Source organism: Pagrus major, chromosome 21 (genome assembly GCF_040436345.1).
Source record: "Pagrus major chromosome 21, Pma_NU_1.0".
In the NCBI taxonomy this organism is placed as follows: domain Eukaryota; kingdom Metazoa; phylum Chordata; class Actinopteri; order Spariformes; family Sparidae; genus Pagrus; species Pagrus major.
The window spans coordinates 16,410,345-16,554,523 of NC_133235.1; the positions used below are offsets into that span (position 1 = coordinate 16,410,345).

Sequence of the window (144,179 nt, forward strand, 5' to 3'; positions counted from 1 at the left end):
GATGTACAGGCGATGAAGCAGGGTTTGTTTTAGGGCGACGACCTTGTGATCAACAAGTTGCTACCACGCCGTGTCTTCGAGGTCTGGTCAGATCCAGTCAGTACACTCCTCAGCTTCTGGCTCCAAAAAACTAGATGATGATGACTGAAACCAGCAGACCTAGTTTTTTGAAGATGTATGATAAGCCTTAAGATATGACAAGCCCAATCTAAACTTTATTTATTGATGCTGACAACAGCCTTTCTTTGATTCCAAATCCCTTTCTTTGAAAAAGAAGGCATTCTCCTGTGAGGATCTCTGTCCGGGCAACTTGACTTTAGCCAAGCCAACATAAATATTTAATGGCTGCCAACAGTATGTTGTTACATTTGATGCTGTACTAACACTTTATTGCCATATATAAAGCCTGCTATGATACGTTTATTGAGTTGTCGTGACCAGATTTTTACAGTGGAGCGTTAATTGAACAATTGATCATAAACTTTTAGAAATTGTTGGAACATGGAAACAAGTCATTTCTAGCCTGAGGTATTCCTGTTGTTGTAGTTGCATCATTGTTGTCATAGATGAGTCAGACGTGAATGTTGAAGGCTAAAATCCTCCGCAGCTGGAGAAATGATTGGTAAGAATGAAAATGAAAGCTTGCTCTGGCACAAAAACTTAATTGAGACCGATTTTAGGATTGCCTTTTCTTGCTAACACCATAAATTGAATATATATTGCATTCATCGTCACTACAGGAAGACATGCATAAGAAATAATCCAGCTTTCTTGTTGTTCCCATTTTTGGATGTGATCTAAAGTCACATTCACTGCTGCCAAACATCTATTTTGTAAAGTCTGTCCCATGGTTTACATCCTTCATTATCATAAATGTAATCCAATTTCCACACTCCCCACTGCTAAAATAACAAACCCCCTGGGAAGAAAAGATAATTACTGTCAATTTGCATTTGCTGTGGATTCTTCAGCAGCGCAAATGCTCTGTGAGCTATTATTATGTATGATTATGTAGCAGATTACACTTGTGATACCTGAAAGGAATTCATTAAGCTGTAAAGGATAAGAATGGACAAACATCTCAGCTGTATATGGATATGTGGAACTGAAGTGATAAATGCAGCATGTTGTTTCAGAAAAGTGAAAGTTTTGGTGGTTGTCAGGGTGAACAGCACAGTTTTCTCTCATGACAGAACATCAACAATGTGATAATTGGGCAGAAAAAGCTGCCCAGGGGTGACACACTCCTTATTTTTCACTGCACTGGGAACAATTTAATGCCGACATGTGGTCCGACTATTTTTCGACCAAAGCCAGTGGTGCAGTTAGGAAGCCTGATCAGCCCGGGGAGTGTGTAGTCATTCAGCGATGGCAAGTCAGATGTCAGCATGCATTGTGTAATCACGCATTTTGGCTCAACACACTGGTTCTATGGACTCAATTTGCTATAATTACATATACTTATAATCTGTAAGTGAATGCAAACGATTGCAGTGTGCATTTGGCAAAGCACCAAACATTTATTTCAGTTGTACATAGGTTGTAAACATACTGTAATTACACAGGTTTGAAAGCGACTCTGAAGTCGATGCTATCATAGCTTTAAGCTAAAGAAACGGAGATGCAAACAGATCTTGATCATAGTCAAATCTGAGTCAGAGAAATAAAAGTGGAAGAGATCACAGTGCCTGGGCTCGGCAGAATCAATCACATGAGCCCAAACACTTGGAACCACTAATCCTCCTAATCTTAAATTATCATGGCGAAGGAAGGTAAAACGTATAAGGCAGCGCAGAATCACAATGAGCAGTAATCATTTCAATAGCCAACAATACAGACGTTCAACCCGACATTTTTCAGAATCCAGTTTTAATATTTTTGAATGAACAATTCAAGGCACATGAAAACATTTTGTCCATTGTTACAAAGAAGAAAATCGACAGGGCTTTTTCGGACGAACACAAAAAATGTTTTTTTTCTATCACAAATGATGTTCAAACTCGATTGTGTCTTAAAGATTTAAACATGGTTGAAGAGCCAAATATGTCGACATTTTAAGGAACTGAGGTACAGTACAACATCTGGGTGAATAAAGTTTGGAAGAATAAGCCCTTTCTTACAGTATTTATATTACTATCTATATTTATTATGGCTTAATATCCTGATGGGCATACCAAATGGCATGTCATGATAAAAGACAAAATGCTTTTAGAGTTAGGTGTTATGTTCCAGTTTGGCTTGCTCTCATAAAAATCAAATATTGAAAGTTATATTATTTACAAAAGGATTATTTTATACTTACAAATTGGAATGTTTTCAAAGGACATTACATTTCTTAACAAATTTGTTTTTTAACACAAGTCAAATATATTCATTGGATTTAATTCTATATCGTTTATCAAATATTTATTTAAACTTTAAGAGCTGGGGCACATGCAAGTTTTTAAGAGTGGATTCGGAAAGGAACAATATTGTACAAAATAATAATAATAATTACAGTTTTATCAAAAAGCACTTTTTGTAGCACCTTTGAGTGTTTTGTGATTCTGCACAAAAGCACCTCTGTGGTTGTATTCAGAGCAGCACCTGGAGCACCCAGAGAGGGAGGCGTGGTGGGAGGGGAAGGACAAGGGAGGATGGGGCTTGGGGTGAGTGGATCCTCTCTCTGTTGCTGAAAGTGCGCCACTGTCCGCCACGGCATCAAATGTCCTTTTCCTGATGTCACTCCCATCACTACATGTAAGTTAAAGTCATGTGATTCTGGCCCTACAAGGGCGAGGAGTAGTTTCCCCTGGTCAGCGCTTTCATGACAGGGCCTGGGGGCACTCTTCTTCTCCGGGCTTGAGTGGATCTTCTCGGCAACATAAGAAAACACAGGTTTTTTTTTTTGCTTCGCGGGGAGAGAAGGTAAAGGTTGTCGGATCTCAGCGTGTGGGTGTTAATGTGTACCCTCTGACCCTGTCCTTCAGCGGGGAGTCGGGGCGCGTTTAGCCGAGGAAACAGACGGGGCCGACCTCGAAGCCAAACCTCTGGTTGGATTCCCCAAAGTCATTCAGCATGACGTCGATGATGGGCAACTGGTCGATGCGGGGAGTGTTGATCTCCATCACTGTCTTTGAATAGCCCTGCTTCAGCTGCGAACACAAAGGGCACACAAGAAGACACCCTTAGTAAGGTGATGGATGTATGATTTTTTTTTTTTTTTTTGAACAGACTGCTTTGTAGATACGCATGAATAGAGAGTAGATGAATTGATGGACAGACAGTAGAACAGTAAATGCTCCCTCAGTTCTCCTCCTCTGTATCTGTATAAACATGTCTGACATTTCTCTACGACAGTCAACATATTTGCGAGGATTAATGGGATTTAGAAAAAAAAGTTGAATTGCAAAGTGGAAGTTAGAAAATGAGTGTTTACCGAGCAGCCGTCCATCAGCGGCTTGATGAAGGGATTATTGTCGTAAGACATCTCCTCATCGTTGGAACCCAGGAAGCGCAGCGCCTTGTCGTAGTTGTCGGCCTTGGCGTCGTACCAGGCCACAGACTGGTGGCAAATGTAGGTAAAGTTCTGCCGTGCCGAGGAGCTCAGCAGCTTCAGGAAGGTCATCTGCACTGTGTTGATGGTGCTTTCTCCCATGTCGACGTAGTTCAACTGGGGACAGACAGATGGAGAGAATGATGCAGGGAATGAGACAAGGACAAACGGTTAAAGAAGGGGAACAGGGTAGGTAAATTTAAAAAGTTGGAGTAAAAAAAAATGGAGGGAAGGAAAGATGAGGGGGTAAAAAGGAAATTAAGAAAAAGGGGTGAGAAAGGTAAGGGAGAGGGAAGGAGACCGAATGAATACTACTGCCAAATTGGAAAAACTTATCTTAAAAGGATGGGAACGTCTGCTGGGAGGTAATGGGAAAGAAAATAAGTAAATAAAAAGTCATGCGAGTTGACTCACAATTTTGCCACGTTTAAATTCACTGAACCATGAACCTGGAGCCTCCTTGGGCCAGTTGGATATTCTAACCTATGACGAAAAACAAGCAAAAAGTTACAAGGTTAATCAGAGAATATGTCACAGTTGCAGTAGCTGTACACAGATCTTAGTTAAACAGCAGCAAACGGCTCCATCTGTTTTTAACCTTGCTGAATTCAGTGAAAATGGATCAATATTGTGGATTCAACGGTCTTTAAATTGCCATTACCATAAAACACTGTTTGATTCAGTTGTTAACATTTGCTCATTACTTACTCCCGTGGATTTCTTATCAGGGAAGATGCATGTTTCTCCGCCTGCTGTGAAGTTGCAGAACACTTTGATTGCGTCTCCTATGCAGCCCTGGTTTGGATCAATCCAGTATTCACCTGAGAGACAAACACAGTCATGACACAGGAGCAAAGCAGTGGTGGTGTGAAGCACAGCTTTGGCCTTCTGAAGAGTGAATACTACTGCTGTTATTTAACGTTCACAATAAACAAAGCTGCCGCACTCGTCTACAGGGAGGTTAAAAACTGTTGTTTGTTTTCTCCTGGAGCGTTGCTTTAGAGCTGCAGCGTTTAGTCAATTTGTTGTTTCTATAATGCTGTTTTAATGATTCTGAGCACTGTTGCTGTTTTATTCTTTGGTTTTTAACTCGCAATGAGAATTGCCTTTCTTTGTTATTGTCCTTTTATTTTTTAAACCGGTCTTTGATTTTTGATTGTACTGCAACTGTTTTTGTTTTTAAATGTGTTTTAGAATTAGATTTGGATTGGAGTATTTGATTATTCCGAAAATCTAGGAATTGTAACAGAATTTTAAGCAAAAAAGCCAAAAAATTGATTGTTTTAGGTTTTAAAAAGGTGGGAATCATCTTCTTTTCATCGTCTAACTAATTGCCATCTTTTTATTTGATTTGTTTTTACATGTTTCTGTTGGTTTTATGAATCTAGAAAATAATCTGTAGATTAACGATAACGAAAATGTGTCCTTTACTGCCTTGTCTTAGATTGATGCTCATGTCTTTCAAAAGGATAGTAAATGTAAATAAACTAAAAAAAAAAAATTCATCAAATGCCTGCACATGAGGTGTTTTAATCCTGAGTAGCGCCTGCAGTCGTTCTTTCATGCAGCCCCAGCAACCTCCAGAATTATGAGAGGGCAGCTTGTAAGTACGGTAGCTTGAGAAGTAAACATCACTTGCTGCTGCTTGTAAAGCTCGCTGTGAGCTCACGGTCACACTTGAAGGTGACTCAGATGAGTTTGTCAACATTTGTGTCAACTCCTCTCTCTCTTTCTGCAGGATTTTGGCAGCTTAACAGTAGATGGACTCCGCTTAAAGAGATTTTAGTGAGTAAATCAAACTAACCTTTAAAGTTAGTGCAGAAATTATACCCTTGGAAATGCCACTTTCGGTTCCGACTGAAGCAAAGTATAAAATAATGTGCTGAAATGACACTTGACATATACCGTGTGTTTCTGCAGACCAGATTCTACTGCTGATCAATTTTGTCTCATTGTTATCACTACGATAAACACTGTCTCCATCCTACCATCGGGGTAGTCAGGCTGGCTGAGGTGCAGGTCGTTGCAGGTCCTGGCAGGGTTGTCTTGGGTGCCCATGGGGAACTTCATGCGCTCGATGTCCTGTTTGAGGTTGTTGAGGGATCCAAAGACGTCTTCCATTCCCTCCATACCCACGCCATCAACGCCGTAGTCCGCCATCGCCTCGTCGCCCTGCATCTCAGCCTGCCGCCTGGTCTTTCTGGCAGATTGCTGCATGGGAAGTGGCTGGATGATGTCACCGGGTGGTCCCTGAAACACGGAGGTCAAGGTAAAGCACATTATATTGTTTTAAAATAAATTTCTTACAGATTCAAAGAATAACGTGTATAACAAAATGCTTGAGTAGATCTATCTAAATGAATGAAAATAAACAGGTAACTTACAGGTGGTCCAGGTGGTCCAATAATTCCGTTGTCTCCCTTCTGACCTTGTGTACCCTGATGGAAAACAAGGCATCGTTAACTTAATTAACAAGGAACTAAGAATAAAACACTGAAAAGGATGAAAACACAACTTACAGTCGATCCCTTGGAACCCTTCTGTCCTTGAGGGCCCTGTTGAAAAAGAAATATTAAGAGATGAGCAACAGTCGTGATGTAACAAAGTGTAAAAGTGCTTGTTTTATCAAGAAGAAACTGAACTTACAGAAATACCCGGTGGACCAGGAGGGCCGAGAGGACCTTGGGGACCAACAGTACCCTTATAACAGACAATAGATGACATCAGTCAGAATGCATTTAAATAGATGTCTCATTTAAGATATGACACTTGATGGATGTATTTGTCTAAAATGTCTTGCAGTTAGAGTTGGGAGATAAGGTAGAAATATTGGCTGATATGCAAGTCATTTTTCAATAGTGATGTCAAAGTCAAAGTCAGCTTTATTGTCAAAACCATATGTACAGTACACAGGAATTGAAATTGCAGTGCTCTCTAAATGTAATCTCTAATGTAGCACTATATAGAAAATATATAGAAAATATACGCAAAACTAGACATAAAGTAAGAAAACTGACATGTAAAAAGAACTTAATTTGTCTTAGTTTATGTTTAAATGATGCGAGAATCATTAAATTAGACACCAGAAATCGATATAATTTCAATAAACAGCAACACCCAGAAGCCCTTCTTACCATAATATGAGGATAAGTGAGATAAAATAATTTAAAAAAAGGTTCCCTTTCTCTTCCCTGTTTCTATATGGAAGTCTTTTGGGAATTTAAGCTGTAGGTCTGGAAAAGTTGCACTTTACACATACATTTATGCAGCACTATGATATATAAGATTCACATTCCTATGGAGACAATGGAGAGCATATCTGCCTGACACAGAGACTGACTTACAGAATCACCCTTGCCACCTCCAGTGCCCTGAGGTCCAGGCAAACCTCTGTCTCCCTTCTCTCCGGGCTCACCAGGAGGCCCGATCAGACCAATCAGACCTGGATGACCCTGGAACAGGAAGAGAAGAAGATAAAGAACAAGTGAGACAAAAGCATATAAATAAACCCCGAGAGCAAAACAACATTTGTACTAATTATCCATCTGACAAAAAGTAATTTTTGTATCTGCTAAAATTTTAATTTCTGTTCATTCATCATCTGCAGAAAATCAAGGCAGTTTTTCAAAGTGAAGTAAAAATGCAAATTCACCAGCAGGTTTATGCACCATGTCTGGCCAGCAGACCTCAGTACTGTCTTATTTCTGCCTATAAATAATTAGTGTGTTTATAGTGGTCGTCATATTTAACAATGGTGCTGTGTCTCAGCACCTGCTGCTGGGCAGAGTTATGACCATCTGCTTCTGACTGCTGCATGCTGGCATTAAACCAATGACCATTAGAAAGATGATATTATTGAACTTATACATATTCATCTGGTGCTTTAAATCACTGTGAAAGCTCCTCGCAAAGCAGGACCTTTCTTCACTCACTGGGGGAGTGTGAACAAAGAGATAGGAGGCAATAGGCCTAGATGTTTGCTCACTGTGGAAGCTTCAGATAAGGCGCGTACGCAGATATGAGAAATACACAATAAAGCCGTTTGAGATTAGCATCATAATAATGTCTTGCCTTCTCTCCCTTGGATCCAGAGTCACCCTTCATACCAGGAAGTCCAGGGGGTCCCTGTGGTGGGAAAGAATCAGATTGTCAAGCATATTGTGAGAAGAATTCACAGTATATTACAGTGACAGCCATCGCAGATCTCTGCATTCATGGCGACTACTCTGTGTTTATCCTGTGGATATGTCCATGACTACTTTAAGCAATGTTTTAAGGGTGCAACCAATGGTAATTCTCACCATCATTTAATCGTTTTTTCCATAAAATATCCCTAAAAAGTGAAAAATGTTGTATATAAAGCCCAAGGTGACGCCTTCAAATGTCATGTTTTATCTAACAAATAGTCCAAAAATCCAAAGCTATTCAGTTGACTATCATGTATGATAAAGAAAAGCATCAGATTGTCACATTTACAGAGCTGGAACCAGCAAAAGTTGGGCATTTTTTGCTTAAATAAAGTAAATATTTCATAAATTATCAAAATATTTGCAGATTATTTTCTACTATTACTTATCACAATAAAACTGGTGTGTTGTACCACATACAACATTCTTAATTTCTATGTCATTAAATCTCTAAAAAGAAAACTTGTGTGGGTGTGTGCTGGCAGAGCTGCAGTATCAGCAGTCAGCACTTTGTCTTTTTTTTCACTGAGGAGGTGAGAAGACATGTCTTACAAGAGGTCCAGGAGGGCCGTCTTGGCCAGAAGCACCAGGAAGTCCTTGCTCACCCTGGGGAAAAGAAAAAAAAAAAAATAATAATAGTAACAAGGTTTGGTTAATAACATTCGAATAATAATATTGCATTTTAGGCATAGGCATTAGTCAGGTTATAATGTGGCATATAAAGGGATATTTATGAACAAAATGTACTCACAACAGGGCCGGGGATTCCACGCAGTCCCTCAGGACCAGCCTTTCCAGCAAGCCCCTGAGGTCCAACAGGTCCAGTTTTGCCAACAGGCCCCTCTGCTCCAGCTTCTCCCTGTAAAACATTAGCACAGTAAGTATTTCTTCATCATGATCTATAGGGCTCTGTTTCTTACCAAAACACATTGTATGTTTCCTTTAGTATTAACAAAAAAATTAATTCATTAATTTCCTCAAAATAACACTGAAAACTGATTTTTTTGGAGATTGTTTGCACTTTTGTATGGCCTTGAGCAGTTGATAGAAAACACTTGAGACTCATCTCATCTCATCTCTCTTGAGACTCGTTCTTCAAAACATTGCTCCACAGTGCTATTCTTGGTCTGAAGTTCAACATGGTATCTTAAAAACTGTCACTAAAAACTGACAACCAGACCTTTATCTAACTTCATAATTAAAGCAATCTTGTGTCTCGAAGTCACATTGTTTGATGATTTGCAATGTTATTCTTTCCACCAAACTTCAGATTGGGGATTCAAGGATTTGGAACATCCAAACAGATCAAATGTTACTAGATCTTATCTATTGTCTCTGAGCATGAACAGCAAGTTTCTATGTATTGAAGTTGCAGAGATGTCATATCGACTAGGCTCATCGGAGGAGGGGATTAAATTGTTCTGACAACCAATTAGGCCTGGATTTGACACTCTAGGATCAACATGCAGGCTTTGTCTTGTCTCCATCAAATCAACTCTAATCCTTTACCTCAATGTGAGTGGAATGTGCACTTTGTATATGTGTGTGTGTGTTTGAGAGATAGAGAACGACAAAGAACAAAGGGAAGAGCTATGTCTGAGATTTGTCAGGTTTTTGTGCCTGTGCATTTCTTTGAACCAAATGATTTGGAGACAAAAAATTTCTTCAAGGCTTACAAAGACTCGTCAACTGTGCAAACACTCGCATGTTGTTGATTTTAACAAAGCAATTAAACCTCAAGAAGATAGATAGTCTCAAGAAACCTCACTGCTTCTTTTGGATTTGAATCAGTGTTAACCCTGCCCTTTAGAACTGCTGGACAATTATCATCATAGACTTTTGATTCAATTTTGTTGTCCAACGGCCATTTATAGAAACATCTTAAAGGTTCGCTTTTTGTAGCTGTCTTTGTAAAGGTTCAGTGTTGTTTATCTTGCACAGGTGCATGAGGATGCACATGTGTGCAGACGGCGTCACACTATTTCAACAATCTACAGGTGGTGGTAACACGCCAAAACATGCTGCAAAGTGCCAACAATGCAGAGCAGAAGACTGCAAGCTGCTAAACATGGATGTAAACAATACTGGATTTCAATCACTTAAAAAAGCAGCTTAGCAAATTTTTAAGAGGTGTTAAATGAACTTAATACATTTGTTTAAACTCAAAGATACACAGTGCATTATGGTAAAAAGAAAACTCAAATGGGCCCCTTTAATCGCTAACTGAAATTTCACTGCTGGTGAATTTACAAATTAATTCATAGCATTGAAATATCTGACTTGTTTACACCTTATAATTATGGTTAGAGTAACCCTTTCGCAGGGACTATTAGCTGGAGTATCAAACTCCATTTATTTTTTAGGTCTAAAATATGGTTTTGGCTTAAAAGGCCTCTGAAACTCGAAAATACTTTTGGTATTAATTCATTAAGAAAGATAAAATTGGCTTGTACACTGTACATCTCTTTAATATATTGTGTGTGACATCTATGAAGCAGGTGAAAGACATGGACAGAGCTAAAATTATGAATGATGGAACACTTTTTGGGCATGGAAAAAATACTTATAGATATAATCTGTAATAAAGTATTAAAATATATATATATTAGTTTTTATTCTAAGGCTCTGTAACTGCAAGTTTTTTGAAAATGCACTTCAATATTAATTATTGAGAAAATATCAACATCCTTGAAAGCTCCATTTAAATTCATTTTTTATTGGAAAGTTTATTCTCCAGACTGTGCATGTGTTATTGCATGCTGCCTTTGGACAAATATCACATTTTGGCAAGTTCAGTCAACCTGCTGAGCGCTGACTCTCAAGGGTAAGCTAGCAAGTAGAGTTAATTTAATAAGTGGACATGTGCCAATTGAAGACTCCCTGTAATAAGTACTAAATTACATCTTTCTTATTAGGAAACTTCATAAAAATTATACTGACCTGTAAAAATAAGCATTACATTTAACTGTGAAAATCAGCTATTTGAATTAATGTGGTTTGAATTCTCTTTTCAAAAGGTAATTTCAAAAATGTAATAAATCAATTAAGGAAATTCATGTGTCTTCTCTCTCTTGGTAGCCCAAATATGTGAATTTGACATCTTAGTGTCTTAATTTCAACAATCCAACTTGAGTTACTGAATATTTTGACTTAGATCTAAAAATGACCAACTGAATTACCTTTGTGAACCAAAATAAATAAAACAGCATGAACTCAGACATGGTTTTCCAAGTAAATTCTGTTCTGTTTATATTTTATATTAAGTATTCAGTTGCTTATAAAGTTTTAACTATGACATGTCTTTGCTTATTATGCTTATTATTTTGCAACCCTGATCCCAATAAAAATATAATAGCTGATGCTAATGTTTGAAGTCAGACGGATGACAACTCACCTTGGATCCCTTTTCTCCTTGTCTGCCCTCCTGACCTGCTCGGCCGACAGGTCCCTGAGAACAACAACAACACATTTGCAATCATAGTTTAGTACATGAATACTTCAATTATACAAATAAATCATTGTAGTTAACAAACTAACTTAACAACTATAATCCCTCATGTCAAAACCTTTCACGTAAACCTTTTCAAAAGGACGCAGAACAGGTAATTATTCTCTAAAAGGGGAATTATCCAACATTTGCTGACAAGCTGCAGTTTCATGTACATACTTATTGTTCAGCTGATGCACGCTCTGACCTTGAATCTTTTTGAATAGAGAGGGTTATGCACGGCCAGACAACATCAGCGCGAGTAAATTGCCCTACATTCCAAACATACTGAGCTAAAAGCACATCAGCATTTTCACCAAACAGCCTCTGGTCAGAAGCTTGTAAGTGGGCTGTCATTTGCCATTAGAAACCATAATCAAATAGACCAAACAAAAGCCACCGGTCTTCAATGTAGGTTATGAGTCCTGGCAACTGTGTACGTGCATTAGTGAATGTGTGTTGTGTGTGTATGCGGGCATGTGTGTGTGTGCACCCGTGCGTGCATGTGTGCTAATGTAGTCAAGCAGCCACATGCATCAATGAGCACCAAACCTGAGTCAATTTCGAAGAGATATTGGGAGAGAGACTAACCCAGAATTACCTTGGTGGGGGATGAAAAATCATATCGCAAAGTCCATTAATATGGACATGGAACTGGGGTCTAATTTGTTCTGTAGCCTCTGTCACCTGGATGCTATCCCGAGGAATACAAATTGTGTGTAGAAAAAGTGCTTACCATACCAATGTTTTTAAAATATGATCAGCTGCATTTTAATTCAAGCCACAGCATCGCAGAAAAAAACATGCAAACCGGTGTGCCGGATGCTTAACAAGGAAGATTTCTGGCAGTGAGTCATCAACACAGGTAGATATATATATATATTTTTTTATTTGTTAGACATTTCTGATAATGCTACTGTGTCTACCCCAATAGTCACCTTCTGTCATGCAACGTGCCAGACTGTATGGTCCTTACTCACTCATGACCCCTGTGACCAATGTATTGTTAAACTGTATTATTAGATTGTTAAAGGGTAACCAATTTTATACATTAAAGCATGTTTACAGGTCTTGGGGAGTATTAATGCACTTGTGAAAAAAGTAGTATAAAGCCTTTTGTGGCTCTCAAGGAAGCTGCATGTAATCTGAAACACTGCCTCTAGTGATGTCACTCAGTGGTTAAGTTGCATTGTGGGTAATGTAGGTGACAGTTTTTGAACAGGAAGAAGAATGCGTGGAATTAAAAAGGTGATATCTCTCATCTGCTGTATTGATTTTGTTCATTTGTTTTTAAATTGTCCAAGTTGACTTGACTTTTTAAAACCTGGCACCTACATTACCCACAATGCCACTTAACCACTGAGTGACATCACTGGAGGAATTTCTGAGACAAAATGCCTTACACTACTTTATTTCACATGTGCAGGAGTACTCCCCAAGACCTGTAAACACTTTGTGTTAAATTCATGGCGTTACCCTTTAAAATTGATGCATCATTGCATGAGTAGCATTTTACTGTTATAGTTGGTCAAGGCAAAGCAAGTTTATCGGTCTTATTTACAGTTATTAGGTATTTTGCATAGTGGTTGCTAACTGAGGGCGTGCACACCCTCCAGTGGGTCACATTAAAAATCGGAGGGGTTTTGAGATGATTAACGAGGAAGGACAGAAGAAAAAAAAAAGTTCTGTTACACAAATTTGTTTTGAACATTTGGACTTCTCTATACACTTCCCTTTTCTTTGGTGAAATATTGTATAAGTTTACCTCTTTTGACCTCATTCGGGGGTTGAGAACCAGAAGGATAAAGTGAAGTTTTGGGTGGATATCAGTAAACACTGTTTTTTGTAGGTCTTGAACCAAGAAGGTTAAGAACCAAAGGTTTAACATTCATTAATAAATGTATTTTTTTTATATATGCCTGTGCTGTTTTTTTTCCATGTAAAACCTTACAAGTGACTGCTAACTATAGCTGTCAAATAAATGTATGGAGCAAAAAGTAAAATATTTCCTTCTGTATTGTTGTAAAGTAGAAGTAGACAGTAAACATAAAAGGATCTCTGTTTGCCTTAATATACAGAGATGTCTGCAGAGCTTGTTGATACTGATACTCTGGAGGGAAAGTTAGAGTTAATTGAGCATCAACTCTGCTGAAGTAAACAGAACAAAATTAATTCACTCCAAATATCGAAGTTTCTTTTCTCTCTTGCCATATTGCGCCAGCCTTTCATACCCAACATTAATGGCATGCTTTATTGCTAACCGTAAAACATTATTACAGTAAATGGAAGGCATCATAAAAAATGCTACGCTAGTGAAATGAAATAATATCAGCTCAAGTCTGGTGTGACAGAAAGGGCATGGAGTGCCAGAAATTAAAGTGACAAGTTAATTCCCTGACATTAGCAGCAGCAGCAGTCCCACTGCTTTCACATTACTGCAAGTCAAACTCACAATATGTCAATATTCTCTTACAGGATGATCTTTATCTGCAATTACTGCCTGCTGTAGAAACTCAGTTAACTAATGGGCACCACTTCCTGTCAAATATGTATAAATTAATTTAAAATCCAAATATATAATGCCATCATAAATGTGCTTCAATCCACAGTGGGAGCCTGTAAGAGCACTGTGGATCTATAAATAGAGAGCATCTCGAGAGCTTAGCAGAAGTATCATCTCATGCATCAATTTGGAAATAAACTCACCCTTTTGCCAGGAGGTCCTGGTACTCCAGCTTCACCAGATGGACCTGAAGGGCCCTAAATCAGAGTAGAAAGTACACTTAACCCCACTGCACAAAAACTGAAGAGTTTTGTTACATAATGAGATAACTCTACTTTTATAAAAAAATATATCCATGTTCACAGATATTCCATGTAGACAGAAGAGTTGGCATACACATTACAGAATCAATGTTGCTGTATCCTTGCACATCATTGTAGACATAGGGAATTATTTTTAGCTGCTGAATGTGACTGGTTGATATTTCTGATTTGTTTACTACGGATCATATAAGACTTACAGGCTGTCCAGCTTCTCCATCGTCTCCTTTGTCACCTGGTAAACCATCAATGCCCTAAACAAAATACAAAAATGACAACATTAGTTGGGACTATTTTATATGAAATAAAAAAATATATGTACAAACAATGACAAAATCCTTCCAAACAAAATGGGAAAATCAAGAATTACACATTAGAAAAATGCATAATTTTTATTGTTTTTGTTTTAATTCCCACCGTTACTCGGATTTATTAAAATCTATCTGCTTGACTCAAGGATAAATGTTCAAGATCGAGGTATTGTGTGAAAGTTTTATTTATGTTAAAACATTTTTGAAAAGTTTGAACATTGTCAGAAACATTTGGGATAATGTATGTAGATAACTCAACAAAACAAATAACACAGGTCTAACTGTTCTAGGTATTTCATTATTTCTTAAATGCTAAACTGTGGGATAATTAACACAACACAGTCACTGAATGGTATTATTTCCTAATAGTAAACATAAGATCGATTGAGGGATAAATGTAGCACTTACACCAGCACCAGGCTCACCAGGGGGACCAGGGTCTCCTGGGAAGCCGACAGGACCCTGCAGGGAGACCGAGACAATAAGAGTGAGCCCGACTCAAATATTTGATATCGTGTCCACAACAACTCTGGCAGGCAGACAGCTCTACCACGAAATATGACACGGTGATTCTGTTGCTGACAGCTCTAATAATGCATCAGTCATGACTGTGTGCGTGGCAGTGGAGCTGACATACAGGGTTACCCTTGGGACCATCATCTCCAGGGGGTCCGCGGGCACCGGCGGGTCCAGCAGCGCCGGGTGGGCCAGTTTCTCCCTTCTCACCAGTCTCTCCTCTGGGGCCCTAAGGAGAAATACATCAGACTTGTCATTGTGACGACCACATGAGTGCCATCCACGCCACTTTGATGACAGAATGCTAAATGAGCCACAAGACATATGTGGCATCAAAACTGTCACTACAACTGGCTTCAAAACATGCACCGAACTGTCTCAAAGTATGGCTCGTACAGCCTCATAAAAACACCAGGATGAAACCCTTAAGTGTACTTTTTTCATCATTTGCTCCAGAGTTTCTTTTTAAAATCATACTAAATGATCACACTAATTAGTTTTATCATTACAATACCATTTTTTACTCTTGTAATAGCTGCATCAGTGTCTTAGAGTGTTGGCTATGAGTCAGAGCAGCAGTTGGAGCATAATTACAAGCCCAGAATCGTTATTTGGCCCATTAGAGCAGAGCGCTTCTCTAGTCGATGCCAGTGTGGCACCTTTAAAATTGACCTCGATGTGACGTGCAACACTGCCTCTATCTGTCACTGTAAACAGATATGTGGCAGCAGATGGATACGTCAATACGACCTGATGGACTCAAGGAGGGTGACTGGCCCATACCCATTACTCAGGTGAGGCCGCCCTGGTCCACACAACCAATGTCTACCGCTTACCATGGACTCAATGGCACTGCTCTGATGCCTACTGGGGACACTTAATCATCATTATACCACTGGAAAGTAAAAATGAGGTCTTTTTGCGGGCAAACACAGTTTGTTGCGTCATGAAACGTTATATGGAAAGATGCCCAGGTTAAGTCAATGTTAAATAAGTTATGAGAAAGTAAACTTCTAGTCATTTAACACTTTTTTTTTTTTTTACATTAAACAACAACATCTTTTTGTGCAGAACTCCCAGCTATTGTGATGCTCCTTTCACACTGAATAAATCCTGAGATATTTTGACTTTTGCCTCTAATAGCAGACTCGTAGAGGAGGTTAGATTAATGACACCACCAACAGAGGAGGTGTTGAAATGTTGCTGAGCTAATTATCTGCTGAAAAGCCCTCAGGTTGCTGGCATTGCCGCACATCAGCCTACAGTAATATGGAGGTGAAATGCTAAGAGTGTAACAGCCCCCACTGCTGAAGTGTCAAATAGTAAACATAAGTTAATTAGCTTCACTCTCACATATTCACAGGCAGACACTTTACATATGGGATGAATTATATGACTGGATTGTGTATTGCCATGGATTTTGAGTGCTCTTAACAGTGAAAAAAATGCTTTCTGAAATAAGATGAGGGGTACTTCAGCATGATACTGTACTTACCCCGATACCAGGCTCTCCAGGTGATCCTGGGTTGCCAGCTTCACCATTTTCTCCCTGTTGGAACACAGTGAAAGTGAGCATCAATGTGTGAAAACAATCCAGATAGTGTTATCAGCCGACTAAGGTTGCCAGCTCAGCGCTATTGTTTTTGTATCTTCTACATTGATGTCAAACACACAAAAAATGTTATGCTTTACATGTTAGTATAATCAAAATCGCAGTTTCCTGCAGGAGCAGAAAGAGAAACTACTTTACTTATTTTGAGGCAAGACGTGCTCGTTCTTACCTTCTCACCAACGCCTCCCATTGAACCAATACTACCAGGAGGACCTTGTGCACCCTGTAGATGAATCCGAATAAGGACAGATAGGGATTATCCAAAGAATGCAGGAATTATATAAGAAAAGTGTGCAATTTAAAAAAAAAAAAAAAAAATCGTTGAAAAGTTAATAAAAACAAATCACATAGAAGCAATCAAACTTACATTGGCTCCACTGGAACCCTGAGGACCTCTAGGGCCTGGAGGACCAGGTGGACCCTGTCAGCAAAGATGGAGGTAATCTTCAGTATACAGTAGTAAAACGTGGCTTTCTTCTAATGCTGCAGACAGCAAACTTAATGCATGCTCTACCAAAATATATCCAAAAGAATCACATGTTGCTATAATGTTTGTTTTTAGTGGTTATCAGAGCCTGAATTAATATAAGAGATATTCACCAAACGTGTGCAGGGCTGCAACTAATGATTATTTTCATTATTGATTAATCTGCTGATGTCATGGTCATGTCATCTGGGTTTTTGCGGTGTTCCCTCCTGTTTTCTTGTGCTCCTCACCAGCTTGACTTTCCCTCCACACTTGTCTTTCTTCTGTCTCATTAGCCCAGCCCTGTTGCTAGTGTTTTTCCACTCATAACCCTCACCTGTGTTTCTCTGCCTCACTTCACCTGCACCTCATCCCGTCGTTAGTTTAGTTATGTGTATTTAGTGTATTTAAGTCCAGTCTGATCAGATGATTGAAGATTAAACATTATAAGATGATATACAAATACACAAAAACAATATTTACAACTAAATTAACACGGGAAGTTAGTTTGTCTAATAAACGGCATGATAATAAAATAAGACACGGGATAAAATTGTAAAAATCAGAAAAGTGCAGAATACACATGGGTATCTTCAGTACAGTGCACTGCAGTCAGGACGGACCGCTGCAGTCATTTGTCATATACTGCCTGCTATTATTTTTTCCTTTTGTAATAGTGTTTTGTCAAAAAAACAGCAGCTGTGCAAGGAAAAGCAGCATTAGTAATCTTATTAAAGAAATGCAGATTTGATTATCTTCAGAAACGTTGCTCTGACTTTCCACTTTTGTTCTGTTTGATGGCAACTTCTGTATTATGGAAATGGGGTTGGGACTGACCACTGAGCCTGTGTATTACTCTTTGATACTTGAGCTAAGTTTGTATAATACTCAGATATCTGCTCCGTGTACCAAAGCCATGATCCCAAAAGTTCACAATGTGATCAGTTGTTCACAGACAAGCTCAGGTCTTTCTCAGTTGCTTCTCAGTTGCACTCGTGTGCTAGTGAGACTGTATGCCAGAAAATCACTCCCCCATACAGTATTTGCACATGATACTACTGAGCTTTCCCTTTAGAGCTCTACTGAGAGTACTGTTAGTCTAACTATATTGAAAAATTAATAAATGTTAGTAGATAAAAACTGCATGGGAACAGAGCATACAACGTTCTCACCAGCAGTGGAGTGTTTGTGTCAATACATCTTTCACAGACTTCAAAAGCATCTGTCAAGTGGCTTGTGGGGTTGCCAAACTCAGCCACCAGCCAAAACTTCAGAGCAATCAGCACAATTTCCCACCTCACTGGGTTGTACGTGAAAACAATGTGAATCGCAGTAACGGGGAAAGAGTCGCAGAAAAGAGCAAAACTCACCATCGCGCCGACGTCTCCGTTCTCTCCCTTCTCACCAGGAGGGCCGGGCAGACCCTGCAAAGAAGACAAACATCCTTCAGAACAAAGCAAAAAGGTCATGTGAGGCAGCACCTGAGACAGCACTGCATATTTAAAAAGAATCCACAGACAGGTGCATAAATACATTTTTGCTGCTCATTAACAGGCAATTTCAGATGATGTGTATTGAATAGTGAGCTTGAGGAGGCAATGTGATGGAGCATGCATTAATACAAGCAGAACCCCTGAGTGTAAACACACAATTAGTCAAAAAGGACACCTATTGTAATTAAAGGGTATGGGAGGCTTGGGTATAATCAGGCTGTGTAAATTACAGGGTGGGAGCTCCATCCATCTACGTCCAAGGGAAGGTGGAAACAAAGGGGGCAGTGCAGGCGGTGTGTATTATCCAGTTTTGGGATTCAATCATGTTTGACTAAAACAGTTTAAACACAACTCAGGATGGTGTACTGTATCTGCAACTAAAATGAAGGAGCTCTCACTTTCTATTGTAGCTTATTGTCCATCTGCATAATTGCAGTTATCATTTGTTGTGCTAGTTAGGCTCCGATGATGGAGCATGCATAATCAATAGGTGGGTGGAAAGCAGCGGTAATGATAAGTTGCTGTAAAATCAGAGTGACATGGATATCAATCACTGTGATCACATATGTGTAGTTTCAGCCCATTTTGTTGATTTACTGTACCTTTGCGATGGCAGAGAGGACTAATTTATAACAGATTCTGACTGGGACTTTAGTCACAGTAATAAAGCATGAGGGTAGTGAGAATGGAAAAATAAATAAAGCATCAACTTATTTCATGTATAATGTTTGGAAGTGACGGGCTTGTGATTAATGCTGGACTTGCTCGGCTTCTTTGTAAAATATATGTTGGAATGGATTAGAAGGCAGGAGAGAGGAGTTGTATTTTAAGTAAAATTACCCTGAATACGCACGTGCATGCACACACACGCACGCATGCACACACACACATATACACACACACACAAATCATCACACAACACAAATCAGAGCAAATCAATAATGTTTACTTATGATTTTCCACTCTAGCTTCAAACCATTAGGACGTTATCAAATCTGATATTTACAGTCCTCTGGGTTCACATCTTGACCTCTTAATCTGAAGAAATCAGTGAGGACTCCAATAACTCCGCGGCAAACACAGCCCCGAACGATGGAAGCCTTTCAAACCGAAAGCCATTCATTCCCCACAGTCAAAAATCATTAATGCTACAGATAATTGCATTGAAGAGCTGAGCTCGCAGTGGCGGCTGCCATCTATTGAAGGGCAGCTTAGCCAAACATAATTAAAAGAGTGGAGATGGAGTGCATTATGCCCAATTAAAAGCCAATTGCACTTAATAACAACGTTATCTGGCCCTATTGACCAGCAGGGCTTCGCTCTAATTTCATCCTCAGTAAGTCCTTGGATAATTGACTTTGAGATTTTCTAAAATGTCCGATTTCTTTATTCATTGCAGCCAAAGCAAGTTTCTTCAACTTCAGCTCACTGGCTTAAATGAGCCAGTCCTTTGCCCTTCTGCTCTTTTAGTTCTGATAGAAAGAGAGCTGAATACTGCAGAGTAGGTTGGGGTCTTAATCTGAGTATTACTTCGGGAGAACTTTGTTTACTCCAAAGATCTGGCAAAAGCAAAGACATAATATACTGTATTGCGAGACTACGTAACTTTTGCTAAACCGTGACCACAGGTGGCAGTTACAAGATAATATCAAATGCTAAAACATTACATTTCTTTATCATTCACACATTTATTTTTGTATTTCATTCCATGTCACCATGTGAATGCAAATGTATGCACATTTATACAGTGTATATTACTACCCTCATGAATAGATATACAGTGTGTGTTATGCACTGTCAACACAATAATTCAATTCTGTTGATTTTTACATGTATTATAATGTCTCCTTCACTATTAATAAATGTTAAATTTATAGGTAATTACACTTTAGTTAATAGTTATTTCACTGTTAGCAAACAATTATATCCTTTTTTAACCATTTATAATCAACTATAAATTTAACATTTATTAATGATTTATTAATATAAAGTTAACATCTGGTCTAAAAAAAAAAAGCTAAAAAATAGTGTAACATTTGCACAAGAAGAAGTCAGTGATAACAGTGATGACTCAGCAATATCTACCAAAAGGTTGCCAACATTAGCTACTGCATTAAAGAAGGGTGCAATTTATTTATTATTGTTTTATCTTTTCTTTTGGAAAAGGAAGAATGCGTTATTTCTTCTCTAAGTTAGCATCAGTTTAATACAGAAACTGGTTGCTACACTCCGTGCATGATTCCAAGAAAAACACTCTATGAATCATTGATCTACTACATTAAAAATAAGATAAATAGCCATGGATCAATGTGTGTTGAACTGGAAAATAAAACCGCAGGTCATTTATTGGTAAAAGCCTTCAAACACAGCTCTTCCCTGTAGACTTTAATATGCATAGTCCATGTTTGTGTAGGCAGGATGTACTGGTGGTTAGACTATTTTTAAGGTCACAGGTTTGTTACCAGACAAAGAAAATGTTTCCATCCTTGAACTAAACCCCTGACTGCACATGTTTTAGACATGAAGCCCATTTTCTCTAAATCCTCTGGGAAATGAATACTGTTTGTGTATTATGTCTATAATAAGGCATATTTGCAATAGATAAATGATTTTATACTGCGAATTGATACAAATATCCGATCAAATACAGGCTGCCAGCTCTCTTATTTGGGCCTGGGAGCACTGCAGGGAGGCGGTTTACTGCATGATAATGATGGAGTCTGAGTGGAAAACCAACGGCGGTCCCCCCTTCACCATTAACGCGGCGGCAAAATGCCAAATGCAAAATGTTAGCGATGGTGATGGATTTTTTGCACTGTCTATTCTAAGAAAAGTCCTTGAGGTGGAAAAAAGCATTATTTGCCTCGGAGCAATACAAAGTGTTATTAGGAGTCGAGGCTGCATTAATAAATTATGTTCTGTTTTGATGTAATGTAAATGATGTAAGGAGAGATGAAATGTTGTCGGTTTTAGGGGTGTGGAGGAACTCATTCTGCTCGGGTTGGCTCTGACAGAAGGGAGAGCGATGTGCATACCTACTAGGCTGCGTTCAACGTGATCTGGTTGTCATGTGTTGGAGAATGAGCGAGAGGATCAACGTGTGTGTGTGTATGTATAAAAGATGCACATTTGATGTGTCCTTACCTGCAGTCCGATAGGTCCTGGTAAACCGGGGAATCCTCTGGGTCCTTCGTCTCCTTTCTGGCCAAACATACCCTGCTGTCCTCTCGGCCCAGACTCACCATCGCTGCCCTGCAGGAGGTCAAAGTTCATGAAATCCAAACATCTTTATTCTGATCCCAATTAGCCGGAGCTTCAAGTCCACAAACACGAGTATCTATGAGGAATTTCTCTTAAGGGATTTCTCTGCCCTCTTAATCCCTTTCAAGGTCATAGAGTGAATCCAAGCTCACATGGTAGAGGGTGGGTCGATGCCAATATTCAACCACAGATTAGGATAGACAGTTACAGCGATGCCTTTTCTGAAGGTCATTTTATGGTGATTTCATCCATCCATTAATTCTCTACAGCCACATATTCTCACTCATGGTCACTGGGGGGCTGGAGCTTTTCCCAGCATGCACCATGGACGGGTCAACAGTCTCTCAGGGCTAACGCATAACCAGACATTTGCACTCGGATGCCATTTAGAGTTTAGAGACGACCTGAAAATCTTGTGACCCGGTGAAGCCTATTTGACCATTTTGAGGTAAATGCAAACACAAAACTAAAAAGTACAAAGGTAAGGAAACCGGTCTAGCCACTGTGCAGCTGGGCTACCTTGGGAAACAGCAGCCACATTACCAAAGCTCCTCACCAGGGAGGATACAGTACAGTTTAGCCACAGGGATATGGTACAGAGAATATGTGAAAGATGCTGACTTCATCTGTGAAGTCAGAGGTGCATAGGGCTACAGAGGATGGAAAGGGGAGACTACAGGGGAAGGAGTGAAGTGCTGACAAACTGGGAGTTTTCAGTTCAAACGCATGTCAGCACTTGAAAGTGCTTGTGGAGCTCTCGCTGAGCCCTGGGACATGTAGGCAGCCTCAGGCATTGCTACTGAATGCAGAGCAGTTTAGGAGGAAATGTTAGGTGATTACAGGTAGCCTGAGTACAGCTTTGAACTGAAGAGTCAGAGACAAGGTGGACTAAAGTTAACTTTCACCAAAACAAGTCAGAAATCTGACTGAACCCAGCAGCTCCTCAGGGATAGCAGACTCAGAAATGTGTGTGGCTGTGGAGTGTTTGAACGTAAGTGCTGCGTAATTTGTCATTCATTGTAACACAATCTCAATCAGCGCCCCTGGAATGGCACAGTGGAGTTTTTTGCTCGATGGTATTGGATGAAACCACCAAAACAACATGGAGGAAAGTCTGGAACAGTATCGATATCGATAAAACATAAGAAAAGAGTTATGACTTGATAAGTACTTCCTTTTGAACATGAATTATTTATGATGTTTTTTTGTGAGTTTGCTGTTTGTTTACTGACAATCTTATTGGTTATTCTTCTTACATTATTTGTTTAACATGTTCAAAACAAAAATCTAATCTAAACATAACCTAATAGTGCCCTGCTTTCATTCAAAGTGCATGACCTTGGTTGCATCTTGAAGACAATACTGGTGACTGAGCTGTTGTGAACCTTATTACACCGTAGCTAAAAAAAAAAAAAATTGGATTGTTCACTTTCCCTACAAACACCTACATTTTCCCTGTATTGAGAGGTGTGGTAGATAATATAGTCAAAATAACAGCATTAGGACTTGCAAAAATAAAAAGGGCAGATAATGTTGAAACTACACAGCACGAGTCAGGTCTCAGTTATGAAGATATGAATACACATGAGCAGACTGGCTCACCAGGATAAACAACTGTTAAATAATTTGTTATTCAGCTTGGGTGCACTACCTGCTCGCGGCAATCCGTCTCTACAGGTCTATCGTAGCCCCCACAGAGCCCTGCAGATGCTGAATTTTTGCTAGAATGGTTGTTAAGGCCTGATAATTTACAGCAATGAGCTGTTAGTTGCCCTCGGGCCATCAGCTATTGTGGAAACGCGACTGTTCCTGTTGTGTTAATGAGATGGATGAGTGGAGATGTTTTGCAGCATACAAGGCAGTATTTTCAGCTCAACCTACTGCCACATGAGGTTTTACATGTAAATGATTGACGGGCTGGTGTATCATTATGGTTTGTGCAACTCTTTTCAGACTGGAAGGTCACTAGTTTAATTCAACGGAAGAACTGCAAAACAATACAAATTCCAAATTGGTATCTGCAGTGTAATTGATGAGTAGCTGCATAAAAGCTTTTTTTTACCAAAGCCCAAGCTGTTAACAAATGTGATGAATAAACCTTTTGTGGGGTACCCTTGTGTAACATTAGAAGATAAACAGACAGGGATTCTTAGATGAATGAGGATTACTGACAAAGTTTTTTGGACAGCAGAGGCCAAGGTAAAAAAAGTAATATGGCTTGCATAATGTATTTTCTTTTGTGTAATCTACATGTATCAGAAATTGTGTCATTGTAATCTATATATTTGGAGATTTAGTTGGTCTGTTCTGTACATGCAACATCTATTGCATATCTGTCCATCCTGGAAGAGGGATCCATCTTTTGCTGTTCTTGAGTTGTTCTCCGTTTTTTTTATTTTCTCTGCTAAAAAGGCTTTTTTGAGAGTGTTGTACAGATTGTAAATCCCCCAGAGGCAATAGCATTTGTGAATTCTGGCCATATAAATAAAACTGATGTGACTTCCAATCAGGCTATCTTGTTGTAACACTGATCTCCAACTATGCAATTATGAACAGTCCATCCATGCTGATGGAAAGTCAGGTGAAGTTTTGCAGTCCACAAAACATCTAATGAGCTTCACAGGAAGCATTGCAGCATTCTCCTAAACAACTGAAGTCACTGGGCGCTTTAAAACATAAAAAAAACACTAAACACTGTCACAACTCATTTAACTGATTGGCATGCCATCAGCCAGAGATAGTGAAAGTAAAAAATAAAACGTTGTATAGTTTACATATTGCATTAAAACACTAACTACTAACTTCAAAAGACATGATTCTGTCATGGGATAGTTTCAGAAGAACAACACTTAATCTTTTAAGGCATCTGAAATGTTGGAAGCAAATGATTTAAAAAAAAAATAATTCAATACAAAATTAGTATCTGCCAAATAACGGCTGGAAACCTTTGTAATACATCACGGGGGAAAAGTTGACATTAGATGAACAGAGAAAGCGATACTCACAGCTGGACCAGGAGCTCCGACGACACCCTGAAGACCACTTGGGCCTGGTGGACCCTAAAACCACAAGTGACAATAAGATATTGATGATTGTTTACTGGGATCCCCATGAATTATTGCCAAATAAAATACATATAGTAAACAATATCTGGACTTATACTTCACACTGTAAACAAGAGAGAGATAGATACAACATTAACTTTGCATCCAATGATACCATTACATTAAAACCATACAATATATATACAAAACAAACATTTACAAAAATTTATGTTCTAACTGCAGTTTGACCTATTAGTACACACAATATGGACCTGTCATTGACCAATGGATCAATGGAAATGAAACCAAAACAATTGCATGCTTAGGCTGCTTATCTTCATACACACTGATAAACCTGAAGGAATAAAAATATATGACTATATTTAATTTATTCTAAGTGATGCTTGTGATGACTAAAATCAAACTCAATTGCAAAATACAATTGTAAAGATGAGAACAGGGCACACTGTATTTTTCATTGGAAACTAAGTAAGCGTTTAGGAAACACAGCAGCACTTCAGTTAATATTTTATATGCTGCAGACTGTTTGGGGCAAGATAACCTCCGATGAGTCATTGCAAAGTAACCTGTGTTCTTTGATTTATTCAGCTCATAGGAGAATTCAGCAGCAGCAAAGATTAGTGTTCCTTGCTCAATTAGCATGGATTATCATTCAAAACTGTAATATAAAAAGAATTATATAAAAAGGTCATATAGGGGGAAAAAAAGACTCACAAGTTCACCCTTGTCTCCTTTGCTTCCCTTCTGTCCAGGTCCACCAACTTCTCCCTGCAGAGTGACACAAACAGCAGAGCTCACATCTCTCCTCTCCATCTTAAAGGCTCTTGACTCCCATGTTTAGTTAGTTCAATATCTTTAAGTGTCACCTTTACCACGATCGAGCAGTAAATATTTCTCGGGAGATTCTAATTTGATTGGCCCACAAAGACCTTGGGCGAGTGTTTGCAATTAATTGATTGGCTCCCCGTCTAACCCCATTGGCACCATGATTGACAAAAATGGTACGATGGGCGACGTGACTTGGATCGGAGAGGCATGATGGTTACAAATGTAAAGATGCATCTCTGTGGGTATGTGCTGGCCTGAGGGTAAACAGGTAAACGAGCGGCTACTTCACTACACCACTAATGCTTCCAGTTTATTAATGTTTTGTGTACTGAATGCAACAATCTCATGATAGTTTTTGTCATTGTAGGCTTTAGGCCAAACAGAATGACTGAAAAACATTGTGTTTATGTGTGGTTTGTGTATTAAGTGCTGTATTTTCTATATACAGCATATATGGATGTTTGTATGATACTAACTGTAGATGTTTATTGTGGCAGCAGTGCAGCAGTCTATGTATAACAGCCATTGTGTGTCACAGATTATTACAACAATAGACAGAAATATAAAAGAAACAAAGTGAGTAGATAAGGAAAGAAATGCAAATAACATCCTCATCTTTCTAGAGACATTTTGAAGATACTGATCAGTCATGCGTTGTATTTTGTAATGTCACCATTGTATTTCTTTGTGTCACAGAAAAACTTTGCAGGTGAGCTACATCGTTCTGATCTCATTATGAAAGAGCCTATGCTTACAGATGTTGAAGTAGAACTCTGGGGATGTCGCCATCTGTTTTACCTTTCACCGAGTGCAGAGTGTTCTTTTGTTTTAAACATAGCCAATTCCCTGAGGTTGATATTTAAATCAAGCATTATTAACAGCAGCATTTCAGTGTATATAATCTTTACTCCACCTTGTCGCCGTCCTCTCCAGGGGGACCCTGTGGACCAGCCGGGCCTGGAAGACCAACAGGACCTTGAATGCCGTCACGACCAGCAGGACCCATGGGACCTTTCTCTCCCTTAACATTCAAGACAAAGAAGTGTTGCAGCAGTCAAGTCAACGTTTTTCTCAAAGAAGTGTTTGATTGAGAAAGTGCGAGTTGGACAGAAGTACTCACAGGACCTCCTTTCTCTCCAGCAGGGCCGGGTGGTCCTTGGGGACCGTTGCGTCCTGTCAGACCAATGGGACCTCCGGGGCCGGCAGCACCTCTCTCTCCAGGAGAACCCTGTCACCACAGAACAAAGACACATCAGTCATTACTGCATCATGTTCACTAGTGAAGCACATTTCCTGCAGAAAATGTGTGAAACAACTAAATGCTGCAAACAAGTGTGACTTGGATCAACTGGAAGCACCTTATTATAACAGCTGTGCTTATTAAAGAGATTTTCACAAATTACCTTTTCCACAGATCATGGCCACTATAATGCAAAGTTTCCTAAGTACATTTTAATGAATAAGCCTTATTTTTGGGGGTTGTATTCACAGAAAAATACCCACTTTCTTTAAAAATAGACTTATTTTATGTGCCCACAAACTCTACACAAAGACACTATTCACTGAAGAGTCCTTTTGCTACAAGCACTCAATAGAATACATGAAATGTAACCTTCTTATTTGATTACATTTTAATTTTATTGCTGCAACAAGCTGTACAGTAACTAACAACAACAATAAAATAACTAGGAACAATAGTAAGAGTGTATTGACCCCACTTTCAGCCTCAAAGCTTCACTAGGATGAGCTGATGAACCAACTCTTATCTTACTAAAAGGATTCAGCTGCTTCCCTCTGCCAAGGCCTTATGGGAGGTCTCACCATTCTTTCCCACGTCGGCGTGTCTTATTACCCTGCTCTTCACTACTCCCAGGTGGAGGCTCATTACAGTGTAGGTGGCCCAAATCACATAAACAGCAAATACGTCTTTGATCAGCAGGTCATTACGGCATCCTCCTACCAAGGAGAGGTCTGCGTTCAAATAAAACACGTGCATGTGCGCAAGCCAAAGATTCACCCTGATTCACACACACACACACACTGAATCGGCTGCTGATGCGAGCTGCCACCTGGCACTCATATGCCTGGCCCATTTCATAACAGACAGACACACACACAAACACACACACACACACACACACACAGATCCAAACTGTCATCCCCAGTCTGCCAACATGCCCGCCAGGACACACAACACATACAGTTGCACACACAATTACACACACACAAGTTTCTCTGACTCATAGAACTTCATGTTTTCTTTCCACTTCCCTCATTTCACCATGTTTGTTGACAGTCTTAAAATGTTATTAAAAGTTTACTGGTGTGGGATGCAAGTCATCCATATCTTTCTCTATAATTTAAAACAAACAAACCAACAAGAACAACAGCACTACCATAGTATATTTATTTAAAATCACAATAAAAGTTTGTAACTCAACTTGTTGCGGTCATTCTATCTGTTTTTGCTCCTTTCTCGGTCTGCCTCAGACAACACACACAACCCTCTAAAAAGAGGATGAAATAGCAACATACACACACCACTCACAGACTTTCCCACAGCAGCTCAATCTCTGGCAGGAAATCGATGGAGGAAAATATCACATCTCTTGTGTGCGTGGGCATTGCACACCGGCCCTCTTTTTAAAGCAGTTTTTCAAACACCACCAAAAACAGTCTATCACATGTTTTCAGCCAATGGCTCACTTTCAAGCCAATTTAAGAAAACTATCTCATTCCGCAGTGGAAATGGCTTTACTCATTCAGAGAACACCCTCCTCCTCGCTTTCATCATCTTTTCATCCGTGCTCTGCATATCCGCTGTCATCTAATCTGGTGTTGCTCTGTCGCTGGCGAACAGGGGCAATTATCGGGAGCCTGCGTTTAACGCTTGAACAAAATGTCAGACAGTTCAAAGCTGCCTGTCAGTCAGCGTTCTGTACAGATTCACCACCGGAGCTCCCGAGGCTTTTCATTGCATATATCGCTAACTGAGGGGCTCAGAGACAAAGGCAGAGAAAAAGGGCCCCACTTATTTATGGATTACCCTGTCATTCCTTCTCCTTTTCAGGGTCCTAAACTATGTGAAAGCACAGTATTTATATACATATACAGTAGTATTTAAAAGGATATCTTTTACTGAGATTAAAGGTGAATCAATTATGCAGAACATGCACTGTAAGTACACATAACACGGAGAAACATCCTAAGTGTATTAAGACTGATAATTAATTTAGTGAAAAGTTTCTCTTAAAGTAGTTAAAGGGTGCAAACAAGACTTCCTCTATCTTTGCCACAACAGTTGCTATAGTAACAACTAAACATGAGAGAAAAACATCTCCGACAGTCACATTACTGGGATTAAACTAGCTGTTGTTCAATTATGGCAATTCAGAAATGATAAGGCTGTGCTTCAAAGTGATAATGTTGGGTACTAGTTAGTTTCATACCTAAGAGTCTCTCTGAGTTGTTGTAAAAACACAATAAATCAAGCAGCAAATAGCATTTTATGAAACTGTAGTACACAAATTCATGAGCCTCTCGTTTTAAAATGCTAAAAATGAATCTTTGTGAAAGTAAAATGCTGATAATAGAAGAAAATAGCAAAAGCAATTGTGTGACCATGGATGTGAATACTGTGTATCTTACAAGGCTTCACACAGTTTAAGAGTCAACCTGTGTATTATCTATTTTATTCAATAACAATAGGTAAAAGTGTTGTACAGGGTTTCTACAGGTTTCAACAAGTAAATTTAAGACATTTAAGACCTACTTCATCACAAATGAATAAAATGGTCAAAAGGATTGTATTTATATAGTGCTTATCGAGTCTTGCGGCCATTGAAAGCCCTTCACTTGCAAAGTGACTGAATTTATCCACATTCACCACGGACATTAAACTGAACATTACTACACAGAACAAGATCTGGTGACAGCAGGCATTTGCTGGTGGCTTTTGTGTGGCAGCTTCATGTTTTTCTGACTTTTAATAGGCTTAAACTGAATGCTAAATGCCCTGTGACAGATCTCATGGAGATAGGACTTACCCATATTAGATTAGGTAACATTCACAGAAACTGTTTTTAACTTGTGACTTCTAGAAGCAGCTGTTTTTTTTAATAAGAGCAGATTCCATGTTTTCCCACTCACAACACACTGGCTGGGTATACCTCGATAGATTCTGACCAGGCTGCACAGTTAGCTTGCTTGTTTGTTTTGTCTTGTAGTTTGTTTTGTAATATTGTTTTTTTCGGGTAACACCTTGTAATAATTGTCTATTAACCCTGAAAAGGCACTGTTCTTGCTTTAGATCCAATGGCTGCAAAAAAAGATTAGTTAACTGTTAATAAGTGCAGAGCTTATCGTTAATAAATGCAGAATACAGACACAAAAAAGTGTAATAAAAGTTTAACAATAAGTTAAACTCAATAACTGTGTTTGTAATGCTGTTATAAACAGTAAAAAGAAACTCATTAGGCTTTCTTATAAGTACTAATAAATGTCTTATAACCTAACAATATACCTGTTTATTATGCTTTATCAACACATATATAGTCTTATAAATATTAATAAGCATCTGATAAGAACTTAAAAAGTCTTATTACCTAATAACTAACACATATAAAAAGAATCTTCATATAAAGCGTGTAAGCGTGCAGCTTTATAAAAGTAACTTTACATTCATAATCAAATAAAAATCATATTTAAGACATTTTAAGTGCTATATTTGCAATTATTGGTTGTGAGACTTTTTTAAGACTTGTTCAGGACCTGCAGAAACCCTGCTTCTATTATTTTTGTAATCAATTTAACCAACCAAACAAATAAAACACAATTAAAAAGTGATAATAAATACTGAAATGTATTCATGTTGACCAACGTCTTTTTAACTATACTAGTATTGATTTCAGTCACACCGCCCTGCTCCACTCTACCAACCTCTTAACTGTAGTTTACATTACACTGGAGAACGGAGCTCCGCACTGCATGCTCAGCTTCGTTCTCCACAAGTCACTTTTCACTGCAATCTCTGTGACAGGAGATGAGGTAACCATAGTAACAGGCTACTTACGATGGGGCCGGGGGGACCCTGAGGCCCTTCTCCTCCCTTTAAGCCACCTGGACCCTGAAAGAAGAGGACAGGAGAGGGTTAGATCTTGTTCACCGCAGGTCGCCACTCAATGCCATTCAAAGAGCAGTAATCACAGCTGTCAAATGGGCATTTAAATGTTACCGTGTGCGTGTATGTGTGCACGTGTGTACGTGTAGGTATGTGTGTATCGAGGGCTTAAATCCATAACGACATACTGTAACTAGCAATTTGTGATCTGAATACAGTTTTAAAAAAGGGAGGAAATCTTTTAAGTAGTTAGGTATCTCTTCTTTTTCGAAGATAGGTCCACTTTCTCTTCAGTAAACTTTTGTGAGGTCTACCTACAGTGTGCCTTCCGGATTGATGCACTGTACATGAAATCAAAAGGCAAATATGAACAAATATGACATTTCTTTGAATTTGCGTTCACGATTGTCATGTTATTTGCTCTAAATTTACAGAGGCAGCAGGTCATCAAAGGGTTAGTCCACCCAAAATTAATAATATTATTTTTTTATTATTTTTCCAAGTTTAGCAACATAAATTTAAAAGATTTCTTCTGTCACCCCAATGAAATTGAAGTGATTTTTTATTATGGTTCTCTCATGAGAGACGCACATACTGAATTTCTTTAGAATTACTTGCTAGCAAAGAAATCCATATGAAGCCTGTTCAGAGTGAGGTCTATGGATTATCCAAGAAGAAAGTGGTCGCTGTTCCTGGAGAGAACGGACCACAAATAAAATTCTATTTACATCCTTTGTATTAGGGTGGAGGAAGAAGTCGATTAAAAAAAATAATGAATAATAACAGCTTGCACTACTCCAAAACTTAAACGACATACGATCTATGTGTCAGCGCCTGAGCTTTGGTTCTTTGTGGAGACAGAAGTCCAGAAACTTCTGATACTTGAGCATATAAAACTAAAACTAGATGAGTAACAAATAGGGAGAAAAAAATAGGCAGAAATCAGGCAATAACAGATGCATTCTGTTAATGAGCTCGGCAGGCGGGAATTTAGTTGTTGGATTTGTCTAAAAATCGGCAAACTCAGAAAATAAACAATGAAATAATGATGATAATTTAATGGTGCAGCTCAGAAATATTCATGAATAAATTTCAAAGATTTCAAAACATTTAGTTTGGCTGCAGTTCAACTTCTCCACAGAAAAATTGGAGATTCTTTAATAAATAATGATATAGCCTTATCAGTAGGCGTATCTATATTACTAATGCAAAAGGAGTCATTAAATGAGCTCTAAAGCAAATGGGATGAGGTTCTGGAGCCTGCAGTGGGCCGCAAGATCAGGTATAGCCCATCTATCTCTGGACCCCCGTCATCTCCTCAAGATCCAAACCCCTGAAAGGCAACGCCTGTGCTGCTGAATCGTAGCACCAGGAGGCTGAGATTGCATATGGAAAACACAGTTCACCAGAGGCAGTAAAGACTTTCATTATAATAACTAATTTACAGGCTCCGACTGAGCCAGCAGGCACAGACGCTGCCAAGCAGGCTCTCCAGCTCTTTGGCTTCCACATTTCACCATGGCTGGAATAGTCTTTCTTTGCCGGACACACAAAAAGTTATTTATTGGCTCATATATTGCCACTGTGCCTTTCCTCAAGACTGAAAGACTGAAAGATTGGATGAAGAGCGTGTGTGTGTGTGTGTGTATGTGTGCATATTGAAAAGAGAAGAATAAACTATTTGTGTTTGTGTGTCAGTAAACAGAATGAGATTAACTTTTATGTTCCTGCTCATACAACAGGTGCATGCATGTTTGTATCCTTGTCTTATTGGATGCCATCACTTTGAGAGACACTGGGAGGCTGTATTTGCTTGTGTAGTGAGTGTGCTGCCGTTATGAAGAGAAAGCCATCCCACTGCACACATGGGACAAACATAACGGTGGTAATAAGTCTGGGCAGTGCTGTCGTGTGCTGTCTTAATGGTCAGCCTTGAAATGAGCCTCAGCCTCAGTCCCTCAAGCTGATCCTCTAACAGCCTACCACTTTCACCTTGAACTTTTTCTCACACCCACACCCACTTCTTTTGAGAATTAATTTGGGTTACTCAGAGTGTATGTGATGTACTCACAAAGTTGTGGGTTTGAATCAGAATTAGAGGGCTTTGACTCATCGCCCAATCGAAAGCAAAACAGGAATTCCTGTCGGAGAAAGAATCTACCAGCGCAGCTAAAAATGTGGAATTATTGCACAAATTATAGCTGACTAAAGATATATTTTACAAGTTAAAATACTTTGTCAAAGCTGCATTGACAACAGACTACAACCTACTTCAACCTTGCTGAGATAAATCATGATAAAAAATGTAAATATTGTGTCTGGCTCACTCCTCTCTGTTACTTCTGAGTAAGCCAGTTCTGCACCTTTCAGTCTGGTCCACCGCCAAGCCTGACATTTGGTTTAACAGCAGGTAGTTAGCCTGGTAATTGGGGTTTGGAGTTAAATCCAACCGGGTGTGTGCTCGGGATGTGGGCTAAGAATACTTCTGTGTTCACACATGTGCAGTGTTTCAATGTGTGGGTGGTCTGTGTGTTACCATGGCCCCTGGAAGACCTCTTGCCCCCTGGAAGCCCCTCAGTCCAGCAGGTCCTGACTTTCCACCAGGACCTTGAGGACCTGGATCACCCTACAGATGGAAGAAAAAATAACATCCACTTAACTGACATCTGATATACCCTGAGGTAATCATTAAACACAGATTTGCTCTGGGTGAAGACAAAGAGCAGAACAGAATCTGGAGGGAGGAAAGTCAAAGAATTAAATTGATCTGTTTGACAAAAGCTGGAATTATTGCTTATTATGTGGAAACAACAGCAAGTGTTTAAGAAGTAAAGGCACAAAAGGAGAGATGTGCCAAGTTTTAATGAACAATATCGAAGGATAATGAAGTCTAGAATACACCAGATATCAAACAAAGCCATCTGATCTATTTTTTAAATTGCGGTACCATTGCACTTCAATTATCCTAAACATAACATTACTTGAGATTGTGAAACTGCTAAACTAGTAAGACACCCTGTCAGTTTCTCTAAAAACGTGTTCAATATTTAATCTTTTGAACCCATTAATTTTTTAACGATGAGTGTTTTTTGTTACAGTGGAAATGCATGGTATGAAATCTTAAAGAGCTTCAAAAAGCATTTTAAAGACCATTTCTTATTCTGATGTTAGTTGTTAAAAGAGACAAGACAAAGACTACATGTCAATAAACAGAAAAAGACTTCTACATCACGAAATAAACGTTGCATGACTTCAGATGTTATGAAAGTTTGATCTTCCACTACAAGGTAACTGTGCAAAGTTGGCCACAACTTAAAGTAGTTTGTATTCCTCTTTATGATACTTTGTTATATTAAAATGCAATGGGTAGTTCAAGTGTAGGAATACAGAGGTGGTCAAAAACACCAAGCATGACGCATTGTAGCTACTTTTGACTGGTGCATTTTGCATTTATAGCATACACAACACACGCTCATTTACCTTTCCACCCTCTTTTCCAGCAGCTCCAGGTAGACCTTGCTCACCAGGTGGACCAGGAGAGCCCGGGTGTCCTCGCTCTCCGCTGGGTCCCGTCTCTCCAGTTGGGCCCTGTCAGACACAATGGAGACATATTAAGGTCAATGTGAAATAAAACCTGATTCCTAAAGGAGATATGATAATGATACAGTAGTGGTGCATCAGATGTTAAGGATATCTCACATTTGACACTGGTTAACAAATCATACTTTATTTTTCACATTCTTTATTTTTCACATTCTTTTTGCTTTTTTCTAACTGTAAATTGAAGTCTTAATGAGGCGGAACAGTTGATATTCAGCCCCCACTTCATTACTTGAAGACAAAAGAGCTCACTAAAAGTTCTTAATATAACCATTTGATGCAACTTGTGTACATTCTGTTGTACAGCTGTTGTTAAAGGTACATATTTAAATTTCAGTGCCTCATAGTTCTCAAAAAACAGAAACAGGATCGGTGAGGAGGTGTACTGTGCTGTTTATCTACCTGTGGTCCAACAACCCCTCCGGGTCCTGGAGGTCCTGTCTTTCCTTGGAAGCCCTGGAGGGAGAAACAGAGATAAAGTTGACTGTACCCAGGGACTTGTATATAGTAGGTAGTGCCTACTTTTTGCTATACAGTATGAAAAGATTTTTTTTATTTTCCACTTCTTAAGAATAGTAAAAGTATCTTTATAACTCATTTGTCCTCATCAGTCTATAAGATTAACTTTTTAAGCAGGAAAGATCATTTCACATCCAAAACACCTCCCCTTGTGTCAGCTATTTTCCTTCCAGTGGTGGAGGAAGTGCTCATGTGCTTTACTTAAATAAAAGTAGCAATACCACAATGAAAAACATTTTTATTATTAGCTCTGCAAAAATGTACTTACTAGTAAAAGCAGAGAGGTACTCATTATACCGATGATTAATGATGAACTAATGTGAAAGCAGCTTTTTATTGTAGCAGAATAGTAGTGTAATAACAATGCATCACATTTTATTTTTTGATTATATGTGACGTATACATGTAGTTCATGTGTAAAATCTGAATGTACAAAAAATTGGGAATTAAAGTTCTCAAATAATTGTAGTGAAGTAAAAAGAACAATATTTTACTATAACGAGATATAAAATGCAAATACTTAATAGTACTATGTACCTCAAACGTACTTAGTTACTTTCCATCACTGTTTTCTACAAATGAATGTCTTACCCTGAAAGGCAGACGATTGCATCAGTATCAAAATGCGAAAATGACACTTGACTCCTGAAAATTACAAACTATTTACATTCTGAACAAATCATTTGATTTGATTTGTACTGTGAAGTTTTCCTAACCTATTGGCTCCTATTTCATTAAGGGGTTGAATAACAGATGACATTTTTGGATGGACATTTTTGCTGTAAGCATACTAAACCTGTAGAGCATTACTTACTCATCTAAGCTCAGCTGTGCTCAATTAAATTCACTCCAACTTTGCTGTCATTGAAATAAAGAACATGTACAACTGTATAACAGAACTGTTTGCTCTAAAACCAGCATAAAAAAGGTGTATGCTACTGTATCCTTTACTATCGCATCTAAAACTAATATTTATACAACAAAGAGTGGATATCGTCAATAACCCTGATGACCAGTGGCATCAGAATCTGTCATCAAACAATCAATAATAAAGATCAGATGAGTGGCCATCAACTGTCGTGATGATATACTAAATCAGCTCAGCTGTGTTGCAGTTCCCATATTCCATTTTCTGTTACTGGAGCTTCGCTTTCACCCTAAGAACACAATTTGTATGCTATTTCAGTTATCTTCCTCCTTGCCTTACTTTTATTCTACAACCTATCTGGGAGACTGAGTGAGGAGTGGGCGCTGATGCATGATGTTCAGGGTCACATAGCATGACATATCGCATTCACAGACAAAACTACCCACTCACCGTCTCTCCCCTCTGTCCGGGATGACCGGGCAGGCCATCTTTTCCTGGTGGGCCCTGGGGGGTGAACAGGTAGACATTTTATAAAAGACATCAGGTGGTAAGTGTGTATTAATATTTGAAAAGCTCATATGAAAAGTGTCAATGTGGACTTGTTGTGGACGGTGCTAACTTCCAGACACTTTAACCGGAAGCAGCTACTTACATTGGGTCCTTTAGGTCCGGGGAAACCAACGGGTCCCTGTGGTCCTTGAGGTCCCTTAAATGAAAGAAAATGAACAGAGTGAGTAGAGAGAAGAATGGTAAGGAGCACAACATCTAGATGGTCGTTGGTATTTCAGTTGATTTTAGTTGCCAAATCCAGCTTTCTTACTATGATTAGTGGGAAATCATTCAGCTACCTTTTTATTACAAATTTTAGTGATTTTATGTCAGTTTCAGCTACACAGAACTGGGTTTCTTCAGGTTAATTAAACATACATTTAGAAATAGTTAATTAAAGGCTGGTAATCAACAGCTACTGGAGGGCATATACAACCTTTGATTTATATCTGGTTTGAAAAATAGCCATAGTTCACTTTGAGTTAGGATTCAATGCACCTGAAGTACTTTTCTGTCACTGACTCAGTGCACAAACTTCAAAATTTCAAGGGGCACTGATCAAAAAAATATGTGATACTCACCCTCTCTCCTGGTGGTCCTGGAGGTCCATCATTGCCTGAGGTGCCCTGAGGAGAAAGAGAAGGCGCAGGGAAAAGTTGTCATCTTTGGACAAAACTGTCAAAAAGTATGAAGTGTGAATAAAATGTATGCAAAACACTGACAGTGAGGTTATATAGCAAGCCTGCACATTTCTTTTTCTACATGAGTTGGCACCTAAGAGTTGTTTTAAATATGATTGATAGTTTTGTTTTTGTACATTTTTTATGTGATATACAGAACAGATGACGAGCATGAGCAAAGTAACCTGTTCATTGCCATTGCTTTGGTTTGTTACAAAGCATTCAAACTACTGAATTTGTTCATTTTCACTTTCATGGTTACATGTGAAAAAACATTAATTATCATTGGCCACACCATCATAAATTCTAAAATGGCCGTCTCTCACCTTTGCACCTGGCTTCCCTGTTGGTCCTCTAGCACCGCGTCCACCACGTGGACCCTATAGACATGGTATACAAAAACGATACAGTTATCTTTAGGGAAATAAAGAGGATTTTCGTTTTTTTGGTTCAATATAAGAAAACATAATGAAACAATATGAACAAAGTAATTGTATAACGGGCAGGTAATCATCTGTGAAATTCAGTGCATATCCTCTTCAAAAGACGAGATGATGAAGCCCGAACACAACTACACGAAGGAGGGGATTTTCATCTGAGCACAATAAATCATTTATGTGGAGGACTCGGGCTGAGTTGGCAGACAGATGAAATGCCTACCGTTGGGCCACGTTGCCCTCGTGGGCCTGCTTTGCCGGCGATTCCCTAGAAAAGAAGAACATTAGCTTTAATTTGGGACGTAATCTTTCCTTGTGGTACTGTTTGATCTCTTTTTAGAAGTTTAAGCTAAAGCAATTCTACAATAACAAATACACTCAGACATCAGACAGGCACACATGCTGAAGGTGGTTTGAGAGAGGGACAAAATAGAACGATCTGAGCATCTTTGGACAAAAATAAATAATCAAATTGCTGCGGTAAGTGGTTGCCCACAGGCACTTGACAGTTCGAACTACCTGTCAGTTGTAGCATGCCGGGGCCAGGGGTTTCTGCCTCTCAGTGTCTGTCTGAGAGCAAAGACGAGCATGTCTAGTCAATAACAACCCACCCCGCCATTCTACATCCCTCATTCCTTCATGTGTAACCATCCTCAACCCGACCAATCTGCGGTCACACATCTTGTTTACAGTTTCTCCCTCATTTTCGTCTACCCTTGAGTGCTAATTCCTGATTGCACTACAAGGCCAAACGTTTGTGAACACTTGTGTTCTCTTGCCATTTGGGCTTTCTTTTCATGATTTAGGCTCAGCTCCTTAGTCCATATTTCAAGCTATTGTGTGCCTCCAACTTGGTGGTGAACATTCGGGAAAGTCAGAGTTGGATGTCGAAGTACTAGACCGAACAGACTCCTGACCTCTGCCCCATCTTTGGGGTGAAATGGAATGACCTTATTGCCTAATATTAGTGGCCGACCTCATTAGTACTCTTGTAGCTGCACTGTTGAGACATTTTAGGGATTCATTAACAAACTTTAATGCTGACACAGTTGATTCCCAAACTGTGAAACTGTAAACATGACATCTATTGCATGCTGGTCCATCCATGGAATCTCTCCTCTGTTGCTTGTCCTGAGATTCTTCCAGTTTTTCCCCATTAAAGGTTTTTTAGGGGGAGTTTTTCCTTTACTGAACAGAAGGTCAAGGGATAGAGGGTGTCGTAGACTGTAAAGCCACTTGAGGCCAGTTTGTGATTTTTGGTGTGTGGCTATATAAACAAAACAGAATTACTTGACTTAAACTGTGTACAATCATAGCATCATCATATACAGCATACTATTTATATTATTTGGCACTTTGAATGAACGACTCTAAAAAATCTTAGATTGAAACTGAATGACATTTCTGGCCTTTCTCAGTCAGGTCTAGCAGGAAATATCCTGGGAAGCAGACAAATATGCAGAGCTCATTTGCTCTGGCAGATATGTCTGGTCCTTCTCCCATTCAGACAGATTTCCATCCAATCTGGTCCTTATTGGTCCAATCACAAACGTTTGTCTAATATCAAGCTGGTTTGATACAATGACTGATGGATGAGCAACACCGCTCCACATTTGAAAAGTCACATGTCACACTGCTCTGACTGGTTGTAGGTCTATGCAATAGCGTCCAGTCTGCAGGACGGAAGAACAGAAGTTCAAAATGCCCATCGTCACGTGATTCACGGTGACTTCAAATAGTTCCAGGAAGTTCTAAGTGGGTAATTTGAATGCATGAATACAGAGAGACAAAAGTACGATGTTTGGCAGTTCGTAGTTAAAACTTGATTTATTCATTGATTGATTTACAGTACTGGGCAGCTCGTATTTGACGCTATATTCCAGTAACTATTAAGAGGCTCCATGATCCGCCTTTGCTATTGTCTATTGGAGTAAACGGAGATGACGTGACTCTTCACTCAAGGACTCTGGTCCAGGCCAACAAAACTGACTGTCAACGAGGCAGTGCTGATCAAATATGACTCATGATTCTGCTACGGCATTGATGATTTCCCACCTCAAATGTCTTCAGAAACACATGTTAGTGTTCGGTGTAGCTGTAATTTAAGAATTTGAGTTTGCCATTTTCTTCCAAATTGAAATTGGACCAAGGACTGATTAAGCCCCTTGGAAATCAAAAGTGAATTGAGAACAACCAGACTAATATGCATTTGCAAATTAGGATACACTCGCCATCCTGTGTTTCAGTATTCCACTTAATCCATCCATCAAATCTACATTTCATTAATAGGACAGAGAATAATGAAAATTGTGGCTCACCCTTGCCCCCTTCTCGCCATTTGCTCCAGCAAATCCAGGGAAGCCAGTGGAACCCTATGAGACAAGTAAAAAAAAGTGAGAGAGAAAAAAGGGAGTGACAGAAAGGGGGAATATGTTAGAGAGTTGAAGAGATAAAATAAGAGATGTCTGCCATAGTCCAGTAACAATGTGACATGTGAGGTTGAAGACAAAACAGCACCATTCCACTTGGGCTTTACTGACCAAGGCTCATTAATAGAGAGAATGTGAAGACTTAACAGGAGTACCGCAAAGCTAGCCAGCCAATTGTTAGCACATGGCAGAAGTTTGTAGTTTGAGTTCCCACAGATTGATTAAACCCTTATTTTAATACTTAACAGCAGCCCAAAGACGAAGTTTCTCCCTCGCCACTTAAAGACTTTCTGACACACATACAGAGGTGCTGGTGGGTTGTTAGCACAGTTAGGAAGCAAAACAGGAAGATAAAAAAGGCAGTGGGAGCAAATAAAGACAAAGGAAGGGGAAACAGCAGATCCCCCTTGATACCCATCAGCAATTTAGTTATTGGACTTTCGCAGGCTGTGCCCTCTGATAGTGGCAATGGTGCCAGTCAAACAAATACTGCGAGGGGGAAATCACTGTTGGATGAATAAAACTGAGCAGCGTACCAATACAACCTCGCTTTATGCAGCATTAGGTAGCTGAATATATATTAAACCAATTTAATTTCAATATTTTTTTGTCTGAGCTGCTCAACAAGGTCATGTGCATGTCTAGAACTTACTCTGATGCAATGCACATCAGTAGTGCTCATTACCGCTCACATGCATATGTATACCAGGCATTATACTGTTCAGTATAAGCAAGGGCACCACAACAAGGCAGCGTGGGCAGAATTGCAAGAGGTAAACAGCCCGACATCGTGGAGACAGCAGGAAGGGAGATCTATGCTGCTTAATTTGTTTTTCACAGAGGTGCAGTTATGGTAAACTGAAAGGAGAGCTGGTACTGGACAAGCCTGACTTGCGCCACAGAGATAAGACAGTCCACTGAAGCCTTTGCAAATGGCATCCAGAATTAACGGTGTGGGAAAGCTGTTAACAGAGAGTGATGGGGTGCAGCAGCCAAAAACACAGCCAGTGGAGGGATTCGTGCACAGGCTGATTGAGGGGGATAAAAGCTGCAAACGGGCCAGGGCTTTGACCCTGAACCTACTCATGAAGACAATGTGACATTTTATAATGCTGATGTTACTGTGCAATGTGTCAATCTCAAACAGTAAACGGAAGTGTATCTCTTAAATTGTATGAATCAATTAAGAGAAAAAGAAAAAGTTAACCTCCTGTAAAATATAAAGTATCTCTAAAATGATTTGGTCCATTGAAGCATCCTCATTATAAGTTACTAAAAACAGCTTCCAACATTGTTTTAACATCACAAATCTGAAATAATGGAAATCTCCCTTTTCTTTTTCTGAAAAAAAAAGAACCTCTTCAAATGCGGGCTATAGAGATGCCTTTGCCTTTCTACCATACGTTTACTGTCTCTCCAAAAATATTTTTGAAAATATTCAAAGAAGATCTGATCCTGAGCTCCAGTGGGAACCTTTGCTCAAAATTATTTATGGATACAAACAAAGGAATAGCCTTTGTGTTTTTGCTTTAGCCAAATACGATAACTACATATTTATAACACCGTTTTCACTAGTGACATGTTTTACTGGAGAGAAAAATATCCAGTAAATAAAAAAGTAAGACAATTGCTTGCAAATTACTGGAAAGAATATCGTACATTGTAGAATTCTGTAATTCTATCTTATTTCTTCCCTCTCTCCCACTTTATTTAATTTGTCCAGGCTTCTTATTAATTTGCGTGCCACGCTCAGCTCAGATCCTGCTGACATTAACAGACAGACCTGGAGACTTGCCTATGTGGATGTTGTGAGAGTCGATGTATCTGACCCATCATATCAGTGCCAAGCTGTCAGTGCTGACAGCAGCGTGGAGGAAGCAGCTGCAGCAGCACATCTTGATTGTAGAGCTGTGGCCAAGACTGTTAGATAATGCTGGGAAGAGTTTTAGGGGAAAGGACAGCTGATGACTCCGGCAGGTGACCGTGCTACTTAGGCTTCTTGTGCCGAGGGTACAGTGAATGTCTGCTTGGGTTTGTCTTTATGTGAGTAAGGGTTAGTCAGCAAGTTAGTAGATTTTAGATGAGTGGATGTTGATCAGACAGACATGAATAGAAGATTTGGTAGTGTGCAAAGGCATATATAAACAAAAGCACAACAGCCTCATAATGAAAGGCAGAGTTTGTCCTTCAACTGTTCACATTACTGAGTAGGCAAACGTCTCCTCAGCTGAACTGGTCTTGACCAAGGGGGCGAACACCTACAGCTTGTCGTAAACTCTGACCTCCCAGTGGAGTGGGGGCTTACATGGGAAGAATTGCTCTGCATTGATCAGCAGAGTGCATTATTACTCTCATCACACACCTTCGAGCCTTGTCTGCCAGGGTACCCAGGCAATCCAGGGACTCCAAGTTTTCCCTAAAAAGAGGAAAAGAGAAACAAAACACAGACGATGACTTCTCATTGTGCCACCAGAGACGTCGTCGGAGACTCTGCAGTAAAGTTCACAGAAGCATTGCAAAAAGTAATAAACTTATGACCATAAAGTTTTACATGTAGTTGGGGAAATTTTTTAATACCATGTTTATGAACATTACATCATCCGTGTAGAGGCCTTTTCTGCTTTTAATCCCAAATGTGAGGTCACTTTGGTCCATTTTGCTCATTTTAGACAGTGTTTGGTCATTAGGAAGCACACGAAATCTGATGTAACCACTTTGAAACTAAAGTCAAGTCCTGTATTCTTATTTAATTTTGAATTCAATACTTCTAACTCAGGTAATGGTAATTTGTAGTTCTACTGTGCTGTTGCACTAATATTAAGCAAATCAGGATAGGGAAAAAGTAACATTCAAAGGGGAATGAAACTGAAAATGTATTTGTGGCAGGTGGGATTAGCTCATCGGTGTGGCAAATTATGACTTTCATCTTTCATCATCAAAATAACTGAAAAACTTACTAATTAACTTTGGAGCTTCAGTTTCCAGGCTCGTTTTACATAGTTTCTAATTATTTTAAGCATTCCCCATCCATGGTCTCATATATCACATTTATTCTGACATTTATTCTAAAATGTCATTTTGGCTATGGAATGAATCGATCCAAGTCTATTTACTTTACAAAAAACAGATCATTGATCAAAGCTCTGTCATTTCTTCTCAAAGGAATCACCTATGTTTTAATCCGTTAATCTGAATGGAGAAGATCTCCTTGTAACCTTCAATACCTATTTGTCGGAGTGTTCGAGTGCTGAGTGTACTGCAGCACCATGAAGCAAGAAACACCGTGGCAAGATCAAAGCTCTGTGGAGAAGTGTTGGCAACACAAAGCCAATTAAATGGGACTGTTGTAGAGCTGAAGAGGGGTGGAGAAAAATCTTATCAGGGCAGTTGTAAATCTATAGTGAACTACTCTCCTCAGACTGCTTTCTCTCCAGTTCATTAAAGACATCTATAAAAAAGAGAAATCTTGACCCCGCAACAGCACGGAAACAGACCACATATGTTTATTTACATATGTATGTTGTTATTTTTTTTAATCACTAAAGCATTTTAATAGCATTTGTGTGTAATTATGGCATACGATCGAACTTGAGCCTGAACTTCAGCACGTCAATAAAACACATCAATCAAATACGATACAGCACTTAGACATCATTCAAAATGAAAATCCAGTTTTATGATTGCAGGTATTGATTATTTACCTTCTCTCCAGCTAATCCCAGGGGACCAGATTCTCCGTTGGGTCCTGACTTGCCCTTGGGGCCCTCAGGGCCGTCCTCTCCTCTGGGTCCTAATACACCACCCTCACCCTTGATGCAAAGAGAACAAATGTAAACAGCGTGATTATTTTATCATTTTACCACCCCATCTCTTTCTGCAACTGCAAACATCAGTATTCTCTACGGAGATGATGATTCACCTTGTCGCCCTTGAGACCCATGTCACCTTTGAAGCCAGGGAATCCATCCTCTCCCTGAAGATGAAAGAGATAAAAAAGAGAGAGTTGAATGTTTTATTGAGTATCAAAGAGACAAAAGTGATACATTCCAGTAAAATGGTTCATATCTGAGATTCTTTGAATAGATGAAAAGAGGAATAAGTGACAAAAACATAGTGAAAGTTTATCATGACAGTCCTATTTTACTAATGGCAATCAAAAGTATAACGGCTCATTACGATAGTTTAACAGAGACACCTAGTGGCCACTTCATTAAAGCATTCACATAAGAAGTTCTCAAGTTATTCCTCACTGTGTCTCTCTCTCTCTGTGTTCTTCTATTGACATCTGGTGGTTAAAATTCAGAATGCAGCTCTCAATCAGTTACCACTGCTTCATAACAGCTGTTTTCTCTTCATATTATATATAAATGCCAATTTTCTGACATGTTTTTGCAACGCATGAAACTACGAAGAAACTAAATCATAACACAATAAAATATGATAAGCATATAACCTAATGTTTCACTTGGGATTTAATGTAAGACAGAAGAATCAAAGTAGAAGAGCTTTCAACAACTTCAGTATTTCTAGGTCATCTCTGAAGAGCTTGCTGAAAATTGAGAGGAAAATCGATCCAGTGGCACTGTGATGGCAACAGGCTAAGTTCAACCAGAGCCTTCCAAGTAAACAATGGCAACGGATCGGTCTCCACTGAAACCTCCCTGCAAACAGCCTCATTCCCGTCTAATGTTCCACACTCCATTACAACTCAGTGGCATGAGGACTTAACTGCCAGCCTGATGGGCCTTTAAGAGTTTTTTCCACTTGCTGGATTCCAAGGAAGCCTCATTTGTGAGGGAATTACACAACTCTCCATTTTTATAGAGATGACAACTGTCAATCATGTTGAGAAAGAAGAAGAGACTGTTTACCTTTTCTCCTTTGCCACCTTTAAGACCTCTGATTCCCTCAGCACCCTGAAGAGAGAGGAAAATAGGATGAAATTCAGAGAAATTTGGAAATTCATCATGGCAGGGTGGTATTGTATGACTAAGTCACTGCTTACTTTCACACCACGAGGCCCGGGGTAGCCGATGGATCCCATAGGACCAGGATGACCCTGAAAGATTGAAAAAAAGTGTTATATCCATTATTATATTGGGCTTTTTCGGCACTCATTGCAGCTTACACCATAGAACAATAAGGTGGCAATCAAAGAAAATAGCAAGATTATCCAATCACAGGAAGGAATGAGTGGGCCAATTTAGTGTGCTCTATTTTTGAGACAGTTTAGCAGATATTATCTAACTTGTGTGGTTATATCTAACCTCACCCTACTGGCACACTAAGCAGCCTAACAAATGCTGAATCTAATTATTTGCCCAACCCAGCCTTTTCCCTGTGCAGTGACACATGATGATGATGAATCTTTAAAAACAACTGCAATTACATACTTTGCTAGAAAAATCCAAATTAACAACTTAACTACATCATACTTACAGCTGCTCCTTTCTCGCCTGCAGGACCTTCTTTTCCTGGGTGACCCTGTAAGAAAAAAAAAAAGTCGAAAAGATTTAGCTGGATCATCATATTAGTTTGTGATTTTGAGTGAATGACGGTGGAGTCCGGTGTGCTACTCACAGGAGGGCCATCAGCACCAGCAAGGCCGGCCAGACCTTGTTTACCTTGAGGTCCCTACAAAGAGAAAGCAATAAATAAGAAGTTAAATAGTCAGACAGACAGATGAGTGCACACCTCCCAACTGATAACAGTATCATGAAGACTGATACAAGTTCAACTACTTGAAATATTATTAAAATTCCACAAAACCACAAGCAAACTACTTTCAGTTGGATAAGTATTTATGTAGGAGTAGTCCTATGGTAATATGCATGTTGTGTGTGTGAGTGCATGTTGGTGTGTGTGTCAGTCTTTGTGCGTATGTTTAAGCCTTTAGAGAAGCCAATAAAGGCCTATAGCCTCAAACAGCAGTGTATCTGCAGAATCACTTATGAGGTCTTAGCTGAAACATTCACTTATCGGTGCAGCAGAGCAAAGTTGTGGTAGGAGGACTGAAGGGGCTGAGTGGGTTCACTCTTTACTCACTTTTTCACCAGGAGGCCCAATCGGACCTTGAGGACCAATGAGACCCTGAAAGACAATCGAGATAGGTCTGTTATTTTTTTAAAAAGTTCTTTTTTCAGTACATTTGCGGGAGAAGAACATGTGTTTTGTAAGTTTTGGAAAGTCTATACCTGTTTTTTAAGATCTGCTGTGTTAGTTATTTGCTTATTTTGTAATGTGTTCATCTTCTTTCTTCTACAATTCCAGCCTTTTGTTTTTGCTGCTTGGCCACTTCATGCTGCTCATACAGATGTGTTCAGATGGGTTCATTCAGCCGTGCAAACCGAGGTTCATTCTTTTCTACTCTTATTTTCAAGTAACACATCTTGCAGACCCAATGAGGAATTAAAAAAAACTTATTAACAGTTAAAATAAGCGAGCTGTGTTATTTTTCTACGGGCCAATGCCTTTGCTGGAAGGCATCAATCCGCCTCTGGCCAGGTGTAACTAAAATGAAGTTATTTATCCAACCTGTATACCATGAGGACAGGTCCCTACTAATACTTTCCAGGGGAATGACGCCATCCTGTCCATGCTGTGAGCGTCAGCAAGGCTGAAAATCTTACCTGGCAGTGGTCATTTAGCCCTGGCTACAACATTGGGTGTACTGTTTTGTATTAAAGATGACTCCAAAGTGGAATATTTTTCACCGTGCCACCAACTAGACAACGTAATCGGGTTATAAGTGCTATCAAATCAGTACAATATGTCTCATCTCAGCAGGTCACAGAGGATGTTTTTCTTCTTCGAGGACACAGAGAACCAAATCTAATGAATATTTACAAAGTACTCTGCTCTATTTCAGTTTTAGTTTTGTGGAATGAAGCATGGAGAGAAAGAAGTAAGAGGAGGGAGAGCAAAAAAAAAAAAATATGTGTGTGAATGTTTGATTAAGAAACCAGGAGTTCTTCCCATTGCACAACGGATAAGGCAATGAGGATGGAGCATGAAAAGGACAGAGAGGCAGAGAGCATGTGGAAGACTAGAGATGACAAGAGAGGGATGAAGAGACTGGGGGACACAACAGGAGAGACAGAGTGATCAGACAGGGGATGGAAAAAAGGAGATACAAAGAGAAGGAGAGGAAAGATAAGAAACTTACATGAGGACCAGGCATACCCTGCTGCCCAGGAGGCCCTGGCTCTCCTTGTGGACCCTGGACAAAACAAAGAAAAAGAGGAGGGTGCAATCATTATTTCCAGTTGTTGTAAAATTCATTTTATTTTTTCAATTTTATGCTTTTAATCTTCAAAACTATTGAAAATTGAACACGATCGCCAAAGAATCCAGAGAATTTGGATGAACACAGCCAAAGATTGTATTGACTGTCAGTCACATGGCTCTGGGTTAGTTCAAAACTTTGCTTGACCTTGCTTGGATATATTGATTGAATTGTTTTATCTAATCTATGTCAAGAATGTGAAACAACAAGGTGAAATTTTGGGGGAGAAATGTGATACACAGGCTTGTGAAGCAGAGCTGTCTGTGTTCTCCAAAGTTATGTGAAGTTCCTATGAAAGCCAACCAAATCTGATGGCTGGTCAGAATCTAAGTTTGGCTATGAATACAGTTTTCTCCAAATACATGCTGTGGGGCTGCACAACCATCTGGGTATGGATTAAGGCTAATAAGACTGACTGGAATGGTGGGTTGTTTGGTATCCCTGCAGAGACTTAGTGTGTCATAAACCAAACATATACAAAAACAGACAAGACCCTTGTGAGGCAATCTGCTCCAGCTGTTACAACAAACACTAAATACAAATGCTGGATTCAGTGAAGTTTAGGTTGCCTGACTGTGATTGTTAGCAGGACCTCGAGTGAAAAATGCAAAGTTGGGCATTCATCGAAGATCCAAATGCTGTCAGTAAAAACATTTGGGTTCTTCACTCGTAAAGGATGTCTTAAAAACATCCATATGTTAGGGCCATGTGTGAGTGCCAGAGGGCTTCATAAACGCTTAGCTCTACTACTGTGAATACTTTCAAGTGTTCTGCTTTGATTTTTAGAATATGCCGAGATCAATTTCAACTACATACTGGAGAAAGTAATGAAAAGCACAACATATTCCTCTTGTTTTGTGCCGCTTTAACAGTTTCTTCTTTCTTCAGCTCAGTGACTAAGTGACCACAGACAATGTGTGGGCTTGTCCAGCTGTCCTAACCAATGATCTGTTACCCTCATTGAGACATCCCGCTGAGACCCTCCAGGAAGCTGATTGTGTGATGAGACCACGCACAGACGGCCCTTTCTGTTTTCATCCCTCTTCATGGTGGCATTTTCAGTCTGCAGGCTTTGTAGTTAATGGAAAAAAAGTCTAACATAACAGCTATTATAAGACTATCCCCATCTACCATCTCTAATCAGCAAATGACCTATGACCTCCATTCTTGTGTTCATGTTACACAGGGGTGAAAGGTCACTGACCTTCAATCAGCCTCAGGCAGGCTAAATTATGTAATGATTGCTTAGGTGGTCTTGTATGCAGGAACACTCCTTTTCTGACAATCTGATTTTATCCACACGCTGTCTGAAATATCAATTATGAGCAAAACCTAAATATTTCTCACCATGTTTCCTTTGGGACCAGCTTGGCCATCAAGTCCAGGAAGACCCTGAAGAGATCAAAATGTTATAATGAATCTCACTGAACTAGCACAGAACTTATGAATAGCATGCACTGCAAAGTATATTTGTGTAATTTCTCTTCAAAATATCTCAATATTTTACAATCACTTCATTGTTTTCAATTGTTTTTCTTTTTACTTATTTTTGAAGTGGCATTTTTTCCAGTGTGAAAATTAAGTGGTAAAGAAAATCTGCTTACACGCTGTCCTCCAGGACCTTGAGACCCTCTGGGGCCAAGCAAACCTCGGGGACCCTGCATGTCAATACAGAATAAAAATCCGGTTTAACTGCCAAGTAGGTTTTCACATACATGGATTTTTCTTGGTATATTGGTGCGTAACAATAAACAGTATAAGAAAATAGGGTAGAGTATACATTTGATAAAGATAAAAGCAAGTACTGCAAGTAAAGAAGCAAAAATAGAAAGTTGACCAAATCACATGAAGAAATAGTATAAAAACTATTGGTACAATGAGACATTTTTTAAGTACGACAAACAAAAGTTAAAGAAATTCTGTCATTCATGTTAATTTGTGTGGAAATGTTTTTAAAAATAGGCAGGAGATAAAAAACTGTCCTAATGTATTGAACGTCATGTGCACTAAAAATCTTTAAAACTGGTTTGACTTAAGTGTGTAAAATACTGACCCGTTGTGGTCATATATGGTAACTGCAGGTGCATTTGAGGGAATGAGCACGGACGTGTTTTCTTATCTTAACAGCTTAAATCGTGCACTTAAAATCATTGTACTTACACATGCTCTTTCATCATATGGAAAGTGCAAGTGATGAAACACACTGCAACTATTTCTTTAAAAGGGAAATGTTGGTTTGGGTATGACAGGGAGCAAGCATTTCTCATGCAACTCTATGGTCCATTTGAAGTGAACTGGGCAGAATATGGCAATTTCTCATGGATAATGACAGAACAACACATTTTCACAGTTCTATTTTCTGATCTATTATTCAGAGCCATTCTGTCTTGGCAAGGTCAAGATTACAAACGGTACTTGCAGACAGGAATGTCGTTACAGTTACGAGAAGAGAGGAGGGTGAGGCTGTGTGTCGAAATAATTGCCAAAATGAATGTAGCGGAAGGAATGAGGGGATTGGGCCTGTAGTAGCACAGGAAATGGCTAAAATCGGAGTCAAATTCATCACATTCTTATCTTTGTCCTGAAGAAATAAGATGCAGTTTAACAATCCTGTCTAACCGTATCATCAGATAATAATAAATACACTTACACTCTCTCCAGCCACACCTCTCTGTCCAACCTGGCCATCTTCTCCCTATGGATAGAAAGAGAAAGAGAGCATTATTAAGGAATGCAGGGTCATTTTGAAGACTGATGACAAGGTGACTGATGTACTACTTACTCTTGGGCCATCCTCTCCCGGAGGTCCTGGAGCACCTGTAGAACCATGTTCTCCCTGGAGAGAAAAGATCACAGGAAAGAAGTATCAACAAAGAGAGAGATGACCAGAGGCCAGGTTGTATTCACTTTGTCTTAAAAGAGAGGCTGAAACAGAATCTGACTTATTATACTGCAAGAAATATGAACATTCGAGGGAGGTTTTGTATTTTAAATACAAATACTACAGTATATGTCCTGATTTATCCTCTATCCTGAGAAAATCGCCTATCCATGTGGGGAGAAAAGTCAGTGTGCAGCAAAAGCTCCTAATTTTTACTTTGGAAAACTACATATGGGTCAAAAATTCAGAAAATACAGAGAAACGATGCCTTTAATCTACAGTAAGCATGGGTCACCACAATTGGCATGTACCTATATAGTTGCTCTCTATAAGGACTAGCCTACCTCTGCTGGCCCTGTAATTACTCAGTATAGGATAAGGCACGAGAGCCTGTCTAGAAATACCCTCTGTGATCTCTGTCCTCTCTACAAGGGCACAAATTCCACAGGCACTAGACTCAGCCCACCTCATTCGCCTCCAGGCCTGGTTAAACGCAGCCCAAGTGGTTCTGGAGTCACTCCCGCCTTTCATAAGTGGGTCAAACACCCTAATGAGTTCAGCTGGTTCAGAACTCATGTCTGTCAACACATGTCGGCACATGAGATGGATAGGACGTGGCCTTTGAACTACCAGTGCTGCTGTAAGGACAGGGCACGGTGCGGCAGTGACTATGATCAATGAGGATTTGGGTCCACAAATAAAAGACTGTAATATCTTATTTTTGGAGATGCATAGAAGTCTCTAATGATATATGTTCTCTGACCTTGTTCAGTCACCAAAATCCAAAACTCTTTCTCCTCATACTTACTCTGTGTCCTTTTTCTCCAGGAAGACCGGGCAGGCCGTCGAAACCTCTGTCACCCTGCAATGGCACAGCGACAAATGGTTAGTTTATCAATCACTTTAGCAGAGCAACAGACACTGATTGGTTTATTGGGTAACTTGGTGTGTGCTTTACCTTGGGCCCTGCCTCTCCGGGCATTCCTCGAGCACCATCAGCTCCGTTACGACCCTGGATGACACACAAATATCATGGAAAACAAATTAGAAAAAATATTCAATTATCTTGAATGGCTCTAGAGAATAAACACAGGGACAATGTGATCATTTATCTAACTAGTTCAAAGTGAAATAAACACGGCTTTATGAATTTCCACAGCACGCACAGACGATTATTGGGTGCAGCTGACTTATTTGAAATGAGGCCATGTTTGAAACTAGTCAGGCTCTTCTCTTTGGGCACTGTAGCTTTGATCCCTGCACACTTGTTGGCGTGACATATTAGAAATTTGGCAATTGAAACTTTATCTTCTGCTGCAACACGATAATGTTCTGGTGGAGATGAATCAATACAGCAATAAGCTGGTCGAGCATGGTTGGAAAGAATTTTTACCCTCTTTCCTGCTTTCCCTGGTGGACCAGTTCCACCCTGAAGACCTCTGGGTCCCTAAAGGGAAAACATGATTTTTTTAAATTAAATAAAACAACACGCATTGAAGACAGATGCAGTAGTTAAACAAAATGAAAGTCGTTAAAGAACTCTTCTCACCTGTGGTCCAGAATCACCACTGTCACCTTTAAGTCCAGGAGAACCAGGACCTCCCTATCAAAAAATATAGGTCATTCCATCATTTGGCTAGAAAACAATTATAATCTACACTCATTCATGTGTTTAAGAAAGACAATGACGGCACTGGTTATGTGAAATATGCTCTCAGGTGTATCTATATGAGGGAATAATGTCGAATCTGCTCACAGACAGACAGGAAGGAGTTAGGGTGGTGTTTGTATGAATGAGTGCATGTACATGTACTGAACAGGTATGTGTTAGGAAATGATAAATGCTTGGATTCAATGCCTTCACAGGAAGAAACGCTGATCACCGAATGTGTTTTTCATAAACTGTGAAACGAATGGATGATACAGTAAGCCTATCAATGCTGTGTATGAGTCTTCGTGTCGAAGGTCTTCAAAATCTACTCACGACAGGACCAGATCTTCCCGTCATGCCCGCTGGCCCGGGTGGACCTCGCATAGCCAGCTGTGGATCAAACAGAAAAGAACCAATAAACCACCGGTCAGCTCACAATGTCGACACTCTTTCAGTTATACATGCAGCCATGTTCTCTTTGTGGTCAGTTTATTAGCCTCAGGTGAAGTGACTCTTAGTCTGATGAAAAAAAAAAAAAAAACTGGAACTAACTCTTATAATAAATAATAATAATAATATTCTAATACTGCAAAACTAATGTTAAAATCCTACATTTAGTCCCTATAATAAAGCAGGAATTTGTGATTTTGAAATTGACACAGAATCCACTCAACTAACTGGGCTGAACACCAAAAGAAAAAAAAGGATAAAGAAAAGAAAACACTAATAATAAGCCACTCTTTTAGCCTCTGTATAGCCTGGAACCTTACAAAGTGCAAACTTGACTTTGTTCTTGTTCAGAGTTTACCACTCTGGTCTTTGTTCCTGTTCATGGTTGACCACAGGTTTGTACTGCCAAAAAAAGTTGTCTGGGATTTATTTGCAGCCTGATTACTGAATAAGTCAATTTGCTCATTTAAAGGAAAGCAACTCGGGACTTGGGCTACTCTTAAGACCAAATCACACGCATTAGTTAGTGTATTTGTGGCTGCGTGCAAATAGGTCAAAGAGAATTCAACAACTTCTCCCTTCAATTCCCTTTACATTGTGACGAACTTACAACTCCTGCCATGTTTTTTTCTTTTTCCTGCCTCGGGCCAAACCTCTGGCATAGAACACAAATATAGAAAGGTGACAAGTGTTTTCAAGACATTACTAAACACCACTTCACCGGTTCTGACAGCCCTCCAGCTCCATAAGGCATTGTGAATGTGTGAATATTCAGTGTTTGTGGAACGCTTAATGACTTTCATGTGTTCCACTATAGATCACACCTTACTTGTGGCCGCATAATTCAACCTGTTTTTCAACACTGCTATGGTTATCAGGACCCCTGAGTGAGTGTGAACATCTGGCGAGGCCTTATATACTACCTAACCCAACACAGGTCCATATTTTAGAGTTGAGACAATTTATAGGATGAGTGGGACTTGTGAATAGTGATTCCCCCTTTGATTGTTTACTGCACTTTCTGGGTCATTTCATCTTAATCCTACAGACTGGGATACCCGCTGACCCCAGATGTCTACTTTTTGTTATATCTCACATGTGGCTTTATTCATTCCAATCTTTCATGACTGTGTCGTTTTGTTTCCTAATAATTAATTTACTTACTGATATTGTTCAGAAATAAAGTAATATGTTATGAAGGGTTTTTCTTAAAGTAGTTTAATCAGCAGTATTTTAAATATGTTGGCAGAATGAGGGTAAATTGTTTTCTTTTAAAACTTGGACTACAGTACTTGTTAATTAAAACCTCAATTTTGGATCTGAACCCCAGAACATTCAGTTTAAAGTTAACTAGAAGCTCATGATAGTACACAGAGACACAGAAAATCATAGTGAAGTGTCCTCTATACTGGGAAAGATGGTCATATTAAGACCTGATACTTACCCTGGCCTGAGACAGGATGGCCTGAGCCTGAGCTTCCTGGGCTGAAACCACAGGTCCTTTGTGAGACTCACCGCCTGCACGGAACTGTCAACCACAAAAACACACAATTAAAAACAAATTGACTTGTCTCTTTTTACAGAGTGGGACATCTTATGGTCTCCCCTGGCGTGTGTGTGTGTTCAAGTATTTTTTGTGAAACCTGTAAAGCTGTCACCATGCCACACACACACACACACACATTTACACGTACATATGCTGGCATACAAGCAGAGGCAGCTCGTGCACACACACACACACACACACACACACACACACACACACACACACACACACACACACACACAAATATGTGTCACCATGCATTTCAAAGCCTCAGTCACTGGTTCCACTCCATTGCACTGGCTGACATTTACAAGGTAAGTGATTTGTAACCCAAAGAAAATAAGGTTGCGATCCCTTGGCCTACTGGTGATGCTATGAGGTAAACGTACTAAATGAAGCAAGTTCACGGGCGAGTGCCTGAGATAAAGGGTGTACAGTATGTGAGGGGAATAAGACAGACAGCCCAGTGGGCGCGTGGAAAGCAGGCAGAACTTACTGGAAGCATCAGAATGGTACCTGGAGGCCCAGGGACACCGTCGGAACCAGGAAGACCAGGACGCCCTGGAGGACCCTGAAGAATCAGAGGAGGGAGACAGACTTTGTTCTTCTCTTAGTAAAAAAATCATCAGCTATTATTGTGTTGTGTTGTATACCCGTGTGTAACATTGCTAGGAACAATTAATTGCTTGTGGTTAATAAGCAAGTCAAATATTTTCCCAAGGGATAACATGATTATTTGGCTTTTTCTCTATAATCCCCTGGAGGTGCTCTGCAAATTGAAAAGAGAAGAAAAGACAACAGTACTAACAAACAACAACTGCAGCAGTGCAGAGAATGAACAACTCATCCGTTCACAGAAAACTCCTTCTCTATCTATAACTATGAAATCAATGGGAAGGTACTTTGCTACACTGATGTTGCTTATTATGAATAGACAATTGACTAATACCACTGAGAGGAATAAGACAGGGGATTCAATCACAAGTAAAGGCAAAGACAGGATTTTCATGAAGCTGGCTTAGGATATTGTCTGCAGGAGAGCACCAACTTTATAAGACCAGAAATCCACCACCATGGCCATATTAGACCACAGTGCTCATTAGATTCCAGAATACAAAACTGTCCACTTGATGAAAAACGGAGAAAGTCCTGCTATTCTTAGATGTTTACCACCACTGGGTCGAAAAAAGGCTTGCCTATGGGTGGCTCCAGAGAAGAGGCAACATAAATTGCTGTAACATAAATTAAAAAGGATGTATTTCTTTGCAGTGGCTATTTCTGGCTAAGCTCGCCAGACTAAGCTTAACTTTCATCATTCTAAGGGGCCCAGACTCACCAGAACTACATGAAAGAATTAGTGGCGACAAAGGCTGACTGTTGCATTGTCTCATATTGCCTGTGTCTTGGCCAAAAAGCTACATTTGAACACACCGCAGAGACTTCAGCTGACAGCCAACTACGTGAGAGGAAATACCTCTCTATTCCCACAGGCAGCAGTAGCCAAATTACAAACATCATTTTCTGACACCACTCTCACTGATAAACCTGCTTCTAATCAAGAATATGTCTGATAAAAGCCGTCAACAAGGGTCAACTAGTGCCAACGCTGCGGGACGCCTCAACATTGGCCTATGGCCGAACGTTGGCCTGGTGTTTAACAGCCCTAACGCTCTACTCTATCATGCTCACCTCACATTTGTCAGTTTGAGGCTGTGACTTATCAGCTTTCAGTTGTATTTCTCATTTGAATCTGCGCTCTAGACTGGATGTTTTTTTAACTTAATGCTAATAGTAGCTTGCTAACATGCCTACCTTTGCATTTTTACAGGCTTAAGACTTTAAGAATGAAAAGCAAAAGGGTGTTGGAATTCTACGTTAGCACTGAGGTCAAAGCACAACTAAAGCTGAGGCTTAGTCTTGTCATGAACAAAAGTTTTGGACAGGTTATAAAGCATCTTTGGCAACAGATTAAGTCAGTGAGGCATCAAAGTCTTTAGGATTCATTCTCTGGGGACCATGGAAGTCTGTACTCAATGTCATGGCAATCTATCCAAAACTCGAGATAATTCACCAAGACCAACTGAAATGCTTGGAGCAGCGTGTGGCTTAAAACTACTAAAACGCACTTGCATAAAAGTTGCTCTTACTGAATAATATGAATAGACAGTTGAATAACAATAAAAATATACTTTGTTTTAATAAAGACAAGAACTTATCTAAAAAGATCAATAGTAAGAAGTACCCAGTGTTTCAGGAGAAACCAGACTCTATTTAGCAGTCTTGTCATGTGCAGCAATCTCAGAATACTGGCTTAAATTGATGCCATGTGTTCCCATCTGTCTTTTCCCAGAAGTGGTAAATACTCTCCATCCATTGCTGTCATGGTAAGCGCAGCGACATCTAGTGTAAATGACTAGATGTCATGGCTGGGAAAGTGGTGTTTGGGTGAAAAGGAGGGAGACGGTGATTATGAGAGAAATGAGCCGATCAAACGTTGAGTCCAGGCGGATACTGCGCAACGGAAAACCACAAGACGACAGAAACGAGTTGCTTTTAATGCCGCTGTCAGTGCTCTGCAACACTGTTTCTCATGGGAGGAAATAAAGGGAGGGGGGAAGGGGGGCGACTTTTGGACCAACAAAATATTTTCTGATCACCCTGTGGAACAATAAGATCTTTGTACAGGCAACGTCTGCTGGGCATACTGGAGGTTTTTTTTTTTTTGGGCAATTAAAGGGTTAACCTCCAGAGACAGAAACGTAGATGTGTTAAAAGGGTGATGAAAGAGGGGTGCGGGGCATTCACCACATTTTGGAAAAAAACAGGCTGAGATCCAGCTTTCTAGAAGGGGACAGGCGCTTATTCTGAATCATCGCAATCAATCAAATAAATGGGTGGAATCCCACGGAGCTGGGAAAATTAAGGCCTCTACATATTTTAAAGCAAACTCCTTGAACTTCTCACAAGTTCTGTCACATACCATACCAACACAGCTGTTTCTCAGCACTTTGTTGGTATATTGACAGTTTATGGGCATCTAATTTCCCTCTACCACTTCTTGCTAATCCCCCCTACTGCTGCAGTGGCAGCCTGCGTCCAATTGTATTATTCATTTAATGGCATCCAGACTGTACTTGAGAACACACATGTATTGTAGGGGTGTTTATATGTTTGCTGACTCACATTATTCCACAAGTAAAATGAAAGGCTAAAGTTTAATTTCCATTTTAGTATCAATTATATCTGGAAAAATATATGATTTGGTTGATAAACAGCTTGAATTGATTGGTCGAAATATGTTTTATTGTTCTTTCAGCCATATAAAACTAGTTGCTTAATTCAAATGTTCAACATGAGCAGAGAATGAGTGACAGAGTTTCTCAGAAACATCTGTAAACTGCTGTGAAATGAGGCCAGCTTTTACTCACCCTCTCACCATGATCTCCTGGGGGACCTGGGGGACCCTGCAATCCTGGGGTACCAGGAACACCCTGAGATCACACACAGAGACACACATACACTTAGCATATTATATCCCACACTGCTGCTAACCAGCATTCCCACCACAGTCAGTCCAGTAATTCACATGCATAGGCCAACAAAGACAGAAGCAAAGACATGGGTTCAAAAAGAAATAAGCCTCAAAATAAAATACCCCCCCCACCCCCCTTCTTTCTCCCTCTTGCTCTCGCACACACGCAGAGACACAGATGTACACACATTCATGCACAAATACACATTTTGACTGTCTCTCCCAACTCAAGCTTCACTGGCGATGAGGGCTGATGCTCTTTCCATAAAGACATTTTTTCCCTCTTTAGCTGTTCTCCATCTGTGAAAGGCAGACAGGAGTGAGGGAGAACGTGATACTCACTGCTTGGCCGGGGGCTCCTTGGGGTCCTTCAATAAGCATCCCCTGAAAAAGGAAAAGTGGATACAGTAGCATTATAGGGCAGCGTGTAAATCCACAGGCAGAAGAGAATGGGGAGAAAATGAGAGACAGAGGGTGCTTTGGTTTTTGAGGTGGAGGAGTTTACTTATAGCTACAAGCTCAAGACTTTAACAATTCTACAGCTATCTGATCTTCTGTTCTATAATGTATATGTGTGCGTGTGGTCAAGGATTTGGATGGGAGCCCTTTGGTGGTACAGAGGGTATGGGAGGAGGACGTTAACTGCATGCTATTTCAGTCAGTGTTTAGCCTGTAGTGGTAAATTGTTTAGGATGGCTAAAAAAACATATGTACTGTGGCATTTTGTTTACGCAGCGTTTTGTCTGTAGTCCTTAGAACAAAGTTGTTCGTTAAATCTCATCAGGAGGGAAGAAAGTCTTGCTGGTTTCACTCACTGCTTAGCAAAATAAACATGGCCTTAAGTTCCAGTGGAAACTGAAATAAATTAACATATATAAACATGGATATAAATCAGATATGAAAGAGATTTTCTAAAGCACAGATAAAAGAAAACATATTTCCTAGAAAATATTCAGAAAATGTGATTCAGGACTTTTACAGAAGTATAAATCTTTTAGGGACATCTCAGTTGATAGGAAAGTCTGTCAACACTAATTTTGAAATATGACACTTTTGTTGGCTAAAATAACAGACCAAAAATATATAAAGAATTCTGGCAAGCTAGACCAGACGGCTAAACAGCTAACAAAGTACATGGCTACTTAGCTTGCTAGCCTGTTAGCCAACTAGACAGACAGATGGATAGATAGAAGCAACGTTAAAGTACTAACTACTTATCATTTACCTTAGACCCCATCTATCAAATTAGCTGTAGCTCAGCGCTAGGACTAATGAAGTATTAGTCTGCTAGCTGTTTAGCAACTAGCTACACAGATAATAGCTAACATTTTGTAGCTTTAGATACATAGATGCATTAGTGTCGTTTAGCTGTCGTTTCCAGGATAAACAACCACATGAATTTGACAGTCGAGTCCGTTCGCTAGCTAGCTATTTAGCAACTAGCTAGTGGTATATTATCTTCAAGTGTGAACATATTCTTTTTTTCTCTTATTTCCCCTATTCCTTTGGGGAATTTGTGAATGAGACTTTACAAATGTGAATGTTAGCTGTTTAACTTGTCGACTAAGTTAGCCTAGCTTGGACAATCTGACTTCCTGATAATAAAGTGAGGTTTTTAAAAAATTGTATCATTGAAATTAAAACACAGCAGTGTCAAACTTTACTTACTGGCTCAATGACAGCAGGTTCGCCCTTCTCTCCTTTTTCTCCCAGGTAACTGTGACCTCCACTCACCTACAGACATGACACAGACCAGGTGAGATTTTTCCACAGTAACAGGTCAGAAATTTATGTGTAAAGGCAGAGCAGCAATGGGACCAAAAATGGAAAAACTAAAGCCAGTGAGAAGCAGATGTCCTGTGCTGTTGGGTGTAGTTTGCCTAAAACACCAATGAAACAGCTTTAGAAAACACTGCAAAATGCTGACTAGTCAGCTGCATGCTTTAAAGGGTTTAGGTAGTTCTGAAGATGAAGAGCAGATTTTTTTTATGCCTGCTGGAAAAATAAACCTCAAGAATAATTTTGCAAGAGGCTATAATTTAGACTTTGGTCTGACTCCCATTTATTAAGCTTCCTTAAAGCCAGGAACTGCCAAAGAAAAAAAAAAAAAAGCCCCCAACTGTGCGCAAATGCAAAAGGTCGTTACCTGACACTATCCATACAATGACTCACATGAGAGGAATTCACAAACCACCTACACCAGTGTGTCCAGAAACCACTAGATTGTACAGTTTAGCCTGAAGGGGAAACTCATTTTTGAGAAAGTCATGAAACAGGGCTGTGGTGTCCTGAGACTGTAGAATGGAGAGGACTAATAGAGCGGTTCAGATGAACCCAAAGCAGACAGATCTAGAGCCAACATCCAGACAGGGACAGTGTCACTTCCTGCCTCTGAAATCTGGATCCTGAGGCTAGGAAGGAGGCTGGAAACAAGCCATGATAGACACTGGCTCAGCAGATATTTCTGTCTGGTTTTTTGATATTGATCTAGATGGATTTGATGAGAAAACATTTGCAAAGATTTAGTTTGTCATCAGGTAATCCAAACAGATCTCTGGTGGGATAACCAGGGAGGAGCATGTCAATAAACAGCAAAGGTCACTGAGGCCAAGAGGTTATGGAGGGTGTGTCTGCACTGACAGCTGGGTCCACATCTGTTTATCTGTAGGAGACTCAGATAGACAAGGTGTGTGTGTTTGTGCTTGCTTGTTTATTTGTGCACATGCATGCAGAATGCTCTAAGCTATAACCCGATACCATTAGAAACAATAAACAAAAAGGGCACCGCAAACAACCCACCGAACGAATGCCACCAGCATCTTCTCCATCTTTCCACATTCCTGACCACCATTTCATACCCCTCCCCCCACCATCACTCCTAACCACTCCAGCACTTACACTGATGTCGGTCTCCGCTGGAACACCAGGGCCAAACTCTTCCTCATATGTTGCAGATGTAGGCTTGGTGTCAGCAGTGCCATAATCGCCATAATCACCATATTCATACGGCTTCTCTACAAACTCTTTGTGTTCATATTCCTTCAGGTCGTATTCTTTAAACTCATACACGTCAGTGGCCGGATCCACTTTCTCGTTGGGGTCCACTGGGGCAGCGGTTTCCACAGCAACAGTGGGGTCCACCCCGACCTGTTCCACACCGGTGATGTAATCATCCACTATTTCCCCATCATAGCTCTGCGATCAATCCAGGCATCGCAAAGAGGGGGCAGGGGTTGTTAAGATGGGAGGGAACATGGAGGTTTTTGGTTAGTGAAATGCAACCATGTGAACAGTTTCAATGATTCACATGTATTTGTAGAGCATGACTCACAGTTAAGACATTAGTATTTATCACTTAAATACACTGAAATTATTGGAGACCAACTAAGTGAAAATGAATCTTAGTTGTGCACACATTCATGTATCATATTTGGGACAGCATCCAAAACTCAACATATGTGAAACTCCACATATGTTTTGACAACAGCCACTGTTATTAATATTAACATATGTAATGATATTTTATATCAAGAATTTGTCTTTGCGAAGCAGTATGAATGTGAGATGTCCCAAACTATTGACACATTGATGTTTTAAAAATGTAAACAGTAAAATATGTCACAAGGAAAAACATATGGAGATATGGTGTGTGTAAAAAAACTACACAGTGAAAAGTGTGAATGCATGTGTTAACACAAACAACAACTTTCAAGCACCATTAAAAACCAGATGAAGTGAAAAGTAAGAGCTGAACTTGTAAAAAGCACTTTGGTTTGAGAAGAAAAAAAGAAACACTAGCGACTCTTTTACACGTCTGTGTTTACACAGAATCTTAGGCACTAAGTAAAACGTGATTGTACCGGAACAATTGCATCACTAGACATTCAATATTGACGGTGTCTTGAGGGAGAATGTTGAGAAAATATCCCGGCCTCTCATGCAAATTTACTTCTGGAGGCAACCTTTTATCAGGAAACAGTTTTCAACTTGAGTGATCTCTGTAAAACAACTTGCATTCGATTGCAAAAACTCATAAAAGTGATTCACTTCATGGGATTTTATCATCAAGAGGTTTCTTGGGTAGAATAATTAGAGAGTTAATATTCCTTAAGAGTGCTTCCATGTTGTAAACAGTCAATTAATCAGGAATCTCTCTAACATACGCAGGCCTCAAACTTCAAGTCACCAATCCATTTTGTTACATTGTGATTTTCTGGTAAATCACTCACTAAACAATCTTTAATCTTATTCCACAACTAGTCATCTGGCAAACCACAATCCATGGCTAAATCTAGGTGTTTGTGATATTTTTAGCGAAATGCTGAACCAGTGGAAAAATAGCAGTGCCTTCTAGCAGTGAAAGAGAAAGACACACAGTGCATGTTAAAAGCATCTATCAATAGTAGCATGTCAGATCTAAGGACATTATGACCTTATGGCGTTGTCTAAAAGTTGTGCAATCCATCACAGTTCTCAGTAATCAGACAAGTGTTCCAACATGGGACAGTGTACGTTCAGTTTCCGTGGTTAGCCTTCTGGTCTGTCATTGTAAATAAATGTGAAGCATCAAACCGACTGAAGCTTTGGTATCCACCTTAAGATACATCACAATGCAATCGGCAGACGTTTGGCTGGCGGAGCGCATGGCCGTATTGTTTTAGTTTAACCCCCAAATGTTCCTCATTAAGTTGTGTTTTACGTGATGGTTTAGCACAAATTAAGACAGGATCTGCCAAATACAGGATATGGCAGAAACGTAGGGGATGCGTCTGTCTACTGATTTTCCATTGGTTACGGTTCATTAAATGACAACGTTTTCCTGCCGAGGTCTTGATCCAGACTCCGTTTGATGGGGGCGGTTTCTCATGGAAATCAAGGAGCAGTTTTTTTCTCTCAGCGAGGCCTTGCTGAGGTTGTTGGGTTTCAACCTCCAAAGGCGATCGTAAAAATATGTTTTGTTGTTTGTGATGCCCAAGCATTTTTGGAAATTTCATTTTTAAACCAGATGTAATTTGAACAGGAATGTAGATGTTAATTGGATGGATGATTGTTAAAAGTCAGTGATGCACAAAGAATCTTTCACTATAATAAAAAGTGCATCCCTCAGGGTTTCAACTAATCTCTCTGTGGTCAGAACCTTCCGGATTTTACAAAATGTAATAATAGTCTTTATACCATATGATGTTGTCGGCTTACTACAAACTATCTACAGCTGTTACTATAAAAGACTTTGATTATCATTTCATATTGTATTTTACTGAGGCACGGTTAAAAAGAAGTTACCTGGCCTTGCCCGGCAGTGTCAGTGGGAGTTTCAGGCTGATTTCCATCCACTATGCTGTAGTCATACTCACCCGTGTAGTAGTCTCCACCCACATTTGTCTGAAATCAGGCAAGAACAGCACACAAGAAAGGTATTATGTACTGTATCTGTGATGAGTAGATTCAAGTTCAGGTTACATTGAAGAGTGTCTCGTATTTTGTTTCTTTCAAAGAACATGGTGAATGTAAGGGTGATATGTTCTCTATATATTCAGGGATCTTTAAAACAACTGTTGTAATAGCCATAATATGTTTGAAATGTGTAATATACATTTAGCCACAAGTAAGATATAAAAAGAAGTTAAATAATCAACTAAAGCTTTTGGAGGATGTCAAGATATCCTGATAAAGCAGGAAGTGGGTGATAAAAAAAGGACAGCGAGAGGAAAAGAGAATTTAAGATGAAAATGAGGGACTAGAGATGGACAACAAGAGATGAGGTGCTTGTATATGCGTCAATCATGGCAACAGTCATGATAACCGTATTAGTAAGGTGTTACCTCAGTCTTGGCTCCTTCAGTTGGGGGACTGTCAGTGGTTAACTCGCCTTCAATGTAGTCATAGATCTCACCATAATCATAGTTAGTGTACTGTAAGGAAAAAGGATGTAGGAGGGGATTAATTAGTACAATCATGTAAATAAGGCAGCAGGATGCCTGAAAGACATACTGTACATTATTTACATGGCATGTGAGTCAACTATTTTTAAACCATTAAAGATGCAATACATGAGATGCCAATGCTTTGGGTTGGTGGGTCGGGCCGGCCACCGACCCAAAGCCATCAACAATCTCTCAACAATCAACAATCTTTCTCCAGATTTGCTTATTGCACCTTTAACGTATTTTGTGTCGTCATGCTATTTTAAAAATAACATGGTGAAATGGTGAAAATATCACATCCATATAATAAAACTGAACAACTTTACATATGGATGACGGCAACAATCCTCGCTTCCCTTCCATCCAAACCTCATGAGCCTTACTGCAAGCTTCATGTGTGTAACCAAGAAAACAGCAATTAAGATTCTTGTTTGCTTCCAACAGGAAGTCTGATGGTTAATGTACTGCCAGTAAAATGTATCTGCCTCCACCACTTAATTGTGTAAGCCAACAATGGCCCTGGGCTTTCATTAATGGGCTCTTTAAAACAGAAACCTTAAGCTGGGCTGACTCATCGCATGTTAGTCAATTATGGGGAACATGCAGAATACGGTAGCAGGGGGCAAAACCCTGATAGAAAAATATGGAGGGTGGTTAAACCAGTCTGTGACTTCAACATGTGTCGTCTTACTAATCTTTTAAACAGAATGTTTCTTTTAGGATCTCCAAAGCATTCCAGCAGGTCATAATGTGGTCTGTTTTGTCTATTATGTTGCGGTTTATTGACATGTGAGAATTAATTCAACGTAACCCGCCAAAGAGGAAACATCATAATAAACACCATGCAATGACATTAGACTTAAGTTATGTTACTTAAAAACAGTGGTTTGCCCAACATTTTCTGGCACGCCTCCCTTCAGGAACTGAAAAAAAGTTCACCCCATCAAATGGGGAAACTAATAAAAAAAAGGATCCAAGCTGAGATTGAATGAAATAAAGGTCAGCAAGATAGCATCAGCAAACTCTTGTTTGTTTCTCCATAAATCATATTTATTTAACTTAGTTTAACTGCATATTTTTCTCTGTGTCATCCACTACTTTAACTGAATTAGACATTTAAGGAAATTCGCTTATTTAGTTTCTTCACAACAGTTAGATAAGAAAATTGGTAGCACTTCTATCCTGTTAAATATTAAGTTAGAGCCTGGACACAGTTAACTTAGCTTAGCATAGAGACTGAAAGCAGAGCGAAACCACCAGGCTGGCTCTAATTAAAGGGCACCAACGAGCATCTCTAAAGCTCACTTATGTGTTGTCTTTTTAATCTGTACAAAAACTGCAGTGTAAATATGTCAATTTGTGGCTTTACAGTTAGCTGTTCCCCTTGCTTTCAGTTTTTATGCTAAGCTAGGCTAATTGCCTCCTGTCTTCAGCCTCACAATAACCATACACATGAAAGTGGCATCGATCCACTCATCTTACTCTCTTTAAGAAAGCAAATAAGAGTATTCCCCAAAATACACTAAACTGTTCCCTTAAATCATTAATGTCAGACAGGCATTTATTGGTGCTCACAGCCGATATAATACTAAGCAATTTAGTCACCTTAGCTCTTTGTAAAAACCTTAAGATTCCTGCTGAGCTGCCTTTTTCTTTGAGTTCACCGTCACAAAAAAGCGAGGTAGATTAAGTTAACAGACCAGCCCCTGATATACATCGCTCTATCAGCAGCAGGGATAAATATTATTCCCTGGACGGCTGCTAAGCTCATAAAAATAATACAAGATCCACGGGCTGCTGCAATGCTGGCCAGGCGTCCGCTCAGTGGCCCAGAGAGAGCGAGAGGTCACACAAGAGTGAAGCTCTGGCCAGACCGACTGAGAGGAGAGAAAAGAAGGAGAGGGTCAGAGAAAAATACAGAAAAAGATTGAGAATGAAGGAAGGATTTATGGTGTTGAAGTGCTTGGCTGAGCCGAAGGCCTTCACCACAGACTCGGATGAAAGGCGTAAATACTGAAGAGTGCTCATAAAAAAAAACACCCCCCTCCTCCTCTAGCATCACTCCCTCCTTCTCTTTTAACCCAGCTGCAGACATGTGGCTGACAACTGCAAAGGCTCCAGGTCAAGGAGCACCTTCAGAGGTTAAGGTTACAGCCACACTCAGCGCCTTTGTAGAATTGTGAAAGCTTGGTAAAAAAAAATTCTCAGGGATAAAAGCTGAGACCTCAAACTACACAAACACTCTTAAGGTCTACTTGTACAGCAGTGTTTTGTCCTTTGGAGGAAGTATTTCTCAGTTCTACAGAGGGAAACCAGTTCTTGAAAATACTGAGTTGGAATGTAGGAAAAACATTCCTGTTACAACTGTACAGAACCCGACGATGAACAAACCAGATTTACAGCACTCTTGTATCCAAACTGCTCCCTGCTGTCTATTTAGAATTGACAAGCTCCTTGACTTGGCGCTGAAGATTAACTTGATGATGAAGCAATATTTTCCAGGACATGGTACCCACTGTACAGCCAATATTTTCAAATAGAACCGGCTTCTGATTTTTTCTTGAACCAGGGATCTCAAGTCCACTTTTCCAGGTACTGGGAGTCTAGCTGGGGAAGGAAAAGCTTATATTTCCCTGGGAGTCTGGGCAGAGCCTGCAGAACTCGTTAGTGATATAAATCACGGGGCCACTCCAAAGTGGGCTCAGACTTCGTGGCAGGGAAAAAGGAAAAGTTTCCAGTGTGAGCTCATCAGTTATTTAGTGAAATACTGAAGGAAAATGTCAGCCGACAAAATGGCTTGAACTAGCAAAACACAAAATGAAGACAAGGAGGGAAAAATGAGGCTCGGACACAAAGCGCTGTATTTTAATTAAGATTTTTGGCTGAAGAGGCTACAAGTGATGTTGTGGAGCCAAGGGCAATAAAATTTGAATTTTCTGAGTATGGGCTCCAAGTCAGCCATATATTTTGATATGTCAGCATGTTTCCAAGAGTATAAAACACAAATCTAAGACAGTGACAGATAAGAGTTGACACAGAAAGTCATACAAGTCAGTCTCTGTCAAACTTTTGCCTTGAGGAATGTTTGTAAAATGTTTTCACCCAATTTGTGGAAAATATGTTCAGCTTTTTGCGTTTTTTTCCGGCAGACAAAAGCTGCACTGGCTTCAACCAGGTCAAATTTTTTCTACTGTTACTATTAGCTTTCTCAGACCATTGTTTATATTACAGAAATGTTGGGGGTGGGGAAACAGAAAGCCGCTGCTTAGTCCCATCTGTGATTTCCCTGTGTTACACATGTTGTTATTTGAATGACGTGGTAATGTGCGGAGTGCTGAGGTTACAGGGATACCACTTGCTGTGAGTTTTGACAGTCTTGTCTTTGCCATAATCACAACTGGACCCTTGTAAGACAGACAGCTACTACTAGCTAGACACCCTACTTTTGTTCATGATGGACAAACGAAACACAAAGTGTGCTGGCGCTGCTGAGCATTAACATAAACAAAAAGTAGAGTCTGGTGGGACTCAGTGGTAACATTAGCAAGCTTGGCTAACTAGCTTTTACTTTCTAAGAAAGGAGCTAGCTTGCTAGCATCCTAACATGCTAACTTCATTAGATATCTCTGCAAGACAGTACATAGACCTCTTTGACATGACGTCAGACTTTTATTTCTTTACATTCTTTACACATCATTTTAATACATTTTTAAATATTTTAATCTAAAAATTCTTACATATTGCACCTTTAATTTCCACCCCTCCTATATCCTAACTTATTCTCTTCCTTCATCTTCTTTCAGTAACAACACCCAAGTCTGAAGGCCTCTTTCCAAATTCCTGCTATCATCCTTACTAAATCTCAAACTCCAGCCCCCACACTCTCTCCCTCCCCGCCCCCCCCTCCTTTCATCGCGACAACTATCCCTCCCTCCTTCAAATCCAACTATCTCTCAAGCCCTCCCAACTTCCCCCTCCTCTCTCCCAGCTCTCTTGTCTTCCCTCCCTCCAGTCAACAACTCCTCTCACCCGATCTCTAATCCCAAATCCATCTCGCCCAGCCTCCCCCCCCCCCCTCCTTCCAGATACTGACCTCGCCCTCAGGTTCCTGAGCCTGGGGGGTGTCGTGGTGGTTGGGGGTTTCACAGTCAGGGCTGTAGTGTTCACAGTAGTCATAGGCTGCCCTGGGGTCTGCCACTATCAGCAGCTGCTGGATGTCACCCTGGAAGAAGTGAAGAAGGAGAAGAAAAGCAGACTGTCAGCAGAAACCACAAAAAATTTCACAGTCACGAATTGGGAAGTAAAGAGTTTTCTTTTATCCTCACTGTTTGTGAACATAACAAGCCTACTGGATAATTAACTACACTATAGGTTTATGTTATGGCCATCAGTTTTATTTATTTCAACTAAGTTTCTGAGAAATTTTCCCAGTTTGGTTTGGCAAAAGACACCAAATACTGCTTTACCAAGGAGTCTTAGCCACTGTTGCTATTGAGGGGAAGCCAGTCAGAAATACAATCTGTAGCAAATGCAGAACATTCATTATTGCATTTGGGAACAAAATAAGGCACCAGTTGCATCCAAAATTGATCCAGCATAAAAAATTGGATGGATTTACACTTCTGAATGGAGTATAAGGTTTCCTGAACACATGGTTTGACTTTTGACTTTTTGATCGAGTATTTTCCGACAGTTACTAATCTTTTATACTGATGATTCACTTGAATTTCATGGCCATTCAAGCCTTGGAAGTGCTCCAACTGCCAATCAGCTGACATTGTATGTGCAGGGAATGAACGTGACTTTTGTTTCCAGAGCCCTGAGGCCCAAAATAACTCCAAAGACCTCTCACACTGTCTATTTCTTTGTTTCTTTTACGATTCCAAATAGAAACCAAATGTTAATGTAAAAGTATGCACCTATTCCTCCACGTTTGATTGCCAAAGCTTTGCACCAATGTGGTGGTAATAAAATGTGACAATAAAACAACAAAGCAGATGTTGTGCAGTACCAGAGGCAGTAATCTCTTGACTATTAATTACATATCACTGTATGGAGTAAATCAAGACTTTAGGGGAGTCTGAAAGCTCTTAAAAAGGAGCTATTGTATAGTCCCCTCACTCAGCCATTAGGGACGGCAAGTCCCCTTACACAGCAGATAAATAACCAAGGTCTGTACTTATCTGAGGCCGTCTGTTTTTCATGAGCTTTTGGAAAAGGAAATTAGATCCCCGCTCCCTACCCTTCCATCAGCCAAAGGCTCTTTTTCCATGATCGTCGCCTTAGGAATTTCTAAACCAGGAACTGCTATGCCACTGATGCGGAGAATGTTATCTATACCAATCTAACATACGGGCACCTCAGCTGACCCCTTTATCCGAATCCACCTGGAATAAGCAACATGAGGAGAAATAAATAGGGAAAATTACTTGGAAAAAATAAGTGCTGTGTTGAGGTGAAAAAAGGCCACGGTCAGGGTGGCCGCTGTGAGAGGAAGCACATACATGCAGATTGCATTAAATTACAGGAGGCAACATCTGTACAAGCTTAGACCTCTGGAATAGATTAGGTATTCACCGCCCCCTTGCTCCTATGATATGTCACCATTAAATCTCAACAGGGTATTGAGCAACCCAAACAACCAGAAGATACACACATGCTTATCTTTTACAGATGGACTAATGCATGAGCGCTGAGTAAGCTTCACTCACTTGCAGATCCCATGAGAAAACATAAACAATGCATTTTATGTATATGGGTCATTTTAAGGATAAGACACTCGCTCTTAGCACAGACAAACGGACACAGCTAGACACATGCTTATGTTTTTGGTGTTTTGTTTTTAAAAAATTATTATTATGATGATCACACGTTAATACAGCTGTTAAAACAAGTTACAATTGAAATGCTGGAACAAGGTGATGTTAGAAGAGTGTAGTGTTAAGTTAATTATATAACTTAAATAAAGTTGTCAACCACAGGGGAAATGTATTTGAATGAATTTCAACAAAAAATGTCTGTCATCTCAAATTTGTTTGAAAAAAAAGTGATGGCCCTAGTTCCTCTGTGAGGTATTAAGTGGAGAATCTCTACAGTTTGGATCTTGGAGTTAAATGTAGCTCAGGTCTCATTCTCGAAGAAAAGTTCCTGGCACACTCGTTTCAACTTGTAACACTCCTGATCGGTGTCAGTTTGTGTATCAGGTTTGTAGATGGCAAGTAATCCAGAATAACCGCCAAAAGAAGAAATGTAATTAAAAAACGGAAATAATTGAATAATAAAATCATAAAAATAATTTCAAAAGCAGACTGAAAAGTACTGAACATTTAATTAAATTGTTTCTCTTTCTTTCCTCAGCATCCACAGCTCCCTAATGAAAGTAACAGTCGCTTTTACAAAACATGTGTGACAAAAAGTTTGCCAGTTTGATTCCAAGACCGCAGAATAAATCTGGGTGGGGAGAGTGAAAGCAGCTCTTGAGCCAGGCATTTAATGTCCAACTGTGGCCAACAGATCAAACCGTGGTTGCACTGGGCAGCTTCCAGGTGTGAATGTGTGTAACAGAGTGTGGAGCAGGGCGTTTCTACAAGAGAGGATTAGAGCTTATTGAACCTACACTCGCACATTCACCCTGCACCCTTTGAACCTCCTATTATACTAAAAACAGCAATGACCAACAGAGGGTCTCAAATAATGACGTTCAGTCATCAGTTATAATTAAGCACAAATGGACAAAGTCAAAGCCAGGAACACGGAAGAAACAAAGACATATTGCATTTGGCCAGATCTCTGTCTGCTTCCTCCTCTCTGGGTGCATGGACAGTAATGCCTTTTTATGTTCATTCAGTCTCACTTAATTTTACTTTAAAGCTCTGTTTATATGTATATTTAGAAAGAAAATAAGGTGTATAAAGCAATAATGTAGTGGCTACAACAAGAAAACAAGCAGGAGTGTCCAAAAACGTCATGACAAGAGACCACACACACTTAACCCATTTTTAAAGCCAGTCGGTGATTTAATCACTCCCATACTCCCCGATCGGCTTTTCCCTCATCATTCCCCCTCTCTTCTTTTACCCCATCTGTCTCCTTCGTCTGCATCTCGGTGCTTTTGTTGATGTTATTGTCTGGATTGTCTTGCACATCTCTCTGGCATCTGTTGAGGTTCCTCCTCAGAATTCAAGGAATGATCTACAGTAATACCCTGGCTCTGTTCAGAGCTGGCACACACACAATGTTGGGATAAATCATCTACCTCGGCAACACTACAATGGATCCAATAATGGGTCTGTGTGATATGTATGTCTATCTACACATGTTAACCTTCATCTCACACAGTAACAATGACCATTCAAAGAAGAAAAATCCATATATATACACACATAAGGACCAACTGACTGATCAAAGACAAGAGAAGAGCCTTCTTCTCGCCTACATTTCACCCACAGGCAACCAATCTTGAGAAAATGGCTGTTTTTTTGGTCTTGGAAATAAATGCACCACTGGTTTTTCCTCAACCACACATTTCACATAGCTAAGAAATCTAAAACAGCAGACAGACAACAATGGATTCTCCCTTCTCTGGACAAGGTAACCTGCTGCCGCTTCCAACGAACAACCCATTGAGTCATTTAGCCAAGTCACTTAAGGGAAACAACTGGCAGACTGATGATCATCTAATAGTGGGCAGTATTACAACCCCTCAGCAGACCATAAAATCTGTCCTCGGCCTTGTGTTGCTAATAGGATGTCAAATCTGAGCTTCTGAATGCCACTCATACAGAAGTGGGCCTCTGATTAAGTGAGTAGTTGGATTATGAGCAAAGATTACCTCATGAATGTGCAACAAAACACATGACCGGCCTCAGAAATCTAGACACAAAGCTTTGATTAGATGCAGATACTGTAGCTCCTGCTGGCACAAGATCAGACCTGACAGGAGACACGGGGGTTTTCCCATCCTGTATTTGTGGGACTAATTTGGAGGTATAAACAAAGCTGTAGTTTGTGTTTGACTCCGGAAAATTAAGTCCATACTTGATTTAGAAACTTAATCAACATCAGTGTCAATTTCTGGAGGGTTACCAACCTAAACTTTGGCTTTCTTTTCAGGGCCAGAACACATTTTGCCCTGAAGATGAATGAAAAACCATCTATCATTTTACTTTAATCATAGTTCCAACACATGTCCCTTTGACTTAAAGCATTTGACTGGTAGACCTTTAATTTGGCAGAAAAAACCCTGGGTTCTATGGAGGACTGAAACTGCCAAAATCAGAACTAAAAAAAGTAATAAAAAGATTAAAAAAAATAAATGGCTTAAATTAATATGCCATTAAATACACCAAAGATAATATTGTAGGTATTCATTTGTTATAAAATGTGACATAAATCGACATATCTGCTTTAATTTACCTCTGTATTTATGGACCTTTTACCATTACCATCTATTTATCCATGTATCTATTTGGAAGCTGCCTAAGCTCACTATGGGTCAATGCAATTTTTGATGCTTTAATGGCATATTAATTTAATTAATTCACTCATTCATTCATTCATTCATTCATTCATTCATTCATTCGTGATTTTGGGAGATTTAGTCCTAGCTATAAGGTAATGTCGGAATTTTAAGATTAGATTAGATTTTGCCAAATAACGTGATTATATCAATCAATAAAAAAATGTAACCTCCAGTTGGTTTATTAAGAAATTCATTGTTTAAATTATTTTTCGAACAAAAAAGACAAATATTGACTGGTTACAGTTTGTCATATGTGAGGATTTGCTTAATTTGTCTGTTTTAAATATATTTGGGTTTTGAAGCGTTGGTTGGACAAAACAAAGACATTTGAATAAATAATCTCTCTGGGAGGTTATATTAGGCTTTTTTGTACTTTTTCGAACAAAACAATCAATCAGAAAATAACTGGCAGATTATTCAATAACAAAAATAATCTGCTTGGCAGCCCTTTTCTACACTATGTACAAATAGTTTCCACTAAGTCACAGAACAACATGCAAGTACATCACTCGGTGGTTGAAAGGTTATTTTCTGTGGCTAGGTGCAGCAGGTCACTTTGCCTGTAGGAACAGCTGGATGGTATTAATACACCTGGAACACACATTTGGAAGTACATATGAAGCATCTGCAGTTTGACCCAGAAACACAAATGCATACATGAAGGGGCTAGAGAACAAAAGGGTGCCATGGTCACAAATTATATGTTTGTGTTAGTAAGTTTTACTTGGCTTGCTACTATTTATGAAAAAGCAACTACATCAGGATTTTATCATGTCTTGAAGCGTAACTGTGCGGGCTCTCAACAGGGAATTGAAGAACGGCAACTTGGTGTTAGATTTAAGATGACTATATGGGTGCATATTTTAGATCTTATTTTTCAGGATTTTATGTCCACACTCAGGATGATCCACAGACTTCACAGTAAAAACCTTTCACCATAAGGAGAAACAGTTCAAACAAAACCTTCAATGGTGTCATTGTGACCTTCGTGACACACTGAACTTCCAGAGGCATCATCATCCAGATGTGGTCGTGCAGACTGGCTGCTCAGATCAACTGCTGCAGATGTGTTTGCTCGCAAAATGCATTTTGTGCAAACTTGCAGTATCTGTCTCAGCCGTAACTCACTTCTGTATTCTCTTTATTTTATCCCCTTTAACCTCTGCACAAACTTGACACACGTTTAATAAAAAAGCCTACTTTTCCAAACTCTGGGAGGGCATTACATCTTGAAAGAACAAATAGAGGAGATGGAATTTCAAAACTGTACAAGGACAACAATTAACCGAGAAGCAGAAGAGAGGAAAAATGCATAATACTCTCCAGATTTCTCCCACTGTTTCATCAAATGCAGCCTTTGTGGTCAGCGGAGGGATAACGTTTCTTTTCAAGCACTGGGGACATACAAATGTCTTGCACCCTTCGAATATTAAAACATTTGGCCTGCCAGTAGCTCAATAAAACTGTTGAACTGTTTGAACCATCTGCTTGCTTGTCTTCACTCTATCTCTCTTCTATCTCCCTCTCTCTCTTTTTTCCTACTGGTCTTTTCCATCAGCAAAAGTTTTTTGAGAAGCACCTTGGGTCTGTTACATCCTGACTGTGCTGGTGCCAGTTAGTGAGGGTCACAACTCAAGGGACTTAAAGATAACATACAAATACTGTTTGACCAAATTAGACAAAACTATCATGCAGCAGGGCTTCATCACAGTTAGAAAAGTTAAAGAAGTGACAGACGACCCTCTCAGTCACAGTAACACTCGTACAAGTATGAATTAATTACTGTATTCCTATTACACAACCATAACCAAAACATTTTGTGACAAGTACTGGAGGGTGAAAAGGGACTGAGACAGATGAGAAACAGTCAGACTTTTCCTCTTGCCAACTCCATCATAAACAATGATTCACTTTAAGGCTTAGAGCCCATCAGAGTCTTGTTAGATTTCTCTGCCAAAGACTGTCCTGAGTGAGGGACAGCGCTCTGGAACAGTCTACTCTGCAGTAATGACAGACATATAAACAAAGTATCATCGCCTCTCTTCTCCCCGATCGTTCTCAAAGACATATACACACACATTTTTATGCATGCGTGCACATAACAACACACACGTAAAACACACACTTATCGTTTAAAGTCTGAGGAAAGGATTTGCATAAGAATGAGAGATGATTCAAATATCTTGTGGCTTTTATTTAAAAAAGAAAAAAAACAGAAGAAAGAGGGAAAAAAGGCATTTGGAGGCCCAGTCGGAGAGCATATCTTTTAAACAGCTGTGCAATCTGAGCCAAGACTAAGCACAAACTGATCATATTTTCCTCTAGCCTTCACTCTTCCCTGTGCTTCCAGCTTTGACACCTGCTTATGCAATCTACTGAAGTAATGAAGCCATGTGCGCACTGCTCAAAGGAGTTTTTGTGATAAAGCTCACAGCCAACCTCGGTAATTAAACTGGGGAATGGCTCCAAAGCTGTGTAACTCAAGGTAGGTATGCTAAACAGCCACAATTTCTAAACCTGTTAGGTCGTGGATATTTTCTCATAGCTGTGAATTTTGAATTCTTCAGATAAACCAATGGAGGACAAGATACAGGAAATGTTTTCCTCTTGTTTGATCCGTTTACAGAGGTATGTTTAGTGTACAGGGCCTTGAGATGGGTATTTTTATGTTGGAATGCTTGATAACTGGAATGCTTAGAGTTACAGATGATCAGGGTAAGGTAAAGTTATTTTTCATGGTTAAGTTAAGAATCTGGAGTGGACTCCCATCTTTCCCTACAGCTACAGTGGGATCCTGTTAGGAGGTCATCAAAAACTCATCCTCTGGGCATCATGAATAATCATAACACATTTCATGGAAATCCAGCCATTAAAACTGAATTTTAAGACATGTTATCCTTGACCAAATTGCTCAAGGGAAAATTTTGACCTGAAGATGACGGAAAATGAAGGTTAAGGATTAAAAAGATCTTTGCAATCAATCCTTTGGAAAGTTGAACCTTGTTTTGACAATTCGGAAGTAGACTTATCACAAACCTTGTTTTTTGTGTTGTTTCTCATATGTTTTAAAAAATGTCCTAGTTGTTGGTTACAAAGCACATAACTCCCCCTAAAACTAGAGCCTGACCTATTCGCTAAATTTTTGGGCCCAATGCCGATACAGATATTAGAGAGTAAAAAAATCTGATATTGATACATTAGCCGATATATACACAGTTTTTTAATAGATCCCGTAAATGTGGTCATCAAACACTTGTTTCAAACACAAAAAAAAGTTTTTATATCAGCATATCACAGAACATACATGCCAAGACCAATATTTCTGTGATAAACCGATATCGGCCAACCTATATATCAGTAATCACAACTTTTTACATTTCTGTTTAGGTACGGATTAAACAAAGGAGATGCAATGTGTTAAATACTGAGCTTTAGGGGTGTAAACAGTTAACAGAGTTAATTCTAATTAGGCTAATTGGTTCTTGGATAAAGCTCCGTACTTGATGCACATACATAAGAGTGGTGTCAATCCTTTCACCTACCTCCGAGCGTTTTCAAAAATATGTCAGTATTCTTTTACAGTAAGCTGGCCAGTAGTCATCTAGATGTTTTACTTCCACCAGCTGTTTTAATTTAAGCCATACTTTTGGTGCATCTTTATAAGATTTAAACATACATTCTTTTAAATATAAGACCTTGAAGGATCTGGACTCAATAACGTGATTGTGTACAGTAGATGTTTCACATTTTCACACTGTGTTTAGTAGATAATACAGCCTGCATGGTCCCAAAAGTTTCCATAGCCTCCAAGGTATACTGATTGTAGGATACCTTCAACAGCTGTACAATGTATGCCAAACTTTAATCTCATAAGAAACCAATCCAATCCAAGCCATGGCTTATATCTACATTACAAACCTGTTTTGATCCATAGGAATTTATAGTAATCAGCCAAAACCCTTGTGGCCAGTAATAATTCTCCCATTAACAATGCAGTGTGCCGACAAGTAGCCAGTTTGCAATCAACAAATCTGGTTATTAAACCTGAAGTGGAAATAATTACAGTTTAAGATATGGCTGCATTTCTAGCTCAGCCACCACGGAATTTCTATTGTGTGATACACTAATTAAAACCACCTTGCAACGTGCAAAGAGTCTCAACTCTTGGAACAAAAGGAATCATTTTCCCTTCTCCAGGAGAACAATTCAAATTACTCTGCAATTCAACACCATTTAGCGTAATATAAGTTCAAACAAAGAGCCCTCACAAAAGCCAAATAGCCGGCCATAAATCAGCATCAAAAACAGAAAAGGCTTGGTGAATGTGCTGGGCTACTTTTATTCTCTCCACTCAATGCTTAATTACCTTAATTACAATCCCAACTCTAATCACTGTGGCTTTCACTCAAACGATCTTAACTGTTGGTAATGTTTTTAAACTAATTTACTATGATTGTGCACAGTGAAATGGCAATGTCAAATGTGCATAAAGTATTGCTGTAAATTGGACTGACTCTTCTTACCACCTAAACTTGTCTATACGTTTAATCTCAATATTTAGCAATGTGATCTGCTTGCCAAAAACCATCATTGGAGAAGTGTGGGATCCCATTTTCTGTGGAAACTCGTCTCTGACCTGGAGGCAAACATTTTGCAGGCTGTTCTACTTAGCAAGCATTCCTCATACAGACATCAAAGAGAGGCTATTGTCTTTGGAGCTAGCATTCAGCTCACATTTTCCACCCAGCTCACAGCTACCTGTGCTAAACCTGGTAGCTTGGACCTCCATTTTATAATCACTGCCTCAGTCACCTTAAACTGAGGTGCAAATTTTGATTCTGAGCTCTGATTGTCACAGTTATTGAGCAAACAATGCAATATAACTTCACAGGTAGCTCCAAAACACACTGTCCAATATGAACAACTGAAACATATTAGACCTCAGGCTTTCTTTTATTAAGTCAAATATTCCCACAAATGAAACCAGTGTTGAGAGGGAAAAAAAACACTTTGAACAACACACTGTGCAAATAGCCTTTCCACAGACATCGCTCATGGCTCTTGCCAAGTGCACAAAGCCAATATTGTTGTTCTGGCCAATAAAATTCACCATTTACTGTATGCAGAAGTTAATGAAAGACAATGTCTGGCCTTGAAGCATTTGGACTTAAAGTCTTAGATACTAAAATTGTACCCTTTCACAATGGTACCTAAGATTCACAATATGCTTTCAATTACATTCATTCTTAACCAGTATGGAGAAATCACTGGCATCTATGTAAGCTTTCCAAACAGCCTGAAAACACAATTACTTCAATCTAGTGGTGAATGTCTCCATTTTATTTGTGAAAGACACTCGTGTAGATAATGGAAACACTGGATGAAACCAGATTCTTACAAGGATTTTAACGCCAGAGGTGTGTACAAAGACTAGATAATCATAATGATAAATTAGTCATTGGCACATACTTAAGTCCTCTTCACCAAAGGAGGAGGAACAACGTAGGGAAACAATTGCAGAATAGTTCAAGATTTTGGGGAAACACACTTATTGACTCTGTTGCATTTAGATGAGAAAATCGGTACGGAGCTGGAGCCAGGAGGCAATGTGTCTGGGTTAACATAAAGACTGGGCACAGGGGCAAACAATGACTTGATTCTCTTAAAAGTTCAAAAATATGGCAAACAACACATTTAATGTTCACTACTTATCAAGTTGCATCTCATTTGTTCAATCTCGACATAAACAGAAGTGTAAAAATGGTTTTACAACTAATTTAAGGCAAGCTAGCTGTTTATGTCAGTGCTAACCGTCTCCTGGCTCTGCAACTGCAACGTTAGCTTAATAATTAAATTACAAACATGAGAGTGGCGTCCATCTCCCCATCTCGCTCTCAACAAAAAAAAGCAAAAAAGCCAATTTTCCAAAATGTCTAAACATTTCCTTAAACCAATTGATACCATAATAAACAACACAGCTAGCTTAATCCAGTTGAATAGTGATTCACCATGGCCACCTTACCTCAAAGACTTCCTCATCCAGGATTCTGGTGCCAAAGACAGTAATGCCCTCTGTGTTGATGACAGCCTGGTCGCTTCTACCAAGCGGCCTGGTCAGCTTCTTCTTACAGTCCACGATGATGGTGACAGCCTTCTTCTCCACGCTGATAGCTACACGATGCCATCTGTGCAACGAGAGAGCAAAGAAGGAGGTCAGAAACGATGACACACAGAATGACACTTCTTACCTTTGCAAGAAAACTGCCACAATCTATGAAGTTGACGGACGTGCCGCCGCATCCAAATCACATGACCGATTTAAGATGACCGACAAGTAAAACCAGACTTATGATAAATAATTAATGCCAGGCTTTTTCCTGAATACTGTCGTCACGTTTGGTGCAGGAAGAAACGGTAAAAACGGGCTATTCTCAGGAAAGTGCTCGCAAGTGAAAGTGCTTGCAAGCAAAAAAAACATGGCTAAGCCTATTTTTTCTATTGGTAGAAACATGCACCACATCAACCAATCAAAAAATGGCATTTGGTTGCTGAGGAACAGGGGAAAGTTGTCAGAGTGACAGCAGCGAAAGAGAGACAGTGATATTGAGCAGCTAGCAATCGCGAGTTTTGATATTTGAGAGGTTTGTGACATTTAGCGTGTTTGGACAGTATAGTTAGTGTGTAGTGTAGTGTGTTTAGTGTAGTCGTTTTTTTGTTTTGTGTTTCAAAACAATGAGGCGACTACTGAAAGTGGAGCAGGCAGTGCAGCTCTTCTCTGAGCTGGAAGGAGCTGAGGGAGACGCGGAGCCAGTCTGAGCCAGAGAGTGAGGACTTGGACGATGAAGTGGGTGATCCATCTTTTGTTTTGGTGACATCCTGGAAGTGTCAGGCCTGTGATGTCCCTCTCTGTCTTGTGGTGGACAGGAACGGTTGTTTGGAGTGGCACAAATAATTTATGTGGCATCTTATTGTGACACCTGGTTGTTTTGTAAATGGTTGTAAATAGTTGTACGAAAAACGCCTGAGGCATTGCATGCATTTTAATGTAAATAGTTGTATATAACTTTGTAAATTTCAAAAACTTATGTACAAATTTAGCAAACAACAATTTATATTTGCATTCTAAGTTATAAAAATGGTTCGTTAAACATGTTTGTGGTTTTCACAGTAAAAAAAATCAAACTTTTTCCTACTCAAATTTTATGTTATTTGTGTGATTTTAGGTCCAGTGTGTTAATACAGTATGTCAAAATGAAAAAATAACTGTAAAGTCACACGTGCTGAAAAAAATAACACCAAACAAGGCAAGGTAAACAGTTTTTAAGGTGAAATATAAAGGTAAAATCAAAAGTAGTCAAAAACGGCCAATTATACCCTGGACCTCATAGGGTTAAAAGGAATAGTTAGACGAGATGTATAAGATTGATACTACTCTTATATTTGTACATTAAATATAAAGCTTCAGCCAGCAGCTGAGTGGCATGGAGTGGTATCAACTTTCACATCTAACTCTTGTGTATTTCCAACATGTCAGACTATTCCTTTGAATATCTACAAGTTCCATACTTTTGAAGGGAACTATCCCATATTTAGATTTGGTGATACAGTATGTATGATAAGACCAGAGAAGTAAAGAAAGATCATTGGTTTGGCATACTGTAAACACAGAGGCAGCTTTGTTTCATTTAGAATTTAGAGGGCACATTTCAACTGTGTCAAAATGTATAAATTTCACATTACCGCAAGCTACCTATATAGCAAAATGATGAAAGCAATGAATGTACTGTATATGTACGCTTTAATGTTTTGGGGGTTTTTTTTCTGATATAATTCACTACAGACAAACAGCGGCACATGAAATCATTTCAAGGCATTTCTGTTAGCATTTGTGCAAATGATTGATGACAACTTATAACAATGATTTGTATTGGCGTCATTGGACAGCTATGCAATTTATGAAGACCCTGCTCATTACTGCATATCAGTATACCACTGCTGTAAATAATCAGGAAAAGAAAAGGCTGTCATCAAGTTGCTGCCAGCAATTTATTTGTCATTACTGTCTGACTTGTTCCATATGGCTCTAAAGACTTAGCAAACATAAGAAGATAAATCTTCAGAGCTGTGTGTCAGTTTACCATGCTAGAAAAGTTAACTATGTCCCGAGAGCTTGAGAAAATAAGTTTAGCAGATTGGTCTTGTTTAGCATGAATATAATCTATAAATCTAGATAAAGGGCTTTTCTTTTCAAGCCAAGAGCAAGTCACACAAGCTTCGCAACAGATTTGAAATCAGCACTCCAAATGGGACACAGTCAAGCAAAGAACCAGGGGACCCAAAAAATCTACCACCCACATCTGACCTCCAACGTGTTCAAGCCCTCTTGAGAGGCAGTCATTCACTTACTTGCCGTCAGCAAGGTTGATGGAGCGGAACAGGGGGTACTCCTCCGGGGCAGGCTTGCCATGCTGGTCCTCATACAGGAAGACGGGGCCACGGCCCACCTCCACGCCGAGCTGCTGGATGCCTTGCTGGTTGTACACGGACAGCAGGAAGGACTGGAGGCCAGCCTTGGGCTTGATGGTAAACAGGATGGAGAAATCTTCTGGGAAGACTCCCCCTGAAGGTGGAATATGCAGCAGGCATATACAGGTTGGTATGTTAGTTGAGACCAACGGATAAGTTGTAAGAAAATCTGGTAAACGCACATTTTCTGTCAGAGGTTTTACAGCATTGTTCTGCTTCAGACTCATGTAATTACACACATGGGAACTTCCCAGTACAACCACAGTATTTTAATTAAATTCAATTAAATAACTCTTGTGGGAATGTTGGGCTAGACAAGTTTTCTTCATTTCAGAGGATGTTGAGAGAAGGTTTATTGCCTACCTTCCTTTTTTAAGTTATGGTTGACACTTTGGTAAAAATGCTTATTCTTATTCCACTTTCTCGTGTGTGCAGTGAATATGAGGCTACCACCAACAACCAGAGCATTTAGTCCAACACATAACCAATGTAGAACCACAATGCTTCCTTTTTACACTTTGTCTTTTCTACAGATTCATATTTAGCATAGTGGTAAGATGAGAGTGACCCTCCCCCTTTTCATCTGACCCTCCAAAAATGCAACGTCTCCTTCCTCTCCAAAAGAAAAAGAAAATGATTTTGACATCAATTACCACGGCAAAGGCTTCACAGTGTTAAAGCATTCGGTTCAGCCGTAGTTTCAACATTTAGTTTGCAGAGATTATGAAGTCACTCGTTGGTCTTTGAGGAGAAATCTGCATTAAATGTAAAGCGGAAATGGAACGCAGACTCCATTTCACCTTATGCCCTATCTTTTATAAGTCTATCTTCCAACGATCTCCTTACAAGAGCAACTGTATTGTGAAGACTAAATTGAATAATGGCAAGTTTATTAGCAGTCTAACTTTCTCTCCTCACATTAAACCCCAGCGTCTAGACAACTGGACCAGGAGCAGTGTTTATGAAGGAAGCTGAAAGAGACCTTGGCATCTCCTGAAAGGACTCAACAGCGGTGATGTAGCCACATTAATTTTACAAGGGCTGTAAATACTCAAACAAATGTCATATTTTTAAAACCATAATAGCTCGGTTCAATGACAAAATAACTAATCCCAATCAAATAAAAGTCCAATTATTCTGACTGAGGACATTTTGACACTCTGCTTCCAACATCTCACCTCTCAAGGTTCATTATATTCTTCAAATTTCCGTTTCTAAAAGTGTAAGGTGTGCTCGCAGTTTAAGCCAACAATCACAGAAATTATGCTCTTATACCTCACACTATTTTTAACCTTTTTTTTTTTTTTCATTCTTTGAAATCAAGCCAAATTGAAAAACACCCAACACGTACTGCACAGACTGGGACAATTTATTTAACAGTACTCAGTCACTAATACATTTCTGTACATTTTCTTGCCAAGTTAGTTATGACTAAGCAAGCAACTGGGGTCTCTTTCTACACTTTGCCAAGGTAATAAAGAATTAACAGGCCTCCAATGGATGTGAACTTCATTGAAAGATTATAATGCATTGTATTTGTGATTAATTACTCACTTTAGGTTTCATATTTCAGCTGGAAATAATCAACTGACAAGATTGGAAATTGGGAAATATCAAATTCACATATATCAACAGCTCATTGGTTTTTCTACAACCCATCAGTAATGCCGTAAGTCTCACCATCTACTGTTCATTACTCAATCTTCGGATTAGCTGATGAGTAGCAATTAGCGTAAGAAAGTAGCAAGCCAAATGGTTTTACAGTCAAATGGCAGTGAGTGTTTCTTTGAACGGATTCCTTCGTAATAAAATAAATATGGCTCTATTACAGACAAACAGCCAGGCAGCAGACTTTGAGTCAGGCATTGTGCATTCACTATGAAAACCTTTGCTAGATTTCACTAGATGAGCCAAACACAGCAAACCCGAGTCTGCCAGCAATCAAACTTGAGAGCTTTATTGACAAGATCAGTCTGTACGACATCAAAAGAAATATTTCTCTCATTGATTTGCTGCAATAAATTGTGGGTTTCCCCAAAAATATCAAATAACATAACTTCAGTGTTGCTCTCCTTACTTGAGTCATATGTTTACTTGACATTTCATACAGCGTGTGTTGAGTGACTCTCATCCCCTAAGGGCTCTTGTGGCCAACCGGAACGCCAACATTCATGGGCATCTTGTCGAAAACAATTGCTGAAAGTCTGCACTGCATTTTTAGAAGACAGGTGTTTGTAGTGAAGGGTTTCATTACATGACATTACTGAATCATTTTTGCTATTTCACTGTGAAACTGAAGAAGTTTCCATTTTGCGATGTAAGTGGTTCAGGACAGTAAACAAAGGCATCAGATTCATTTTCATCTAAACAATCATTTTGTTTGAGTGGGCATAAAATTTTAAGCAATGCTAGTGGCATTGTTCAACGGATGATAAAGCAGATCTGCCAGTTTATGACCAAATATCTGCAAAACTTATGACATTCCCATCAGCCTCAGTTGTACTTTGTTTTTACATTTGTTTTGCGCTGATTAGCAAATGACGACATGCTAAAATGCTATACTAAGATGGTGGACATGATAAACATTAAACCTAGGGCTGGGCAATATGGCCAAAACTGTTATCACGATATGTTTTTTAAATATTGATCAATGTCAATAATTATCACGATATACAGTATTTTTAACAATAATGATGTTGAATTGACAGTTTTAAGTATAAAAGTATTAAGTATTAAGAGTATTTTCCTTAGGACAGAACCCAAAACAAACCAGAAGGTTAATTATGGTTTATTAAATACAATTATTTATTGTCAGAATGAATAGGTGACAAACATTCAACAGAACCAACCAACCAAATGGCTTTCTGTTAAACACCGGATAAATAAAATGTTGAATATGTACAACAAACTGCTTGTTTCAAACGTGTCTCAAACATTTTGGAGGTAGTATACTGAACTGAACATTGATTAAAGAAAATAAAATATTAAGGTAAATGTTGAGGATGCTTATGCTACTGTATTCTTTGAATATTGCACAACTTGAGCTTGCAGGTAGTTGTTCAGTTCAGCTTTAATGCCTCCTGTTCTGTAAGACCTGATGCGGTTCGGACGTGCGACCAGACCACATATTCAACCGTGATTATAGGCGTCATATCTTTAGCGATACAGCACGTAACTGCGCTGGTTCTGTCTTTGTGTCGCTTCGGTTTCTGCTCATATGGGGTAATGTCTGAAAAAGCAGCGGCACCTGTTGGTTGAACTGAAGTTTGACTAGTAGAGGCAGTGGGGCTGGTGGCTACTTGAGGGCAGGCTGACGCTAGCATGATAGCGCTAACTCATACTTCAGAGTACTGTTTGGGACGGTACCTTTCGAGATGATGGACGAGGTTGGTGGTGTTTCCAGTTCTGCTGAGGACTGGTCGCCGACACATTTTGCACCTAATGGTGGTCTGTCCTTTGTCAGACTTCAGGTAGCCGAACTATTTTCAAATAACCGAAGTGGTATGACCTTTCTTCGGTACAATTTCTTCGTCTTTCGCAGTTTCCTCGCACTCGGTTTCGCTAGTCGGACCGCTCATGTCTTGTGTCGCTGGACACACAGGTGGTCTCCGTCACTCTGAGTAGTTGTGAGTGGGAGGGGCCGGAAACATGCATCAACCACGTGCATCTGTTTCTCTGCTGTGTGATTGGCTGCTGATGTAGCGTTTTCTAGGTAAAGGAAAACGGACTCAAAAATAACTATCGAAAATAAATGTCATAAATTTATCATCGTTATCGTGGAAAATTTTATCATGAAAATGATCGAGATCGTACGGAAGCCCTAAAGGGCCATGCATTCACACATTTTGTTTCCTCCGTTTTCCCGTGATAAGGAGTTGATTTCATTTGTTTTCTCGAGATCTCGAGTTATTATCTCGAAATAACAACTGCCGTTTTCCCGAGATAACAGGATAATTTTCTCGAGATCTCGAGATAACGAAACTTTGTTTTCCCGAGATAACGATATAATTAATTCGAGATCTTGAGAAAACAAAACAATATTATAGTATATTAAATCATTGCAGGAAACATCATTCAGTGTAGCAATGTCAGAGGAGGAGCATATCCATCACGAGTCACATATATTTTCACTCAAGGCCTGACACGGGCTGAAATAGCATTAAGCCTTGCTATTACAGATAAAATACACATTAGTGTGCTTAATCTAAAAAGACGGTTAGCAAGGCTTCAGTTATATCGGCAGCACAATCTAAGTGAGCCTGATGTTGTTGTTAACTACATAGCTGACCAGCTACGAGGTCCCTGCATCTCCATAATCTCAGGCCTATCATACCACAGTCATTATCTCGAGATCTCAAATTAATTATATCGTTATCTCGGGAAAACAAAGTTTCATTATCTCGAGATCTTCAGAAAATTATCCCGTTATCTCGGGAAAACGGCAGTTGTTATTTCGAGATAATAACTCAAGATCTCGAGAAAACAAATGTATGTTAAATGAAATTAACTCGTTATCGCGGGAAAACGGAGGAAATAAAATGTATGAATGCATGGCCCTTTAGGGCTTCCGTACTAAAGGGCCATGCATTCACACATTATTTTTCCTCCGTTTTCCCGTGATAACGAGTTCATTTCATTTGTTTTCTCGAGATCTCGAGTTATTATCTCAAAATAACAACTGCCGTTTTCCCGAGATGACGGGATAATTTTCTCGAGATCTCGAGATAACGAAACTTTGTTTTCCCGAGATAACGATATAATTAATTCGAGATCATGAGAAAACAAAACAATAGTGTAGTATATTAAATCATTGCAGGAAACATCATTCAGTGTAGCAATGTCAGAGGAGCAGGAGCATATCGATCACCGCGTCACATATCTTTTCAATCAAGGTCTGACACAGGCTGAAATAGCATTATGCCTTGCTAATATACACATTAATGTGCGTAATCTAAAAAGACGGTTAGCAAGGCTTCAGTTATATCGGCAGCGCAATCTAAGTGAGCCTGATGTTGTTGTACATAGCTGACCAGCTACGAGGTCCCGGCGTCTCCATAATCTCAGGCCTATCATATCACAGTCATTATCTCGAGATCTCAAATTAATTATATCGTTATCTAGGGAAAACAAAGTTTCATTATCTCGAGATCTTCAGAAAATTATCCCGTTATCTCGGGAAAACGGCAGTTGTTATTTCGAGATAATAACTCAAGATCTCGAGAAAACAAATGTATGTTAAATGAAATTAACTCGTTATCACGGGAAAACGGAGGAAATAAAATGTATGAATGCATGGCCCTTTAGGGCTTCCGTACTAAAGGGCCATGCATTCATACATTTTATTTCCTTTGTTTTCCCGAGATAACGATATAATTAATTCGAGATCATGAGAAAACAAAACGATAGTGTAGTATATTAAATCATTGCAGGAAAAATCATTCAGTATAGCAATGTCAGAGGAGCAGGAGCATATCAATCACCGCGTCACATATCTTTTCAATCAAGGTCTGACACAGGCTGAAATAGCATTATGCCTTGCTAATATACACATTAGTGTGCGTAATCTAAAAAGACGGTTAGCAAGGCTTCAGCTATATCGGCGGCGCAATCTAAGTGAGCCTGATGTCGTCGTTAACTAGCTGACCAGTTACGAGGTCCTGGGCGTCTCCATAATCTCAGGCCTATCATATCACAGTCATTATCTCGAGATCTCGAATTAATTATATCGTTATCTCTGGAAAACAAAGTTTCATTATCTCGAGATCTTGAGAAAATTATCCCGTTATCTCGGGAAAACAAAGTTTCATTATCTCGAGATCTTGAGAAAATTATCCCATTATCTCTGAAAAACGGCAGTTGTTATTTCGAGATAATAACTCGAGATCTCGAGAAAAACAAATGAAATGAACTCGTTATCATGGGAAAACGGAGGAAATAAAATGCATGAATGCATGGCCCTTTAGGGCTTCCGTAAGATCGTTTTCTCGCCCAGCCCTAATTAAACCTGCTTAACAACAGCATATTAACGTTGTCATTGTGAGCATGTTAGCATGCTAACATTAGCATTTATCTTACAGCATTGCTTAAGTACAGGCTCACAAATCTGCTAGCATGACTGTAGGCTTAGCCCCATTTAGAGGCTGGGTAGTTTGTTTTACAGTGAGATTGTGTACATTTTCCTGTGTAAATCCTGTTTTTGCAAGATTCAGTTTCCTTTAATCTAATGAAATTTGCCCAAATGAAATTCAGATGTCAGATAAAAGTGTATATTCAAAGTTTTCAGGAAATGACAGAGGCAATAAATCTCCGAACTGCAGTGGGCAAGTGATCCTTATAAAACTGTTGCACTCACCAATATTGCAATTTTAGCATATGCAGTTTACTTACATCCAGTTCTAATTTTGATTTTCGTTACATCAACGTTCTACTACAACTTGAGAGACTAAATGCTGATAACCTGTTAGAGGTAAAAGTGAGATTACCTGGGAAGAGCTGCTTGGTTGGAGCGCTGATCTGAGCCGTTTTTCCCACTCGGTAAGCAGTGTCGGGTTGGGAACCTCTCCGGACTGAGCAGAAGCCTGTTGTTTTCCGTACTCCTTCAGGAGAGCTCTGGAAGTCTAGAGCCTTCAGTACATCCACTGGCTCAGCTGTGGAGCAGAATGAAGAATTGATTAGTAGCCAGCAAAATCCCCATAAAAAAGAAAATTTTAGGTTGTACAGTCAAACAGCTTGGCTCCCATCTGAAAAGACGTTTTTGTGGGTTTTGGTACTGTATTTTGAATTCATGTTACTATCAAAAGTAGATGTGAAGATGTGTTTAGCTAAGAAGACATGACTTTCCTAAAACATAAAACAGCTTGTAAATGTGATGTTGTTTGCAGTCGTCTCTGAAATCTCTAAGAAGAATGATCTGTCTGCTGAAAACACAGGCAGGAATTAAGTCGCTGCTTTAATTAAACTTTACATACAATATAATATAAAAATAATTAATACTTAATACGTGTACATATAAATAAATGTGAAACAATTAACATGATGTATGAGATTATAGAAGAAAGTGCTCTTTATTGGAATGTATTATGAGTGTACATGTTGTAAAAACTGCATTTAATTTTACAGTACACTGTAAGCATATTTCACCAGTTAACAGAAAACCTAATAGAGGCTGGCATTTTGATGATAAGTCAACATTACACCCCCTTGCCTGTGCAGTAACTGTTGGCCAAATCTGTCAGTTTGAGCAGTTGTTCGTTTACGAGCTACCTTGGCAGAGGAGCAGTAAAAATGTTAGGAACCATTCAGCAGACATAATTGGCCCCCTCCTCGCCTCCACTGTTACCCCCACAGCCAAAAGCCGCAGCATCTATGGGGCTGATAAAACTCATTGCTGTTGATCGCTGGGCCTCTGGAATAAGGAGAGCGCAGAGGGGGGCGGCTTTACAAGCTTCTCGACACTACAAGAGTTTTTTCTATCAATGGACTTGGAACTCAGAGTTAAACTAATGTGCAGTGCATCTGTAAACACTGTTCCTCGTTTCTTCTATCTTCTGCAATTCTCTGACTCTACCTACATTCCTGAGACTTTTACTCTCTACTCTCGGTGTCTTTCTTTGTCCTGTTCTGTATCTGCTTTTCTCTTAAACCACTTCCTTGCCACTCCCCGAGGCCCCTCATCAGTTACAGTGTGATTATTAGGAAGCCTAATAGGGTATGTTTTTATGGTATGTATAAACAGGAGTGTTGACGCACAGCAATGTGTCATTCCTGATTTAACGCACGACTGCCTGAGGCCGCATTGGCTTCAAAATACATGCAGTAAGAGGATGCTGATAATTCAAGGTCATTTTGGATGTTTTAATGGATAAAAGTAAATGTAAATATAAAATTGGGAAAAGTATTTGTTTTGACAAATTGGCGCTGTAGCTCTAACAGTAGGTTAGTACCTGTCTGTACTAAGCAGTGTCAACTTAAAGGGCAAGTCCACCAATGTGACTCATTAAGTGTGTTTACAGGTTTTGGGGAGTACTACTGCATATGTGAAAAAAGTAGTATAAAGCCTTTTGTGAAGGCTGCATTTAATCTGATAAATTGCCTCCAGTAATGTCACTCAGTAGCACAGTTGCATTGTGGGTAATGTAGGCAGTAGGCACCAGGTTTTCTTTCTTTGACAAGAAGGAAGGGTACATGAAATTAAAAATGATGATGTCTCTGGTTCTACTGTATTGATTTGCTCGGTCATTTAGGTCTGTTGACATACTGTACATACTAAGTGCTCTCTAGTGGTCAACTGTTTTGAATGATCTCAAAACAAGTATCGGTAAGCTAATATCAGCCAATATATCAGCCTTGTCAATTCATCGGCCTAGCTCCAGTGTGTAAAGGCAGCGTTTATGTATTTCAGACCTGAAGAGTTTGTGTAACTTTCGCTGAACACCAGCCACTGAGGCCAGAAGTCACAACCACAGGATAATCGAGTAGAGAACAAATATGATGACAGAGGTGACTCATTAATTACACAGCACCTTTTTTGTAAAGGTTGGGAACATTAGCCACCATAAGCTTCTGGTCATACCAGATCAAATAAGGCTACAGCAGCAGAACCCTTGAGTTAGAGAAACAAGCAGGGGGTTTTCTCACTGCTTATGAATTCCAGCCCCCCCACAACCATGCAAAGGATAAGCAGTTACGGATAATGGAGGATGGATTTGTGAGAGGAAGAACGGGTCGTGTCTTCTCTCAAAAGTTGCCTAATCTCACTTTTAATAAGCAGTCATGAATAAAACTATGATTTATCACTTCTAATCCATGTTGCTGAGGGTTTTTCTAATTAAAGTTGATGTTTTGATCGCTTATAATGCTGCTATTTACTCAAGAAAAAAAAGAAAATACGGATCAAACGCTTTCTCACGATAACTATTGGATCATTCGCTGCCTTGTAGTTTAATGACAATCACCACATGGAATAACATCTCTATACTTTTGTACAGTTAATGCAGCAAAGTAAAAACAAAGACTTTAAGCCGCACAATAATACTACCGATGTATTGGCTTGATGAAAATGTAGTATTACAACAATAAAGGGAATATTAATAGCTAAGAGAGGTCCAGTGCAGAAAAAAAGGAATAAAAGCTACATCTCCTCGCCAAACCAAACTCAGTGAAACCCAACTATTAAAATGCTACTTGTTTAACTGTTACCAAAACCACAGCAGAGAAAACCGGCCCAATCGTGTCCAGACATCACATGACTCATTTGCGTCTCGCGTCTTGCGAGTCAAGAAACAGGATGTATCTTCTGAACAAAAGGCCCAGTGATGATAAACAAAGTCTAAATGGTCAGCTGGTGGATAAAGCCTTTAAGGAATGGCAGATAACAGGCTTAATGTGAAATCTCCCTTCCCTGACAAAAAAAATTAAAAAAACTGCGATCCATGTGTTTGATATTGGTTTGAAAACATTGTGGGAAAATGATTTCAAGGGATCAGACAGACAGCTTCCTTGAAATTCACATCACAGGAAATCTCCTCATCTGCCTTATAATACCACATAAAACTGTGCGAAGCAGGAAGAGGATTTTGTGCAGAGATATAGGTGCTGAGAATATTATTTAAAGGAATATGATGTGAAGGAAGTGTGTTAAAACCCTTTATCCTGATGAATGGAAGTATCAAATGTTCCTTCTTTTGGGTACTTTTACCAAATATTTGAAATCAATCTATTGTGAAAGCTAAAGTAATTGTATTATAAAAACCTACGGCTGTTTACACTTTCTCCACATCATGTGGCACGTGAAGCCAGGAAGTGCTGATTGTGCAGTTCCTGTTCGCTTTTAGTGACCAGGGGGGGGTCTGATGGGTGGAGCTACAAGTCCACATGCTGAACCCATTATGGCACCGGCACCACTCCCTGTACCCCCCTAACTAAAACATACATGAGACTAAAATGAGAAGGCCCCATCCCCGTAGCTACTTCTCCTGTGACCAGAAAAATAACAGCTTGAGTGGTGAATCAAACCCTCTTGATTTGAGCACAAGCTCAAGGATCGTGTCTCGAGTTTTAGCTCGTTTGAGATTGTGCAGATCTGCTCTTTAAGTGATGGAAAGGACTGGAGTTGTTTATGCTGATATGGGTCCAGATCACCTGAGGTTCATGATTTTAAGAGTGTAGACGTCAAGCAAGCAGCAAAAAAAAAAGATTTCTAATAAATTCAGTCCTCCGGTGATCAACCGAGGGAGAGATGGAGTAAAAGATGCTTTATGACTTTCTCGGCACAAAAGCATTTTAACAGACACAGGGTTCGTATTGTGCTTAATACTACCAGACTGACTCCTGACTCGCTCACAGACAGAATAAAATACATGTGAGGTACCAAACGCCAAGTTTTAAACCTCACACCAAATGCCTCATAAAAAAGAAAATAGTCTGTGGCTCTTCTGAATATTGTCCCAAGTACAGAGCTACTGGTTTTTGAAAAAAAAAAAGGGGGGGGGAAAGAAAGCTTGGACTAAAGGTCTCTTTGTGAGTTTCAGAATGCCTTTCTGCGTTACTGCATACCTCAAGGCCTCATATATTCCAGATGTGCTGAATTGGCCAGGAACCCCCACCTCCCCACACCCGCACCCCGACTCTTCAGCCCCTCTCCTTCTACAACCATCGCTTCACAGAAGCCCTGAAAAACAGGCAGTATCCCAAAACCATTAAAAACCTCAAATGAATAGGCAGAGCGTCTTGAAAGCGTTTCAGCGCTACATTACTTTGAGACAGCATGCTATACCCTCAACGCATCTTTTAAAAAAAAGGCTCCCATACTTTTAAAAAGGAATAAACCATATTCTAATGATAAGGATGAAAACCACAAGAGAGAGAAGACAGCTCTCTTGCGCTGAAGGTACCAGACTAGCCACAGTCTCAGTCGGAGGGGTAATTTGTCAGTCTCTCTGATTTTTAATGACACATCTTCCTGGCTGCTGTCGGGGACTTGATATACTATCTGCCATGTTAACAAGCTACAAACATGACAAAGGAGTGTGATTTCCCCCGAGGCGGTGAGGCATGTAGTGACAGGAGAAACCTGTTAAAATCATTACAGCAATTTCTCCAGCAGACCCTCATGCATTAAAATACCATTTTCAGCTGTATAGGAAAACTTTCCAGCACTCAAAGTCTCATAACTCATCAGAGCCATACAGCTTGATGTTTAAGTTTAGACTTATGATTAACTTTTAAGTCCGTGACATTCTGACTTAATGTCTCTGTGGCCCCGCGGTCGTGCAGCAGCATCTTTTCTGTGTCACTGCCATCTACTGAGAGTTGGCAGCATAGGCAGCAATTAAAGTACATTGGAGAGCCTGTAAATGTTTGCTAGCAGATCGTGCAATTATGGTTAGTTTAAATATCAGTCAGAGTGAAGAAAGATGGCAATGGGCAAGTCGTGCCACTGTGGTATTTGCTTTCATGATCGTTGGATTTTCTCTGCAATTTGCCCTCCACTGAGTGATTTCTGTATGTATCATTGGGCTTGTACAGTCATAATAATGGATGGTGATGGTTCAAACTGGGTGGGACTTAAGACAGGAAATGTCTAGACAGGAAGCAATATATTACACAAATGACCAACTATTGTATATTACCCTTTGATTCAAATGTTAATAAAATCATATTAATGTAAACTTTTTTAAGTAACTTTATTTCTGTCAGTATTATGAGTCTGATACAATAAGGCAAGCACTTAAAAGGTTGCAAAATATCTGATCTGGTGTCAAAACCACAAATATTTAAAAGCAACATGCCTCCAAACAGACGCACGACTTTTACAGCTTGATCCTGGTTGAAGCTGCAGTACAGTACTGACGTCTCTATGACTTCAGAGACAAAGGAAATATAAAGAAGTGGTTAATGTGACCCACATATGTGCTTTTAAAGCAAAGAAAAATACTCCAGATTTTTTTTTTTCTTTTTTCCATCAACGCCCCTTCTTGGATTTAGAGGGAGCCCAGATAATGTGGAAAGATGGTGATCCTTCAGGCCAGAATATGAATTTCACTTCCAGAATTCCACAATGTTGTGCCCAGTGAATTATATAAACTCTCTGAATATTTATAACAAAACCTAGAAGTTGAAAGTTACACTGTGCTCACTGTGTTACAGTAAACTCTGCTGACAGCTGTCAGACTGTGACATGAGTAAGGCAAATGAGGGCTTATTAGTCAGACTAAGGAACATCTTGTGCTAATTTTATGCCTTTTCTGAATTTTATTTAACCATTAGGCTCTTACTTAAGTTTTAACTCAATGTTTTATATGTGGGCTGCTAGTTAGATCACCAAATGTCGTGCGTAAAAGTTGTGCGTAAAACCAAAGTGTGTCTAAAATTAAACAGTGTGCGTTTAAATTAGAGCAGTAGATTCACCGCTAATAAGCGGCATAATTGCTCACTGGTCATTTTAAGGGCACACCTTTTACCACCCGGGTGATTGTGCCAAGAAGAAATCAACACAGTCAGCCTCTCCTCGCTGACCACACCTGGATGGCAGACTTTGCCTCGAGGAAACTGAGAGAGAGGAGCATCTCCGTCGGGTTGTGCCAAGAATAATTTCACATCGAAATGAATCCGACACGAATTTGGACGCGTTGAAACTTTGTAGGCAGCCCATGTAGTTACAGTTTAAGGTAAGTTTTAAAGGTAACAATTTTAAAGTCATCAACAAAACCTGGACACACCGCTGTGATGACACAGTTAAGCCCTTTAAAAGTTAGTGGGAACATGGATGCAGGTGCAGTCATATGATAATTGTTTAACTGGGGTCACTCAACAATAAACTTTAGAATTAATCATCATGAGATAAATTACCTGGAATATAAACACACGCACACACACCAAGTGTCATCATCATCTGTTCTGTTGGATAAGGTGTGTAGCACTTAAAAAGTTTGGCAGCGTGCGTAATGGTGACTTTTCTATGGCCGGGCTCTGGCTACCACCTCAGTCTACTATCGCTATGGGCTGGTCTCCAGCCTACAGGACGCTCTCGAGCTGTCCGGGATGCCCTGGACTTGGCACAGTGACTGCGCCGTCTAGAAACATGCGGCTTCTTACCTGCTCTGACACCGGCAGCTTGTAGAATTACAATTAATGTGACCGCGGCGGTTAGCGATGAATCCCATAGCCACCTTTTCGTTTTCCACCTGGTGGTCCACCTTTGCATCTCCATGGTGAGCGCCCGCGGTTGTACAGAAAACGGGCGACTTAAAAAAAAAAATCAAACTCGGTCCCTTCCACAGTCCACAAAAATGTGCTTATACTACAACGCCATGTGTGTGAGTATAAGGATGCCTTTCACAGCCAGACTGGGCCCTTCAGATCCGCTCCCCCTCAAGCCCAGCTCTCAGACTGATGGTAAAGGGCTTTCATGAAAAAAAAGCGCAAGGCACTCTGTTCCCCGGGAGTTGCGCACCGTCAGGAGGCTGGACCAACGCCGGAACACTGAACCTGAACCGACTGCGAGATACTGACACTGGAAAATCCTCCGTTCATCAAATCACCAGTCGGGAAAGTTGTCTCGGGACCCGCCCCCTGAGCTTTGGAAGAGGTCTGAGCAGCATCAAGCGGAGCATCACTGCACCCCGGTGCAGCCTAATTACAGCGTTCACTGCTGTATCCCTGACAGATGCATGATGCACTCTTAAACACTTTTCTTTTACTTAAGGTCAGAGATTTAAAGGAATATGACACAACAGATTGCCTGAACTTTCCCATTAAGATGTAAGCTTATGAGAAAGAGCATGGAGCAGCAGGAGTGAAGGCATCACAGTAGATGCAAATGAAGCGGTGGGGTGGAGCTGTTATTTCAGACGTTTCCTGAAAGAATGTGAAAAGAGCTTGAATAGCATCTGCATTGGCCAACGGCTAATATAAAAGCCTCAGTGGCCAAAATTAAATGTTTTCCAGACTTTAGGAGTTTCCTCAAGGAGGCCTTAGACTCTTTTTTTTGGACGGCAGGGCTCCTGAGGCCTGAAATTAATTAATGGTTAAAGATGGCTGGAACAATGAATGGAAGCACAGGTGGTAGCTATAGAGTCCTCCCCTCGATTTGGTTTTCCTCGTGCACTGATGAAAAGATTGCTCTCACACAAACACAAATCACATTTCGGAAAATTTGTCAGTGTTTATGTGTTTTATCACAGGACAGAAATTAGAACCACAGGTTTAGCAGATAATAAGTGTGCTGACGTCACGATTCGGTTAAGCGTCGTGCAGGTGTGGCGAATTAAAAACCAATATTTTGGATAATGTAGCTACAATAGGGATTAAGAATACAGATGAATGGATACTTGCCTGGACTCCCTTTCAAGATAAGGTCAAACCCTGTTGTGTGTGTAGGCGACGTGTGGCTTTGATTAGTTGTTCGACTCCAGGGTATACACAACTAGTGGTCTGATTTATAAGGGTCATGCAATTTTTAAACATTTATTTAACCAGGGTAATTTGCTGAGCATTTTTATGTTTCAACTCATCTGGTTGCTGTAAAACCGCAGTTTTTGTACTCTGCTGGATAAGAAAAACTGTCATGCCAATGGGCACTTTGGCGACATGAGTTGGGAATTGAAAGTGTTTTCAGTTTTATAGCTAACAGCTCTCTCTGAAGCTGACACTAACGGAAGTAAAAACTGCATGATGAAGACAATCGTACAATATCAGTGGGTTAAACAAGGGTGTACAGGGTGTCAGCTCTGTGAGGCTGTACCATGGATGTACAATGAGAAATGGATACAGGCTCTGAGGTGACGCCCTTTTCACTTGTGTGAAAGTTGCTCTGTGGCGCATTAAGCCAAAAAAGTTCGACTCCACTGGGTAAAATTACCAAATTCTTCCACATAGCTTCCTTATTGTGGGGCTGATAGAGTGTACACACCAGAGACTTCTGCTGGCTTTTGAATGGGCTACTGTAAAATGATTTTCGGTCTTCGAGACTTTCCAAATGTTATCGGACCAAATGTATGAAATTCTGATAGTGAAACATGTCATTTCAAAGAGGTTAAGGGGTTGTAATTACATAGTTTGGCCACCTAGTCAGTTTGACTTTAAAGCCTGGCACTCTTGGGCCACCCAGTGGTGCCTCATCACACTGACAATGCTAACAAGCTGATCTTCTGAGGAACGTGAAAGTCTGCACAAAATCCAATCATTATTGTTGAGATATTAGAGTCTGGACCAAAATGATGGAAATACTGACAGATCATCATTTCCACACTAGAGTGTCACTAAAAATGCAAAACAAGACAAACATACAGGACCAATTGATTGAAATTTGACAGGTAGTGTTCAAAATATTGTGGATAACATCAAAGTGCTGGATAGAACTGCCAGACATGACAACAGTGTCCTCTATGTTAGCCTGATTGAATGTATCTACAGTATGTCCCAGGATACGTCAAGGGAAAAACCCTTAATTGTGAACAGGTTACATCAGAAGAAGTGAGTGGGCTCCTCTGGCTACTGTAGCCTTTAACAGAGTATTCATCTTCACAAGAACCCTGTTTGAAATGTACAGGATATGTCTTTAAACACACAGTGTGAGGAGATGAATCAGGCACTACCTCTGAATGACTTCTCGACTGTTCGTTATTTGAATGTGGCACCATACTTTGGTGTTAAAAACAAAAATGCTCTGAAAACTCACAATATCTTTTGTTTAATACAGCATGTGCACTTATTTTAAAATACTTCCAGGTTATGTTGTTCATATGATCAGTTTTGTGTGTGCATGGTGACTATGATTGGTTACCAATCTCAAACTAATGTATTTATCATACTCTTAGGACCCCCATTAACACCGGCACCACAGTAATTTTTTTTTTTTTTTGTAGTAAATGGGCAAATGTGTGAAACTATCGGTCTTTTAAGCTGTTTACATGCATCTCTGATCCCCTCTCACTGAAACCATCCTGTTTAACATGAACCAGCTGAAAGAATAATAACACTTGAAATCTTGAAAGTGTGTGTTTAGAGGTCTGTTTGCCTGCGAATACATTTATTTAGAAGTTTTTCTCGTTTGTTTCAGGATGTTGTTTTGGTGGATGAGTTTGGCCACAGGCTCACGGCACATAAACAAGGGACGGATTTAAAACAACTCGCACTTTGAATGAAAGCACTTTTATATGTAGAGCAGCATTTATACACGCAAAACTGTTTGACCTGAGAACTCTGCGATTTTGAAGCTGTGTTGTATTGTGCATTGTTGCCACTACTGTGCAAGCATTGCATACTGAATCTCTCTTTAAAAACGTTATTCTCCTCATCAGTCTCATCTCAGCAGCTTCGGACCACCACATGTGGTGGTCCGAAATGTTTTGTTTCGCTAATCATTGATCATAAGGTAAGTCAGCCCATTTCGACAGAGATTTCACTATTAGCATGCTACAGCCAGGTGTAGGTTAATGGTCTCCTGTTCAGGTTACGTTAGCTTGGCATGATGTTACTGTTCTGAGTTGCGTGCAAACCATGTGCAAACTTTGACTGCCACGTGGCAAAAAAAAATGCTTGAGCATGCATGTTTACTTAAAGACAGAGTTAAGAGTTTTGTGTGTAGTTAGCATGTAACGTTACATTATTGTGTACAAGTGTAGAGGGTCTTATGGGGAGGCTAAAAAAAGTATTGGTGTTTGCTAATGTATGCAAGGCTTGTGTTTAAACGTGCACTATTTAAGAATTTTACTAAAATTATCAACAGAATGTGAAAAAATAACAGTTGTGAAGTTATGTGTTGTGTAGCAGGGACATCTACTGAAGTTAGCATGCTAACCACCTAGCCTCAGCAGTCCAACCCCTGTGTTAGATGTGTTAACACCAGACTAGATAGCCTCACCTGCCGCTATAGGTCAATATTTTAGGTGGGATAAAATGAGCCCTGTGACTAATTTTGTGTTGTTGAGCGGTCTGAACTGTTTACATTATTTCTCTATGACTCCCTGTGATGACCTCGTGCTCACTCAGCAGTAAAAACACTTTCTTGAAAGCAGCCTAGCTGTGCACATTGGTTTTCTGGCAGATGGTTGGCTTTTTTTCTTTGTCATTTTGTTTCAAGTTCTTTGGCAGAAAATGTTAGAACCTCTTGTTCGTGTTGCCTCCAAGGACTGTGGCGCAAAATGTTTGGTTTGACTTGTCGAGCCCTCCTCTGTTGGCAGAAGAAATGTGTACAAGTGAAACTAAAGTCTACAGTTTTTCTTTCAAACACAACTCGGACAGCCGACAAGATATGCTTACAGCCGTCCAGTGGCTCCTTATAGATTCTTGTTTCTGGGACAGTCTACAATTTTCAAGAAGACTTGTCTTTAAAAGCTGCCCTCTTTGTAGTTGAAAGCGTATGATTACAACTGATGCATTTACTGCCAATGTGTACCAAGAAGACATTGTATAATTATTCTATAATAAGTCCTTACTCCTTACATGGTTCAGCCCAGAGCAGCTATAAAAACAAAAATGTCTTGAAAATGTTGCCCAGAGGCAGTTTTTTTCTATTGGAAGCAGCTTTTAATCTAAATGCTTTCAAGTTTCAGAATAAAATTCTTCTGCTGCTTTCCAGAAACAGTAGACAGACACGCCTCTGCAGAATTACAGTTGCTTGAGTTTTGGCATTTTGCTTTAAGAATAAATGTTCCCTCTAGACTGTATTTATGTATGTCTGTACATTTACTGTGGTTTGTGATGCGTATGAAACACAGTGTATAGAAAATGTCTTCTAACTAAATGTACAGCAGCATTTTCTCATGACACTCATTCTCAAACGTCATGATGACTTTCTTCATTTGCTTCCTCTGCACAGCAGCCAGCAACCCTGACGCACATACAGCAGGCGATAAAAGTTACCTCACCTAGATGACAGGGATTCCTTCAACACATTTCTCTAGTTGTTGTGATTGTTCCCTTCATCACTAAACTGCTGCAGTAAGAACAAAGTTTCAATCAGTTCCTGTGAATTCAGATGTGCTCCAACAGATCACAAGTAGACGTAACCTCAAGAGATTCCTCGTTACTATAAATTATCCAAATAGAGGGCCGTGTGGCTGACTCGGGGTGCAGAGAGATGGATACTAGACGCTGCAGACCACATAACTACTGAGTGGAATGTGTGTTTGTCTGGGCATGATTATAATAGGTGCATGTGGTACCCAGACAGCCTCACCTAGAAGGAGATTGCTAGAACGTGGGAAGGTGGGCTTTCACTTTCCAAATTTTGTTAGGTCACCTAGTTTATGCTGCAAAGTCATTGCTTGCCATACTGCACACTGAGACAGTGCACAGAGGAGAAAAGAAACAGCCGACACAACAACAGAGGAGTTTGCATTATGGGCACCTTTGTTAATCATAAAATAAACAGATGAAGAACAAACAAATTCATTGAACAATCAGCCAAATATGTCCTTTACATTTGATATAATTCCACCACTAAGCAAATTAGACATATTTAAAACAGAATATTCGAATGCAGGTTTCTTTTCTACATAGTATGCACACTTTCTTTTTTTGAGTTTTTATGCTTACAGTAATAGAAGAACATGTGTACAAGTGTAAGTGTAAATGACTGCAACTTAATGTATGAGTCTATTGAACAATTCAAGAAATAATAACAAGACTAAGAGTTTATAGTCATGCTTGTTGTGACTCCAGTTATAGGCTCTACTTAGACGCTGCAAAATGTACTTGTACCTAAATGCTCGTACCACAGCTGCCAGTGACTCCCAAAGGGACATAAGCTGCCATATCTGGCCATTGGAGAGCACCAGCAACAGGCATATGAGACATTCGTCAGGGTTAAAGTTGTGAAACGGTTGCAGTTTGATAAGGTTTATGCACTAAAACTACTTGGTTAGAAAAATACACTTACATTGCGTGAGTGATGTAGTTACGCCATTTCTGTTACGTGGCGTGAGTTACATCACGGAACTGAATGTTGAACGAGTTTTTTTAAACACAATGTATGATCTTCTCCTAAACTTAACCAAGTAGTTGCTGTGCCTAAACCTAACCAAACTGCAACTGTTTGACAATGTCGTCAACAGTCCCAAAGTCATAATATGTCATGATATGTGAACTGTTTGTCAGTAGGCTTTATTTTGAAAGTCTAACCGGACATTGCCTATTACGTATTATTGCTAACTTGACCGCGAAGCTCTTAATGTGTAAAACTGTTGCTAGATGGTAGGTAGAGCATCATGGTTTAAAGCTTAAGTTCACTGACCAGGCGTCTTCATTTGAGGAGTGAAAACATTTTGCAATTTTTGGAACAATATTTACCTTGTTCACCATCTTTGCAAGTGTGTGCGCATATCAATTCTGCAGCTGTTTAGTCATACACAAAAGTAGATTCAAAGTTTGACCCCCTGACGCGAGAGGAAATATAAGAAGTTATTACAGTTCACTCTGCTTGTACCAAATTTCATCACAATCCACTTTTCACTAAAACCCAAATGTCAACCCTCATGGTTTCACACAAGGAAAAAGTCAGGGAACAAACAAAGTCAGCGGGATTCATCCTCTGGGGACCATGAAAATCTGTTCTAAATGTCAAGACTATATGGATGCAATAGTTAGTGAGATATTGCAGTTGGAACAAAAGAGGTGGACCACTGCCATTACTGGAGCCATGCCGCTCGCGTTGGAAATATAAACAGATTAAGAGATACTACACTAGATCTGGGTGTTACAAACAGCTAAAGAGAGAACAAACGCTGTACACATTAGCTGAAATAATAAACTGAGAGCTGAGAATGTATAAACCAAACTTGACAGGAACAAACTGCATGGTGAAAGGTGCAATTTCTCGATAGCTGGACGGGGGCAGGTCTCTAAAGTTAAAAAGAGACAGATCAGATATCACCTCGCTAAACCTCCAACTGTACCAGAGGAGGGACATGGATAATAAGAGGCCATCCTATTTTCATGTTTCTTGTCAGGTCTGTGTGATGAATGCTTTTCCTCTCAGCGGTGAACTGAGTGTTATGGTGAGTTAAGTGGAGAGGTCTGTGATAATCCAAACATGCCCCAAGCATCTCGTATTTCATGAGCCGAAGTCTCCCTGAGCCCTGTCTCCAGCCGTCAGCAGTAAAAACTGATAGCGGAGAGAGACTGACTGACACTGAAGGAGGAGGCTTGCAAACACAGCTAGGCACAGACAACCGCTGAATTGTGTTCTGTTATCATACTTTTGTGGTGGGGGTAAAACCCAGTTGACATACTAACTCTGGGTGAGCTAGAAAAACAAATAATTGAGATAAAGTTTAAAAGAGACCGGAAAGACACAACAAAAGATGAGAGAAAGGAGCGAAGACAAAGCAGAGAACTTGGCAGATGAAGACACATGGCTTGTGCACTGAAGACACTTGAACTCATGAACCTTAATGGAGTTACAGGCCATGAATGTTCCTCATTACTCTGGTTTGTTGTGGTCAGCATAAATCTCTGTGTCATCTTTGATGCTCTGCATAAAAACTTGTAACTTTTTCACACTGACATTTGTACAATAGCAACGAGACTATGAGACTATTGTCACAAACATTCTTGTGTGTGCAGATGATGATCAATCATTAAAGAGTGATGGCGTCTGGGAATTGGGCAACATTCGAGGTACTAAACAGTAAATCATAAAATTTGTTAAATCATCACATGTGAGTGCAGCTCAGCAATATTCAGTGTTCTGCAAAGCTGCAACTTATGTGTATTTCTTACATTCAATCAAATACCTGCATGTCATAACAATTATCAACAACTCGATCTGTTATTGTTTTGGGTTTTATGACCTGCAGATTTGTTGTATGGATCAATCTCACAGTTCTCAACGACTCAGCAATACACATAGACTGCAACTATAGTTAGCAACTAGCTGTTAACAGTTAGCAGTTAGCTGGTGAAGTTAACTGCTAATTGAATAACTGAAGTGAAGTAAAACACTTAGAGACTCAGATAACTTCCCCGGTCGTTGGTCTCAGACTGCATTCATGTGCTCCTTGGATGGAGCTTCGGTGTGTTCATGTGCGTCAAGTTGATGTTTTGCATTTTAACGCAGAGAATGTTTAAACAATATATTGAGATACGGTTTTCCGATTATTCCGACACCATCAGTCATTGACTTTGTATAAAGATTGAGGACATGACAGCTCTTGATTGCCCCCTGGTGGCTGGCTGCAGTTTAAGCCACAAATCCCACCCTCTCCCATTTAGCAGTACACATTAAATCATTTTTTTTTTATTAAGATGACCTCTGCCATTTTAGTTTATTATTATCACGCTGATGTATATGTTCAAAAAAGGGGGGTGAAAGGTCAAGACTGCATTCGATTGAGCCAGGTAATTGTATGGATGGGAACTAGATACTGTGGCTCCACCGCCCAATCAATACTGTGCCGACTCTTGCTCAAAACAACGATTACAGAAACTGTCCTGTAAAGTTGTTCAAGGTTGGTGGGAATGTTTTAACATTCAGGGAGAAGGTTTTTCTTTCCACTGTTTTTCTGAGAACTGTCCAGAAACTCAGGCAGGGGTGAGAGTTTATGCCTGAGTTAAAGCCATTTTTCTTAAAGTTTAGTGACTAAGCAAATGTCTGCTGGCTAACTTTTTATTGCAATAGGTATATTCCTTCTGACATCTTAATGAGTGGGTACGCAAGCAGGGTTTCCAGTAATAAAAATAGTCACTGGGGAGACTCCTTTTCCAACCAGCCATACCCTTTTAAGATAACAGGTCCACATAAATGCATATAGGCATATTTACTGAGCCCAGCTGTGTGCTGAGCTGCAGTTCAGTATTTGGCTAATTTGAGCTTGTTTTAAGCCGTCCTGGAAGCTGTTTGAACACATACTGTTATGAGCCAGTAACAATTGGAGTTCCAGGTTTCCTCTAAAATTAGGCTGAAAACCTGCCTTGGCTTGTCATTCTCATGAATGGATAGCCTTGATTTTTATTGTGTGAATAAATAAGGGGAAGGTATGATGCAAGTGAATGAAACCAAGAGTACAAACACAGCTTTAACTCATAAATCAAGCATCTGAATATCAGCTAACATCAGCTCAACTGGCACAATGTGGACTATTTATCAAGCAATTGGAGCATTTTTTAACTGTAAGTCAAGACGTGGTTTGCTCCAGATGAAGACAAGAGAAAAAGCACTGATTACAACTAGATGACAAGTTGTTGACAAAACTATTAATAATGTGCTTTGTTGTAGCTAATTGTTTACGCACTCATCCTGCTGGCATTAAAAACCCGACCTGGCTGTTTTTCGGTTCACCACTTCCAGGCTGATAAAACTAAAAAACTACTGGATGGATTGCCAATGATGTTTGTATATATGTCCATTGTCACCAGAGGATATTCCAACTGACTCTTCCTCTGATGCTATCCACAGGTATAAGTTCTTACTCATCCAGTAAAATATCTCAACATGTCCTGGATGGCTTGCCATAACATTTTCTACAAACATTCGTGGTTCCCAGATGTTGAACCCTGACTTTGGAGATCCCCTGACTTTACCCATCATCCTTTGACACCATGAGATTGGCTTGTGGTTTGTTGTCATTGGGTTTAAATGTCTCAACAACTGCGAGATAGGTAGCCAAGAAAATAGACACAGACTTTCATGTTCCCCATGGGATTATTTGTAGTTACTTTGGTGATTCCATTAGTTGTTGCTTTCGAGTGAGAATTGACCATATTTGGACAAGAGGGTGGTGCCTGGGGGTGTATACTAATTGGATCGGACTGAGAACTTGTAGACACGTCGTGGTAGTGACTTGTCATTCCTAGCCAAGCCCTATAGCATGGCCTGCCCAATTGTCCATTTAACTCTAAATGGGACTATAATTTACTGAATGATCGTCATGCTGTATTGAAGAAGACTTGAAATGTGAATTGTGACCATAAATTGTGACTGGAAACTGTTCACCGAGTTAATAAATCTACACTAATAAAGTGTGAAGTAGGGTCATGGAATCGGACATCTTTTTGAAACAAGTGGAGTTGCCCCCTGCTGGTCATTAGAAATAATACAGGCATTATCCTCACTTTTCAGACTGGGAGGCTCTGTCCATATTTTATAAAATCTGTGGCCTAACTGCACGTTGAAAAGAAGTTGAATAAGAATAAAATCAAATAAAATAGAAAAAAATGTGGCTTGTAATGAAAGCCAAGGATTGGATCTGGTATGTAAATAAGTCCTTGAAGAGTCATGCATTTAAACTGTGTTTTGGATTCCAAATCATACACCCTGGATTACATGTTTTCCTGCTTAGTCACATCTTGAAGGAATGTCAAACGCTACAAGTTTAAGGAAAATGTTGCAGATGATGGAAAATGATACTTGCACTTTTTATGATCCATGGTCAAAGCTGCTCTTACAATCTTGCTGTTGCTCTCATTTGTTCATTTAATCCTTGCTTATTTGTAATGTGTTACACATGAATATGCATGACTAATAAAAAAATCTATCAAATAAACTGATGAAAATGATAAAATGCTCTGCAACTGAGGCCAAAAGATTTAGATATGTTGCACTGGAGATTTGTTGCACTGAAAGAGGTTTGTGGCCAGCAGACAATGTCACCATACCTCAAAACGAAAAGTGGCTATAATACAAACCACATTGATTCCTTGATTACGCCTGTGTGTGCTCCCATGGAAGACCAAAGGCACAACTGTGGCTGGAGATATGGAAAAACAGATGAAGTAGATTATAGAGTACTGCACTCATATCACCCAAATCACTGAGAATATGAATGGGCCAGTTTGTTCCACTTGCAATGAGGCCCTGACTGTATCTTCCATTGATGGCACTGTAACAATGCTTTGCTTGAATAAAGTATCATAAAATTTGGTCGATGAGTAATTTTGGTAGATAGCCTGCACTGACCTGATTCATCTCTGTGGCCAGGAGCTTTCAAACATTCCCTCCATTCTGTTGCCAGTATTTTAGCTGACAGTTACAGTGGAAAAGGTAGGAGCAGTAGCAGCGGTAGCTCACTGTTTTCCATGTTCATCACCTCCCACAGTGTATGGATTGGGTGGTTTCCAACATGGTGGTTTTGGGTTACAGTCACCTCCAGCTGGACAGAGCGTTGTTTCCACGGTGCTGGGAAGCTGCGGTGCCTATGCGTCCCTCCGCAAGCTTCTGCAACACGCCAATCAAAAGCCATCACTCTTAAAGGCAGCAGTGGGGTGGAAAAGTAGTGGAAAAAGGGTTTTTATAGGTTTATTGTTCTTTGAGCATTGGATAATTCAGTAAGTCTGTTATTTTTGCCTATATTTGTTTTTATTTTGGGAAATTGGCACTATTAAAAATATGTCAAAAACGTCAACTATGTTCACAACCCCTTTGTTAACATTGTCTGTGTGCCATTTGGTGCTGGGCAGTGAAACTGAACAGTGATCAAGCTTTTTTTGGCTGAAAAAAATCATTAATGCATGTTGCTGAAAACAATGCCGATGAGGGTGGTGAGAGTCAACCAAAACAATGAGCTTAAAGATGCTAAAAGGGGAACTGCAGAATTGGCTTATAATTCTCTGTGGGTTCATCACTTCAAACACCTTTCATACATAAATAATAATTTGCTCCATTGTTAATGTAGAAATACTGATTGTCAATGCTTTAAAGAAATTCATTTAAATCTGTATTTCAACCCATCAGCTATTGTAACTTCTAAATTCTGCACTTGATAAAAGCGGCTGGCACCAACTAGAAGCCTTTTTTCTAGGTCCAACATCTGGCTGTCAAAGAATGCCAAATCCTGGCTATAAAGGAAAGGAAGCTGCTAGGTGGACCTGCAATAACATAAAAGACCATTATGAACATATTTGAGTGAAGTTGATCCATTGCCTTTTCCAGCGGAGCTACTGAGACTTCTTTGAGTAAGACTCACACACAGAGGTGGCAGAGCAGCTGGGTTTACATGTGTAGTAACGGCTGTCTTTTAGTCTCCGATGCGTAATGCCATAATATGTCAGTGATGCTGCAGATCAGTGGAGCCCCGATTGCTGAAATAAAGTGCTTAGTGTGTGCCTGCATATGATTGAGATTGGAGGGGATGGGTGTATGCTCATCTATACACGTGCATGCTTGCTGCCTGTGCACCAGCGTTAAGTCGATAGGGAGAGCAGCATGTCTGGAATCATTTAAACAGAGTGAGAACACATTCCTGCATGTGGAATCATTCCTCCCAATAGGAGTGTCATTGTTTCCAAAGACAGCTTTGCTTTCACCATGATTCAGGTAGCATTTTCCCCCTTACACTTCTCATTTTTCCTGTCAGCTATACAGATCTTTACAAATATGTTGGGAGTGAATCCAGGAAGAAGTTGTGACTGTTTTGATCTAAGAATTTTGATTTCAATGACCCAGTTTGGGGAACCTGAGACAGAAATACAACAATGTGTTAATTTCTTTGGTACATCATGGATACATGTTTTTAAATACATTTTGTGAAGAGCATGCTGAGTGAGGGATATACAAGGAACAGAGTAACAGCACTGTAATTAATGGAGAAGGCAGAAACAGATCCATCTGAAGTTATTTAAAGAACAAGGCTGCTTTTTTAATTGTCAACAAATCCTATAAAAGCACCCAAACCAAAAATGTGTTGAGCAATATCTGACTGTAACACTCAAACACTCTGGTCCCTATTACATTTTTGAAAACATAATTTCATCCCTTTTCATCCAAGACTCTGTAATTTCTTAAAACAGCTGCTTAACAGCTGAGTAAGTACAGTGTTGAATTTGTTGGGGACTATTTTCAGCTGAGGATTAATACACGTTCAGTGCTCCCGGACTATTTACAGCAGCAGCAGAACGGTGCATGTAGAGAATGACTCAAAATGAACTAAAGCACCTATGTTTATCAGAATGAATAAACATGTCAGCCAGTGCAACAGCGTGACTCTTTGATGTGTTTTTAATGGCTTTCGGACAACAGTGGGGCTCAGTGGCACAGAGGACTAAGAGATATCAATCTTTGTCCACACAGACCAATGCTTTTAGGATCAACTCATTGTTGGTTTTATTCATGATGTGTTGTCAATAATAGAAGCTAGAGAATATTACATATCCTTCATTTCAGTAAGAGTTCTTGGTCGTTCATTTTTAACATCTATAAAACTGACATTTTCATTTAATATTGCATGTCAATGCTTCATAATGTGCTGATATCAAAATCACAGAATATTATCATTGTATTGTTACAGTTGACTGTCCAATGAAGCCAAAGAGCAGTGACCCAAGTTTGCTTCACGACTTATGTCTATTCTGACACAGGAGCGGACAGCCCATCCTCATCAGGAAAACTATACCTTGTACGTAGACTGACTGTGAAAGGAGCTTATTCAGCCCATATTACACATCTCTTTTTGGATGGTGACCTCTAGTGGCCATAGTAGTGACTACAGCAGCAAAAGAGGGAAAAGCCTGCACAGGGAGGTGGTCAGGGGATGAACGGTCGGTTTAAACAAGCTCAGAACTGTTCAACACTGAGTTATTTTAACTTACTAATGAAGTAAAATCATGTCATGTACATAATGAAGTTACATAGTTAACTTGATTATTTGAACCCAAACCACTTTGTTTTCCTAAACCTTACCAAGTAACTTTAGTCCCCAAACCTAACCAAACTGCGAGCGTATGACAAAGGTCTGGTATACAGCAATGTTCATATTGTTTTAGGAAAAGTGATGTATGTCGTTTTTCACTGGCAATCGACCTATTCAGTTGTTTAGGTTTGAGGATGTATTGGGAGCAGACTGTACTTACTGTATACTCTGAACGAACCCTTTTTAAAAGCTAAATCTTATTTATTACAAGACATGTTTGTAAATTTATAGGAATTGTTTCCATTTATGGGCCAGATAAAGATGATGCTGAGCTGCTTTTAAGACACCACAGTGTGCATGAGCTTGTCCTCCTTGAACCCCATGATGGTCTATCATGTGCAATCATTGAGCGCCATGATTTTAACCAATAAAAGGTTTTGAAAAAATCTGACTTTAATTTAAAACCCTGAAATAAATTCTCTTGAAACTCAAAGCTACTTTGAAGCCTGAAAACCTGATGCACCGCTTTGTGGCCCGGTGTCTGAGAGCTGTAGTACCCGGGCAGTGACTCATACCAGTCAAATGTATGGCTCTCCTTGTGGTGGCACGGGCGGCCAGCCACATAGTTCCCTGTGGTGAAGACCACTGCAGAGAGCAGCACTGGAATAGAAGTTTATTACTGGCCACCAAGTCAAGCCCTGCTCAGCAAATTGATACCTTGGAACAAATATAACATAGAAAATCACATATACGCATAAACTGTGAAGTGTATGCACACCCATGCACGACTACTCTCATGGAGGGAGATGGACACACACAACACAGACATACGCACACACAGTTAAAGTTAAAGGCTATACTTCTACAGTTCCTGTTTAGGTGTAAGTGGGTGAGAAATGTGGGCACATTGTTCCGTTTCTAAGAAAAGCTGCAGTAGTTCACTGAGGAGAGGAGCCCAAAATAAGACTTGAGATTGAGGGTTGGATAAGGAAAGGGTCCTTTGCACACAAAACAAAATGACAGAAGTGATGTGTGTGTGAAGGAATCTTCTGCTTTCATATGAAATATGACATGATTCATCCTGGAAAAACTTTGTTTGTTAGCGAGAAGAAGAAATTCCAGAGTTTCATAGAAAGTGCACACTCCTGTGACAAACGTGACAAGTGGCCCCCGTCAGCCAGCGATCATCTCAGTGTAATTGAAACCATGATGTCACATCAATGCCTTATAGCTGCTGCTGTGCAACAGAAACCACTGTTACCCACATTTGCCAATACTGGGTGGTTTTGTCAGACAAGCTCCAGATATGTGCTACGCTAATGGTCTGGGCTTAGGTTTGGCTCCAGACATTTGGCCGAAGCTCGATCACACTCAATAAAGAAGCAAATACAACTGACTGACAGACCACTTTTATTGCACCACTCAGTACTTCAAACAACGTGCAAGTCCTGATAAGTTGAATCTGATCTGATTTGTGATAGAGAATTTTGTGCAACACATCCCTGAAAACGACCTTGACTGTAAATGCTGCCCGATGATTTGACTCATAAAAATGTTTCAGTAAAGTTATTTGAGTTCTGGCTCGAGGCAGTATAGTGTTGATGAGGTTTTAACACAGCCAGCATCATTTATTTTTAGTGTCTTTGCTGAGAGGACTGCAGTAGTAAGAAAAGTATGTAGAGTTTTAAACATGAAACGTTACTTAAAGTGTCAACAGTAAATGTCCCCAAAGTGTAAATCTCATTACACAGACAGAGTGTGCCCTCTTGGGTTATGTTTCTATACAATATTACATTTTTGGCCATTCATTACTAGAGCATTGTAATAGCGATCAGGGGTCCTATTACCTTAAATGGTTCATTGTAAGGTCCAGATTGGGGGGGACTGGCCATCCTTTCTTGGGTAAAAGAATCTTAATAATTTGCTTAGTATTTGTGAAGCATTTTAAATTTCATCTTTAAGTTAACAGCTAACTTAACAGCTAATTGGGAAAATAGCAGAACTCACCCCTTCCTGGTTGTCTTCGGCAAAAGACAAAACACCTGCTTAAGAGCTCCAGGATTAAACCATTCAGAGGAGGGAGGGGGAGTAGAGATGCAAACAAAACTGATTTATGAGATTAGTTGGGGGGTATGTGTTTTTAGTTAAGTGATAGGATTCATATTTATGTAAATGAGCATTATTTTTCAGTTGTATGGTTGTTGTTTTTTTGTAAATATTTATTATTCTTACATTGTGGGTCCCACCTGTCTGGTTTGCTTCACCTAATTACCTGCAGCAGGGAGGGGCATTTAAAGCAGTTAGTCACTTTCGCTGGTTATTGGTGTGGTATTGTGTTGGTGTAACGTGGCAGCCGTAAGTCAATAAATGCCAAAAGTGTGTGTTGCATTTTACCTCTGTGTGTCATGTCTCTCTGTCAGAAAACATAAAGCCACCCTCTGTCCATCCGACAGGCGTTGTGTTTGAGAAATTGGGGGTATTAAAGGATTTTAATGTAGTAGTACATATTGTGTTTTGAAGGGTGATTGAGACTAAACACATCACACCACAAATTCGACTAGAAGGCCCTGCAGCTGTATAGATTTTCAGAAAGCCGTAGATCATTTTTATAAACCTAATCTGATCATTTGTACATGAAATATGAATCTACAGATCAAAAGCACAATATTTGTCCCTGAATAGTGGAGTAGAGGTGTATAGCAGCACAAAATGAAAGTAGGCTACATCTAAATTGTACTTAGGTATAACAATTGAGGAAGTGTGCTTAGTTATCGTCCACCTCTGGAGGACTGTAAGCATGCAATCATTATTGCTGTATTTCAGAGTTCAAGCCAGCCAAGCAAAATGAAATTGAAAGTGAAATTGAAACTGAGAGAGAGAGAGAGAAACTGAGTGAGCTCAGGCAAAAGCTCTCCTCTCTGTAAACTTTAAAAGTCAATAAACTTGCTGCCCACTTCCAGGCTGCATTGATGGAGTCACTGGGCACAAGATTACTTACTTTTCCTCCTCCTGCTTGACAAGGTGAGCTTAATTCGGAACGAAGGGGGTTTTCTAATTGTCGGTTTGTTTGCTGAGCAATTTGGCTTTCATTCAGCAAATCCTTAGAGGAGACCCCTAGTGCTGGAAATGCACTCACAGGGCAAAAGCAGGGTGTTTATGATGTGTGATGGTCCTCTGCGATTGTGGTGTGTTTAGGGATGGGCAGATAATGGACAGAAAATAGACGCCCGGGGACAGGTTGGACGGGGTGAATCTCATTCAGCTGCAAACTCTCACAACTGTGGAGGTTTTAATTTGATTTGGCTGGAAGTGGATTTTTCCAGAATGCCTCGTGGAAGTCCTCCAAAATTAACTTCCTGGATATTCTACAGGGCCTCTATGTCTACATCCATTCTCATACCCAAATGGTGCTCTGGCCAACTTTAGGGTGGTGGTGTGTATTCGTCGGGATGGAAATCCATATTGAGAAATAAGAAACAGCAGTGAGACAATTGAAGAAAATACAAGCAAGAAAAACAGTGAGAGGTTTTTTTTTTTCTGTTGCAATAATCAGATATGAAGATTAGATGGCAGTATCAGTGTTAGTCAAACAGTGGGAGTGAGAAAAACATGAAGTGATTATATTGTGGCAGTGATTGGGAACCTGGGTGACGGGAACCCCCCAAGCTGTCAAAAGATCAATTTCAGGGGTTGCGAGATGATCCAGAGAAGGGGGAAGCAGAACAACTTAGTTTCAAGATATGCTTATTTTCTTTCTCTATCCTTCATTGTCGTTAATTACTGAATAATTTTACTTCTTCAGGACCTTGTTCTTTAAGCGTGGTTTATAATCCAGACAAACTTTTTATTCTGGTTTAGTTCTTTTTGGAGCAACTGGATGAAGTTAACTTGAGTAACAGTGTGCTCTTATTTTGAAATAAAGTCAAAATGAGTAGAGAGTTGAAACCATGATCAACATTCATATTATTAGCTGACTGCTGATCATATGATTAAAGTTACAAGCGGTAGGTCTGTTGGAAACCCTCCCAGCGTGCACTGGGGCAATGGATTCATGGACATAAGTCTAATTTTATGTGTGTTCCTGCATTGTCACTGGTGTCAGTTTTGTTCTACATTGTGCCACAGTTTCTATACTTTCACCAGTGTTTAACAATTATATATTAGTAGTGGATGTGGTTAGACTACAAGTGATGGGTTTGGTTTTAAGCTAAGTGAGTTCTGCACTCTACATCATTTCATGTTATTCAGTGTTTGAATGACAAATTCCCTTTAACTGTCAATTTAAAACCCTTGTGTTTTGGCTGCATTGGTCTTTTAGTTGAGTTAAGGTCATTTTTCTCACAACATCTCCAACTAAATTTGGATTGATTCTGTTTTGGTGTCCAGACTCTTCTTATGCAGTATATCTTAATCATGTATAAATATGGATGACTGGAGTTGTTTGTATCTGAAAATTAGTTCATATGGTGTTCACAACAAAGGTTTTGGCTAAATAACTCTTTCAAAAATGATTTTAAACCATCTTTGCCTTATCAAAAAATGTCATGTCTAATCATTTCTAATGTGGATAATGCAGGTGTCCTCATACGGAGGTCATACACTTTATATACAGTAAAAACCACTTCAAGAGATGCTCTAAAACAGTGATTCTCAGCGATCAGTCTGCAGTCTTTTACCGGGCTGCAAAGATGTTATTTGACAAGAACCTATCATCCATCGTTCCCAGCCGCCTCCCTCCTGTCAGCGCCATGAAGGCTGGATGATTAGAAATGATGGTGAGTTTAAATACAGATTCAGTTGAGTGTCCTGCCATGTTTTTTGCTCGGCATCCAAACTGAGTATCCACCCTCTGACTGTCAGTGAAAACCTTACTGCCCCTCCCAAACACAAACTGTCAGGACTAGAAAAATGACTAGATGAAAGTCACTGATATCATCACTGAGTTCATGTGTTTTATTGTGTGGTGAATTTCATCTCTCCTCACTGACATAATTTAATTATCATGAGGTGAAAGTCTCTAAACACAAAGCTAACAAAGGAAAAAACTTACTTTTGAAGTAGAATTGAATGACTTAACATATACTTTATTTTATCAATGTATTTTTGATTTAAACAACTTTGTCCTCTCAAGAATGTGTTCTTCTTTTTGTTACATCACTGTGATGTTTGTACAGAAGGATGTATATTCAGAAATTGTTTTCACGTGCTGAAGGGGGAAAGTTTCACTTCATAAAGCAAGAAGGAACACTGATACTGTGTACGTTTTTCTCATGAAAAACTAGGTTAAACGTCTTACAATATGGAAAAGGGATGTGCTTTATTACTCCACCCCCTTGTCTCTCCCTCTTCTGCTTTCTCTCTCTGTGTCTCTGAGAAAGAGCACATTGTTTCTTGATTAAAACACCATGTGTTTGGAGTACACAGGACTGAAGGAGGTGCAATGTAGGAAAGATTACTAGCTGATGATGTCCCCCACATAGGGCATCAATTAGGAGTTACATGTATTTACACTTCCTGTGGTACTCTGTGTGAAGTAAAGTATGAGTTAGCAATATTCATTTTGGAAGTTAAGTGCTCAGTTTTTGTGGGATCCAAGACATAAAATAATCACTAACTGCATTTACTGACCTGCCTTGTTTCTACATGTGGAAATTCTTGTGAAAAAAAGCAAATCACTAAAGAATGGATGTAATCCACATGTGAAAAAAAAAAGTAATATTCTTATGGGGAAATCTTCATTCGTATGTGAAAACAACCAAATTACATAAAAGCCCAATTCACACATGATGTTACTTTCCTTTCACATGTTTCAAATTTAAGTTCACGTTTGTGTGAAAATAAACAATCTCATGTGCAAATGGTCGATAACATCGAATTCACATGTGAAGAAGCTATTTTAAATGTGATTTCATATGCCGTGTTTTGTTTCCACATGTGGAAATTCCAATTAAGAAATGCCAACTACATATGAATGTGTGTAACGTGAACAGAATTTTCACATTAACGTTACCTACTGACCTACCTTGTTTCCATATGTGGAGATAAATGTGGACGTAATTTGCTCATAAATGTGGAAATGTGAATTTCACATGTGAGTTTTTCATTCATATGTGACAAAAGCCAATTACTTGTGAAAATGCCCAGTTCACATGTGACATTTTTTTCTTTTCACATGTTAAAATGTATTTCCAGCCAGTCCTCATCAGAAAAACGACCATATTGGTTGACTATGCAAGCATCTTATTATGACCCATATTTACAATTCTTGTGAGGGTGCGACCTCTAGTGGTCGAGGTCATTATTGTGGCTGCAAAGAAGGAAGTGCGGAGAAGTAGCATAAAGAGGCACATCCCCATTTTGAGAGGTGGGTTACACAATCAGGACTGTCTTTCAGAAGATTGCTGGTCAGGTGCAGCGTGAAACCATAGATAAGTTATGGAGCAGGATTAAGGACAAAATTAATACTACTAAGAATCCAACAGAGGCTCTATCCTTGCTGAGCCAGCTACTGACTTGGCAAATTATAAATAAATAAATGAATTAAAAGCCTTCACAATTAGATGAGGAACTGTGGAGCCATACAACCTAAGTGGGCAAGGAGAAGAGCAATTGTTCTTTTTTTGTACAAAGTCACGTTTTGTCCGAGTACATTTTAATATGTTGCTTTGTGTTTTTAAGTAGATATGCTACAGTTTTAGTTTTGTCAGATCTCCGCAAAATAACATTAGTCGATAGCTAATCGAGGTGGTTGCTAGTCGAGACATTCTAGTTACCAGCTGAGGAAAGCTAATGTCCAGCCGAGGCAGCAGCTGAGTTACCACCATAGTCAAATGAATAGTCGGATCCTCATTTCCCACTGCTGACCCACTCTCAGTTAGCAGCTCTGGCTTATCATTGGCCAAATCAGTAACTGGCTTTGGCAAGGATTTAGCCTCTGCCTCTGCCGGCTTCTCAGTAGTATTAATTTTGTCCTTTATCCCACTCCATAATAAGCAACATCTCTTATATAATGTCGACACTTCTTTAACTGAAGTTACAGAAGAAACGTAGTGATTTTAACCCAAACTACAAAGTTCCCCAAAACCTAACCAAGTAGTTTTAGTGCCATAACCTAACCAAACTGCAACAGTACAATGAAGGTCCGGTGTGCCTCGTGCTGTTTTATGCTATAAAGGTCATGTTGTTTTGGAGATGGTGTTATGTCGTTTTGGGAGTTGCACACAATCAACCTTTTCAGTCAGTTTGATACGAGGATCTGTTGTTTATTTCACATGTGAAAATATACAATTCGCATTTGAATTGCAATTTTCACGTGTGACATTTTCTTAAGGCCCGTCCAGCACATATGTTCATGTGTGTCTATGCCAGCGGCTTGCTCAGAGGTAGTTCCTGGCTACCGTTATGGCAGCGAGTACAGAGAAGCAGCCAGTTGAAGACAGGAACTTGGAGAGATCTGGCAAATCCTGGACTGCACAGTTTATGACCGAAAGCAAATAAAGTCTGCAGAGAACAAGCAACGGGTGCTCGGCACGTTTATACAAAAGCTCATTAGTGTGAGATCAGGTCAAGGTTTACAGCCAGCCTCTTCCCTCTCCGTGCCAACTATACAACCTGTGATTATTCCTTCTTTAAGTACAAGCCTGAGACCTACAGCACCGCGTCTTCGCCTTTAAAGACTTGTTGCTATTTTTTGTCTTGAGGGAGAGGAGCACTTTAAGAGATGATTTCAGTGCTGTGATGCTACCTCCTGTACCACAGACAGACATCTGTCCCGCACATTTGCTGCAGTTTAGCGCGGATGTTGATCATCTGGTGAGCGTTTTGGGGTGGCTGGCTTTGTTTCCAGTTAAATAAATTTCCATTAAGCAAAATATTTGATTCTCAAACAGCAGTGGTCCCTCACGCTCACTTTCTGTTTAGTGAACTCTGTCCGAATTACAGATGTAAGACAAACTAGAGATAAGCAGCAGAGTGAGACTGATGGGATATCGTGAGGCGGGACTCCGGCATAAAAGTGAGGCTGATATTGTGTTATTTGACAGATGCCTGCCTGCTCTACCCCATCACCAAGCCTCTTTTCATGTTCCTCCCTTCTCACTTTGGAGGAGAAGAGGGCTGCAAGACAAAGGAAGCTCTCTGTATCTCAAAGTCAGCAGGGATATCATGGAACAGGCTGACAGTGAATCAGGTGTGGGAGAGAGTCAAAGGGATTACAGCTGCTCTCTCAAAATCCACAGACTTTTTTAGCAAAACTGATATATCTTAACTTGCATTCATATGGAATTCATTCCGTGGTTTTCTTTCTTACATGATATATAAATAGTTCATACAATCAATAATGTACTTTCATCATAACTCAGCGATTGCATTTCTTAGAAAATATCAGGAAGTACTAGTGGAAGGAAGGAAATCATCAGAAGGTGGATTCAAGTCTTTCCCAAAGGCCGTACAACTGAAACTCTGCACCCTTCAATTCTCTGTTATTGTAGTATAAAAGGTAACAAATGTCTAAGGAGGAGAAACTACAAACATTTCAGAAGTACAGGGGAGCTCGGGAATTTTCCTCACAGTAAAACTGTTGCTCAGCTCATGACCATGAAAGCAAAGCTCTCATTTCCCGCTGACTACTGTGAAAGAGGATCATAAAATTGACTCCATCTGTAATTTTATGGTGAGCTCTCCAGTCACCAGCAGCACAACGGCATTCCTTCTATCAAGTTCTTTTAAAATTTCACTTGAAGGCATGTATTGCGTAGTAAGATTTGGGGATAAATTGTGCTTTGTGTCTCTTTTGATGTCTTAAATCAGGCACGTTTGGCCGTTTTCAACAGTGAAGAGAGATTGCATGCAGAATCACGGCATGACTTGGATCTGAACATGCATTATCAGCGCTTTTTGTATCCTTTCATAATAATATCATTAATATTAACAAGAAATTGATTAGTTGATTTACAGACAAGTCAAAATTTAATGCAAGTTTACTAATTGATTCATTCTTTTACAAATGAGGATTGTTTATTTGTCATGGGGAGTGCTAGATTTTTCATAATTTTGAGAAACGACAAACTTATAACAGCTGGAGGTGGGTGCTTACCAGGGTGGTAATATAGGAAATGTACGGTAAGGTCCATGTTAGTAGTGCTCGGCTTATACTGGAGAGTGAAAATCAGTATTTCTCTGTCTCTGCTGCTTTACCGTCTGTCTCTCACAGGTGCAGCAAGCACTAACTTTCTGTAGTACAAACAATATTATTAGATAAACAGTATGTCACATATCTATGTGTGTTTGATCAGTCATTGTGATGAGCCGACAGAGTTATCAGCAGATGTGATTGTTGGACTTCAGCACCTGTAGCTTTACTGTTTTGGTTCACCATAACTTCTCATTATCCTTGTTTTCAACTACAGGAAGAAGCTGATTACAGTGAAAAGCTCTAATAAAAACAAATCTTACAGTTCACAGCACCAAATGGCAGACAGACAAAGTTAGTGACTTTAGTGGTGATCAAAGTGGAGTGTTTTGCCTCTAAAGAGCCAGCTGTTTCCTTCAGGAGTCGATGGAGCGCAAAACAGACCTAAAGTGAGCGTGAATATTGTACTATTGGATATTGGACACAAACACAACTCCAGATGAATCTTGGTCTATTTCGTGATGTGAAAAAAGGTGAGATGCTGTAAAATGTACAGTACAGTATGACAGCTAGTTTCTGACGACCCCATATGTTTAAAAATGTCAGTTGTTGCAGCTGTGAGTTCTTTGTCAGACTTTAGATTCCAGCATCTCCAAAGTGAGTCCTTGCTTCTTTTCTTACTTTCATATATATATGAGTTGGACAACACCTTGGGCAGGGGCGTAACCAAGGGGGTGGCTTAGGGTGGCCCCTGAAATCTGATTGGCTTCCCCAGGTTCCACCCCATTTTTCCTAAACTATGATATTTGCCTGGTTAGAACTCAACTATAATTTGAACCGACTGTTTTGATTTTCCTTTGTAAAATATTGTAATCAAAGTAGAACAGAGTAGTGGAGACAGAAATGGTAAAATAACTTTATTGTGACTCTTTGAACTTTTGATGGGTGATTTTATATACAGTATACATATAAAAACATAAAAATCTATCAATATCAATAATGCTTTTTATTCCAGACTACTGTTGTCCTGCTTACAGTTGTAGGACTGACATGAATACTTTGTGAAACACTGTACTGTATATGGTCAACATTACTGTCTACATGTGTTCCTTTAATGTCTCAATGTGAGAAGCATGTGTCTTTACAAGAAGCCTGGATGGAGAGCATGTGTGTGTGAGAGAGCGTCTGATTCCATGACTTGTCTAAAAGCGTAAAGGTGTTCGAGTTCATGTCTGCAAATGTGCACGCATGTGTGTGTGTGTGTGTGCATGTACATTTGTGTCTGGCTGTGTGTGTGTGTGTGTGTGTGTATTAGCAAGTTTCAGAGCGTGAACCTCTCCTGGGGGACTTCCGCTGCTGCTGTTATTCTTTGCAGTGAGATGGAAAGCTTTTCCCAACATCTGCACAACATATCATCATGGCAAAAAAAAAAGAAAAAAGAGAGAGAGGAGGATACTGGGCAGAAACTTTCCTTTGGAAGAGCTGGGGATTTGACTTTATAGGACTTTTTCCTCTCTGATATGCTCAGCTTAGTTGATGCAATCTGAAAAGTTCCCAAAAATACGAATCATTTAGTGACAATTTTAGAACCGTAAAGGGAAAAATGTGGTTACCCACTTCTCGTCAAGGCAAGAAACACTTGTTAGTGCACTTGATGGCATTACTGGGATCATTAAAAAGTCATGCAAAGTTAGGGGCAGTAAATTTTTGCAGTACCCAGTGAAGCAACAAAAGCTTTACATCAGACGATTACCGGACCATAAATGTGGTTAGTTTTTATTTGACACCTCTTCATCCGATGCAAAGTGGATTTTTATGTTTCCAAAACCAGTGAGTGATGCAGCTTTGTGTTAAATACAAACCTACTTTTACAATAGTAAGACTACTTGAACTCTGCACACTGTTTCATTGCTTTTATCCAGAATGCCATGTGCTATCTGTTCGCCAACAGCTCTTAAACCGGAGCTGTCTGGCTAAGAGAGCAACCTGAGGTGTAGGAAGATGAGGTACATACAGCTTCTTATCCTTCCATCAGCTGCCTCTTTTTTTCCTTTATGGTTTTTACTCCCCCTTCTCTTTTTCTACTCACTCCCTCTGTGTTTTTCCTCATTTGCCCTGCACTACAGCAGCGCCCCCCTTTTACCATCTCATGCACTCGCTCTTCTTTTTGTTTCCTCATTTGTCTTCTGCACACCCACCTCCTCTCTCTTCTTCCTTCTCTCTCTTAACCTGCTGACCTCCTTTTCTTTTTATCTCCCTCTTACTCCTCCTCACTTTCTCTTCCCCCTGTCTCCAGTCGACCCTCCCGCCTCCCCCCTCTACGCTGTGACTCCTCCACTTTCCCATGACAGAAGCAGAGGCGGGAATCAAATGACCAACTTCTCTCCTTTCACCTGGTCTCCGAGCTGGAGCTGTGAAAGAAAGCTTTGTCCCCCGAACCCTTCATCGCCTCTGGAGGTATGTCCTGTGTTGTCCATACAGGAAAGGACTTTGGTCTGACTGGAATTTTTGGGGCCCATGGGAAAATGTGAGCGAGTTTTAGGGCCTTAACCCTCCCGCTGACACCTCCCACAGAGCATGATGCGTCATTCGGATGAAAACCTTGTGCCAGGATTCAAAGTAAACCTTAAAGTGGAAATCTTTTGATAAAAAATGTGAAAACCATAGTGTGTTTCCATCATTATATTTTTCTGCACATTTTTGAGGGCATTGATTGATGGTCTGGTCAGGAGCTCATTTCTTTGTACTGGTCAATTCTGGTGCTCTGCTTTTCTAATTAAGCCTTCACATAGAGCTGATCTTTATAATAACCTCATGGATGAATAATGTGAAGCGTTTTATGTGTTTCCGGAGGATGTTGCTTCATCTGCAACAATGAAATGTAAATGATCATACACTTTTTTGATGCCTGCAGCCTGTACGTCTCCGCTGCTGCTCGTCTCTGAGGAATGCATACATATAAACACAATCACAAACAGCAGTAAGACACTTCCAGTAGATCATCTGAGTGTGTTTTCTTGTCAGAATTGCTCACAAATTGTGTAGAGTGCCGGTACCTAGGAAAAAGTCAAGGAATGCCAAAGAGTAAATTGTAAAGGTGCTGATACTGCATACTAGTCCAGCTAGTGAGCTCACATGAATGATCAGCTGTTTCCACTCTGAGAGAAGAAGAAGAAGAAGAAGAAGAAGAAGAAGAAGAAGAAGAAGAAGAAGAAGATTTTTCCTCTGAATTCCTTTTGCAAATTTTCTCTTGAAGTTGACCAGGGTGACTGGTTATGTTTCTTCCTCATTGAGGTTGAATGGCAGTTCTATCAGGAGAGACTCGTAGTTTCTTTGAGTGAACAAGAACATTTTTTGCCATGTGTACAAAGAGAATGAGAGAGTCTTTGGTGGCTAGACTCCATCGTGATGAAGAAGATTATAGGGGGAGGTGATGAAGCTGTGCGTACTACAGGAAACCCCCTGATGGAGCCTAGACACTGGTGGTGGTGATGGAGGAAGGGGGATCCTGGATATCTAATGACGGGGGAGTTGATTTTGGTGAGTAGCTGGAGGAGGATGGGGTGGAGGAGGGTCGCGCAAATGCCTGAAATAATTTAAGTTTGACAGCAGAGACGTGATTGGCTGATAGTGTTCGTGGCAGAATCTGGTTAGTTTATTGGAGAGAGAGTACATGAAGAAACATCCATGTCTGGTGAATGGAGGGAGCAGGGAGAGATGTGAATGAAAAGATTGTCTTCCTGATTGGACTTGCGCTGAGCTTCATTTAGCAAACAACTGTCTTTTTTTCTGGGTCACAATTTATACCTCTTGTACCCTGTTCATTACAGCCAGTTCCTGTTTTGTTTCACTCCCACTAATCTCATAGCATTGTTTTCAGCTGCGTTCAGTGAAAGAGCGCTAAAAACCTGCTGCAACCAACCTGCTCAGCACCAACAGTGGACAGATACAGTTAGTGACTGGCTAGCTGGTGAACAGAGTGGAGCACTTAGCAACCAAAAATACAAATATTGCCCTCAGGAGTTGGTCAAGACCAAAAGCAGATGAATGATGATGCGGCGATTTGCGAGCAAGCACACGATATCAACTTAAATGCACATATAAAATTCCAGCCACTAGTGGTCCCTCTGTGAAAACAAAACAAAGGATGTAAGTGGCGTGGGATCATGTAAGTTGCTGTTTTCATTGTTAAACAACCACCACTGCTGATAAAAATCTGACTTGACAGGTCAATGTTTTAACGTTTTATTCCCATTATGTTTAGTCTCATTTGCCCGCTTCCTTCCTCACTCTCTGACTCTCTCCCAGAGGTAATAGCAGGTGACGAGGATAAAATGAAGGATTTCTCTGGGTTTGAACATTGTTGGAAACTTTTGGGGTAATGCAGGAGCATCACTCAACAAACTATATGACAAACATCTAGTCATTTTTACATATTTCACTGGATAGATGTTACATATTATATCTTAAAAAGGTAATGACACGCCAATGCTGTGGTTACAACGTTTCTGCTGCCCCCAAGTGGTCAAAAAAAATCTGTTACTGCACATTTGCTATTTTGATCTCTAAAGAGCATTTCACCCAACTTTAAAGGGTAGATAATACCAGAATCAACCATTTGAAGTCTTGTTTTGACCAGAGATAGAACACAGCTTTAATCACCACACACATTAAAAAAAATCTGTTAATTTGATATTTAATAACAAACTCAGCTATGTGGGTTTAAGCTTTGACTGTTCAGATAAAGGTTCGTTTTTGATCCCTCTGAATGTGTTGTCTGCTTTTGTCTGGACTATTACTGCGGCTTCAAAGAACACCAGAGAGCAGTGCTCCTACTGTGAACAGGGCATCGCGACCGAAGAACAAAACCTCCACTGTAAAATTAGCTCTTTATCCCTTTAGTCCTTATGTGTCAACACTCGCAGTCTGCACCGAGATGAGTTATTAGTGAATGTTTCCACGACAAACGTGCCGGGGCCCCTTCACTTCTACATGCCTGTGACCCACATACTCACTAGGGGGAGTGACCCAGAACGAAACCCAGTAAGGCAGGTCAGATGTCTGCCTGACACACTCTCTGCGGGGAGGACGGGTGCAGCAGGAGCTGGGTCAGATAGTAAACAGGTAGGACATGAGGCATGATAAAGCACACCAGGCCTTATTTACAGAAGCTTTCAATGCACACAAACCTGCAGTCAATGTGGCATTTACTGCCCCTATTTATGCAATGCAGCCGCAGGGACATATGTCGATGTGTTAGTTGCTGAACCCCCTCAATATTGTACTTGTTGAGCAACAATAAAGGCAATAATAATAATAATACAGCAGAATTGTTTAAGAGTTGTGGTTTATAGTGATTTTATCCACATTTCTGTGATAAATCAACAGCTGCTTAATACATTTTATAGTGTGAATTAAGAAATCACATGTACATATCAGTATAAGTATTATATTAAACTTACTTAAGGGTAAATAAAGGTAATTATAGGACATGAGGTTCACACAGAATGATGTAGTGTATATACTGTGTATGCTTTAAATGCAGCAGTTTCTCTCAAGAACCATTGGGGGAGCTGTTGTTATATGAAAACACATCCCATCACCATCGTGCTCAGTTATACAGTAACTCAGACCCCCAGTTATGATGAGACAGTGCCATGTGGTTGCTCTCAGGATAGTCAATATGACTCCATATTTACACAGAATATGCATCATTTTAACCTCTTGTGTTTTGTTGACTTTATTCCTCTTTTTTCTGGAGTCTGAAATATCTCACTGCTGTATGTGTAAAAAACTATAAATCAATACATGTGTTTTTATTTTATTATCTTTCTTTTCTTGCAACCACTCCCTTTCTTTATTTATGTGGCATGCACATTTGATTAGGGTGGGGAAATCAGCAAATGACCATAAAGCATCAGTATTACACCAAATATATCTAAACTTTTATGTGTTGTATGGGTTATAAATGGACACACATATCATTTTTGTTTACCAAAAAGTCAGATAAATATAAACATGCACACAAACAGATAAATGGATATACATACATTAAACTATTATGTTTTGGGTCAGTTAGACCTCAGAGACGATTGTCCTCTTATGGAATAACTGGTATAAATCTCCACTAAATGAAGTTTGCATTTGGGATTCAGGAAGGGGTAGGGCTGCATACACTCATATAATAACTTATAGAAATGTTGTTTTAACAGATACAAAACATATGAAAATACCTTGTAATAAACCAGGTTCAGGACTCCAAACATAACTGCTGCTTCAAACATTTGTGCAGTGTGGCATAAAAGACACTCAAGTAGTGGCAATACCACACAAAAATACCTATTATGAGTAATGCATACAAATATTTTACTTGAATAAAAGTAGGAAGTATTAGCAGCACATGTACTTAGTAGTATTAAAAGTAAAAAAGTACTCATCATGCAAAATAGCACCATTATTTTTAATTATTAAATACTTATTGCACATTGTGGAGCTCATTTTAACAACTGTATTACTTTTAGGTAGTTTAATCTATAATAATGAAGATTTATTAAATGTTCCACAAAAAAAACCTTGATCTGAAAAGTATAGCAGGCTTATAAAGAAGAAGAGGAAGTAGAATCTTTATTTACAGTATGTCACATGTGTCATATAATGTACAACATGGTGAAACTGGTACCCATCCCGAGGGAGCAGTGGGACCAACCAAAAGTCAATATATTCCATTACATTTCTCTAAAATGTAGTGAACAGTAGTATAGAAATGGAAATACTAGTACAGTATAAGTACCTAAAGAAGAAGACATTTCCTTAGTTACAGTCCTGTGTAAACTGAGCAGTTAAGTTTTACATTAGCAATTCTCCATACAGAAACAGCTTCCTGAAGGTGAATATAGTTATGCTGAAGACCGACCTTATACTCTACTATAAATTCATCTCCTGTGCTGACACAACAAACATGACCTTTCACCCACATACAGTAACTGAGCGGTGGGTCACACCTGAAGCCCCTCGTGGGAAAATACTTGTGTTTTGTCATAGCTGGTGTAGTTTGTTTTACATAACAAATCTGACCTCCCACCCTTCTGGCTCGGGTGTAGCTTATCTGTATTGGTTTTGGCTAATGGGAAGCAGATAATAACACCGTGAAGTTATACAAGGATGTTTTGTAACTGTTGCACCTGATATTTGTCTTTGATATGGCAACATGAGCAAAGTAAAACTGACCACTGCTACAGTAATTTAATCTGACCTGTCAAGTGCCAATCAATTATTTTCATCAGATTTATAAAGCTGTATGTATGGATGATTTGGTTCTCCCGATCATTGCTCAGGTGCAAGCTTCATTTCTACTCCCACAAGTTCCCATACATTAAAATGGAGACAGTTGAGGTGCACAAAACCAGTCTATGTGTGAAATATGTCAAATGCATGATTTTTGTGCATATACATGTCATTTAAAACATCTGGCCCCTGGTGTAAGACCTTATATGAAAGTATTGTGAAACCTCAATTTTTTATATTGGCCTAAGTTTGTACTAAATATGTTTGATGCTTGAATAAAGGTATTTGTCTTTACATGACAATACATGAAAGAAATCCAGTTAGAATTACAGCGCATACTTCAAATTTCCATACAGAGATTCTGAATGCAGACTCAACATGAATGTTATGTAAGATGAAGACTGCTTTTTCCAGTGCAGCGCTCGCTTCACTGTTGCCAGTGTTATTCAGCATTTACGGCTAAGATTGCCAGCTTGATCTCAAGGACAGTCGTGCTTACGTGCACATCGCTCTCATCACATAATACAGAATTTGCCTGCCCCAGCTTTTTATTTGCTTTGCCCAAAATAGATATTTGTTCCAAATCAAATAAACTCTGGTCAAGTTTAAAATGGCTGTTGCAACATCATGTGGTTACTGAACAGAATGAACAAATACTAAAGCAGGATAAATCTATGTTGTCGTCTTCTGAGTGGTGAGAGCTTAAAAATGCAATTTTGATGTTTTTATATTTGATTCAGTGCAGGATGAATATCATAAATCACATAAGATGGTAATATGGTAATGTTTTAAGCAGGAAAATTGTGTTTTGTGGGCTAGTGTCCCTGCTGAGTTCGTGAGGTTACATGACAAGGCAAATGTGATTCTTCTGAGAGTGAGTTTCAGTTTGTTTTGACCTGCAGAAGGGATAAAATTCAGTGTAACAGATATGTCACTGTCAGAAAATGAATGAGAACGCTTTGGGATCTGAATCCACTTGTTTCTATATTCAAGTAAAGACATTAAGCACACCTCAGTTTCCAACCCATGTGTGCCTCAAAGCTATTTTTTCCCTCTGCAAATTTTGAAACAATGTAGGAGGCTGTGAGAAAGAAGCACCTGTTTAACCTCCCTGCTGATATTTGCCAGTCTCTCATTGGTCCAAGAGAGAGGGGGAAATGAGTATAAATACTAACCGTGAGGCAGCAGGTAAGTGTGTTTTTCTCGCTCATCCAGGGAAAACATGAAGTTGTTCATTCTGGTGGCTTTGTTCGGGCTTAGCCTCGCCCAGCACAACCCCCACACCAAGCACGGCAGGACCGCCATCGTCCACCTGTTTGAGTGGCGCTGGGCGGACATCGCTGCAGAGTGTGAGCGCTTCTTGGCTCCTAATGGCTTTGGTGGAGTTCAGGTATGTATGGCTGAACACAGGGATCAGATAAATATATATCAAAAGGGAGCAGGCAATTTCAGCTTTCTTCACATAGAAAATTGTTGTTTATTGTTTTGAATTTCACTGTTAAGTTTTGTTTTATCTGTTGTATGAGGAATGGGTAATTTAAAAAAAACAACTCTCATTAAATGAATTAAAGACAAACTTACGTTGTTAGGAAAATGATGCTCCTCTTTTTAGGCGGAGTTCAATAGTGTCTTTTTATCTGTCTATATTCCTTTAATTTAAATTTGATGGGGTAATCCAGTGATTCAGTTTTGCACAAAATAAAGTTGGAGGACTCACAAGAAACCGATTTTCAAAAGAACGGTAAAAAATCAAGGCATCAGAAACAGAGATATTCAATTTAGTGTGAATTAAGCTACAAAAGACTAGATTTCCCATAATGCACTTGTACAGAATGTTTTATTAGCCCTCCATGGATTTTTTTCAAACTTTAGAAAACCATGCGTATCCCTCATGATGATTAAACAGAACTTCATGTAAAAAATTGCTGGAGTGCACCTTTTAAAAAAATACAACTACACTTGATTTTTGAGAACAATTGTCTGTCAATTCAAACAATTCCTGCGCTAAAAGTGACGATTACTGTAATGCCTTCCCTCTGTGTTGCTCAGATCTCCCCTCCAAATGAGCACATTGTGCTGAACAATCCCTGGAGGCCCTGGTGGCAGAGATACCAGCCAACCGGCTACAACCTGTGCTCCAGATCTGGCAGTGAGAACGAGCTGAGAGACATGATCACCAGATGCAACAACGTCGGGGTAAACCACATCACAACAGTGATTTATTGAAAGACATTTGGAACAATGCTCTTCTACGTATGTCAGCACCTTGTAAATCTACAGCTGTGTACAAGACATCAAATTCTTACCAGATACATCTCTTAACACTTGATACCTAATTTATCATCATCACACTGTTTTATAACAACAGACACATGGCATTTCAGAACAAAAGACTTTTTTTTAACAAAGCAAAACCATTTCATGAATTAATGCATCTGTCTTAAAGAATTATCATTCACACTTTAGACATTTAGCAGCTATTTTTTAGTTTACAATGATATTCTTCCTGGACCACCAACATTGCAGTAAACTGCTAGTGAGCAGTGCAGCTTTGACATATTCCAATGACCTGAGAATGAACTGAATGTGTTAAGAAAAGGATCGCAAGTGAAGAGAGATAGCAGGGAGGTGTTGATTAGTTGTCTTGCACCTATACAATCCTGCATCTGCCCCACAGGTCAACATCTACGTGGACGCTGTCATCAACCACATGTGCGGCGCTGGTGGTGGAGAGGGGACACACAATTCATGCGGAAACTGGTTCAGTGCTAGCAGGAAGGAATTCCCCACCATCCCCTACACCCACTGGGACTTCAATGATAACAAGTGCAGGACAGGCAGTGGCAACATTGAGAACTATGGTGATGCCAATCAGGTGATGAATTGCATTTCACAGTAGTTCCTCACTCCAGTCAGGCATCCACCGATTGTTTGACTTTGAGGATATGGGGTAAAAAAAATAAATAAAAATCAACTAATAGATGTCACCATGCAACTTCTCAATAATAAAATACATTTCCAGAAAAGAAGTTTAAACATTGAATTAGGCCAAATCCCAAATTCTTGGTTTGTTTTGTTGACATCACTCAGAATCAGAAAACATCATGAACAGACATTAGAAAATCTAAATGTTTTTCGTCTATTTTTTAGGAATAAAATGTAAATTAAAAAAAAAAATACATAAGGTAATTATAGATATCACTTCCCCTGTTGATTACTTACATTAAGATTGCACTTGTAAGTGTCTCTCCTTAAAACAAGAGTAAAGACTCATTCAATTGTGATGTAAATGCTCATTTCTTTCTGCTGCAGGTGCGTGACTGTCGTCTGGTTGGTCTGTTGGACCTCGCCCTGGAGAAAGAATACGTCAGGGGCAAGGTGGTTGACTTCATGAACAAGCTGGTTGACATGGGTGTGGCTGGATTCAGAGTGGATGCCTGCAAGCACATGTGGCCCGGTGATCTGTCTGCTGTGTACGGTCGTCTGCACAACCTCAACACCAAGTGGTTCGCTGGTGGCTCCAGACCCTTCATCTTCCAGGAGGTACATTTTTCAACATCTTATTTTATAAGTTTACGTGATTTGAAGACTGAAATATTAACATGGGAAAACATATATTATCGTATTGAGTGTGTCTGTGTCTGATGTGTGTTTAACTGGTATATCTTACTGAACCTAAAGGCTGGATGAACTTATCTAGACCTGGTTTGCAGAAAAACACGTAGCCAGCAAAATACAAATTAAAAAAACTGCTGCCAGTAAAACTAATTTACATTCAGGTTCATGCCCCGAGCTGTAGTCGACAGGGAAACATGTGATTACATGAGTACTAACCGCCCACATAACCGATATTTATGACTGATGGCGCAAAAAGAGCAGCGAGCAGAGCCGTGGGAAAATGAGCACAGAGATCAAGATGACGCACACAGACACATGCACACGGGTAGAAGCTGTTAATATTCAGAAAAAAAAACATTAACGGAGTGGTAGCAGGTGAATACAGTTATCTTGAGGATGTAAAAGCATGAACCAGAAGGAGCTAACACAGGTAAAAAGGTAGAAAGCTGCAAAAACAGCCTGTTAACCTAAAAAATAAGTGTGATCTGTTTTCACTAACAACATGAATGTTTACTAGCAGAAACATGGTTTCGTTTTTGCCCCTGTCAATTACCTCTGTCAATCCACAAATCACTGACATGGTGCAGTTAATTTAAATCATATGTACTATGAATAGTGTGGATGACGTGAATTATTTCCCTCCAGGTTATTGATCTGGGAGGTGAGCCCATCTCCTCTAGAGAGTATTTCCATCTGGGAAGGGTGACTGAGTTCAAGTACAGTGCCAAACTGGGAAATGTCTTCAGAAAATGGAATGGAGAGAAGCTGTCTTACACCAAGTATGTGTATTTCTGTTTGTCTGCCATATCAAATTGATATTTTTGAACATTTATTTAACCCTGAGAGGGCTTCAATTCCATTTGCTGCATAAATTCCTGGTTTTACCTGATTTACTTTCTAACTGTGTTTCTAGAGACAAAGTGTTTGACAAAACCATCATAAATGATCACTGACTAGAACTGGTACATTTTAGAGTTTCTGAATTAAATCCTTTAATATTTGGCTGTTGTAGAAGTGTGCCCCTCATTAGTAAAATTGTATTATTGTGTGCAGGTCCTGGGGAGAGGGATGGGGTTTCATGCCCAATGGCAACGCTCTTGTCTTCGTTGACAACCACGACAACCAGAGAGGCCACGGTGCCGGCGGTGCTTCCATCATCACCTTCTGGGACGCCAGGCTCCACAAGATGGCTGTCGCATACATGCTGGCGCACCCTTACGGAGTGACCAGGGTGATGTCTAGCTTCCGCTGGAACCGCCACATCGTCAACGGAAAGGTAGACTCTCTTTAAATTAACAATAATGATAAAATTCAATGTAAGGTGTGTATTTCTAACAGATATTTTCTGTGAAACTCCGTTATCCATCATTATCTTGTAGGATCAGAATGACTGGATGGGCCCTCCCAGCCACGGTGATGGATCCACCAAGCCTGTTCCCATCAACCCCGACCAGACTTGTGGAGACGGATGGGTGTGTGAGCACAGATGGCGTCAGATCAAGTGAGTTCTCAGACAGCGAGACAGGAAACTGGTACACACAGAGCTCATTTTTTTGCCTCTGCTTCGTCACATGGATTTGAAAACGCGGTACATTATATGTTATGATCATATTTTGTCTCGTTTTTCTTTTAGGAATATGGCCATTTTCCGTAATGTGGTCAACGGACAGCCTCATTCCAACTGGTGGGACAATCAGAGCAACCAGGTCGCCTTCGGACGTGGTAACCGCGGTTTCATCGTCTTCAACAATGACGACTGGTAAGAACTATTAGCTAAGTGCTCTAACTGGTGCTGACAAAATACTAAATTCACTACGCTACAAGGTGTACAAAAAAATTCCAACAAATAATCTAACTCTCCCTCAGTGATATCCTATTGGTTTGAATACAAAATACAGCAAAATAAGATCTTTATTCTACAGTTTTGTGACATTGTGGCCGTTTTAACAAAAATATGTACCTTGTCCTCACCTTCAGGGACATGGATGTGACCCTGAACACTGGCATGCCCGGTGGCACCTACTGCGATGTCATTTCTGGCCAGAAGGAAGGAAGCAGGTGCACTGGGAAGCAGATCCATGTTGGCGGTGATGGCCGCGCCAACTTCAGGATCAGCAACAGAGATGAGGATCCCTTCGTCGCTATCCATGCTGAATCCAAGCTGTAAACACAACAACTCACAACTTAAAATAAATCTTGATGTAGTCATCCAGAAAAACTGACTTGGTTTTTGACTGATACAATTTTAAAAAACACACTGAGTCAATCAGGGGATAAGAAGTTATGGTAATCTATTTTTCGATCGAGGTTATGCACTAACTATATGCGGACATTTTGCAACAGTCACTCCCTCCTCTGCATCTGCCATCGATGCATTCTTAGAGAAAAGGATAAAAAAAAACCTGATAACTTTGTGAAGGCGTGTTGTCTGCAATCAACTGCTCTCCCCATTCACAGCAGCTGTCATGTGCTAGAGGGGTTGTATCAAATGCAATCTGACATCAATGCATACCATCAATACTTGCAAACTTAAAGGGTAACATACATGAATCACACATTTGCTGAAAATCTTCCCATCTGTTAGAAAAATTTGGCATGAAGAACAATATGATGATACTGTTTGACCACCATCTGTTAAAGAAAAGTGTTTCTCAAGCTTAAGCCACCATTTAAAGCCCCTGCAATGACAACTGCTGTGCTTCCATCTTGAGAGGTTACTCAATATGAAGAAAGGCTAATAGACTGTCAGAAATATTCAACACTGACGGCAGGGTAAAAAGAGTTATAGGATTAATTTCGAAAATGACCAGAACAGTAATTTACTTCTCAATTAATAAATTTGAGGTTTAGTCAGATGAAATGAAAAAATAATGTTTCACTGGAGAGACTTAAATGAGCTGACTGTTGGCTACGTCTGGTTGCTGTTACTGTTGCTGCAACTGCAAAGCTTTCTGTTACACAGCACATATGCGGTTTACAGTCATAAGTAGCCTGTGGCAGATTTACCACTTGAAATTCAGTCATTTTTGAAACAAGGGGTCTATGATTTCATCCAGATGTAAACAAAAACAGCTCTTTGTTTCTACCCCAATGACAGAAGACAACAATTACTAGCAGATTCATGTTTTAGCTGTAACTCTTGCAAGCTAATGCTAAGACTCCTTGAGTTGGTTGAAAACACTGTTAAAGGGACAGCTCAAATAACAAAATCAATAACTTTTATTTACTTCGGCAAACTGCAACAAGCCTCGGCAGTAGTTTAAATTGCATGCAGAAAGTACATGCAATCTCATGGTATCAAACAGCCAAACTGTTTCCCTCTGAGGGCCAAAAATAAGGCGAAAAACACCTACTGTGTTGAGATGCAATATGGTACTAGGAACCAAAGTTCCCTTAATTTACTGACTTCCTGGGAAAAGTGAGCCTCTGCAGTGCTCAGAGAAATAATTAATAGGTAAAGATGCTACATATTTAAAGTGCAGTATTAGCTTACAAAAACTAAAACAGCATAAACATTACATTTTTTTTTTTGCTAGAAACCTCTGACAGGCCAAATTAATACTTATGGCAGGCCAATTTTAGCCCAACCCGCTGGTAAACCATCCCAAATTCTGTCCACTCACCAAGCCCATTTTACCCACAATGCAACTTAAAACCGCCCAATCTGGCAACAATATGACTCACCCAAATCCCAACACTTTTGATCTGGAGATTTGGGTTTTGTAAAGGCTAAAGACTCTTTTATACATAATTTACGCTGCTTCAACCAGGCCTGTCGTGAAGTTACATTTGCTACGTTGCGACTGGATGACTGCTGTTTGTGAGTGATGTAGCTCATTGGTCAATTGATGTATGGGTGACAATGAAATGGTTACATTTTTCATTGATTTCTGTTTTTCAAAAGATGTTTAATCAGACAGCTGCACGGTCAGTGAGTGTCCTGAACAAGACCTGTGATGCATGCGAATGTCCTTCCTTGCATTGTCCATTCTCCCCCTCCACTGGGATGAGACTCCTTGCCATCACACTGCAGCCACTTCAGTTTCACCTGAGTGCAACGTTGGCATCCGTCATTAGGGCGGCGTCAGGGCCCAGAGGGCCAGTGAGCCAACTCTCCATCCTTTACTTCCTCCCTCTCTCTTCCTGTCCCGTCACCCTGGATTTCTCCCCTGTCCCCTCCCAGCCCACCCACAGAGTCCTCGTCAGCAGCTCTGGACGGGTGACACTGGAGTGCCAGCCACCAGAGGTGAGACTGCGAAGGTGGTGCCTGACAGAAATCGGCTCATCTCCGTTGTCATGGCAACGTGACCCATGAGTGCAGAAAACCTGGAAAAATTCTTTAATGTCTCATAGAAAAGAAAGCGACAGAGCAATGGTTGAGAATGAGTGTTTCTTGGTAAAGGTGATGAAAACAATGACATCACATGTCACATGGTTTGTATTGTGTCCTTGCTGTACACAGAGAAATGTTTAACCACAGTATCAATCAAGCCATGTGGATATAATAGAAGCACCGGTACATATAGGTTATACTGTACACACACATTCTCCGCACATCTGAATGTATATTAAAATTTGCCTTCCTCTAAAGTAGTGTTTAATTCATATCACGTTGCATTTGATGAATCTTTGCTCACGAAATGTGCGAGGCGAGAAAGTCAGAGTGACAGAAAGTGCAGGAAAAGGATGGAAGGAGACCTTAACATTGGACCAGCCTCAACATATTGCATCTGCTAAATTATTGACCCTCTCTCCATCTCTTGGTCCGGCAGCTGTGAGGGCCTGTACCTTCCGATTAGCTGCAGAGATGTCAGCGTAGCAGACCGGGGTCTTTGGTCCTGTCATCCTCACTGATGCTTTGTGACATGGCTGTCAACGGTGTCCCCGTCCTGTTTCATATTTCATACGGTGCAGCAGACCTGCCTGTCACATCACCCAAGGAGAAGGACAGTCATCAACTTAAAGACCAGGCAACTGAGTTTTTGGATCCATTCAGCTGTCTCACACTCAGAAAGTCAAAAAGAGAGTGTAGGTTCATGCCAAGGCTTTTCAACATTAGCAACTAACTTAATTTCCAAGCCTTGTTGCCTTAAAATGTATGTATTATTACACTATAATGATTGTGGCTGTTTCTGTGCAGTATGTTTTTTGTTGATGGCCGTCGCAGTAATCATGAACACAGCATATCATGATTCATTTTAGCCATGTGGCACCTGGGAAATATTCAGCTTCATATCACATGGGGGCAGTATTGAAGCGAGAACTGTGAAACAGAAGCTTTTCTAAAACAGGATTTTAAAAAGGTCCATGAGACATTTTGCTCTCTGTTACATTTATTTCACAACTGCTTGAAATTCAGAATTATTCAAGAAACGAAAAGAATTCTGAAGATGACTGATGTACGAATTAAGCATGAATTATATATATTGTCAATGACAGTATAAAAAGAGGTGAGTGATGTATGACCGTATTGCTCATACAAACTTAATTCATGCAAAACTGCATAATGTTCGGCCGTCAGTGTTTGCTCCCAGCTGATACACACAACGTGCCGTCGGTGTCCATTAATGTGAGCAGACCGCTGTTTATTTGTTTGAAATTTCTCAACTAATCATTCTGACAAAGAACTCTGTGCAGAAAGGTATTGATCCCACACTCTTGACAGGATCTTCATCTATTTTCTCACTGGCGGGTCTTGTCAAGCCTCCAGCTTCCTCACCCAATAGCTGTCACGTCATATCTCTGTGTACAGACACTTTCACCATGGCAACACGCTACGGCAACTTGTACATCTACAAATACTGTAGGCCCACGTTCAGTAGTTTGAAAGGTTATTCAGAAAAATTAGGAATTGAGATTTCTCATGTCAGCTCGAGCAAATTAATCTAAATGAAGCTGAAGAAAAGAAGTTTCTAGGAGCAATAGTTAAAAGGAACTGCTTTTATGTGCAGTATTATCCACAATGAAAATACTGTAATACACATGCAATAACATATATGACAAAGCTTGTTTGAGTTTCCTTTGTTATTATCACAATGTTGTATTACCACAACTACAACCACTTCTGAGAGACCAGGATTTCTGAAAGCAAAAGGTATTTTAGATTCTTTGTTTTGCATCCTGGATCTCATTTATAGCATGTGAGAGTTGACTGATTATGTTGTCTGTATTTATTAGGGATCAACCGATATGTTTTTTTTCAGGACCGATACAGATAACGATTATTGGTAATCAAGTAGACCGGTAACAGATATTTGGAACAGATACACAGTACAGACATTGAAAATTAAAATCTTGTTTTCTATTTGTTTGCTATTTTAAACTTAAACAAGTTTCTAAAGTTATCAGATAAATGTATCTTTTCAGATTTGGATTATACAGTGTTTACTTAAAACTGAAAAAGGATGCTGCATCAGAGCTAAAGTGGCACATTTCCAAATTAATTGATGTTATCAGCAATCAGACACTGATACTGATAAAGGGAAATAATGCTCATCGGCCTGGCCGAAAATTGACCAATCCCTCGTTTTTAGAACAACCTTGTGATGTTTTACGCTGCCCTTTTGGACAGCTCTCTCATAAAAAAGAGATTTTAATCTCACTGACATATTTACCTGGTTATATAAAGGAAAGTAAAATGAAATGAATGAGAGTGTAATTGCTCTAGTTTGGATGCAAAAATAGGAAATTATGAACTGGAAGAAGCACATTTTTTGTTAATAATCCTCTGTATATGATGTCATAAAATATATTCAATAAAACTATTCCCAATACATGCTGAACCGAACCCCACTTGCCTTTTTTATGAGAACATGTACTACATAGCTTATCTGACAATTTATTTTTATAACGACCCATCCTCACCCAGTGTAATATGTAATTGAGCTATATTAATAAAATCAGTCTTGTCAAAATAGAATCATTTTCTCCCAAAACACAGTAGCTAATGTAATCCTCTGAACGAGCAAAGAGAATAGCATGAAATGATGTTGATACATGAGTACATTGGTCTGTGTCACAGTTACCCTTTTCCAACACCTCTGCTGTCCTTGCAGTGAGCTTATTCATACCCCCCACCAACAGATTATACAGCAGCACACAGAGCAACGTGAAGGTTGGCCTTTTGTGTCCTCATACATTTCTCTGCTTTAGTCTTAATGATATCATTGCCTGGCTAAGTCATCTTTTACACCTGACACCCCACAGGGTGGCCAATATTTAGTCTATGCTGTGCATGCGTGCGTGCATGTGTGTGTGTTTGGTTTTACACCCCAGGCATCCTAAACGTAGAGTGAGACAAGCTGTACTTAGCCCTGAATCTTATACCCAGGCTCTAATATGAGGCTAAAATACCACAATGTGAAACGGGCGCCCAGCACAACTTTGAAATAATTGAGACAAACTCATTCAGTCGCGGCTCATTTAATATAATGAGCAAAGTGAGCTGCTCAATTTGCATACTGATAAGATGCCTCCATCAGGATACACAGCACCCTCCCATACATATTCACTGTGGATATTACATTCAATAAGAGCATGGATTTACTTTACAAACACACTGAGAGAAGTGCAAACTAAGGCATTCAATTAGGTCATTGCCAGGTCTTAATCACCTCGAAGACAAATTGGGCAGTGGGTCAACAGCTTCCTGAGTCATGCTGCCAATAGAAACACCTGGATACAGGCTTTAACACAGATCGAAAAGATTGGAAACACAAAGCACATTTGGTCTTTGGTAATTTCTCTTTGGAAAAGAAATCCTGTCTATTTCAGCACCATTTATATTTCATGTGTTGGCTTTGGGATCTCATGTGATGACCCCTTTCAGCTGTCACCCCTGTGCTTTCTTTATTGATCCCTGTTATTGCTGTGAAAGTCCCCTGCTGCTTCTGTTTGCTCCCTCGCATTCTCTCCCCATTCCAGCAGATTCCAATTGCACAGGTGCTCTGCCTTGCTATTTGTATTGCGCATGGTGGTATAGCCGAGACCAAAACAGTGAGGGCAGCAGGCTGGCTGGTTTAAATCGCATGTTTGTGCAGTGGCTCCAAGCACTGCTGGAGGAATTAGACCAGCGACGCAGCCCACGGCCTGGTTCCAGAGCCCACAGGCCTGTGGAGCAAGACTTTCTGAAAGGGAGCAGATGGTGACATGAATAGTGCAGCAGGTCCCATCCACCCCCGCCCATTGCCTTGCGTGCAGCACATTACCTCAACAAACGCTTCACATAATTGATGTGCTGGAATGGCCCCATCATCACTGGATTTTGCAGAGTGGCAGAATCATCAAGGTCATTACTGCCACTCTGACATACGTACTATGCTGTAATGCAGAGTCTGGGACTTCTTCAAGAGGAGTGGACTTCTTGAAACTTCTTGGAGACTACACACTGCATGTATGTCACTCTGTGTATGTAGCGCTGGTACGGAAAAATGTATGTTACATGTGCTTATCTGACACATATAGGTACATCTCATATATCATAGAGTGATAGATTATATCACATTTTCTGTCCACATAATTTTCATCTCTGTGAGCGATTTGAAAACACTATTTTCACCTAATTCCCTGTCTGTCTACCAGACAGGCGTTGCAGGAGGGGAAAGCCCACAGAAACACTTAATTATATATGGCAGCCCTGGGCAACACATGACGTTAAACTTGTATGGCTTGGTTTAGACAGAGTATGTCTGTTCTGTGACCCTGCCAGCCCAGCGCACTGCCATCCTAGTCCCAGTCTAATTTATATTAATATGACATCGAGCAGTTTTCTGTTAAAACCATTTGGAAATGATGAGCATTTTCCTGAAGTCAATTCTTATGTTTTCTACATCAATATAGTCAACCTGATTTACAGTCTGTTTAGAAAAGCTGTCTGTGCAGCCCATCCAACACTAGGCTACATTGTATATATGTTGAGTGGAGAAGAAAAATAAAAAATACATACTTTGTCTATGGAAACATCTGCAAAACTTATGACATTCTCATCAGCTTCGGATGTAGCCTACTTTTCTGCGCTTTCTGCCTCTTCATGCACTGTATACTATTTTGTTATAATTGTTAGTTTTTTGTATTTAAAAAAAAGTGCAAAAAACTAAGAAAAACTAATAAAAATATGCTAATAAGCTAATGATAACATCCTAACTTACATGATAAACATGGTAAAAAGTATACCTGTTTAACATTAGCATGTTAGCAATGTCACTTTGAGCTGTAGATTTCACACAGAAATAGATAGTGAACCCAAAGATGGCGCCCCTTCAGCCCAAAGAGACTTGTTTGCCTGGCACGTACGCCCCAAAAAGTTTTCCTGCTTCCGGTTTTACTTCCTGGTGATGCGACTCACGCCTTGCCCACGAGTTCCCACCAATAGACTTTACATTGAGATGATGTCACAGATTTTAAAATTGCTTTTCTCTGCTAAAGGAAAGTTGTACAAATATAAAAACACTATGGATGACAAATAATTCATAATAGAGAGAGTCATAATTGACCTTGTTTGCAGCTTCAAGTGTCCCGTCAACAGTTTTTATAATGGTGGTCAATGGGTAAAAAGTTTTAAGGGGAATTTTTTGCTGCAGTACCACGAGTGCCCGCTGGGAAATTTTGGAAGCAAGGGTCTGTTATACACTCAAGCTGAGAGCATGATAGCATGCTGGTATTAGCATTTAGCCTAAAGCACTGCTGGACACAGCTGCGAGCATGGTTGTTGACTTGTAAATTATTCATTTCACAGAGCCACTGTCCACTTTATATGTTTGCTTAAAGGAAAGGTTTGACATTTCGAGAAATAATCTTACTCACCTTTGTGCTGAGAGTCAGGTGAGAAGATATAAAGGCCTACCACTCCCTCCTGTGTATGCTGAATATGAAGTTGGAGCCAGCAGCTGGTAACCTTAACTTAGCCACTTACAATCTTGAGCTGTCATTTTTTCACTTCTTTCTTTTTGTATGCATGACAAAACATCTGCAAAACTTATGACATTCTCATCATAGCAGCTAGCCTGTCTTTGTTGGACAGAGACAGGCTAGCTGCTTTACTGAATGCTGAGCTACATGTTTCCTGGCTGTGGCTTCATATGAGCCATACAGATATAACACTAGTATCTTAACTTTCTGTAGAGCATGTTTCCCAAAATGTTGATCCATTTTGTTTTTTTAATAACTCTGGCTCACATCCTACTTAGCCTATTGGGTAGGCCTATAATTCACTCCACCATGTTCCTGTAAACCATTTTATTTTCCATGGTCAGGGTGCAGCATGTTGTGCACACACCATATTTGTTATTAATGCTATTTTCTGTAGAAATGTCCTTTGTGAACAGAGTGCTTGCCATGAAAATTGAATTAGCAGCCTTCCCTGCCAGCGTAGTTCATTGTAAGGTGTTGATAACTTGTCATTCACAATGCAGCACTCCCAAACAATGACCAAACCATAGGCTGAAGACATGTAAACCCAAGGGAAGATGTCACATTTCCCAGGGATATTCATGAGCTTTTTCTGGATTTAAATCTGCATAGAGGAAAACAACAACAGGCAACCGGCCTCTCCAAGGTGAAACACAAGTGTTATTTTATTTATGCCCTACCACCCCCTCCACACACACCTCTCCTTCTTTGTCTCTGCTCCCTGGGGAGCCAGGCCGCTGTGCCCCAGAAAGCTGACATGCCCAGGCTGAGGAGAGTGGGAGCAATGGGGGGAGATAGGCAGCTCCGTGGTCACCCAGACAGAGCCGGCACTGAACACATGCAGCAGTTCTCCTCCGCTGCACCAACACACACTTTCCCCGAGCACCCGCTTGACCTTCAGAGACAACAAGAGGGTTTGGTGGGTGAGGACTGACTGAGAAATTAGTCAAGTTTAATTTGAGATGAAGGGTGTGGCGAAAGCTGTTTTGAAGTTCATATACATTGACGATTACGATGATTGAAATGGTCAGGAGGTTAAAAATCAGCTTCTTCTGCTTTGTGCTCTTAAAGTAAATAAAGTACGTAATTTTAACATTCATATATATATATATATATATATATATATATATATATATATATATATATATATATATATATATATATATATGATGGCATACAAGACAGGTCTTCTCCTTCCCTCTTTCTCAGAGCTGCTCCCCTTTCTGTCAAAGATTGATTGGCTGAGAGCAAGATTGACACGTCAACGACAGCTGCCCTGCAAACTAGCTCTGTTAGGTCAATGCACCCTGACAGCTAGCTGACACCCCAATTTCCTGATGAGTCGCCTGCTGCGCGATGTCTTTTAAGGAAAGCTTAAGACATCTCCTCCAGCACGCTCCCCATTCCTCCCCGCTTAATTTCTTTCCATCACTTGTCATCTGATTATGCGGTTGTTCACTTTGTTGTGTCAGCAGATGGAGAGGGGGTTAATGACTGGGGGCTGAGAGTGCTTCGGCACACCCCCGCCTTGCAGGACATGTAACTTAAGAGCATGTAATGGATTAAAAGAAGAGGGATGCAGCGACCCGTACATTTATGTGCATATGTGACTTTAAAAGGCCATATGCAGTCACTTTAACCTGCTAACAAGTGTGTTGTCTGTATCTTCTTTCCTTGAAAATATTGTATTCCTGATATGGATTATGTCTGAAAGGATGTACAATTTCCATAAGACAATAAAAAAACAAGTCTACTTAAATATATTTTGAGTAAAAACTGGATGATCTGACAGAAAATGTAGTTTTTTGTTATGTTAGCTTTTTTGCATTATGCATTTAGAGTCTGCATCTTATCAAATATTCAAACTGTAACTAATGCTGAATGTGAATACACAATATGGTATATAGTTGTAATACAATATGCTTTAAAATATGTGTCCTGCCCTCACTGTGCTTGTAGGTCATAGCTCCTGCGAACAAAACTCCCAATAAGAGTTGAAAGGAGCAGCCAGCCTTTGAAGCTTTTACTGAAAGCAATTGAGAAAGTGTAAAAACATCAATGGACAACAAATTCAATGGAAGTGAAAACAAATCAGAAAAAAGATGACTGACCGTTAAACACGAGTTAGACCAAGGGTGCTATCAAAATGAACGAGGACAACAAGGAAGCTAAATTCATAAATGTACCAACTTGAGAATTAGCTAGACCAGGATTAAACAAGGCAGCAGCAGAATCTTAAACAACATTTTGATACATTGACTTGTATTTGTTTTTTATGTATGACAGATGTTTTTTATGTATGACAGATGTGTAAAATTGAATTGCACTGGTTAGTACTGAACTAAATGCTGACAAACAACATTCTGCTAAATAAAAAATACATTTTTTAAAAAAAAATCAGCAATTACAAAATAACTTTTGTGAAAAAAGCACTTTCACATAATATTGAAACAGGAGCCTTTCTGGAGTAAATGCATCAACATTTGCTCAGCCATAGATCGGTCAAATATAGCTAAAATGGATAACACTTTATAATAACTGTCATTAATGAATGGTAAAATTGTCAATGTCCAATGTGAACCAACTGAAAAAAACTGTTGTTTTTTTTTCTAAATAATTACCCGGTTGCTGTAGTTACCACAGTTTAATGGGTGTTGGCTTATCATGAGCAAAATTATCCAAAACTGACATTCCTAATTTTAATCACTTGGCATAAAGAATTCTAACATTGATCACAGTTTTGTCTACTCCCTATTATCTAATAACTATTCTGTCAAACTTTATAAAGGAGAAAAAATGAACTGACCTTTTCTGAAAGTGTTTTTTATTGAGAAAAAAGGAGTATGAATCATCATTAGAAATTGCTTTATAATGGCTGAATCGGATGTTTCATTTGCTGGATGGGTTTGCTAGTGGAAGTAGAAAATGTTATGAAAAAATATAATAAAAATAGTGTGACTTTTCTCAGAACTCAAATCATATTAAAATAATCTCATATACTGTGGGCACATTCAATATACTGTATCCCCAAGTCTCAATAGGTATATCAAGTGATGGCACCCAAAAAAAATGACAATGATAATTCAGTTAATTGATTTTTTTTGTCTCGTCTATATTGAAATGTAATTTTTTTAAATACACAGACAAAATGCATTTGTTTTCATGATAATGTTGTTTTGTGCTGTAACACTGCTGTTGTTAACTGTTAAACATAAAAACTGCCTCTGCAAAATATTATGACAGAATCAGTTAAAGTGTGAACCCACAGATAACCTGTCAATAGTTACTGTATGTGGCTCTAGTGCCAGTTACAAACTTCAATCTCACATCTTCAATAAGCCATATCACCCCCTTATCAAAAGTGATTTAATGAGTCAGCATAACAGCCTTTTTCCACCCCCAGATCTGATTCTAAACATGCCACCCTGAACACGTAAACACTTCTGGGCCTTCCTTGTCTTCCCGGGAATGAATTCACTTCATGCCGTATAATGAGAGTCAGTATGGGGTCCATATGGTTACAGCAGGGTTGGGTAGGAGCGGAGATGGGAGGCAGGAAGGGGGTAATGCACGTTTTAATGAGATGTGAGTCTCTGTGGCACACCTGCACTCCAGCGATCTGTGAGGATTGCTCACTAGAGCCTGGAGAGGTATAAGACCTGAGTAAAGTGCAGTATAAGAGGCTGTCTAAAATGCAGCACCGACTTCATCAGCAACTATATTAAATGCATTAGCCGACCTGATTTGGACAGGACTCCTGATTTGTAGCACTGCTGGGTTTTCCCTCTGTTGACAATGAGCCACACTGAAAGCTAATCAGGTATTACTTCTAATTCCATTTAACACGTGTTTGATGGTCATTCAGTTCTCTGTAGGCGCCAGACTGAATATGGCCCCAAGTGGATTTTGACTCACAGCGTCTATGACTCGGCCTACGTTATCTCTCTCTCTGTAGCAGCTAGTTGAGCATTTGCCCCCCACATTGCTGACTCCGAGCGATTCATTTCTGCCATGCGCTCGCAGCTTGGCGTAGCCGCCTTTGTAGTGTCTGTGTCACATGATAGTGATGTGGTTGTGCGGGTGAGCCGGTGGTGATGATAGCCAGATTTCAGGTACTGTAGGGACCTACAGGGGATGCTGCACAGCCATTCAGATGGAATCTGTTCTGTAAATGTTCATGAAGTCATCCATGTCCGATCAAACGGAATAATTCATCCAATCAGTGGATACAAGCGCACACAGCACAGCCATGTATCTATAATTGTTTTGACCTTGACGTCATGATGGAAAACGATCAAAGTTTCTCTGTGGCGCGGCCAACAGTGTTCAATACAGTAAGTGTAGTAGCATTTATTGCCATTCAGCACAGCTCTATGATTTCACATCGCAGCCGACTGGGGTAAATTATCGTGGTTTGACTGGGAAATAGCGGCTCAAGGTCAAACTAAGACAAGCAGCACGTTATCCTGAGCCAGTGTGGGGCCGAGTCGACTGATCTCGCACAAAAAGACCACACCAAGACCACCAGGGGCCTATTAGGGGCTACAGATTGTAGGGCCTTGTCATGCATTCACTCTATTTATGCCTCTCAGTTGTCTTTTAAATAATGCATCTCTGTTTAAGCAAGGTCCTGCTTTTTTAAACACAGCACCTGGCACGCTTTGGTATTCCGCAGTTTGCTCCCTCCCGGGGCACGGATTTTTATAAGGCTTTGTGAGGGGGCTTTGGTTCGGAGATGTGAGGGGAGAATATGACTGAACTGAGAGCCACTGCATGACAATAATGATAGTTGGAGGAATGGCTGGTTCATATTGTGCGGTAGCTGGAATGCACACTGCATAACGAGATGAGAGGATAGAGAAATAAAAGAAGAGCAATCTAGCAATCATGATTAAATGATAACTGCTGTCATTCTAAATTTAGCAAATTAACTTATTGTAACAATTTTCATGCTTTCTATGAAAATGCTAAACTGCATTTCTGCAATTCAAGGGGACAGCAGATGAAATCTGGCTTTGAACTAACTCTGGTACAACTGGTAACATTTGTGTTTAATGTGGTACATGATCCATTACAATAAAAATAAATAAATAAATAATCATGAATTCTTGTTATTCATTTTGTTGTATTGTACCTTTTTACAGCAGGGAATTTAACATCTCTCATATACTTGAGAATATTTCTCCCAGGAGGAGGGTAGGGGCTTGTACTGTATATAAGGGAATGTGTGTGTGTGTGTTTCTTCAGAGGAAGTGTATGTGAATGATTACAAGTCTGTGCACGTTCGACTCCATTTCTTGTTTGTGTGCACTCTGAATCGTGTGTTTTTAAATAGGAAGTTTGCTATGTGTTGGAGATCTGAGTTCAGATGTATGTGGCTAATGAGGCCTCTCAAAGGCCTATTAGATAAAGTGCTCTGGATACTCTGATCCTGGTGGTTAGCACTCTTTCCCCATTGGACCTCCGATTCTGACCCAGTTTGTAGGAAGAGCATAATGAGCCGAATGCTACTAGGTTTATTCTCTCATTAGCTCTGACCTGTGCTTGACAGTATTCTGTCGTCCTCTGCAATAGAATATCAGTCTCCTCCATTTGTTCTCTGTTAGTTTACTACAGTTCAAGCTGCAGTCTGTAACTTCCAAACAGCCGAGGTGACAAGAGCTTGTTGTTGCCGTTTGTCAGTGACGGAGTCTAAGTACGTTTACTGACTTTATTCACTGTGCTTTTTGAGGTACTTGTTCTTTACTTGAGTATTTCCATTTTCTGCTACTTTATACTTCCAGTCCCAGACAGTTTGGCGGCAAGGATTGTACTTTTTACTCGCTACATTTATTTGATAAATTTATTTACTAGTTAACATAATACAAAATACAATGCAATTTTGGCCCGTGGCCCACCATTAAATTTCAAAATTAAATATTATATATATTATATTATATTATATTATATATTAATAAATTAGGATCCAGGGTTTGTGAATATGTTAGAATTTTATTTGAAAACCTAAAAAAAAAAACTAGCTCCAGTTTGGACTGCTAGATGCACGGCTAACTAGGCTAACTAGCTACTGACAGTTAGCGGCAGTAAGTGGTTACTCTGGTCATATGCTGCCTTCAGTTTGTTTTGAATATGAATTCAACACCAATTCCTACATATTGCACCTGTAAGGGGGGAAATAGAAAACTTTTCTCTGTGTCTGTTACTCTCTTTCTTTGCCTTCCTTGCCTCCTCCATCAGCTGAGTTCTTTATCTTTTGCAGTGTAGAGTTTCCACAGTTTTTTCTTTCCTACAAATAGATTTATAGATTAGTATATGGATGCAGAAAACATCTTTACATTGTATTGGAGCGCTTACAGGTGATAAGTGTTCAAATGTAATTTGCTAGAAAGTCGTAATGTGCACCACTGATCAGTGACTCCTACTTGGCATTGAAGCAAACAGTGGGGGAGTTACTAATTAAAATTACAAAAGATCTGAAAACTTACATTTCTTGATACTCCAATTCCAACAATCAAAAGGAAGCTTCCACGTTTTTCCCTCCCAGGGATTCCCACAGCACTCTGATGATTGGCTATCAAACACACATCCTTTCAATCACAGAAGGTTGCACAGCGTGGGGGTGTCCAACTCTGCAGTGGAACAAAAGTCCGGAGATGGGCCTCGGATGGAACTAGAGGCAATTAAACAGGTTTCTACATTCATTACATTTCACACTGCTGGAACCTGAAGAACTTTTTCAGTCAGACTTCAGACTAATGACAGACTGCAGACTCATGGTCACTCAGGTCAATGGCACAAAAGTTCAGCATCAAATACGGACAAGGTACCCTGCAGGGTTTGTAGAAAAAAACTTGGTTTGTTGAAATACAAGACTGGCTGTCTCAAAACTAAAGGAACTCAAATATTGACTGTCAAATCCTGTTTTATGTTGTTTTGCTCAGGGAACTTTGACTTGGTATGTATGACAGAACAGACAGTTAGACACCCACCATCCAAATCCCTTCCTTACTCTGTAAAGTTTTCCCAAAACTCAACACCAGCAGATGTCACCAGAAGCAAAAATCTTTAAGGAGAGGGAACTTGTACTCCGGTAAGAGTTTGTGCATACACACAAGCATTCATATGAGAATTGGAGAAGTGTGCACGCACATTTTCACTATGAGGAGATTACATGTCTGAGCTGGAAAAAGCCATCTTGAAACCTGCTCTGTACGAAAGCAAACATCAATAATAGAGGTATTAAGAATTTTAATCATGGACTTATTTAACATGGTAATTAACTGGTGACAAAAGCAAATCACCAAATGATCCAATGCTCGATGATGAGAAATCTGCATCGTTTATTAGTTGTATAATTAAACGCAGTCCCCCACAGACTCGCTCCTGGTATTCTGGGGAGGTAGTTTAGGTGATTATCAAAGCACCTCTGTCAGACAAATGTTTAGCATATTCAACAAGCCCGGATCAATATGTTGTCCGGGAACAGCGTCTCTCGCGCTGCACAATTAATTCACTGATGTCGACCTCTGGCTTGAGTTTTAGTGGAGCCAACATCATCCGCCTGCTGATGGGA

General features: G+C 39.8%; 2 protein-coding genes across 2 annotated transcripts; one reads left to right on the top strand and one right to left on the bottom strand.

The window, feature by feature from the left end:
• Nucleotides 1–1,503: 1,503 nt before the first annotated feature.
• On the bottom strand, nt 1,504–93,589 carry LOC141016905 (collagen alpha-1(XI) chain-like). Its single transcript, XM_073491487.1, has 67 exons — nt 93,197–93,589; nt 86,584–86,748; nt 79,982–80,195; nt 77,598–77,760; nt 67,148–67,276; nt 62,953–63,042; nt 62,414–62,512; nt 60,029–60,325; nt 58,799–58,864; nt 57,473–57,514; nt 57,027–57,089; nt 54,095–54,169; nt 53,497–53,580; nt 51,936–51,992; nt 51,501–51,554; nt 51,345–51,398; nt 50,910–50,963; nt 50,760–50,813; nt 49,853–49,906; nt 49,721–49,765; nt 48,675–48,728; nt 48,418–48,462; nt 46,951–47,004; nt 45,831–45,875; nt 45,366–45,419; nt 45,225–45,269; nt 44,791–44,844; nt 44,657–44,701; nt 43,705–43,758; nt 43,487–43,594; nt 42,148–42,201; nt 39,675–39,728; nt 37,580–37,624; nt 37,246–37,299; nt 36,821–36,865; nt 36,343–36,396; nt 36,141–36,194; nt 34,706–34,759; nt 34,184–34,291; nt 33,240–33,329; nt 30,656–30,709; nt 26,705–26,812; nt 26,498–26,605; nt 25,471–25,524; nt 24,697–24,750; nt 21,575–21,682; nt 18,308–18,361; nt 16,839–16,892; nt 16,641–16,694; nt 16,355–16,408; nt 14,981–15,088; nt 14,752–14,805; nt 14,233–14,286; nt 13,916–13,969; nt 11,117–11,170; nt 8,474–8,581; nt 8,275–8,328; nt 7,607–7,660; nt 6,880–6,987; nt 6,182–6,235; nt 6,055–6,090; nt 5,920–5,973; nt 5,524–5,785; nt 4,244–4,356; nt 3,950–4,018; nt 3,419–3,652; nt 1,504–3,134 (listed from the first exon to the last, which is right to left on the bottom strand). Exons 1-67 carry the CDS (start codon nt 93,309–93,311, stop codon nt 2,988–2,990), a joined length of 5,463 nt encoding a protein of 1,820 aa, XP_073347588.1. The 5' UTR covers nt 93,312–93,589; the 3' UTR covers nt 1,504–2,987.
• Nucleotides 93,590–123,714: 30,125 nt separating this feature from the next.
• On the top strand, nt 123,715–128,918 carry LOC141017274 (alpha-amylase-like). The gene is made up of 10 exons (XM_073491937.1): nt 123,715–123,776; nt 124,298–124,472; nt 125,132–125,278; nt 125,760–125,957; nt 126,395–126,625; nt 127,346–127,479; nt 127,754–127,976; nt 128,080–128,201; nt 128,334–128,459; nt 128,678–128,918. The coding sequence occupies exons 1-10, from the start codon at nt 123,757–123,759 to the stop codon at nt 128,865–128,867; spliced, it is 1,566 nt and encodes a 521-aa protein (XP_073348038.1). The 5' UTR covers nt 123,715–123,756; the 3' UTR covers nt 128,868–128,918.
• The last annotated feature ends 15,261 nt before the right edge of the window (nt 128,919–144,179 follow it).

What these genes read in the sequence shown, in the direction of transcription:
- LOC141016905 (XM_073491487.1), bottom strand. Translation starts at nt 93,311, where the DNA reads ATGGAGATGCAAAGGTGGACCACCAGGTGGAAAACGAAAAGGTGGCTA. An exon ending in AAGGTGGCAAAGGAGAAAAG is followed by an intron (nt 43,759 to 44,656) that starts GTAAACAGTCTC and finishes TTTCATCTTCAG; the next exon opens with GGAGAGGATGGATTCCCTGG. An exon ending in ATGGTCCCAAGGGTAACCCT is followed by an intron (nt 14,806 to 14,980) that starts GTATGTCAGCTC and finishes GTCTCCCTGCAG; the next exon opens with GGTCCTGTCGGCTTCCCAGG.
- LOC141017274 (XM_073491937.1), top strand. Translation starts at nt 123,757, where the DNA reads ATGTTGTCGTCTTCTGAGTG. An exon ending in ATGGCTTTGGTGGAGTTCAG is followed by an intron (nt 124,473 to 125,131) that starts GTATGTATGGCT and finishes TGTGTTGCTCAG; the next exon opens with ATCTCCCCTCCAAATGAGCA. An exon ending in ACTATGGTGATGCCAATCAG is followed by an intron (nt 125,958 to 126,394) that starts GTGATGAATTGC and finishes TTTCTGCTGCAG; the next exon opens with GTGCGTGACTGTCGTCTGGT.